Genomic DNA, 121,387 nt, shown 5'->3' with positions numbered 1-121,387 from the left:
CTCCGAATGGCTCCCCAAGCCCACTAAGTACAGACTTCTTAAAAGCTGAGAGCAGAGGCCAGGAGTTGTGAAGAGCTGCTTAAGACCGTTCAGATCCCAAGGGCATCCCGAAGGACCTGCCCCTGCCCAGAAGCCCTGGTGCCCTGGGGTGGGGTTGAGTCTGTGATCACCAGGATGATCTATCTAGATGTGCCTGGCCATGTGGCTTCGACTGGGCAGTGCTGGGCCTGGGCTGGGAAAGTCTCCCTTTCACTCAACTTCCAGACCCTCCCTGGAGCATCTCTGTGGGCGTTGGGGCTGAGAAGTCACCATGGGGAATTTCCACCAGCCGGGTCTGAGACGCTGTGAACTGCTGTGCTCTGTGCTGTCCTCGGCACTCCTTGGGCAGGCTCCAGAGGTTCTACCTCACCTGTCCACAGGAGAGAGCCAGCCCAGCCCCACCTCAGGTGGAAACTGAGGCCTGAGGGGCACAGGCTGGCAGAGGGGGCACAGGCTGTGATCTGGCCCCTGAGCCCCTTGGGGCTCAGGTCCCCACTCCCATCACCGGCCTGGATTTATTGATGGGTGGTTAAGCTGGAAAAGACCAAGTAGGGAGTGACCACACTTTAAAACACCCCCATCAGGAGACCTCGAACCTCAGCCACGCTGCCAGAGCCAGGGAGCAGCCGCTCCAGGGACGCACCGCTGGGCGGGATCTGGGGCTGCCCTTTGCCGCGGCCATGGCAGGGGTGACCTGGGCCTTTGGCTCCCTTTTCCAAACACCCACAGCCCTCAAGCTGTTTTTAAAGCCACGAGGCAGGAGACACAGGTCTGGTACACTGGGATGCCTTGCAGGTTTGGTGGACCTGAGGTCCAGCAGGTGCCATGGGGGCAGGGCTTACTGGCCAGGTGTTGGGGCCCCCATGCAGTTTCCACCAGGGTGTCGCCCCTCCTCATCTTCCTCCCACCCTTGCGCTCCAGGGGAAAGGGCTGGTCACGAAGCCCCTGTGAAGCCCACTGGCCCTGGACAGTTGTGCAGGCTTGGACCTGAGCCCCCTTGGGCCTGTCTCCTTCATCGTCTCTCAGTGTCCATCACCCCTGAGGAAGGGCTGCTGCAGGCTTTGTGGGAGAAGCAGAGGGTGCCTGAGGCCCAGGGGTGCTCTGGCCAACAAAGGCCCGGCAGGGGTCACAGACCCCTCAAGTTATGGAAATTTGCTGGGGGGGCCTGACTGGAGCCTCATATACGGGCACTTTGAAGCAGGTGGGCAGGCTGCTGGAGGAGGGGGTACCCCCCAGGCTGGGCTCAAGGGCTCAGGGCAGTGCTAGGGCCTCCTTATGATCCAGTCGGCAGCAGACCTGCCCAAGGTAGAGAGCCAAGGTCAGGCCCCAAGCCCCAGGCGCCTGTGCTCCTGCTGGAGGGCCTTGCGTCCAGGGTTGCCCCTCCCTTCCCTGTGCCTGTGCTTAGAAGAGGCTTTACTTGGGGGGGACCCTCATGGTGGGAGAAACAAAGGCCAGCTGTCCCCACAATCGGCCTGTGGACTGGGCTACCGGCCAGGGGGGTGTTGTCTGTCTTGTCTTCTGGGGGTTGGTGGGAAAGGGCCTGGGTGCGGGGTAAGGGATTCCCGAAGATTTTCTCTGTGCCCCTTTCCTTGTGGGCTCTTTCCAGAGCAAATACCAAAAGTCTTCCGCATGGGTCTTGCACCTGGTTGCAAGGGCTTTGATCCCTGGGGCCACAGACTCTTTGGCCGACAGGTAAACGGAGGCCCTTGGAGGAAACCACCTTTTGTGTTGGGTATAGAGGTCTGCGCATGTGACCTGGGGTGCAGAAGAGAGCCAGGCCCTTCAAAGCCATGTCCCCCTGGCTCAGCGAGCACTCCAAGTCCCCGAGTCCCATAACCTGCCCAGTGGGGAGTGGACAGCTGGGGATCCCAGCCCTTGCCCACAGCCACCACGTGCTGCATGTCTGTGTGTTGGTGGTGGGTAGGGGCGTGGCACAGGAGACGAGCAACCCTGGGGACCAGGTGCTAGCCTGGGGAGGGACGGCTGTGGGCAGGGCTGGGTGAGCAGGAGGAAGATGACTCAGAGGAAGGAGGAGCACTGCCTGTGAGTCTGGACTTCATCCTTAGGGCCATGGCAGCAGGGGTGGGTTTGGAAGCTGGGAGTGTCGGGGACGGGGATGGAGGCTGCCTCCCTGGGCCGGGCAGAGGCAGGGACAGGAGGCCAGTGGCAGGGTGGGGCCTGGACCTTTAGGGCCCTATTACACTCGGCCTCCCAGGGCTGGGACCTGGCCCCGGGCCTGCACTGTGAGGCTGGCAACCTTGCCAGGCTGAGCCTCGACCTGGAGCCCAGCCAGGCCCTCCTGAGACCCAGGATAATGTGTGCTGGCCTGTCTTCACCCCACTCACGGGCTCTGTGGGGGCAGAGCCGCAGTTTTCAGCACAGTGTTTTCTGATGCGAGCACCAAGGAGCATCCGGCAAACTCCGGGGGCCTCTCCCCATTCTTCACCGCGGAACGACGCCTCTTTATGGCCACTATCAATAACCGCTCCCCACCCCTGGCCGCCGCAGTGGCCACATATATAATATTTAAACCACGTTGGGGATGACGGAGATGGACGGATATTTTTAATCCCAACAGACTATTACGGTTCATATCATGTCTGTCAAATAAATATTATGAATCATTTCCCGTTATCTTTATGGGGGCCAGCTGACGACATGGGGGGTTGGCGCAGAAGTCTTCCCTGCGTACTTCTCCACCTCTTATACATATGCGTGTGAATAGAGGGAGATTTATGAAGCAATTGTCGATAATAAATGCCCCCGATAAAGCACATTATCTTGTCCCTTGATGGGTGGCGTGTGGAGAGGGGCACGGTGCAGAGAGCCAGGGAGAAGGTGCCAGCCTCAAAGTCAAGCACGGCTGGAACTGGTGCCCCCAGTTGGCAGTCTCAGCCTTGGCTCTTCCCAACGCCTGGGATACCTTGGCTTCTGGTTTCCTGTTGTCGTAGTCTCATTTCATGTCCAAAAGCCTCTGTGGTTAACTGGTTCTTTTCTCCCATTTTACGAAGAAGCCACTGAAGTTCGGAGAGGACCCCTGCCCAAGGGCCATGACACAGTTGGTGGTAGAGCCTGACTCTGGCCTCCTCCCCAGGTATCTCTCCCAGCACCCTGTTTTCTGGGTCTGTCGCCTGTCCCTTCTGCCTGAACTCCAGTCTTACATGGCACGGGCTGCCCTGGCTTACCTACCCATATATGAGGAGAAGCAGGTGGTGCAGGAGATTTTAGAGGTTGGAGTGCAAGGTTGGTGGTTGTGTGGAGTCCTCCCGGGGGCTCTGACCATTGGCTTGTGACCCCAGCACGGGGGCCACTGTGTGACCTGAAGTCAGTTCTTGTTCCTCTCAGCCTCTGTGTCTCCCTCTGTAAAGTGGGGAAAAGGAGCCTGTTGGGGGGGTTTGGGGATGGCGCCCGGCAGCTGCTGCAGGCCAGCCCAGGAGGCCCCCAGGAACCACCCGTGTCCTCCCCCACTCTCTGAAGCGCCCCTCCCAGGCCTTCTGTGAGTCTGCTGGTGAGCTGGGTTTCGGCCTCAGTTCTTTGGAGATCCTTGCTGGCCCCTCCTGGCTCTTTCCCAGAGCCGCCCAGAGTCCCCATCCTTCACACACCAGCCCTGTCCCCTACGCTTGCTGCACCTGGAAACAGGACCCACCCGTGAGGGAGGCAGCTGCTGGGCCTCCGGGGCCCCTCCTACTTTGCCCTCTCCTCCTCTGCACTGGTTTGGGGGTGGAGGCCAGCCAACTTTTCCACCGCCTGCTGACGGGAATGGCATCGTCCTGCAGGGCTGCAAAGGTCTCACTTAGGCCCTGACCCAGGGGCAGAAGGGTCTTCTCCCCTCCTCTCCTCTCCTCCCTCCCCCAAGCAGAACAGGCAGGAATCTGAGTGTGGACGGCAGCCTTCCCATCTCCCCCATCTGTGGAGAAATGCAACATGACTTATCAAAGGGGTGGGGGCTGGAGCCCCGGGTCCTAGCCCCAAGCTCCATCCGGCCTTGCTGGGTAACCTCAGGCAAGGCCCTCGCTGCTCTGAACTTTACCTGCCATTTCCTAGCTTGGGTCATCTGTCACCACAGACAGAAAGCATTACGCCCAACACAGCCACAGGGGGAGTGGGAAAGGGCCCCTCAGGGAAGCTTGCTTGGAGACAGAGGCTCCATCTGACCAGGAGCCCTTGGCCTGCCTTGTTTGGGGACCCAGCACCCCGACCCCATGAGGCTCCGCCAGTTACCAGCTCAGGATCACATGGACCCTCCCTTGGGGAAGGAACTGGAGGTGACCCAGCACCCTGTGGGGTCCTTGGGACTTCTGGAACACCAGCCCTCCACCCTGATGCCAGCTCCAGGGTGCCCAGCGGCACAGACTTTAAAGACATTATTCACCAAGTGATTCCTGAGACTGTTTACAAGGCTGAGCTGAGGCGGGCACATTGAACAGGCCAAGGTGCCTTAAAAAGTCCCAAATAAAAACAAAAAACAAAACTCTCTTAGACGGCAGGTTGTAAATAGGTGGATACAACTATAAAAATATTTTTGGCTTCGGAGGCACATGGTAGGTTTTTCCATGGTTAGTTTGGGCCTGGCTACTCCCAAAGGGCAGCCACTGTTCCCGGAGGGTTTGTGTGGGATCATTAGCACACAAGAGCGAAAACTGGGGGGAGAGTGGGAAATAGTGGCTGCAGAAATGACAAGCAGCCCTGTCATGCCCACACCGTGGACCTGTGTCTGGTGGGGCCCCTTCCGGCAGCCAGCTCGGGCTCCCTGGGCACCACGATCCCTGTGCTCTGGACAGGGAAGACGAGGCTGTGGACACCAGGGTTGGCTTTGAACCCAGCCTGCAGGGTGCTGGGCCTCGCAGACTCCCCACTCTTCATAGGTTCCTGGGAGCAGCAGGCCCCTCTGGGGCGTCAGCCTTCCCTGGGCAGCTTGCTGGTTTCCAGCTGAGTTTTCCAGCAGCAAGGGGTGAGGCTGGGGGAGGGGTGCAGTGGGAGCAGGAGGCACTCTCAGAAGGTGGCCTCAGATGCTGTAGCCCAGCCTTGGAGGCCTCTGGGACCAGCTTTCCCACAACTCTCTGGCATGTTCCAACCTGCGGCTGGCCAGGCTTGCTGCTCACGGCTCTGATCCTCCTCCAGGCCACTGCCCCGCCACCCTGGGGTGCCTCGACTGACAAACACACCCCTCCTTCAAAACCCAACTCAAGGACCGACCATCAGAAAGCCACGGGTCCGCTGGCTTATGGACCTTGCCCTCCTGCCACTGTCCCTAGTGCTTCCTATCTGCTCCAACCACGGCTTCTGTGGGTGTCCCTGGCCCTTCCAGGCCATGGCTGTGGCTCCCAGGAGAGTGAGTTGCCCATCCCATCCCATAACAGTAATAAAACAGCTGCCGTCTGTGGAGCTCCTCCTCTGTGCCAGTGTCCCTGCACGGCCTGTTTAGCCAACCCAGTGACTCAGGGAGAGGGCGGGGCAGTCCCCACTTACAGATGAGGAAACTGAGGTGCAGAGGTCACGTGGCTGGTGAGAGCCAGACCTAGGGTCTGACCCTGCCTCACCCATCGTGGCTACACCTCCTCTGAGTGCCCGACGTCAGGCCTCTGTGTGGGTTCTGCAGATATTTGGAAAACAGGATCATTCACATTCTTCCTCTCCCCACCCCAGACCCATCCTCGTCCCTTCTGTGGGGGTGAGCTGTGCACAGTCCAGAGCCCACAGGCCGTGGCAGGAAGGCAGTGCTGTATTGCTGGTCACCCTGAGAGGACAGTGTGAGGCCTGTACACAGCACCACTGTGTACCCAGCTGGTACCCTGGGTGGCCAGTGGTTCTAAGCACAGGCCATGGGTTCAAATGCTGCCGTGCCCACTGTCCACAGGCTGCCAGAGGATTTATCAGTCACTCCTGTCCAGGAAGAAGCTGGCGTCAGGGACTGGGGGCTTATCTCCCCCACCATGTGTGCCCAACGAGCTACAAGGTCTGATGCAGGCAGGGAGGCTGGGTTCTGGGCCACACCAGGGGCTGGTCTAGGGACGACGGGGACAGGCCTCACCTGGTGTGCAGCACACACCCAGAGCCCATCAGGCGCAGGCCAGCTCTTCCTCACTCTTGGTCAGGTGTGGACCCATTCCCAGGCCCACAGGAGGTCAGTAGGCTATGGGCTGTGCCACCGGAGATGATGACGGCTGGTGAGGGCCACAGGTAAAGTCCACTGCTAGAGGGAGGGTCCTGGGGGGCAGGCTGTCTGGCCAGATGGGGTGTGTGTGTGTGTGTGTGTGTGTGTGTGTGGCCAAGGGGACGGGGGTAGGGAGAAGCCAGCAGAGAGACTGGGAGCAGTCTCTCCGAGCGCCGCCGGGGAGACTGGGAGGGCTGCCTACCTGGCCTGGGCTCCCCAACAAGGCTTACTCTCCCAGGTGCACCCCATGGTGCTCCTGCCCCCAGTGGAACAAGGGGTTCCTTCCAGGACAGGACACAGGGGTCCTCCTATTACTGTCCCATGTCCCAGAGAAGGACAGTAAAGCCTAGAAGGGAGGTGGCACATGTGGCAGTAGTGCCCCTGGGACCCTCTCCCTTGTCAGACTGTGGCTATCTCCAGGCCATCCACATGTGTTTGTAGCCCTCTTCTGCACCAGAACCCCCTGATCCAGCTGCCATGTGCAGCTGGCTGACTTTGGTGAGCCGCTGTGCCCTCTCCCAGCTGGGTGTAGGACTGGCAGCAGTGAGCTGGGGTTCGGGGCCAGGGAGGCGGGGCGCCTTGGCCAGCCTGGCGCAGCAGGCCAGAGGCGGTGCGCGTGCTCAGGAAGGCTGGCTTGGCTCTGCGCAGGTAGCTCACACCCAAACCCGAATTCCAGCCGCCCAAGACGGCGGGCGGGAGGAGGCCCAAGCTGTCCCAGGGCAGGAGTGCTTCCTTTCGTTTTTTTTAAACAAACAAATCATGAATTTAAAAGTCAGGGCAGAGAACTACCCATGGTATAAAAATAGCCATGGGCCACAAAGTCAACGTCCAAGTCGTCAGCAGCGCCTTTGAGGAGGGTTCTGGAGGTGTCAGGGCCAATATGGAGGTGCAGTGTGAGGCCCCCTCCGGCTGCCCAGCCGGCCTGCGGGTCCCTCAGTGGTGAGGGACTGGGTGCCCTTCGGCTGCAAGTGTGTATGTGTGGGGTGGGCCGGGACGTCCAAAGCTGACCAGCTTCCCCGGAGTCGCCAGGTCACTGACATCGGGGCTCATCACCCCTCTGTGCCTCAGTTTCCCCACGCGTCTGCCGGTTGCGCTGCCTGCGCTGGTCCGGTGCTCTCCGCAGGGCGTCTGCTGGGCCAGCCGGGATCCCCGCGCGGCCACGGCCGGCCTCTTTGTGTGGCCGCTGCAGACAATGGTCGTTGGGCTCCCGGCCCCGCTCTCCTCCTCCTCCTCCGCCTCCTCCGCCTCCTCCGCCGCCGCCGGGCCGCGGTTTTTTTTGGCAGGCCAGGGAGGGAATTCTGCTCCCGCCCCGCCGCGCCGCCCGCCCCGCCCTCCTCCCGCGCCGCCTGCCCGCGGCTCCCGGGAACCCCTGGCGGAGGCAAACTTGCAAGTTTGCAGGGCGCTCGCAACTCGGCGCCGGGCGGCGATCGCGGGGCGGCGCGGGCGGCGGAGCGGGGGCGCGCGTCGGCTGCGGGTAGGCGGGGGCGAGCGGCGGCGGCGGCGGCGCTGCGCCGGGTCCGCGCCCGTCGCGGGCCCCCCGCCGCCCCCCCGCCGCAGGCCGGGCCGGAGCGGGGCGCGGGCGCGCGGCGGCGGGGGCGCGGGCGGGCGGGCGCGCGCGCGGCGGCGCGCAGGCACAAGTAGTTTACATTGTTGGGCGACTTTTGCAACAACTCGCCGCGCCGCGGCCTCCGCGCGCCGCCGCCGCCGCCGCCGCCGCCGCCGGCTCCCCGCCGCCCGGGCCCGGGCCGGCCGCGCCGGGGGCCGCCGCGCTGCCTCCCGCAGCTCCGCGCCGGCAGGGCATGAGTTAGTCGGCAGGCAGACATGGACACCAAACATTTCCTGCCGCTCGGTGAGTGCTGGCCGCCGCGGGGCCGGGCGGGGGCCGCGGCCGGGGGCCGGGCCCGGGGCCCGGGCGGCCGGCGGGCGGGGGCGTCCGGCTCGGCCCTGCGCCCCCGGCCTTCCCGCGAGTTCGGGCGCCGGGCCCGGAGGGGTGGGCGCAGGGCAACTTTTCCCGGGCCCGGGCGGGCGGGTTGGGAGGGGGCGAGGGTGCCGGGCCCCACTTGCCCGGAGCGGGAGTGGGCAGAGGGCGCGCGGGGCGGCAGGTTCGCTCGGGACGAGGGGGGACCCCCAGAACCGGCGCGGGCTCTGCGCCCCGCGCGCCCCGGCCCCCGCGTCCCTCGGCGCCCAGCGCCCAGCCCCAACCGGGCCGCGCAAGAACCGGGCCTCAGCCGGAGGACCAACTTCTGAGCTCGCTCGAGGGCTCTCGGCCTCCTTGGCACCCAGACGGGGTGGCGCGCTGGGCCCGGAGTGGCCTCTGCGCTGCTTGCCCCGTGGGACAGCCGCCCGTTCCAGCAGGCCTCTGGCCCCTGGGTGTGTGTCCGTTGGAAAGCTAGCTGACACCCCTTTCTCCCCCATAGTTGCCCAGGCCGGTGGGTACGGTCACCCAGGATCCAGCATCACAGGGACTTCAAATTCAGAACTGGGGCCCCTCACTCTGGCACCCCCAGCTGTTCTCCAGTACTGGCTAGCCCCACGTCAGGGAGGACAGCCCAGAGGCAGGAGGGTCAGCTTTCCTGTCCTCTTGCTGCCATCCTGCCCAGCAGTTTCCAGCCCCAGGCTGCCTGCCTACTCCAGGCCCTGGTCCTAGCTCCGAGGAGTGGGCATAGTCAGAGGCCCCCACTCATTGCTTTCCCTAGGGTTTGGGAGCCAGTGAGAAGCAGGGGGCTTTATAAATGATCTCCGGGAAGGACATTAATTTGGTGTGGGGACGGCAGCCAGGCTGTCAGGCTGGTGAAGGATTTGTGCCGAATGGAAATTAAGACAACTGATTATGAACCAAACCCCATGACCGTTGCCCCTTCTGCCTGCCCACCCCCTACAGCGAGGGTGTGGGGGTGGGGTGCAGTTTGGCCACCCTGGGAGTTGCTTAGCACCCAGCATGGCTGCAGGGACATTTGGTGCTATTGAGAGGTCAGCCCCCTAGGGTTTTGAGGGAGCTGGTCTGAGCACCTGGCCTGTGGTTCAGGGCAGGCCTGCTACAGGGTCACTGGGGCGGGAGGTTCCAAGTGTGTCAGATCTGAGAAGACTTACTTCCCAACAGAAGTAGAACAGAGTGGGTGAGTGAGCACGAGGTCCAGCCTGAGGGGCTACGCATTCGTGCCCATTTTGCAGATGAGAAAACTGGTTGGGAGAAGTCCAGCTAAGGTGCTGAGTGGTGGGTTTGTATTGGAGTCCCCAGCTGGGGATGTCTGTGCATGGTGCTGAGGGACAGCCACTGCAGGGCCCGTGGGAACCGGTCTGGGGACATCTCCTTTTACTCCACGAAAGCTCTTGTACACACATGTGCTCATAGAACTGGGCTCGCCAGAAGACCCTTCCAGAGCAGGAATGTGTGCTCAGCTCAGCTTCTGGCCCCTGGACATGGCCAGGGCCTGGCTGCACTTTGGCTAATTCTTGGGAAGAGAACAAGTCCTTCTCCCTAATGCCCCAGAAGGGCCACAGCTAGTCCTATTAGTTGGCACGTGTGGGCCTGGCGCTGAGGGTGCCCAGGCTCCAGGGTGGCTGTGTTGGAGTCTCTATGAAGAGCAGAGGGTGTACCTCCAAGGTTCCCCATGGGCTTCGGTGAACTGTTCTATCCACGAGGTGCCTGGGAGTCTTGTGTTCGTGAAGTGGCAGCTCTGTGGGCCCAGCTGGTCACCTCCCAGGCAGCCCGTACCCCCAGGCTGAGTGGAGAGTCCTGGGCTCTGATTACATTTTATTTTTTCCTAAGCTTGTGACCGGCTCTGAAGTCCAATGCAGTTGAAGGTCCATTTAAGCGGCTACTTGCCTAAGCCCTTTTGTCAACACAGCCTAATCCCTCATGGGGGGTGAGTGTCAGAGGGCCTGGCTTGTCCAGGACCCACTGGCTGCCCCATCAGACCTGGAGCTGCGGGAAAGTCTCCACTGTCCCGTTCAGCTGCCTGACCACTTTGGGGGTCTGGGGCCAAGAGGGCTTCTTCTCAGAATCACCAAGGGGCTTGGTGGGCCAGGGAGTATCCCAGCTGCTGCCACTGAGCCCATCAGAGGCTGGGGGATTTGCCTGAGGCAGCCCTTGTTTCCTGGCCCTGCTGCCCAGGGCTGGCCTTGCTTCATGCCCATTGGGGAGATGGCCCAGGCTGGCCTCAGCTTGGATGGGGGGACTTGAAGGCTGAGCTTGCAAAGTTTAGAGGGGTCAGCCCACACCAGGCCCTCAGCTGCTAGTGGTGCATTTGCTTGTGGGGGCACCAGGTGGCCAGAAGCAGAAGCAAAGCTACAGGCCTTCTCCAGGGGGACACTCAGGGACCTGGCTGGGTAAGGGGCTTCTGGTAACATCAGAGCCCTTGGGACCCAAAATAGAGCACATTCCGGGGCCTCCCGAAATAACAGGGTCACGTGACTCTCTGAAGGCTGGGCTTGGCGTCCAGCTCGGGCCTGACGAGGCAGTTCGTGGCTGGGCCCTGGGCATGCCGATTGGGTGTCTGTTTTGGTGAACTTTGGAGGGGGCTCTGTTTGTTGACTTCGGAAGTGTTAGGGCGAGAAAAATGGCCCTCATATGCTGGCCTGATGGGAGCCATGGCCTTGCCAGCCTGGGGCTGACCACTGTGCCGGGGTCTGAGCGTGTGGTCCAGATGTGGGCCAGGCAAGCTGGGCCCACAGGGAGGGCTGGGGAGGGAGGGGAGCCCTGCACACAGCCTAGGGTGCATGTGGCTCCCGAGTCCTAGGGTGTGTGGGGTTCAGAGCTGGGCCGACAGCCTGATCACATGGGAGGCTGCAGTGGGCCGGCTCCCAGCTCCCAGCTCCACCAGTGCCCAGACAGCTCTTTCAGCTGTGCCTGTCCTTCAGGGCCTGTGGCAAGGCCTGCTTCCTCCGGGAGGCCCCACGGACTGCCTGTGAGGGGCCCTGTCCCAGCCCCTCTGTGGCTGTGGGGTGGTTATAGTTGGTGATCTTTGTTTTCTTTTTTGGAAAAGGATGCCCAGAGGGTTTGTGGAATTTGTGTGGGTGCAGGGTGGGTGTTGCAGCCTGTGCACCCCCATTCTGAGAGCTGGCTGTGCATGCCCTGGGGCTCTGTGTCTGGAGGGATGGGACAGAACTCACCTGTCCGGGGGATGCTGCTGGGGGTGGGGTGGAAGCCTAGCAGGTCCACCAGAGCCAGGGGGCTGCTGGGCACTACCTTCTTAGGTAGTGTGTGGTCTTACCATGGTTGGAGTATTTCAGGGATGGGGTCTTGAGGGCAAGCATGGCCTGGTTGAGAAGAGGGCTTCTGGGCCTGGCCTGGCCCAGCTGTCTCGGCAGATGCAGGGCAGGGGCTCCCAACTGGCTCGGGGCCAGGACAAGTCAAGACCTGCCCTCCTCTTCTCTGCTAGGCTTGAAATTTGTGAGCCAGGGCCCTGAGGTGTCCCATTGGCTGGCTAATTTCCGTGGGAACTGGCCATTGGCCAGATCCAGGATAGGCAGGGGTGTCAGCTCTCGAGTCTGAGTATCTGGTCTATGGCCGGTGGGAGCCAATGTCCACTGGGACTCACCTTCCAGGCCTTTGTCCCCACATGCAGTAGGCAGGTCAGTTTCATGGATGGCATGCTGGGTGGGGAAGGGGCCAGTCCCTCTCTCCCCCCTGCCTGCCTGCCCCAGCATGGCCGTCCTATAGGGTGCAGTCCTGGCATCCTTCTCCCTCCTCCTTTCTCATACACTCCTCAGCTCTGGAGTGAGTGACCACAACGTCCCCCACATCCCTGAGGGACAGGCAGCTCTGACAACGACCCTGGCTATCTGCATTTGTAAAATGGAGCACTCCTTGCTCCTGTAGGGTGCTGAGCAGGCTGGCTAGGAGTTCAGGGAGCTCTGTGCATGGGGTGTCTCTCCCCCTTTCTGAAGGCAAGGCCTGCAGCTAGGTTCTCCCTGGGCCACAGGCTTGGGTCGGTATGGGGCCAGTCTGCAGTGTTGAACCAAAACTGACCTGAGGCCCTCTGGTGCCATCCAGGATGGGAACAGATGGGAGAAGGAGAGGGTGTCTGCAAATAGCAGCCCCTTGGTGGGGGCCGTCAACCTGCCACAGAAGCTCTGGTCCCTGCCAGGCTCCTGGGACCAGCCCCACCCCACTGCAGGGACTGTCCCTGGGGTCGAGGAGTTGGGGGGCGAGGGCCGGGCGCCTGCACACCCACCCGCGTCTGGTGCGAGATGTTCTGAGCAGTTGTGCCCCAGCGCCTCACAGACAGGGAAATTGCACCCTAGAGTTACAAAGCAATCGTCTAGCTCAGCAGCTGAACGAGCGTGAAACGGAGCGGAAAGCAGCTAGATAAAATTGGCCCAGGCCGCGTGGGGGAGCGAGGGGACACACACACGCACGCAGGCCCAGCGTGCACAGGCGTGGATGCGTGCACACGCACGCGCCCTTGCTGAGTTCGAATCCTGCTTGTGGCCTGGCCAGGAGCTGGGCTGTGCCCCATTCCCCTGCAGGGGGGCAGCGGGGCGGGGGGAGGCCCTCTCACTCCTTCTGGACCTGGGGGCTCCTGCCAGTTCTGTCAGCCCCGTCCTCCTGCGTTTCTATCAACTTGCCCAGGACCTGCCTGCCCCCATGAGGATCCCAGTGGCCCGTGGGCAGTGGGCACCTGCTGTGTCCTGGGGACTTAGCTTTCAGGACGCCCCAGGAACTTCACAGAGGCAGGCCACCTGGCGGAGGGAGACAGCCCTAGGTGGGTTGTGTCGGTCCTCGTGCCCTGGTGTCCTGCCTCTGCACGGTTCTGCTTTTGCTCAGTAAGTTGCTGTCACAGGCCTGGGCCCAGCGCTGTGCTCGGCCAGACCTGGCTGGGGTGGGGTCTGTTCCCCAGCTCCTCCCGCCTCTGGGGCATCCTCAGAAGCTGCCCACCTGCCGGTGGGGCTGCGCCTGCCAGGTTCCCCGGGAACCCCCATGAACTCCATCTGGTGTGTTGTGTCAAGAGTGGGGACACCTATGAAGGCTGACTCCTGGCCCTGGGAGTCTTGTCCCCTTCTCCCCCCCCCCCCCCGCCCAGGCCCTCCAGGGAGTGGAGACCCCGAGCTCACCCCAGGGTCATCCTGCACTGTGGGGGCAGGTGGGCTAGAAGACCCCCGTCCCCTGCATAGCTGCAGGTGGATGAGCAGCAGGGACTGGGGCAGCTCATACCACCAAGGCCAGGTGTCTGGCAGCAGGCTCCAGAGGGACCTGGGGGAGGAGCCAGGTGGGGCTGGCCACACCGGGTCCTCAGGACAGGGCAGGGACTCGGTCATCACTGTGGTCCCCGCCCCAGCACACGTGCACACATGTATGCACACACGTGCCCTGTGGGGCTGGGGGCAGGCACAGCGGCCAGGAGCCCTTCCAGAGGCGGACCAGGCCTGCCTGCAGCTGTGTCCACTGTGGGTTGTGGGTTGAGAGCACCCATCAGGCACTGGCCTGTCTCGCCTCCCACAGGAGAGGGGCAGCACAGGAAGAGGCCCCTGTCAGCCTTCCAGTGTGGGCCTTGCCACAAGAGCGGGGTTGCAGCAGGTGGGGGCAGGACACCCTGTGGCAGGTACAGCCAGACCACGGCCCAGAGGCCAGCCTGGAGGTTGAGGTGGGGGGGCGGGGGTGGGCAGAGCCAGCAGCATTGTTGGGGTGGGAGGGAGGCTGGGCGGGCTGGGTACCGAGGCCCTGTGTGGTGACACTCCAGATGGAGGTAGATTGGAGGCAGGGGGCTTGAGGAGGTGGTCCTCATTGCCTCTCTGGCAGCTCACTGGTCAGCGAGGGTGGGGTGGGAGCTCCCAGTGGCCTCTTAGAGGCTTAGGAATGTCCTGGGCCAGCCTGGGGGTCTTCACCCTTCCTGGCCAGAGACTCCCTGCACATGGGAGGGAGAGGACTCTTTTTCAGCCCACTCCCCATGCCCGGGTTGGCTCAGTCTCCCCAACCACTGCCCTGCCCTGCACCTCAGCCCACCCTGGCCCTCAGAACCTTGGCCTGACCCCGGGTAGATTCCTTCCACCAGTTCCCCCCACCCATCTCAAGGCCTGGGGGCCCATGGCATCAGGGAAGGGTCCTGGGGTCTGTGGGGCAGGGGGCAAACAGAGCAGTGGTTAAGAGAGTCGAAGCCCAGGCTGGGAAGGATGTCCAGGGCTGAGCATGGGATGACGTGGGAGCGGCTGTCCCCAGGGGCCCCAAGGACCATGGTGGAGACCAGGCTTCAGGGCTGGGGAATGGGACCCTGAGGTGCTTGGGTCAATCCCTAGGGTCTGGGTGTGAGGTGTGAGGGCTGCCTGTGTGGAGTGCTCCCTGCCCAAGCCCAAGTCCACCCTTCGTGACAACCTTGGCCCTGACTTCTTCTGAGACAGGCTCCATTAACTGGGGATGAAGGGGAGCCCTCAGCCTGAGCCCCGCTTCTGGGAGTGCCCAGAGCCTGCCCCAGCTACCCTGCACCAACGATCATCTGTCTGGGCCTCCGTTTCCCTGACTGCCCTAGGGCACGGGGCTGGCGCTGACCATGTCAGTCGAGCACCGAGGGGAGGGAGAGTGAGTTGGGCCAGGGCCAGGCCGTGTGTAAATCCTGCAGCTACCGCGGATAAACCCCGTGGAGTTCAAAGCCGGGGGTTTGGCGTGGGGCGGTAACGAGGTTACTGATCCAGCAGGCTCCAGGATGCGGGGGCGGGAGCAGGGCTCTGAGTAGCCCATGACTGACCGTGTAGCCCAAGTGTCTGTGCTGGCCCTGCAGAGGTCAGGTGGTGACAGCCCTAGGGGCTAGAGTCACTGCAGTCAGGGGAACTCGCTGCTAGCCCTGGGTCCCCTCCCTTCCCTGATGCCCGTGAATGCTCCCTTCCCTTCCAGGACTCTCGGTGTCCTCGGCATCCCCGTCCCTGTGCACAGTGGAGAGCACCGGTGGTGGCCACGGCTTGAGACTGGCCCCAGGGTCTGAGTCCTGCCGTCTACCTTGCTGCCACCCAGGTCCCTCCTGGTACCGTGGTGACCACACCTGTGCTGGGCTTTGAGGCCTGGCTAGTAGGGCAGGGCTTGGCAGGAGTGGGCTGCAGTGTGTGGCCACCGTTCCGAGGCTTCCTGAGGGCAGGGCCTGGCTGAGGTGGCCCCTGCACTCGCAGCACAGGCGTCCGAGAGCTTGTTCTACTTCCGGAGTGACCAGAAAGACCCAATGCCTGACCCCAGTGGCACTGCACCGTGAGGGCTGTGTCCTGGCGCGGGCTGGACCCACCCGGCCTTGCCAGCCACATGCTCCCTGATAGGGCCAGGCATCGGGCAGCGTGTCACTGGCTGTGGTGGCCACGTGTGCCAGCTGTCCCTTGAGCTCCACTCTCTATGGGGAGGGCCCCTGTGTGGGGCCAGTGCGTCCGCACCAGAGGTGAGCGCTAGACTGGGCGAAGGCAAGCTCTGGGGCCGAGCCCACCGTCCCCACCTGGTCTCTGGGGCCGAGCCCACCGTCCCCACCTGGTCTCTGGGGGCTGAGCCCACCGTCCCCACCTGGTCTCTGTCCTCTGGTTGGCCTCCTTCACGTGCCTCTGGCCACCCAACTTTACGGTGGCTCTGAGTGCACTTGACATGGGTGCCACAGCTTCCTGAGCCCCCTGGCCCTGCCCTGCTCAGGATAGGGTGCAGCCTGGGGTGGGGTGGGGCCAGTTCTGGGCTGTGTGGCTGGGGCAGGTCCCTGCTCCTCTCTGGGCCTGCCTGCGCCCACTGGTAGTGGAGGCCCCTGTGTCTACCTCCTTGGCTCTGTTCTGATGGGCTGGTGGCCCAGCTGGGGACCAGCTCCTCAGGAAATGGCTCTACCCCTCCTTGGTTGAGTGGGATGGGAACTAGGTGAGGGGCCAGAGTCCCGGGTCCAGAAGACATGACCTCTGAGCCTGCCAGGAGCGGGGTCGCCCCAGCGGGAGTGTTATGTGAAAGCACTCTGGGTGAGGACATGGTGGTCCCTAAGAGTGGGGGTGACAGGACAGGGGGTGCACAGATGAGTGGGTCACCTCATGCTGGACACCATCCACGGCCAGGTCAGCTCCTTCTGTCCCTGAGCTCTGTCCTCCCCTGCCTGGAACCTTCCATGGCTCCCCGCTGCTCCACTGTGGAGGCCAGGCCTGCATCAGTGTGGGGCCCACAGCCTTGTTTCTTCAAGCTCCTCTCAAGGCCCCCCTCGCTTCCCCGCGTCTGGCGCTTACAGGGGACACAGCCTGTTCCCCAGGGCGAGTGCAGGCCCCCCAGAGTTGGGCTATGTGGACCCCATCTTGCACGCTCACATTGCTTCACTGAAAGTTGCTGGGGAAGGCAGTCGGGGAAGCCCCACAGGTGATGCTGCAGTTGGGCTTTGAAGGATGAATAGGAGTTTGCTGGGTGGACTGTGGAGTTATGGTGGAGAGAATGGGTGGACCCTCTCCAGGAGGTTATGGCCCCTGCCAGGGGTCCCGGGAGGCGATGCCCATGTGGGCGTGAGCAGGGGTCTTCCTAGAGGGGTTCAGGAGATCTGTCAGCTGGCTGGGCTCCTCCGGCCTGCCCCCGCCAGGCAGCTGGGTTCCAGGTCTGCTGGTGGGGAGCCGCGTGAGCCGGGGGTGTGGTTGGCAGTCTGGGAAGGATGAACCCTGCCAGGAGCGCAGGGCAGGCTGGGCCTGGCTGCCCCCAGCCTGCTGCAGGTAGCCCCTCCGAGTCGTCCCCTGCTGGCCTCTGTCCCCTCCTTCCTGGGTGCTGGACTGCTTCCTGGATATGAGCGTGACCCTCTCTGGCCCACCACATGTTGCTGCCCAGTGCAGGGCACTGGCCCTCGTTGGGGCCCGCGCTGGATGGAACAGCTGGGGTCCCTTCCCTGCCTGCCAGTCTGCCCTGTGCCCCTCAGTCCCTCCCTGCCTGTCCTGACAGCTCTGGCATTGCCTGCCCGGGAGTCCCCCATGTGCCAGGCTGTCTGTCGGTCCCTTTCACTCTACTTGCTGGATGGAGAACAGCTCCTTTGGGACCAGAGTCCAGGGGAGGTGCTGGGGCCTCCACCCCATCCCTGCTGTGGACTTTCTGCCCAGGATCAAGGTCGAGGAGGAGGGCGGGAGGCGGGGCCTTCGTCACTGGGTGCCAGGCCTCCTGGGCCCTGTGGTGGTGGGCGGGCCCAGAGTGGGTAGCCAAGGCGGGGGGCAAGCCTCCCTGGCACAGGTGGGCACCAGCCCTGCTGTCCCGCGGGGCCCACCCTGCTTCTAGGCTGGGACAAGGACCTCACCCTGAGAGGAAGAGTGGCAGTGGTCTCGGGGGCTGCCCGTGACCGCACCGTGCAAGGACGTCAGGCCCGTCCCTCCCTCTGCCACGTGGACTTTGTAACCAAGCCTGCTGGCCTCTCCTTTTTATCTCGGTTTCCTCCTGGGCAGAGTGGAAGGAAGGAGGTGGGACAGGAGGTGAGGTGGGGAGCGCTGGGCTGGGGACCCTGGGCAGACATTGCTGATCAGCACAGATCTTCCCTGCCAGGCCCTGGGACCTCGGAGGCTGGCCCACCTCTCGTCACGGATGGGAGTTGGCGCTCAGGTTGTGTTTGCTGCCGAGTCTGCAGCGCCGGGTGCAGCCGGGCCTCGTGATGTTTGTTGAATGAGTTGGTGCTCCCTGCGGCCTCCCTGCGGCCTCCCTGCCCTGCCGGCCTCCCCAGGTCAGCAATGTCCAGGGGTGCACCATCCCTTGCAGAGGAGACTTTAAAATGATGGTGGTCACTTGAATCATTCTAGGGCTCCGTCCCACTTACCAGGGAGGGGAAGTCCTGCTGTGTGTCCAACCTGGTGCTCACCCAGGAGGGGCCGGTGCCCTGCACCCGAGGACTCTTGGCTCCGTGCTGGAGTTGGGCCCTGGGGCTGTGGGGCCTGCCTCCACCAAGAGTGGCCCCCACCCTTGCTTGGTGCACCTGCTGCGGCTGAATCTCGGGTCTCCCTCTGACGCAGGCTCCAGAGAGCTGCAGAGTTGCAGCCCACGTGCCTGCTGTGTGGGGGCCGGCTCCTTCCTTGGCGGAGTGGTCTGCTGAAACTTGTTGGCCTTGGGGGTCACGACCAGGTGAGAAGGTCAGGACGAACCTTCCACCTGCCCGCTGCCTGTCCACCCAGCACCCATCGGCAGACAGCTGAACAGGCCCAGCCCTGGAAGGGCACCACGGCACCTGGGGGGCCAGTGGCTGGCAGGTCCCGTGCTGCCCTTCGACAGTGAATGACCTTGGGCCAGACTTCTTTAACCTCTGCCTCAGTGTTCTTGTCTGCAGTGGTGGGTGGTGAAGTGGGTGAGTTTAGCACTCAGTGGCTGTCTGCGAACGTGGCCCAGCGAGTGCGGGTCGTGGCTGATGGATTCCTGTCTCCGTCTGGGGTGGGGCTGGTGTCACTGGGGGGTGTGAGAAGTGTGGGGTGGGTTAGGCTTTCAGAGTTGGGGCCCGAGGAACGTGTAGGAGTGCGCCAGCAAGAGGGCAGGTTTGCGCGTCTTACCTGAGTCTCAGCTCTGTGTTGGCAGAGGCTTTGGACAGAGCTCGTTGGCACTGCGGTCTGTGTCTCACACAGCAGTGCCCCTTCCCGCACAGGGACCAGCTCCGGGACCCCTGGGGTCCTGGGGCTCTGTGGGTGTAGAGCAATTTCAGTGGATGTAGAGCTCAGAATTTGACCCCCAAAGAGAAATGAGACGGGCAGGTGTCACTTAGCTCGGCCACTGCCCACCAGCCCTGTGGAGCCAGGGAGGCAAGGTCACTGACTGCTGGTGCTCCCAGAGGGCCCCTCTGTCTGTGTGGCCAGCGGGTGCCACTGGCAGGGCCCCTTCCTCCTGGGCTGCCAGGCTGGTGGGGAGCTGAGGGTCAGCAGGCAGCATATGAAGGTCTGGGACTCACTAAAGGTGGGGAGGGAAGGAAGCCAGGTGGGGGACAGAGAGGGACTTTGGGACTGAGAGGTGACTAGAGGTGACGTGGAACACAGGGTGCAGAGCTGTCTGCACATGCTCAGGTGCACAACAGGGGCTCTAGAGAGGGGTTGCCGTGACATCGGTCACATAACTGGGGTGTGGGGAAGAGTGGGATAGCTGGTGTGGCCAGGCCAGGCCCAGGTGGACAGAGGCAGGGATGGCCCCAGGGTGCACAGGTCAGAAGGCTCTGGTCTGCTAGGAGAGGGGGATGGAGCCAGAGCCCCTGGAGGGTCCCGCGCCACTCGGGATGTGGCGTCGGGCCTGCGTTTGTGGAAGCAGTGGCTGCCGGGACAGTTGGGTGCTGACCAGGCAGGGCAGTCAGGAGTCTTCACCAGGAGGCAGGTGTGGGCGACCGGGGTGGTCTCTCCTGGGAGGAGGCATGGTGGGGACCCCGTGAAGGGTGCCCTTTGGGTCCTTTATGGGCTGTGCCAGGACTCCATGGCTCTGGGTGCCCGTCCTGCACAGGGCTGTGTTCTTGGTGGGCCTCCCGAAGAAATGCCCTGGCAGCCGCCAGGAGGGCACAGCTGAGCGGGGCCTGGTGTGTCCGAGACCGCTGGCTGGCAGCAGATCTGATGGGGAGAGGGGACCCATGATCCAGATGTCCCTCCCCGTAGCATGCTCCTCTTCCTTCCCTGGCACTAGGAGGGCCAGCCTGGGCACTTGGGAGGTGACCCTGATCCTGGGTTCTCATCTGGCTGAGTGAGACACACATGGGACGAGACTCCCTGGCCCTGGAAGCCTCAGGTGGGCACCTGGCTTCTAGGTGATGCGGTGGCTCCTAACAGTGGCTCTGCAGCTCCCCGCAGCTCTGCTGCCTGGCCAGCCTGGTCAGTGTGGTCCATGGTCCTCTCTCAGTGGGGAGGTGGGCAGGTACATGTGGAGTGGCCCTGCTAGGCATTCTGTCCCTCGGCTTATTCCTGGCTCCTGTGACTGTCGAGCTGTGTGGTTTATAAAGAGGAGCCTCCGGGGCTTCAGAGGCCTCCTGTGTCAGGCTGTGTCCAGCCCTCCTGCTGCAGAGCTTGCAGGGTCCAGATGCACCAGGCTCCGGCTCAGGTGGCACCCTGGCCCCTCCAGCCTAGGCCCACGTCCCCTGGATCATGGGGCCATCCCTGGGTGAAGTGTTGGGGAGAGGCCTGCTCTGTGGCCAGTGGACTGGTGGGCTCCCTACCAGGCTTATCTGCTGGTGGTCAATTATTGTGTCTCCCTGTTGGGCAGTGGGGACATGCTGATGGTCGGGGAGGGGACAGTTGCCCATGCTCATGTGGCCCTGGATGTGGCTGATAAACTGTGAAGCTCATTATCGGAGGGCAGCCCGTGCCCCCACCCCTGCCCGCAGGGTGGCCAGGTGCTGCCCTCTGCCTGGCCTTGTGGGGGCAGGTGGGGGAATGTGTGGGCTCCTTGGGGACTCAGGGTCCCCAGAGGTCCCCAGACCTCTGCCAGGGCTCTGGGCCTCCCTTCCCACCCTCTGCCGTCTTGGCCTGTGGCCTGCTTGCCAGCCCTCCTACCTGCTGGCTGGCTTCCTGGGAGCCATGCTGCCGCCTCACCACGGCTCTCCGCCTCCCACGGTGGCCGCCTCATCAGTAGCCCTTGCCTGAAGGGACCAGGGACTTTGAGGGACCTGGGTTGCTGGCTGGTGAGCCTGGCATCTGGGTGGTGCTGGCAGTTACTGAGACCTGGGGCCCGTGGAGTCCCGTGGCCCTGCTCCTTCCGTCCTCCGCCTCCACCTGTGAGGGCCTTGTCGGTGGGACCAGCCTGGTGCTCTCTGGCCAGCTTAGGGGTGCAAGCCTGGAGCCCACTTAGCAGAAAGGCCAGAACTACGGTGGCAGCATATGGCCCTCTGCCTCTTCCCTCCTGCTAGCCCTTGGCCACACTGGCCTTCCCAGCTCTTCTTGGCTCCCGGGGCCTGGACCCTGGGAGTGCAGGTCAGTGGGCTCCTGCAGGTGGCCAGGGTCCAGGCAGAGCATGTGTGTGGGGGTATCTGGGCGTGTGTCCTGGGGAGCCTGTTGGGGTGGGCGCATGCCCGTGGGGTGTGGGTGTGTGCACCTGTGTCCGGGAGCCTGTGTGGGCACCCATGCCCAGGTATGGGTGTGTGTGTGTGAGTGCAGGGGGGTTGGGGCAGGTGGTGTCAGGGGAAGAAGCAGAGGGGGCAGTGCCACCAGATGGTGTGAGCACAGGAGTGTGGGCAGCACAGGGCTGTAGAGGGCCCACAGCAGATGTACGTCCTTGAAAGACCCCGGCTGTGGTAGGGAGGGTCAATGGTGATGTCGCCCTTTGACTTCCCTGTCCAGTTCTGAGGAAGTGGCTGGAGGTGGTGGTTCAGATCAAGGGGTGGGGGCCAAGGGGCTCCTGGTTTGAGGGACACTGCAGTAGTGCCTCCTGGGCCAGCAGTCCCTGCGTGGCCCACCCCACTGCCCAGTTATCCACAGTGGTCTCGCCGCCTCCAGTGCTAGGCAGACCCACAGTGCGCCTTCGATCGTGTGGTGCCTTGCCGGGCTTACAGCAGTGGAGACCTCTGTGGTCAGGGGGAGAGGGTCGTGGCTGCACCATCTGTGGCCTGGACGACCTGCCCTGCCCTCCGTTCCGGGCAGAGGCCTGTCTCCCGCGAGGTCTGTGTTGGGAGGACGGGCCTTGCTATCCTGGGCCGGGCCGTCACCCTGCTTGGGTGTGAATGGGTCTGGTGTGAACCCTGGCGAGGCCCGACAGGAGGGACAGGACGAGGCTTCCTCTAATTGTGTGGAGAGGAAACGGGCTGAGCGGCGTGGCGGGCCAGCCGAGAGCCCAGCCATCCTGGACTCTAGCCTTGTGCTCCTGTCTCCCGGCTGCCCGCCTTGGGTAGGGGGTGTGTGCCAATGAGGACCACCCTGGTGGGGAGCACAGGGGACCACAGTCCCTGCTGTGGAGGGGCTGTTGCAGGGTGCTGCATATCTTTCCTGTCCCCCGGAGGTCAGCCCTGTCCACAGGAGGCTGAGGCTCCCGTCAGGGCTGGCCCCTGCCAAGGTCACATACTGGTCAGTGGTAGAGTCAAGATTCGAACCCTGGTCCTCTGACTCCTCCTTGGGACGCTTCCTGCCTGGGTCCCAGGTGCCTGGTTGGCGTCTGGGGTGGGCGTGTGGCTGGCTGCAGGCGGGGCCAGAGCTGTGCCCACCCTCCCAGGCGGGGATGCCCTGTTTCCTACACAAACAGCCTGGCTGGCAGGGCAATTTTATTTTTATTTCCTATTTTTACTTCCCCTGTTGACTCTTTTTAGCAACTCTGGGTCAGATAGGCCCCACCCTCCAGTCTCCACCCGGCTTCCTGGCCCTGGCCTGGGACCGCAGGGCAGGGAGCGCGTGTGCACGTGTGTGTGTGTGTGTGTGTGTGTGTGTGTGTGTGTGAGAGAGAGAGAGAGAGAGAGACACCTTGGGGTGGGGTTGGCGGGTACACCCCTCGGGCCAGGGAACTCCTTTGGTCCCCAGAAGTTCTGCCAGAAGGTCCCGTCCCACCCTCTGGACCGGCGATGGCAGCTGGTGGTGGCGGGGCAGGCCTTGGATAGCGACTCAGTTTCCCACGCACCTCTCCTGGCTCTCCCTGGAGGTGGGCACGCTGGGTGGGTGGGACCTGGCCTTGGGGTAAGCAATGCCCAGTATTCCTGGCTTGGGCTTGGCTGGGCAGGGCGCAGTGAGGGCAGGCAAGCTCAGGTGTGCTCTGGCTGTCCCCCCGCGGCTCCGGCCCCACCTGTTGAGGGATCCGCTGTGCTGTGAGCTCTGCAGAGTGAAGCCCACCTCTGGGGTCTGAGCTTCTGGTCAACTGGGGCCTGCCTGGGGGCTGCTGCTGGCTATGGAATGAGGAGACCCCTGATCCGGAGGCATCTCCCTGAGGGCCCTGCTGGGGGCCCTCACCGGCCTGCCGCAGCTCAGGCAGGCCTTGTGTGGGGTTGTGGGTCCTGAATGACAGGAGCAGCCTGGAGAAGCCCAGGCCACTGTGGCTCCCAGGTCCGAGCAGGCCGGTGTTCCAGTGGAGAAGGACTGGCTAGCTGGGGTCAGTGCCTGGGAGAGGGGCGCCAAGCCTGTTGCACTCTGGGAACCCTGGGAGGGAGTTGCTCCCGTTCACAGGGGAGGACCAGGCTCAGAGAGGCCAAGTAGGCGCGGGGACCACCAGAGTGCAGCGTGGAGGGGGGAGGGGGTCCTGTGGGCACGCTGAATTGTGCAGCCCAGGACACTGAGGCAGGAGGCAGCCACAGAGCCCAGTTTTCCTCCTGGCCTCCTGCCCTGGCTGGCTCAGCCCCAGGCAGCTGGTGGCTGTCATCCTGTGGCTGTGGTGACGGCCGCATCCTCAGCCCAGGTGGTGTGGAGGTGTGGCTGTGGAGGTGCATGTGTGGGTGCCCAGATCAACCCTCTGATTGGAGGCCAGGAAACAGTCCTGTGGCTGACCCCGCTGGGGAGGGGGCTCCGGGTCCAGATCCCCCTCAGTGCTCCCCAGCTACGAACCCTGGGCAGGAGCTCTCCTCTGAGCCTCGACTTCTGCTCTGTGAGGTGGGTCCAGAGAGGTCATGAGGGCCACCTGGAGTAGGGCTTGTCCCTTGGTTCCTGCACCGGATCAGGGAGCAGAAGGCCCCTCTGGAGGGGTCCTTGTCTGAGGGGAGGGAGAGCAGTTGCTTGCTCCAGGTTCTGTGGCCTGTGGAGGGTCGCCGTCAGTGTCCGGCCTGCAGAGCCTGGCGTCCCTGGGACCTGCCGTTTACCGTCCCTCTGAGTGGCCCCTGCCTCCTCCCTGGGGAGTGGCCCCAGGCCTGAGCCCGGCCTCTGCTCTCCTCCAGAGGACCTCTCGGCAGGTCCATGAATGCGCAAGGCCACTCCCAGCCGCCGAGGGCCTCAGTTTCCCAGCCCGAGCAGCACTGGTGCAAGGGTGTTCTGGATGGGGGGGGGGGCGCGGCTCCTGGCCCTGGGGTGCTTGCTCGGCTGGCTCTGGGGCTTGGCTTCCTGCCCTCCCTGCCGCTGCCGGAAGGGGCTGTGATTGGGGTCCGCCCGTGGGCCTGACTCAGCAGCCGCAGGGTGGGGGAAACGAGGTTTCTCCACAAAACCCCAGGCCCGGCACCCGCCCAAGGCCAGATTCCTCCTGTGACAGTGTGTGTGATGGTGTGTGGCGGTGTGTGTGTGGTGGTGTGTGCGGTGTGCGTGGCGGTGTGTGGCAGTGTGCGTGGTGTATGCAGAGTGCTTGAATTTTGTCTCTGGGGCGGGGGCCAGCAGGTGGGTGGAGGAGATTCTGGGCCCGAGACTTTGGGCTCCTGCTGCAGACCCTGGGGTGCTCCCGGGTACCAACCAGCTCCCCACTCCAACAGGTATCCACCTGTGCACGGCCTCCTCCAGGAAGCTGTGCTGTTTGGTCCCTTCCACCCTCCACAGGTGCTGTCTTCCCGAGGGCCTCAGTGCTGGGCTGTGCCTGCTGTGGACTTGTGGCCCTGGGCCGTGGGCATGCAGTAGGGATTGGGGGCTCTACCTACCAGGACATTGGGCTGCGTGGCCAAGCCTTGGCTGGGCAGAGGTACCTGGGAGAGAGTTGGGGTCAGAATCTAGAGCCTGGCCTGAGCTACTGGGCGCAGAGTGGATCCTCTCCTCCCCTCAGGGTCCAGCGGGTCTGGCCGCTCCTGCTCTGCCTGGACCACTGGTGGACCACTGGGAAGCATTTGTGTCCCAGAGGACATTATCAAACCCATGGCTGTGCTGGGGCCTCAGTGTCCCACCTGGCAAGTGAGTGATGTTGCCCGGGGGCGTGGGAGCTGATGTTGGCAGCCTGAGGTCGCTGGGCTCCCAGGGCCAGGTGCCGAGTGCTTCTCAGGAGCAGCAGTCAGGAAGGCGCTGCAGGTTTGGGCCACAGCCGTGACGTGGTTCTCGTGTTCCCACGCTGGCCAGCAGTGGGGGAATCGGCTCTCCCCTGGCTCCTTAGGCCCTGCTCTTGGCCTGCGTAAAGCAGGGACGAGGCTGGGTTGGGACAGGGAGTCTGCTCTGGGCGTGTCTGCCTCCTGGCTGCTGCTGGGCCTCCCGAGTGCCTCCTGTCTTCTCCCCGCAGCCGGGTGGGCAAGACGGGAGAGTCGCTGGGGCGGTGTAGGTGGTGCCCGGGCCTGTCCTCTGGCCCCCTCTTCTGTGCATTATGAGTGACGAGAAGTGGAGACCCCTTGAAGTCTCTGGCCTGGTCACTCCTGGCCAGAGAAACATGGGTGCAGGGGCAGTGGCAGATCTTGTGTCCAGACGGTCCTCTTGCAGGACAGCCTCCTGGATGTCCCCGGCTGGGAGGGTCTCCCCAGGCCCACGTCCCTGGAACCTGTGCCTCCGTTGTTCTTGTAGGGACAGTATGGTGGTGGGAGCAGCAGTACTGGGGCGTCTGGGTGGGGTGTGGCAGGGACCCGTGGCAGTCCTGAGTGATGGGGTTGTGGGGATCCCCAGGGCCTCTGGTCCCAGAGCGTGCATGTGTCCTGAACTGCTGACCTTGACCATGCCTTCCTCCTCAGAGCCCCCTGCTGCCCGCCCAGCCCTGCCCCACCTCTGCCCGCCCAGGCACTGTGCGGAGGGGTGCTCTGGTGGCAGGTGTGTCCCTGGTCCTTGCCGCCGAGTGCTCCTGATGCCCTTCTGTGAATCCTCCCACGGCTGCCACCCCAAGGCCCTCTCTTAGGTGGTGCCAGCACCAGGAACTCCCCGGCCCCCGGCTGAGGTGGTCTTGCCCCTCTGGCCATGGTTGCTGCCCCCCAGGCTTGCTGTCCCTCAGAGGACTTGGTGCTTCCCGGGACACTTGAGCGCTGGTCTGTCTCCCTGGAGGGCTCCGGGCTCTGGGGCCTGTGGGTGTCCAGGGGCCAGGCCCGTCTGGGCTCCACTGCTCCCTCCCTGCTGCCTTCTTCCATCTGCACCCTGTGGAGCCTGTGAGGACGGCCTTTTCAGGAGGCCTCCGGATAGCCAGGGGAGGCTGGCCTTTGCCACTCAGTGGAGGGGAGACGCCGTGCCTGACGTGGCCCTCGGGGGGTGTGGGGTGTGGGTGTGGGCTGCGGGTCCCAGGAGCAGGAGCTGTTTTCTGGCTGCACACAGCAGGACGGCCCTCCCTGGGTGGTGGCCCTGCAGGTGAGAAGCAGCTGGCTGGGCTGGGAGCCTTGGCCCTGGCCCTGGGGGCAGTGATGTGGAGAACCAGCAGGAAAAGGGTTAAAGGACCCGGGGAGGTAATAATGTCTCTGATTTTCCTGTGTGATTTAATAAAAATGTAGATCACGGGCGGAGGACCGGGCCATGGTGTCGGCTGAGATTAATTGCGGCGCTTGGTGGTCAGCCTGCCTTTGTCTCAGAGCCCCGAGCAGGGCCATCCCTCTGCCTGCCCAGGAGGCCTGAGACTGAGGGACGCACACTTTGCCCTCCTCCTAGATGGGCAGTTGGAGCATCCGGGCGTCTTCGGAGCAGGAGGAGGGCTGCAGAGGTGCCTTGGGTGGCCTGGTGGGTCAGAGCCAGCGCCTTCTCTGACCAGGAGCATGGGCAGGGAAGAGGACAGCCTGGGCCCTGCATTGACAATGACCCAGTCCTGGGTATGTGGAGGGGTCTCTGGCCACAGTGGTCAGGGGAGACTTTCCTTGGGGTGATTTTTGAGCCAAATTATGGGGTGATGGCTCAGCAAGAAGCACGTGCAAAGGCCCTGAATGGGAGGGGGTGTCAGTGCAGAGCTGGGCAATGAGGTGGGGGCAGGAGTGGGGCTGGCAGAGGGCAGAGCCAGCAGGGGGTTGCGGGCAGCACTGGGTCCCTGTAGTCATGATCAGCCTTAGAGGGAGGGCAGCAGAGGTCCTGACTCTGGAAGCTGGCAGATTCTCGTTGCTGGTGGGAAAGGACCCCGGGGGCAGGAGTGAATGTGGAGGCCTGTGGGGACAGTGGCCACGGGGAGGCAGGAGCTGGTGGATCTGGGCTGATATGAAGGATCCAGGTCTGGGGTGTGGGCTCCGAGTGGCTGCAGAGTGGGGGTCAGTGTGGTAGTGGGCCGCGGGGCACAGCTGGAGGGAGTTGGGTGCTGGACTGGGTGGAGAGGGTGGGCTGCTCTGCTGCTGCTGGGTGGGGGGGAGGGCCATGGATGCTGACACCCGGGACTGGGGAGACCTGGCAGTCTCCCAGGCAGTGAGCTCCAGGTGGGGCTCAGAGCTGGAGGGTGAAGGTGGTGTGTGCAGCCACATCCTGCTCAGGGTAGTGACCAGGAAGGTGCCTGGCCCGTCCCCAGCCCCAGCACCTCAGGTCAGCCTCTCGTCTCCTGCCATGGACTCAGGGCCATTGTGCAGAAGGTTCTCATCTCAGGATGCAGGCGGCTGATGGGCAGATAGAGTCAGACAAGTTCCGCCAGACCCAGGCAGGCTCGTCACTTTCAGAGAGAGACGGAGCGTGGGCTCCTGCCTGGTGGGGCCCAGCCTGCGGCCTGTCTCAGGCCTGCGGTACCTGTCTGTTCGTCTGCTGTCACGGGCATCAGATGCCCACTGGCTGGCCCCGTGTCGGGTGCAGGAAGGTCCACATGCCTCTTAGGTGATGGATGCTGAGGCTCGGGGAGCTGGGCCTGGGTCAAGTCCCCAGAGGAGAGCTGACTTCCTGTTATGGCTCTGAAGCACCTGGCCTCCCAGGCTAGGGAGCCCCTGCCCAGCTCACTGCCTTTCAGGCCTTGGCAGAGCCTCTGCCTGGACACCAGCTCTGCACCTGGAGTGGACACTGTGCGGTCGCATGAGGCTCTGGGGTAGTACAAGGTGTCTCAGGCCCACTTTTGTTCCTATCAGTGAAGGGGGAGGAGGCTGGAACACAGGGCATGAATTGCTCTGCCAAGAGGGGACCCGTGGAGCTCGGCCTCACGTGGGGCCACTTGGAAGCCCTCCCAGGTGAGGGTCTGGCTAGCCCTGGAGACCCCAACTCCCTGGCCAAGCTGGGCTGAAAGTCACCACGTCTCTGTGCTGGTCCTATGGGGGGGTCTTTCTGTCCCAGATGGCCCCTTGCTTCGGGTCTGGACACTGCATTGTCCACCGTCCTGCTTTGGGCAGATCCAGGCAGGTGTGCTTATGCCTGGGCAGACGCTGGCCTGACTTGGAGGAAAAGGGTGGTGATATCTGCAAAGGGAGCAGGAGGAGCAGGGGGGGAGGAGGAGCAGGGGGAGGAGCAGGGGGAGAGGAGGAGTAGGGGAGCAGGGGGAGCAGGGGGAGGAGGAGGAGCAGGAGGAGCAGGGGGAGGAGGAGGAGCAGGAGGAGGAGGAGGAGCAGGAGGAGCAGGGGGAGCAGAGGGAGCAGGAGGAGGGGCAGGAGCAGGGGGGAGGAGGAGCAGGGGGAGCAGGGGGAGCAGGAGGAGGGGCAGGAGGAGGGAGCAGGGGGAGCAGGAGGAGCAGGGGGAGGAGGAGGAGGGGCAGGAGGAGGAGCAGGGTCAGGAGGAGGGAGCAGGGGGAGGAGGAGGGAGCAGGGGGAGGAGGAGGAGCAGGAGGAGCAGGAGGAGCAGGGGGAGCCGGAGGAGTAGGAGGGAGCAGGGGGAGGAGGAGGAGCAGGAGGAGCAGGGGGAGCAGGAGGAGTAGGAGGGAGCAGGGGGAGGAGGAGGAGCAGGAGGAGCAGGAGGAGGAGGAGCAGGGGGAGGAGGAGGAGCAGGAGGAGCAGGGGGAGCAGGAGGAGTAGGAGGGAGCAGGGGGAGGAGGAGGAGCAGGAGGAGCAGGAGGGAGCAGGGGGAGGAGGAGGGAGCAGGGGGAGGAGGAGGGAGCAGGGGGAGCAGGGGGAGCAGGAGGAGCAGGAGGAGCAGGGGGAGCAGGAGGAGCAGGGGGAGGAGGAGGAGGGAGCAGGGGGAGCAGGGGGAGCAGGAGGAGCAGGAGGAGCAGGGGGAGGAGGAGGAGCAGGAGGGAGCAGGGGGAGTAGGGGGAGCAGGGGGAGGAGGGGGAGCAGGAGGGGCAGGGGAGCAGGGGGAGGAGGGGGATTATGGGGAGCAGGGGGAGCAGGAGGGGCAGGGGGAGCAGGAGGAGCAGGGGGAGGAGGGGGAACGGGGAAGAGGGGGAGGAGGATCTGGAGGAGCAGGAGGAGTAGGAGGAGTAGGAGGAGCAAGAGGGGCAGGGGGAGCAGGGGGAGCAGGGGGAGGAGGGGGAACAGGGGGAGGAGGGGGAGCAGGAGGAGCAGGGGGAGCAGGGGGAGGAGGGGGAGGAGGAGGAGTAGGGGGAGGAGGGGGAGCAGGGGGAGCAGGGGGAGGAGGGGGAACAGGGGGAGGAGGGGAAGCAGGGGGAGCAGGGGGAGCAGGAGGGGCAGGGGGAGGAGGAGGGGCAGGGGGAGCAGGGGGAGCAGGAGGGGCAGGAGGGGCAGGAGGGTCGGGGGCATCCGGATGTCGAGAAGCCTGGCTGGGCAGTGGTGGTGGGGAGGGACTGGCTCCTGGGCCTGCTGGCTGCGTTGGGCAGGGTTCCCCTCCCACTCTCAGGCCGAGTGGGCTTGCTGCTTGTGTGAGGCCTCAGCAGCTGGTGGTGAGAGAGAAGGGTCACTGTCTAGAAGGTCATCATGTGCAGGGTGGTTTGTGGACGCAGGCCCAGCATCCTGGGGCCGGGCTGGGCAGAGGCAGCTTCCCTTAGGCAGCTTCCTGTGCAGATGACACTGAGAGACCCCACTTGGGGCTCAGTCACCAGCAGGCCCCAGTCTGTCCCGTGAGATTTGGGGCCTTCAGTCCTACCTTGTTGCTTGTGCCTTGGAAGCGCAGCTCCCACCGTGGTGTCCTGAGCTGGGCTGCGGGGGAGCTTCCATCTGGGGGGCTGTGCGGGAGGGGCAGAGGCAGGCTGGCTTAGGGGAGTGGGCAGAGCCGTGTGGCTGCTCCATGGCGGGAGAGGCATGCGGAGCCAGCGCCCCTCACGATGCCCTCGGCATGCTCCTCCCGGCTGGTCTGGGCTGCTCCTGGCCACAGCCGAGGCCTGGAGGTGCCCAGGCACTGTTCAGCTCCCTGCCCATTCCCTGAACCCCTGACTCCCAATTCTGTCCAGAGCGTGATCAGATCCAGGGTCAGGAAGGTCAGGCCCACCAGATGGTCAGGCAGGACATCTGCCCAGGGTATCAGGAGGTGCTGTCCAATCATGCCCTGTGATTAAACGGCCTGTCCAGGGCCCGCTGGGCAGCTGGTCAGTGTCAGCCACCCCTCACCCTTCACTGATTGAGCAGCCACCAGGGTAGGATGTGGGCCTCAGGGGGTCCTTGGCTGGGCTGTGAAGTGGCCCCCAGGATAGCAGGAACCGGTCCATGCCAGCAGCCCATTAGGACCCTTTACCCCTCGAGCTGCAGTCTCATCTGTGGAGGGAAGGTGTTGTCCTCTCTGCGTAGTGGCCCAGAGCCCCAGGTGTGGGGCCCAGGCTGTGTTGACAGCCTGTTGCTGGTTGGGTTTTCTTGGGCTGCCCCCACTCCTGCTCTGGATCTGTGCCGCCGGCTCCTCCCCCTGGGTGGGCCTAGCGGATGCCCCAGGGAGGGCTGAGCAGAGGCCTAGCAGATGCTCCTCCTGCTGCCCCAGGATTCCCGAGGAGGAGCCAGGGTGCCCTTTCCCCTGGGAGGCCCTTTGTTCCCAGGTGGAGATGGGGGGCTGCTCTCCTCCCTGCCCCTCCCCTGCTCGTGGGGGCAGTCTGGCTGGGGTGCTAGCCTGGTCCCGGCCCTGCCAGGTGTGCGCCTCCCTCGAGGGTGGGCAGAGCTTCCCCACTGCCTGGTGCCCGTTCCTGTAAAGAGGGCCGCTCACCCTGAGTCCACACAAAGTACGCGCAGCCCTTGAGGCAGGAATCAGGTGGTGGGGAGATGCTGGCCCTGGGGGTCAGGCCCTCTGAGCACTTTGGGAAATTGCCATGTCCGGGGCCTGATTCTTCTGTGTGGTTGAATTTGGTGTGGGCAGCCCAGACTGGGGCCAGGAGGCCTCCTGGGAAGGCACTGGGGCCTTGGCAGGGGCCTCCCTGCCTCGGGCTGCAGTGCCCTGCTCTGGGGCACTGTGCCAGCTGTGGGATGGGTTCGGGTGGGTGGAGGAGGGCTAACCAGGCCGAGTGCGCTGACTGGGACAGGCCGGTCTCCAGCCTCTGCCCGTTTAGGTCCGTTGGGACAGTGCTGACACCATCACCCCAAACTCCGTCTGTCCCAGACCCAGGGAGCCCCTGAAGAGGACAGCCGCCCTGCACCTGGGGAAACGTAATCCCTTGCCTGGCCCGTGAATCTTTCATCAGCAGATGAAAAATTGAAGCTGTGCTGTCCCCTGTCCCCTGGGAGGACGGAGGAGGGGAGCAGCTCTGTTTCAGGCTGGTTTGTGAATGTTTCTGGATAATGGATTCGTGTCAATTAGAAAGTGACATCGCTGTTTAAAATGTCGTTCTGTGGTCCTCTTTAGTTAAGACTGAGATGTGATGACCAATCTGGGGCTGAGATGAATCTTTGACCCTCCGAATGAGAGGTGAATGAGGGGGATGACTCCGTCCCGTGGGTGTGTGGGACCTGGAGCTGCTGGGGGCCGGGCCGGGCTGAGAGAACCGGTGGGTGGAAGTGTGCTGGACGGCAGGGCTGGACGGCTCCCGGAGGGTCAGGGGCTGTTGGTGTGCCTGGCTCTGGTGCCACGGCGTTGGGGCTTACCCAGGCAGCTGCAGGCAGCGGGTCCTGGAGCAGAGTCAGGGCTGGCGCCGCAAGGGCAAGGTGGGCTAGGCTTGGGGTGGGCACAGGGTGGTGCGCCTTGGGGACACTCCTGCTGGTGAGGTGAGAGGAGGCGGTTGAGTTCCCTCTGGCCTTCTGGGTAGCCTGGACTGAGACGGTGCGTGCAACACCTGGGCAGGGTGTGCTGGGTGGAGCAGAGGGGTGGGGGCATCTGGCTAGTCCTGGGGGTCTGACAGGTGAGGATGGGCAAGGGCTGCATCCAGCCTGGGCGTGTGGTGTTGGGTGAACGAGTGGCCCTGTTCCAGGCCCCAGCTGGCTGGCACAAGGCCTGACAGGGATGTCCCTGCCCAGCAGTGTGCAGTGGCCACTGGCCAAGGTGCAGCCCGTGAGGCTAAGTGTCTGGACCACCCGCCTCCAGCGCTGGGCTGATGGCTCGTGTTTCCCTTTGGTGGGGCCCAAGGCCAGCCCTGCTCTGACCTGACTGCGGCTCCCAGGGTCTGCTTAACTCGGGGTATTAGCTTCCCCCAGGAAACAAAGGGTGTGTGTGTTACCCAGGACCAACTGATGAGGTGTGCAGGCCTAGGGCTGTGGCGTTGAGGGGCTGGGGATGTGGCGGCCCTCGGCATGGGGCCTTGGCTCCGTGGCCTCTTCCCATGGCCCTGTGGGGTATTGGGCAAGCGCAAGGTCTAGCAGTCAGCTGGCAGCCAGAGGTACCTAGCTCCTGTGGGGACACCACGGACTCGCTGGCCTTTCTTTGGGACGGAGGTGGGGACAGAGTCAGCTGGAAGTACTTTGGGGACATTAGCTCTTCTCCCCTCTTTCCTGGCATGAGGAAGCCGGTCCTCAATCCTGTTTTCTCTTGGGGATGCTCAGCACTCCTGGTGTCTGCTCCGAGGGGCGGGCAGTGTGGAGGCCTGGGTGGGTGCTCATCTGGGGTGCAGGCTGGGGCATGGGCTTGGCTTCTTGGTGCCTGGAGAGTAGGGGTGCAGGGTCCCTATCTGGATCCAGGACGATGGTGTCAGCATGGCTGGGAGGAGCAGGCCACATTTGGGGGTTCTGGGACTCAAAGGCAAAAACCAGATTTAACTTTCAAAGCGGAGCCAGCTCAGCTCGGGAGGAGGCGTGTTTATTTTCCTTAGTGGACTTGGAGGCTGCTGGAGTCCTGCTCCCCAGTCTCCTGGAGGTGGAATTTCTGAGGCCCCTGGTTATGGGAGGCCTCTGGCCAGCGCGGTGTGGAGAAGGGCTCTGGGTGTCCTGGGCTGTGCGTGCCTCTGCGCACACGTCTGCACAGCCGTGCTCATGTGTCGTACTCCTGTGCACGTGAGAATGCTCGGCTGGCGCCCTCACTGCTTTCCTGAGTGTCACCTCTAGAGCTGTTTGATGCCTGTGTATCCCATGTACCCAGCTGGGCCCCTGGGGCCACCTGCATCGGGTGGTCTGTGCAGCCTCTCCTTCCACAGGACAGGAAGGCTGGGGAGCTGCAGGGCCAGGTCCCTGGAGGCAGGAGGGGGACACCCTCAGTGCCTCTGGGCTGAGGCTCTTCCTAAGCTCTGGCGCTGTACCCATCTGTGGGCCACACCGTCTTTTTGGAGCCTGCCCTCTCCTTAGTGGCATCCGCAGGACTCGGACAGCTCCAGGCACACCTGCAGGCCCTGCTGAGGATCAGCGGGAAGCCTCTGGTGGCTGGGGAAGTGCCCCATGGTGCCCAGGGTGACTGAGGCCTGTTTGCTGGGGGGATGGGGACCACAGGTCCCTGGGGAAAGTGGGTGGTGACAAGGACTCAGTCCACCACCTCCTAAGGAGGCTGCACCTGGGAAAGTGGAGCGGCTTCCCTTCTGCACACCTGTTGTGACTGTGGCTTGAGGTCTGAGCGGCCGTGCGTCCTGGGTGCTGCCATGGGTTGGTGATGGCTGCTGGGAAGGGCCAGCTGTCTGCCTGTGCTGCTGTGGCCATCCTGGTTGCTCTTGGTGGTGGCTGATCGCCTGTGGCTCTTGTGCCTAGAGCTGAGTTGGCCGTCCATTCTCCCCACAACACCTGTGCACCTTCTGGATGGCGCTGCTGCTGACCCCTCTCTCCTCAAATGGCCTTGGTGTGAGACCTGTGTACCTGTCCAGTGGGTTGAGTGGATGCACCCTGGGGTCCACTGTGTGGTCTGGCTCAGGGGTTCTCCCCTATGCCCATCAGGGTCATCTGAGGGGCTTTTCCACCCCTGGTACCCAGGCTCCAGCCCAGCCTGGCAGACAGGTCAGCAGCCCTCTGGGGGTGCCCGGGCACTGGAGTTGTGGTGGCTCCTGGGGTCCCGCCGTGCCCTTTCTCCCCATCTGCAGGTGTGCGGGTGTGCTCCCACAGCCTGCCAGCCAGGCTGCTGCTGCTTAGGGTCCAGGCCCAGGGCAGACCTCCTTCCACACAGCTCAGGCCAAGACGTCCCTGTTGCTGACTGTTTGCTCCCCGCCCTGCAGACCCATTCACTGTGACTTCTCCTGGGAATGAGTGCCTCAGGCTTTGGGCTCCAAGTGGGCATGGGGATGGAGGGGCTAAGAGGCCACTGGGAAGTCCCAGTTGGAACCAGGAGCCTGGGCTGAGTTCTAGGGTATCTGGACTATGGAGTGGGGCTCTATTCTAGAGGTGTCCAGGGCCGAGGTGCCAGGAAGCTTGTACTTCCCACTCACCAAGCTTTGGGGCGGGGGTTCAGGGCCATTCCATCTCTGCCTTACCTGCTGGTGGGCACCACCCCAGGGAGGGAGGCCAGGGTGTGCCAGGAGAGGACTCTGGGCCATCTTCTCCATGCCCTCCCTTCTCCTTGGGTCCACCCTGACCTGGGGAGAAGAGGCCCAGTTATCTGGGATCTGTTTTGTGGGTCCAGGTCTACAAGCAGCACCCTGCAGGCCAGTACTGGCATGCCAGCCCTGCGTCCGAGCTCCCTGGCCAGGGCAGTGCGCCTGCGGTGGCAGCCCATGCTGTCCGTGACCACTCGTGGGGTCAGCGAGGCGCCGGGCACCCCGGCCCTCCAGCCTCCGTGGCGGCTGCTCTCTGTGGAGAGCTGGTGACTGGGACGGAGCCCCTGGTGCTCGCCTCGCTCAGCCGCACCTAAGCTGCTGCTGGGTGTCGTTTTTGGCCCTCGGGTTCTTACTCGGCTTGACTTTGCAGGGTGGGCAAGGAGAGTGGCACAGGCCTGGGATCCAGGGGTCGTGGGGCCCAAAGGGGAGGGCTGGCGGCTGCCCGTGAACAGAGGCTCTCAAAGCTGCTCTCTGCAGCCAGGACTAGGACCTGGGGGAGCTGCTGGACCCCTGCCAAGGGTGGGGGAGGCCCTCGCCCACTCCCACAGAGCTCTGCAGCCCCAAAGCAGGTCCCTGCTACACCGCCAGGCAGGTAGGGGCCTGGCAGTTGTGCAACCTGTGTCTGCAGGGAGGGAGCCCCTCCCGCCGACCCACCCTGCCCTGGAGTCTGCGGGTTTGGAGAGCTTCCTGGCACTGAGTCCCAGCTCCAGCTGAGCAGGGGCTTGGAGGAGGGGTGGGGGGGTCTACTGCAGGTGTCAGGCCCTGGGGAGGGGCCGCTGGAGCCACTGAGGCAGCTGCCTGTCCTAGAGTGGTGGCTGGGCCCTGACCCCCCTCTAGAGGGGCAGTACTGTGTGTGTGTGTGCGGGGGGACTACCCCTGTGGGAACCTGGTTCAGGCCTGTCCCAGGCCACCTCCCTGTCCTGGTGACCTGGAAAAGATCCTTGCTTCCCTGCCTCTGCCACCACATCTTTCCTGGCTTTCCAGCCCTACTTTTGTTGGGCAGGGGACTGTGTCAGACCCTCTGGGTGACCCTCAGGCAGACTTTACTCATCAGTAAACTGGGGAGAAGGAAATTTCCACCTCCCTTGGGTTTGGCTGGGTAGAAAGTCACTGTCTTGCTCAGTGTTCACAGCCTGAACACTGAGCGTGGGACGTGGCGGTGACCTGGCTGGGGTGTGAGTGCTGGCCAGGCCGAGGGGCGGGCCTGCGTTGCTTGAGCCCCTTCTGTGTGCAGAGGTGTGCAGCTGTGGGGGGCTCTGCCTGCTGACACAGGAGGCTGGGGGGAGCTGGCACCTTGCCCAAAGCTGTGTGCACCCAGGCCCCCTTGTGATGGCCCCTTTCAGTGAGTGCCTACTGTATGCAGGTCTCTATGGGATCCCACCCATGTAAGGGGCTCTTGAATTAGACATCCCTGGGCAGTGTTCAGAGGGGATGGGCTTCTCGTCCTTGGCCTGCTGGTGGCACCATGCCCTCCTAGGGCTGGGAGAGTGTGGCTTTCCCAGGTGTGGGCCTCCGCCCTGCTGGCCTCACCCTGCCTGGGGCCTGCTCAGCCACCACCCAGATGCTCTGATAGGAGGCCTGCCTGGGCCTTCTCACCCTGCCTCCTTCCCAGCGCAGCGCAGCACCCCCAGGAAGCTCCGAGGCCCCTGAGCAGGGCTGGGGAGGCAGGAGCTCAGCCCGGGCGGAAACAAAGCAAAGTGAAGCAAAGCAAAACAAAGCCCGGCCACGCCCCCAAGCCCACCCAGCCCACACCGCTCCTTATCTGTCTGCACGCCTGTCGCAATTGCCTGCTGCTCCATGCGGTTGAGAAACGCGATGAGCAGATAGTCGCCAGGCACTGCAGCGTCAGGGGCGGTTGGACAGGTTTGGTTCCTGCCCGGAGGGACCGAGAGCCCTTCCAGAACCAGGAGCAGAAACCTGGCCAGAGTTCACTGCCCGGCGAGCCAGCAGCTGGGCAGCCTCTGCCTGCCGCCCCAGCGCCTCGCAGGCTCCTGGGAAAGGGGGCGCAGGGCTGGGTCACGGGCCCCTCCTGTGGCTGACCAATCAGGGACCTCAGTGGTCTACAAGGACCGTCCACACCACACCCCATGGAGGACTGTCGGTGGGGGCTGTCAGGGTGGAGGCCAGAGTCTCAGGCCAAGGGGTCAGTATATAGGCAGTCCCGAGCAGAAAGGGTGGCTCTTCTGTAGGAATCAGCCTCCCTACCTGGCTGGAAGTGGGTGCTGGTAGCCAGAACCTTCCTTCAGGATCCTACACCAGAACAGCAGAAAGGGCCCCTGGGGCAGAGCTCTGTTCTTAGAAAACTGGTGTGGCCCTGGCTCTTCTCTGCTTGCTCTGACAGCCTTCGACCTGCCCTGTCCTGGGATGAGACTGTGGGGTGATTTGTGGCATACCCCGAGAAGAGAGGAGGTGGGGAGCTGCCTGGGGGTGCCCACCTGCCCATGGCACCCTGTGGAACACCGGAGGTGCAGGTCCACTTAGGTGGAGAGGGGCCCAGGTGCAGCCAGGAGTGGGGTGGAGGGCAGAGAGCCAGCTGGTGTCTTGGGTCTCAGTGCAGGTGGAGTGAGGTGACACCCGGGTGTTTTCAGACAGGCACTGACGGCCTGCCCACCTGAGGCACCGAGGGTGTGAGGCCGGAGGCCAGTTCTACCGGGGCTGTGACGGCACGCCAGGACGGAGCCAGGTGTGAGCCCCTCTGCTGGTCAGAGCTGAAGTGGCCAGTTCTACCTGCTTAGCATCCTGACGGCCGTGAGCTGGGCACCAGGCCAGTTGGGCTGCCGCTGGCCACTCTGAGGCTGTCGGTGGGTGAGGGCGACACAGGGTGTGGGCAGAAGGCCTCCTTGGCCTGGGTGGGGCAGTCGAGCTGAGGTGGCAGCCCTCGGAGGCCCTGCGGGGCCTGGGCTCGCGGTGGGGGGGGGGTGCTGGGGAGCCAGGAGGGCTCTTCTTGGAGCCGACAAGGTCCCGTTCCCGAGTTCTCCAGGCGCTGGCCCCTGCTCCCAGGCTACTGTTTGGGTGCTGTTCTGACAGGGCAGCGCTGCCCAGGCCCTCCCCTCTGGTCCCCGAGTGTCAGCAGTGCCAGGCAGGGGGTGGCGGCCTTGGGAATGCTGGCGGGCCCGTGTGCGTGAGAGTGAGAGGCCATTAGGGTGGGCTGTAAAGGCCATGGGCAGAGGGCCCCAGGTCCTGGATTTGCTGTCACGGGCTCTGGGGAAGGGCTGGGGTCCCAGTGTGCCCCAGAGCCTGGAGAAGGAGAGGAGCAGGTGGAGCCCCGTGGGAATTGGCCAGGAGGTTTTCATTAAGCCCCATGTCCCTGCCCATGGCGGGGAAGGTCAGCAGAGTCCAGCGAACATTTATTGAGTGTTCCTGGGTAGCTGCCATGTTGGGGCGGGGTACAAGGAACTTAGGAGGAGAGGGGCCCAGGTGTAGCCAGGAGTAGGGTGGAGGGCAGTAGAGCTAGCTGCTCTGTGTGGAACCTGGTGGGCGAGGCGGTCTGTGGGGACAGGGCCACTGCTGTCATGGTGTAGGTAGGGAAACTGAGGCAGGGCAGGACTTCCTGGCTGGCGTCCTGAGGTGCCAGCTCTCACGGCCTGCCACTCACGGCGACTCTGATGCTCTGGAGTACGCCTGGTCTGGCCGTAGTGTGCCGGCCATGGGCACCTTCCCTTCCCCTTCTTGCGTGCCCCTGTCTGCAGCGCCTGCCTCCCCAGGGCTCCCCAGCTCCCCTACCCCTGGTGCTCCTCCGGCGTGGCCTTCATGGGGCGCCAGACACAGTCTTGTCTGTCTAGAGGGGGAGGGTGCTGGGCTGGGGAGACCCAGGAGAAGGCAGCCAGCCACTCTCCTAAACTAGTGGGCCTGGGTTGTGTTTTCCTGGGTGGGTAGAGAAAGACCCTCACTCATTGCTGAATAAATAGTGAAACCCCAGAACATTGGGCCTGCCTGGGCTCTGGAGTGCAGAATGAGCCGGGGGGCCTGATGGGGTGGCTGTGGGCTCTTGCAGACCCTATCCTGCCCTGGGAGAGCCCCACGTGAAGGTCCTTGGCACTGGCCCAGGCCCCCTACCCATTTCCCTGTGTGCCTTGCCCCTCATCCCTTTGTACTAGACAAACCAGTGGCTCTGGGCAGGCCTGGCTTTCCTCACCCCACTGGGAGCCAGCAGATGCCCTGGAGCTGCCTGGGGTCCCCGGGCTGGGGCTATAGGGCTGGTCAGGGAATCCGGGTGGCCACCTCACTGTGGGTCCATGTGCTTCTCAGGCAGATGGCCCAGTCCTGGCAGAGGTAGGCACCCTGGCTGTGCCTTGGTTCTGTGGGACTGAGGAGGCACAGGCCTGGGAGCCCAGGTCCTTATCTGAGGCCCCTGCTTTTATACCATCTTGCCTGGGATAGCCCAGGGCCCCAGCCAGGACCTTGGAGCTGCCAGCTGCCCTGGGTAGTCTTGCTGGGGCCTGGAGCGCTGGGCTAGGTGTCTGACAGAGTGAGGCTGTGGTCCTGGAGCAGGTGACCTGGCTTCAGATGCTGGGGTGGGCAGAGTGGGCAGGAAGCTGTAGTTCCTTCCTGGTTCCCACCTTGCTGGTCACAGGATTGCACTGCCTTCCAGATAGTGGGAGTCCTGGGCTCCAGTTCCCGCTCCAGGTGCCTGGTCTGTGGCTTCAGGCAAGGCTGTCCCCTCCCGGAGCCTTTGTTTCCCCTTCTGTAGGGTTGCTATTACAGAAGAGGGGCCAGACCCCACTGTATCAGACCCCGCTGGGCCAGGCCCCTCATCCAGTGCCCTGCTGTGACCATTCATCACAGTTGAAGGTCCTTTGAAACAGGTGTACTCCTGGACCGTGAGGCCCCAACTGCTCTGCCTAGGTTTGGGGCTCTCTGGCTATGGGGCCTTCCCTGGGGCCGTTGAGAAAGCAGTCTGACTGGAATCTCCTGAGGGGGGTGCCCCCAGGCAGGCCAAGGCCTCAGGAGGCCACCTGGGCTGGAGGGTGGACGCTGGCTGAGGCTGGGGTGGGCCCCGGGCGGGTGTTTATCCGTCAGGCAGGCAGAGCCCACTGAGGCCTGCCAGTGTGCTGGTGTAGGATGGGGACCCTGGTGACCCCAAGCCCTGGATGAACCCACCTTTCCCCTGCCCAGGGCCTGGGAGCCCCTGAGTAGTTTGGCAAGCCGGGAGGAAGGGGGCTTCAGTGGGGCCTCCCTCTGGGACAGCGTCCCCTGCCTACCTGGCTGGTGGCTGCTCCAGATGGGCAGGCCCTGCCTCTCACCCTGCTCGGGAGTTTCTCTGGTGGGCGATCCTCCTTTGCCCTCAGTTTGGGCTTTCCCACGTGCCCCGCCGACTGACTTACTAGGTGAAGGCTGAGCATTTCGCTAATTCACTCACCAACTGACCCATTCTGGAACCTTCTCCAGGTCCTGTGGTGCATCCAGACAGGAACTTGGAGATTTTTTCCTAAAGCTCTCATGTCTCAAATGGTGAACTGAGGCCTCTGTGCAGGACAGTCGGCTGTCCTCTTGCTGGCTCTGGGTCTGCCCCGGTGTACGCGGGGGGGGGGGGGGGGGGGGGACGACACACATCTCACATGGGTGGGCAGCTGGAGGGCCTGCCCTTCTCCTTCTGTGCTGATGCTGCTCTCTCGGGGGCCCACCCTGGTGAGTATCCTGGTGGCTTGGACAGGGACAGTGACATTGGAGGCAGGAAGGTGAGGTGCATGTGGGGCCAGGCACCGAGGCCCCCTGAGACTAAATGCAGGCTTCATGGGACCTGAGCGTGAACATGCTGGTCTCGGGATCCATGGGTGAGGAGCTCATTCCTGCTGTGATGTGTCTCGTTGCTGAACGGGCCAAGTGGCGCTGTTTAGGATTGGAGGGGCTCCGATGTCCCTTGTTTGGGAGCAGGCTGCGCTTCCAGGTGGCTCACTGCCTGCCCAAGTACCAGGCAGAGGGAAAGTTCCAAGGACCCAGAGTGGGTGCCTTGGGTTTCCTTTGGATCTGACCCGAGGAAGAGATTCCTCTTGCCTGTAGAACGGGACAGCAGTACTTTGTCCCCTGCCATGCCCACAGGGCCCAGATGTCCATGTGGCCCCTTGTCCCCGGCACCCTTTCGGCTTGCCTTACAGGCTGGCCCCTGGGCTGGGCTGCAGCCAGGCTGGAGGGCCGTGGCTTTGGCCTCCCAGCCTTCAGCCGCCGTCCGGGCTGTCTGGGCAGCCTGCAGTGCCCTCAGCCCACCTGCGGCCTGTGCAGGTCGGGCGGGGAGGGCCCACGAGGGTGTGCTTGTCTCGGGCCCTGTGGGTGCCCTTTTGTGGCTCCTCTGACTCCTGGAGCAGCCCCTGCCCCCAAGGGGCAGCACGGGGGCAGCTCTCAGCTGCCGTCAGCCTTTGCAGGCTGGCCTCTGCTCCCGACTGTCCCTCCCCTGGCTGCTTGCCCACCCCACGTGTCACCGCTCAGGTGGCGGGGGCCCTTAGAGCTCACCTGCCCATCTCCCCTTGTGCCCCAGGCCCCATGCTTTCGGTGGTCTGTTTGAGGTTGGTCGCCCCTGAGCCCACTCTGTGGCCTCTGGGAGGGCTGGAGCCGCCCAGCCAGGGCTTGTGGGACTTGTGAGGTGAGTACCTGGGTGCTCCATGGCGCAGCACCTGCCCTGGGGGCTGGGTCCCCCATCCCAATGTCAGCACTGCACCAGGCACAGAGCTGAGCCCTGGAGCCACTCAGGTCCTACCCTGCTTCAAAGGCCTGGGGCACACACTGTGGTCCTAGCGGGGGAGACGCAGGGTCCTGCCGGAGGCCAGCCCAGGGTCCACTCTGGAGCCTGGCCCTCCCACCTCCACTTTCTGTGGCCAGCTTGTGCCAGGGAGAACACAGGGTGGCTAGGCCAGGCTGGTGGCTCAGAGGAGGAGGGGTACCCCCTCTCAGCAGGGGTCCTGGGCTCTGTGCTGGGCTCCATGCTGGCCTCTGAGATCCATTCTGGCAAATCCTCTGTGGTTACTTGGGGCTGGGGAGGCTCTGCAGAGCTCGAGCCCCTTTCTCTCACCCTGTCTTCCAGGCAGGAGCTTGGGAAAGCTGGGTGTGTCCCAGCTGCTTGGGAGCCTGGGCCAGGGAACGTGAGTTCAAGGACAGTCTGGGCCGCACAGTAAGACTCCGCAGGAGGGAAAAGCAGCAGCAGTCAGGTGAGGGCCGCAGGTCAGCTCTAAGGGGGTGTGGCGCATCTGTCTGGTCCTGCTCTTCCTGTGGGACGGGGACTCTTCCGGGAGCCACCGTGTCCCTGGTGATGGGTGTGACCCAGGAAGTGGCCACAGGCCAGTGGGTGGTGGAGACCTCATCACGCTCTGTCCCCTCTTGGCCTGGTGGGTGACAGGGCTATTGGGGTCAGGAGTACCCCCTGCTTCCCTGGTTCCTTCCTTGTGTGAGGGGAGAGGCGACCTGGTGTCCACTGAATCAGCTAATTTTGAACCTCGTGGTGCCGTCTGAGAACAGCCCTGGTGGCCCCGTAGACCCGCGTGAGCCTGTGCTGTGGGGTTCCCCGCCCTCTTCTGCAGGGCAGTGTGTGCTGGGGCTGGCCGGCGACACTGTCCTCCAGGAGGGCCCAGTGTGGCACGTGGCAAAGCCTCGGGGATCCTGGCAGCACCAGGACAGCCACCTGTGCCCGTGTCCTGCCCACACCAAGGACTGAGCACAGGTTTTCACTGTGACTGGCCTGGCTAGCCTGGCCCTGCAGACCTGCTGGGGTGTGGTTTTAGGGGAGGTGGCCCATCCAGGCTGGCCTGGCCAGGCAGGGGCAGGGTTGGCAAGTGTGCGGCAGCGGGAGACCCTCTGTGGGGCTGGGTGCAGCCCTGCCTTTGTTGTCCCCGCTGGGTTCCCAGCATTGGCTGGTGGGCCGGGGCCTAGCCATGGCCCTGACCGTGAGTGTTATAGACCACGATGTCACATCCCTCCCTCTTGGGTTTGTGGAAGTGGGCTGGAGAGGGCTGTGCCTTGTCCAGGGTCACCCTGCAAGGGAGAAGCAGGACCCCTGTGTTCAGGACGCATTTCCCATGGCAAAGACTGAATTCTGGGTGGGACTGTAACTGGGTGCCCATGTTGGTGGGAGGTGGTGGTTGGGCTTGTGGCCTCTGGTTGTGCTCTGGGCTACCGCACACCTGGCCGCCGGACAGCTCCTCTGGTACCCCCCGCCAAATCTGCCCACTGCTCCTGCGCTGTAGTTGAGAGTGAGGCTCAGGGCCACACCCCCACCCCCACCTGGACGGCAGCCGCTCACCCCACCAGGTGTGTCCATGGGAGGGGGGGAAACAGGTGCCCAGGTGGGTGAGCTGAGCGGGTGCTGCCGGGACTCGGCATGCCCGGGGAGTGTGCCCACTCTGCCTGGACTGGGTGGGTCCACAAGTCAGCTGCGCCAGGGAAGGAGCCCAGGACATGTCCAGGGGAAGGCTCACCCGTGGTTTGCCCACATGTCTCCTTGTGGACCGTGGACCCTGCGGTGGGCCTGCTACTCTTCCTGCTGGCCTTAGCCCTTGTGGGCTGGATGGGGCTGGGGCTGTGCTGGGTAGAGGGACTGGAAATAGGTCTGTCCCAAGTCCAGTTGCTCCTGTTTATTGGCTGGGGTCCCAGCTTGTCCCTTAGTGGGCTTGGGTCAGGATGGTGGGGTGTATAACTGGCCAGGGCCAGCTCCCAGCGACCGGGCAGTGAAGTGGTGGGTCATCTGGTAGGGAACCGCGTGGAAAGGGAGATGTGAGGGCCGGAGGGAGCCCTCCACGCGCACCCCTCCGCGGGTCTGCCTGCCGTTGGGGAGGGGTCCTGGGCTGGGGGGCTTATTTGGTGGGCAGACAGAGAAGCCCAGCGGTGCTGGGGCTGGCTGCAGGGTATGGCTCCCCAGCAGCAGCAGGTCAGGGGTCAGGTGGAGTGAGCCTGGGTTGTCTCTGGGCTGTCGGGTTGCATGTGCTGTCTAGGAGCCACCTACACAACACGCCCCTCCTTTTGGGGCCAGGGGCTGGCATTTTACTGGCATCTCTCAGGCCAGCCCACAGTGCCTCGGTGACAACCTGGGAGAGCTCTGTCTCTGGGGACAGAAGAGAAGCTGGGCGGGGGCTCCAGGCTCTGTCCAGGCTTGTTGGCTGTGCGACTCAGGGAGGGCTTCTCTACCCGGCACCACTGGGTGGTCTCCTGCAAGCCCAGGAGGAGCCTCTTCCTCTGCTGCTGCGCGGCCACCCGCTCCTGGTCCAGCAGGCTTGGCAGGGGCTCAGGAATTGCACGTGATCTGCCTTCCTAGCTTCCTCAGCAGGGTGCTGGCTGCTCCCGTCTCCCGAGCACATCTGGAACTTATTCTGTCATTACATCAGTGCCAGTGGCACAGTGGCCCGAGGTGGGCTCCTGGCAGGAGCAGAAGGGGCCCCCTCCCCAGCACCACCGGCAGCCCCTGCCCTGGGCCCATCCCCAGGAGGAGCAGGCAGGCAGGGCCAGCCTGGCAGGGCCTGGAGGGGGCTGGGAGGGAGGAAGCGCCTGGGCCTCCTGGTGCCGAGCGGGTGGAGCTGGAGGAACCATCTCCACAGCCTGAACTTCCTGCTTCCAGGAGCAGAGCCCGGAGCCGAGCTGTGGTGTTGGTGGGGAGGGTCCCAGGAGCTGTCCGCAGAAGGCCTTCCTTTCCCATCTGCCATGGTTGGCCAAGTGGAAGCCCCCAGACAGCTCACAGCCACCCGCAAGTTCCAGGCGCCCACGGACGGAGTCTGAACGCTGTGCAGAAGCCGGGGTCTCACCGGGTGCCCGTGGTGGGAGGGCAGCAGCAGGCTGCATCCCAGTCCCCCCCTCCCCCGTTCCCGCGGGGGGGGCATTGGCGTTTCACAGGTCTGCCTTCCAGCGGGCACCTCAGGTCCCTAGTGGGCATCTCAGCCTTTCCCCAGCACGAGGCTCATTCTTTGATTGGCAGATTGGTTAGATACGAGTCACATACCATAATGTTGGCTGTTAGGTGAATTCGGTGATTTTTACTGTATTCATGAGCTGGTACCAGTCTTGGGATTTGGGATCATTTCCATCAGTCCCCAAAATAAGCCCTGTGTCACTGTCAGTCATTCCCTGCCCTGTCTGATTTTGGCCATCACTGCTTCCCCTCTGCCCACCTGCTGTCCCACATTTGTGATTTGACTTGGTCTTCAGAGCAGCGTGGGCGCTAAATGTCCCCACAGAGTCCTGACCCACCAGAAGCCTGTTTATGTTCTGCAGTATCACGATCCTGTGTTACAGGTGTGGAAACTGAGCTGTCCTGGAACCAGCCCCTTGGAGATAGCATCAGGAGGGCTAGTGACCTCTCCTCCTGGGCTGTGCAGTATGCTATCTCTCAGGCCTTGACCTGCCCCTGCACCTGGTTGGGCTGGACACTGGTGCACTCCAAGAGGCACGGAGACCTCCTCTGCACCTGAGCTCTCCCTTGGGTGGAAGCACTGGGGGGCAGTGCCCGGGTGCCTGGCAGCCCCTTATGCCTTCTCTGGGTGCCGGACCTACTCCAGCCTGCCTGACCTGTCTCCTGGCACGACTTGGCAGTGGTTTTGTGCTGACCCTGCACAGCTGCTCACCAAGCCAGTGGTTCCCAGAGCTCCACTGGGCTGAGGCCCTGCCTTGCTGCAGACCCTGGGGGGAGGACCCTCTGTCCCCTCCAGCCTCATGGTCCCAGTTTGGACATCATGGGCCGGGGTTCCAGGTGCAGCCCCCCTTCTGCACCGTCTGCAGCTTGTTACCAGCCCAGCACAGCTGCCCTGCATGGAGGTGCCAGGGTGCAAAGTGGGGGCTGCCAGCTGGGGCTCCCCAGGGAGCTTGGCTGCAATGGGTGGGGCCATGGGGTCCCCTGAGCCACTCTGGGAATGATTTCTGCCTTCTGCAGGGGAGGGGAAAGGCCTTCCCAGTGGGGAAGGGGACCACAGTCCCAATTATCACTCCATTGCTTGTCTGGAGTTGCTGGGTGTCATGCCACCTAACATCCCTGGAGAGGCCTCTGCCCAGTGAGGGAAGATGGCCCTACTCGTTCCCTGATGGACACTTTCTCTTGCCTCATGTCCCCATGAGGAGGTGCCAGTTCTGTGGCCTGAGGTCTCCTTCTGGGAAGATTGGGTGCTCCACTCTGCCTGTCCCTATGCTTTGGTGGAAGTTCCCGCCTAGGCCAGATGGCCCCGACAGTGCAGTAAAGGTGATGACCCCTGCTGGGTGCGAGTTGGGCCGCAGAAAGTTCTAGAGAGGCAGAGCAAGGAATCAGGCATGTGGACTGTGTGTGTCTGTGCTATGTACGAGGTGGTGGTCCCCATCCTGTGAGGGCCCTTGGGCCTAGCTACCTGGTCCCTGTGAGCCTCCCATAGCCCCAGCCCCTCTGTCCCCTCCAGCCTCATGGCCCTGGGTTAGATATCATGGGCCAGGGTTCCAGGTGCAGCCCCCCTTCTGCTGTGTCCCTTGCTGACTGAGTGACCTTAGGGAAGTCCCTTCCCTCCTGGGGCCAGGCTGGGGCATCACCTCCACTGGACAAGGACAGGCCTTCTCTGGACCCTGCTGGGTCCCCAGGTCCACACTTGACGGAGGGCTTGCAGCCGCCTCCTGCTTTGGGGAGTCTGTGCCTTTGTGCTGCAGCCTTTAGGGCTCAGAGCTGATTGCAGGTGACCCCTCGGCCATCCTGCCTGGTCACTCCCAAGCTGTCGGAGAGTCATCTGCGCCTGGTTGGCGTGGTGGTGGCTGGGGACTCCTGGACAGAAGTGCTTGCCTGGAGCCCACTGTGTGGTGGGCACCTGGGCAAGCCGGGGGCGGGCGGAGCTTCCCCCAGGGGTGCTTTACACGGCTGAGCACAGACCCCGAGAGCCTGGGCTGGCAGCAGCATGGGCACAGTGGCATAGGGTGCCCTCACTGTGGGGACAACACTGCCAACAAAGTGGGTGCTGCTGTCATCCCAGGAGACGGGTGGTCAGCAGGGAGGGGCTGCCACTTCTAAGCTGGTCCACCTGAGGGACATTGCCCGAGTACAGCTGCAGCTGGCGGGCCTGTGGAAGAGGCCTGGGAAGGGGTCAGTTCTGGGCAGGGGACCTGCCTCAGTTTCTTGAGCTGAAGGTGGGGATGGGGGGGCCTGCTGGTGCTGAGGTCAGCTGAGTGGTGGGGTCCTGAGCTGGCAGGCAGATGGCCCCATGCCCAGGGACACATGGTGGAGAGCACCCCAGCAAGGATGTAGACCCAGAGTCGATCCCACCTCCCCCTCACACCCTGTGTCCAGGGGGCTTCTTCCTGCTGGGTGGGGGACCTGGGATGGGGGGCCAGGTGGAGTCCTCACTACCCTGCTCCTCCCAGTGTGGCCTGGGAAGGGTCCCTTGGCCTTGCTGGGCATCAGTTTTCCTCATTATCTGGTGGGGCTGCTGTGAGCCCCTGATGCCAGGGCTGCCCTGGAGAGGCAGTTGGGCTACTATTTTTATGTAGAATTTGCTGAAGTCCTGTGGGCTGCCGTGCGTGGGCAGTCCTGCCTGTGAGCAGGGTGGCTGCGTGCCCCGGGCCTGCGCAGTGGAGGCTCCCTGGCTGTGGCTCAGGGCTGCTCCGGGCAGCTAGGTTGGGAGCCACGAGCCGAACACCTCCTGTGGTGTCCCAGGAGGCCCAGGCTCCCAGGACGCTAGCTCTTTCTGCAGTGTGGTCTCCCCTGAGCCGGGGGCAGGTGGGCAGGGCATCTCCCCCCACATCTGAGAGCTGCGCTGGCACTGGGAGCAGGCGTCGGGTCACTGGGCCCACAGCTAGGTGTCAGGCCTGGCGAGCAGGCTTTGGAGTGGCCTTCCTGCGAGTGCTGTGCCGGCCTGTCTTCCTTCATGTGGAGGGTGCGTGGTGGGGCCGGGTGGCCCTGGTCCTTCCTGGGCGTCGCAGCGTGTTGAAACCCGTCTGACGCGGCGGTGGTGTCGAAATAGGTGCAGCGTTTCCCAACGCCCTGCCAGCCCGTCACAGGACTGGGCGTCAGGCGTCTGGGTGCCAGGCCTGGCCTGGCCTCCCTCGTGGGGTGCCTGGGCCTCGTTTCCCTGGCTGCGACGGCAGGGGGGCTGCCCACCCCCCACCCCGTAGGGGCACTGGCGGAGGTCCTGACGCCAGGGCAGGGTGACGTGATGGTGGGCCCACATGATCCTCGGCACTTCCCTTTACGGAGGGGGCACGAGGTTTGGCCAGGAGTGAGGGTGGGGTTGGAACTCAGAGCTTGTGACTTTGAGCAGGAAGGAGCGAGGGGCCTAGAGGCAGAGCTGTCTGAAGAGGGTGCCCCGCTGGCCAGTGTGGCCAGGGCAGGGCTGGGAGGGCCCTTGCAGTGCCGACCGGGTGCGGGCGATGGTGGGATGTGGACGTCTCAGGCAGCAGCCAGTGGTGTCCCTCTTCCTTTGGCTGGAGGGGTCTGGTGCCCGGAACCACCCTGTGAGGGCAGAGGTGGCCAGGTGTTTGCAGGGCGCATCCATCATCTCCACGGTCCAGACTGCCACTCACAAAGAACCCTGGGACCCTCCCTGTCAGCTCACAGCACAGAGGCTGCTGTGTTTGGTGTTTAGAGGAAGTTGCAGAGGCTCCAGAGAGGCCAGTGACCCTGGGGGCACATGGCTGGTGGGCAGGGGAACTGTGTCCTGGGGAGGGACCCTGCACAGGCCCTGCTTTCTGGGATCCTGCACATCAGAATGTGGGGTGGGGCTCGTGTATGCACCCTAGTGGGTCCCGCTGTGCCACCCGAGCTGTGTGGCCCTAGCCCAGTAGCCCATGGAAGCTGCCGGATCTGGCCGGGATACAGAGCTAGTGGTGGACCTGCTGGAATCTGGCCCAGAGGACTCAGGAACACCCTCCAGCCAAGGTGCTGCTGGGACTCTGCTGGGTGGGACCCTGGGGTTCTGGGAACCTGAGGCCAAGCCTGGCCGGGCTGTGGCATCCGTCCCTTGTCAGCTGGGAGGGGCCCTGGAGGCCAGTCGCTTACAGAGGAGGAAGCAGGCGCCCAGAGAGGGCAGTGGGCCTGGTCTGGGCACACAGTGTGGTGGCCACAGGGCCGGGGCTGTGAGGAGGGGTGTCGGGAGCATGCTATCTGGTAAGGGGGAGGCTGTGGTGGTCAGGGCTGGGGAGAGGAGAGACAGCAGTGGGAAGACAGTGGCCACTAAGGGGCTCTCGGTGCCTGAGTGGCAGCTGTGTGCCAGGAACCACGGCTGGTGCCTGCCTGCCTCTGGCGGATGGGTGGGCTCCCTCAGCCTACTGTGTCCCCGCAGCCCTGAGGGTTCCAAGGCTTCCTGGCCACCCTCCAGGTGTGGACACTGCAGCCCAGGGAGCTGACAGCTCTTGCTGGGGTCCTGGGCCAAGAGGTGGTGGGCGGGCTCTGGACCTGCTCTCCTTGCCCATGGTGCTGGGCTCCTGCGTCTGTGTGCTGCCCACCCTCTTGCTGTGGGAGCCTGCTGTGCGTGGCTGGGGTGAGTGGGCCGCCCCCAGGAAGCCCTCCTTCCTGCTGCGTCTCCGCAGGGTGGCTCTGGGAGCTCCGGAGAATGCTGTCTTTCTGTCCAACTCTGGATGGTGTCCTGGCAGGGCCTTGCTTATCTGCCTGCTGGCCCCCGGGGCAGGGAGGGAGCGGGGCTGATGTCCAATTTGTGAGTGCTGAGTGTGTGTGCAGGCCACCGTACATGTACATGGGCTCTCAGTCCTCACAGCCTCCTGGAACCGTAGTCAAGGACATTGTCCCCTTTCTGAGGACAGGACCCTCAGACGCAGTGGGGCTGGATCATGGCTCAGCCTGCAGCCCTGCAGTGTGGCTGGGACTGGAACCCAGGTTGCTGCCTGTGGCGCCTGTGGAGCCGGGGCCAGCAGTCAGTATCACCACGTGTGGGCCTGGGCGAGCAGAGGCCAGCCTTGCGGTCTCGTGTCCACTTCCACAGTGCGGGTGGTGCCTGGCTGTCTGTGGGAGTGGCACTGACCCCTTGCTGGCCCGGAGGGAGTGAATCTCAGGCCACCCTCCTGTGGGGCTGGGTGAGCCTGGAGGTCCTGCGCAGCCTGCTGCAGGCTCTGGCTGAAGCCCTGGGGGTGTCTGTCCCCCATTCCCCCCTCCCCTCCCCACCAGGAGAGCAGAGCAGGCCCCACAGGCCTCGAGGTGGGTGCAGAGCTGGGGTGGCGCCCAGCAGCCCAGAGGGGAGCAGCTTTGCAGGAGGTGGGCAGGCGGTGGTCTAGGAAGCACGGGAGTCCAGACCTCGGTTTCCAGCCACTTCCTCCTTAGCTGACAGCTCTTTGCAGAAGAGGAAACCAGGGCTCCGAGAGGCAAGAGGCGGTGCAGCCTGCCTAGGGTCAGTGCCTTGGGGCACCGCCCGCCCGTGTCTCCTAGAATGCGTGCCTACTCGGTGGGGTGCCACGCAGCCTCCTGGCGTATTCTGCAGCCCGTGCTCACTGTCCTAGCTCTCCACCCCTCCCCGTCCTGCTGGTCAGCACGTCTGTATTGGACACCTTCTCTGGGCCAAGCCCAGATGACCTGCCTGCCACGGAGAGCCAACCGGGGCCTCGCTCCCTCAGGAGCCCACAGGCCTTGGTGGCCTTGGGTGAGCCGGTGGGCTGTGCCTGCAGGAGTGGAAGGAGGAGGTGAGGCCCGCGTGGCTTCCTGGAGGGGTGTGGGTCAGGGAGACAGGTGGGAGCCAGCCAGGAGGCGGCCGAGTTTCAGGCCCAGGGAACAGTATGTTCAAGGCTAGGGGCAGGAACCTGGCCATTCCTGGAATGACCCAGGCTGGGCGGGGAGTGGGCAGGGCCAGGGGCAGGTGCCTGTGGGGAGCGCTGGTGAGGAACAGGCTTGGCCTGTTGCCCGGCTGCCTCCAGAGCCAAGTGGCCCCCGAGCATGGGAGACGGGCGAGCCTCAGGGGAAGGCAGGGTCCCCAGTGGTCCTCCACTCCTTCAGGATCTCTGGAGCCGGCTGCCCCAGGGTACGCTGGGAAACTTGACCCACGGGGCAGCAGAGGGTCCCAGGCAGTCCTGGCCCAAGCCCAGAACAAACGCTGTTCATCTCAGGGCCTGCCAGAGACTGCTGGGATAGGGGGCCTGGCTAGAGTTGGGGGATGAGCAGTGCTGGGTCAGTGGGCTCCTTTCCCAGTGAGGACATGGAGGTGGGCCTGGGGTGCCCAGCGGGTGGGCACAGGGCTGGGGGGCTGCCAGCTCAGATTGGGAGGGGTCTGAGGGACTTTGGGGCAGGATGAGATCTAGAAGAGTCCTACACCTTCCACGGCATCAAACCACAGCTCTGTCACAGACGCTGGGGAGACCCCGACCTGTGTCCACCCACCCTGCATAGTGCTGCTGGTGCTCACCGCTGACCTGGCCTTTCCTCCTTGTGCAGTGAGACAACAGCGTTTATTGGTACCCGCTCGTGTTTAAAGCAAAAGTGGAACTCAGATTTGGGGTTTCTATCAAAATTGGGGTCTGTGGTAGGACCAGCCCCCTGCCACTGGTATTGGAGGAAGTGCGGGGTCCCCAAACCACTCCTGCTGCTGGAGAAGAGAACCAGGGGGTCTCGGAGACTTGGGGTCCCAAGTGAGCAGCGGGCAGGCAGCCTCTGCCTGGGCTGTGCTGCCCCAGCCTGCTGGCCCTGCGGGCCCTGTCTTGTGTTGGGACGCCCACAGGAGGCCGGTGCCTGCCCAGGGGCTGTGCTGTGTGTGCCCATGTCCTGGGCTGCACCCTCCTGTCTGTGTCCTCACCATCTCTGGGAGCAGGGCTGCTGCCAGTGCCCTGACCTCAGCCCCACTGCTGCCCTGCTAGCCAGGGGTGGCTGGCCTGGCCTGGCTCTGCTGTTGCCCTTCCACAGCTCCCTGGACCTCCCGGGCATCTCCCGCCTCCGCCTGCCCAGCCTCCCCCTCCTTTGGTATCTCTTCTCCCCGTCCCCTGTATCTCCCCGTCGGCTGCTCCCTGTACACCCTCCCCTTGCACCTTGTGCCCAGGCAGCCTTGGGCTCATGATCTGACCTGCCACTGACCAGCTGGTGGCCTTGGGCAGGGTGCGCTTGTCTCTGAGCCTCTCATTCCTCTGGACAAAGAAGGCAGTGCTTGTAGCATTTTGAAAGAGCCGAGTGAGGTTCATGTTGTGAGGTCGCAGGGCGGGGTCTGCTGCGTCTGAGGGTCCAGCGCTGGCCCCCGCCCTGCTGCATTTGCAGGTGGAAGATGGGGCACTGGGCAGGTGCCTTTTGTCATCTGGAGATGCCCAAGTGTGGGGAATGGACCCTGGCCCCTTGCAGCTGAGACCAGTGAGAGGTGCAGCATCGGGGAGGTAGCAGCAGGGACCTGCTGGCTGTGCATCCCGGGGTGAGGGCGCTGGGTTTCTGGGTGGGTGAGGGCACGTCTACTTCCTTGTTGAGCACGCTGGCAGGCTGGCCTGACGGCTGGGCGCTGCGGGATCCAGCTGGGCTTGTGTCCTGGCCCCATGCCCTCCCACTGGGCACCTTCCCTATTCTAGGCCTGGCCCATGAGCCAGGTCCTCCTATGGCCAGCAGTCTTGGGCTAGTGAGGGGCTGGCACTAGGGAGCAGGGACCCTGTGGAGTCTTGCCTAGCCTCTGGAGGCCGGGTGTTTGGAACCCAATGGGGGACAGAGCCCCGGCCTCCCTGCTTTTGAGCCGAGCAGCCAAGGTAGCTTCCTGAGTGTCAGGAGCCTGCTCTTGTTTCTGGGGGATCTGGAGTGCATGAGGAGTTACTGCTTCCAGCCAGCACTGGGGTCACAGGGGCATCCATGGGACTGAGCTGCCCGCCCGCCTGTGTCACGCTGATGACACGTCCTCACCTGCTGACCGAGGCGCAGGCTTGGGGTATGGCCCATGCCAACAGCAGAGTGGAGACCTTGGTGGGCACCTGTGCTCTCTCCAGGGCCCCTCAGATGGAGCAGGAGTGCTGAGAGGCCTCTGGTGGCTGGGAACGTGGCTGTGCCGTGGGGGTGACTGGGTGACGCGTGCACAGGTCTTTCTGTGCGGCAGGGTGACGTCTTGTGGAATGGATCTGGGACCTCCCACTGGCTCCCAGAGGCTCTCACCTGTCCCCGTCCACCCTCAGAACAACTTCCCCACCTCTTGTTACTGGAGCATTCCCTGTGGTCAGCTCTTGGCCCTCATGTGAGTGGAGCCAGCGGGGCATGTTCTCCGTGGCTGGTCCTGGCCTCACCTGCCAGAGGCATTGGCTCCCCCTGACCTGCTCCCTTCTGTGGTCATGGTAGTGCCCAGCTGGTTCACCTGTGAGGCTGCTGCTGCTGGCCATGGGCCCGAGGGCCCGTGTGTGATGGGTCCTCTCTCAGTAGGTGCTGTTCCTGGTTGTGGTCCCCTCGTTGAGGGTGGAGCATGCTCAGGGTCAGCCTCAGGCCTTAGAGGCTCCCGAGTGCATGAGAGCCTTCTCCTCCCTGTGTGGGGGTCTTGGGGAGTGAGGAAGCCCTGATTCTTCTGTGGATGTGGGGTGGTCATGGTGGTGTCTGACCCCTCCCTCTCCCCTGCCTGTGTGCTGATGTGAGAGTCAGCCAGGGGATCCCAGGCAAGGCCCTGCTGGAGGTGAGCCAGGGCTCCCCTCTCCATCAGCTGAGTCGGCTGACCCTGGGCCTGTCCCTGGTGCTGTCCTGGAGTGACAGCCACAGAGGGCCCGGCCTTGGGAGGTGACCAGGGTTGCACAGACGGTGATGGGATCAGGAGCAGGCCCAGTCGGAAGCTGGCACTGGGCTGTGGGCAAGGCTGGGGGGGCAGCAGGGCAGGTGGGCTCTGGGGTCCCAGGGTGCACTGTGGGCTGGAGCTGTCCCTCGGGAGAGCCATGTTCTCATTGGCTGGGCTGGCGTTGGGGAGCCAGGCTGGCCGCGGGTGCTGTGCATGGGACCCTGTCCCCCCTTCAGGCCGTTAGCTCTTGCCACTTGAGGGAGGCAGTTGCGGCCCTCTGTCTGGAAGAAGGAGAGGACAAGAGGCAGCCTTGGGGGAAGTGTGGAGAATGGCTGTTTTATTTGCTCAGGGTCAGGCTTCAGGGTCCCCAGAGATAGGCCCTGTCCCTGTTCCCAAGGGACTGGCCTCCATGCCCAAGGAGCAGTCCTGACACAGATCTGAGGTCACCCTTGCCAGTCTTAGGACCCTGGGCCCCAGACTCTGTTGAAGTCTCAGAGTGACATGGAGGTGATGGGAGTTTGACCCTGCACTGTGCTGGCCAGGCCTGGCCACTCCCCTGGGCAGCTGGAACTGGGCTCTGTGGGGGAGACTGGGCATCTGTGGGACGATGGGCTCCAAAGTGCTCCCCCTGGTTCTGGGAGCTGAGGTGCCTCCGGCCTCCGGCTGGCCACAGGGGGTGCCAGGAGAGCGGGGGTGGGGCCGCTGTCCTTGTCCTTGGCTGAGACTTTGTTTTGTTTCCTGGACTCAGATCGTTCCGCTCCTTCCGTGCCCGGAAGAGAGGCTGTGCTCTGTCCCTGGTGGGGACTTGACTCCCCTGCTGTGTCTGTGGCTGTCGGCAGCCCTGGCTCTGTCCAGTTTCTCACCTGCCCTCCTGGGAGCTCCAGTCACTGGGCGGGGGCCTGCCTGGCTCCTCCAGCCTTGCTGCCCCTCCCTGCCCCACCTCTGCACAGCAGAACTGACGTCATGCTGTTCCCCGTTGGACCTGCTTGTCCTCGCCTGGTGTGTTTCTCCTGGCACTTGACTTCTCCTTCAGACCCTTCCCTCGCAGGTGCTGGGTGAGGACTGTCCCCACCCTCTGTGGCTTGCCACGCCCTCCTAGAGAATCAGGCCTACCTGCCCCCCACGGTTCCTGCCGCCTCTGGGCAGTGATGGTGTGTGAGGGGACAGGTGCTTTGTGCACCTGTGGGTGGATGAAGGAGGGCTATAGGCAGTGACTGGCCATGGGAGGGGGGGGGGCAGGCTGCCCAGAGCATGCCCTGTACAGGGGCGAGGCACTCCTGGCATCTTGGATGGCTTCCATGCTGTCCATGGGTCCAGGGCCCAGGGTCAGGAGGAACTATGACTGGGAAGTTTGAGGAGCAGCCCCATAGGACATGAGCTGGGGATGTCCAGGTCTGCCCCAGTGGCCCGAGGCCTGGGTTCTGTGGGGGAGACTGGGCATCTGTGGACGATGGGCTCCAAAGTGCTCCCCCTGGTTCTGGGAGCTGAGGTGCCTCCGGCCTCCGGCTGGCCACAGGGGGTGCCAGGAGAGCGGGGTGGGGCCGCTGTCCTTGTCCTTGGCTGAGACTTTGTTTTGTGTGTGTTCTGTATAAGAGGCCACTTTGGACTGTGACTCCAGGTGTGGCTGTCCCCCCAGAAGCTGCCAGGCCTTGCCCTTACTCCTGGTGTCCCTTGTTCCTGGGAGGTGGACAGGACCTGGTTACGGTTGAGAGACCTCAGCCCTGGCCGAGCAGATGTGGAGCTCTGACTGAGTCGCTGCTGCTGTAGCCTGTGAGGGACAGAGGCCTCCTGGACTCCCAGGTGAAGCTCGGCCTTCTTGTGGGCTGATGGGAGGGGCAGCAGATCCAGGGCCTGGCTCTAGGGGTTCCTGTGGAGCCCCTGGGCAGCTCTCCCTTTGGGGTGGAGCGGCTGTAGGACTCTCAAAGGCTGTTGGAGATTCAGGGTCAGGACACCAGCCTCACAGTGTCCCGGGCCCCCGGCCTGAGCATGACCCCTCTGTGGTGCAGGGCCTGGCTGGCCCCAGGGTGTCAGGACCAGGTTCCCATGGCCCGTCTTGCTGCCCGCTGGGCCAAGCCTGGCCCATGCTCTGCCACTGTCTGCCGGCATCAAGCCCAGGCAGGTGAGGGCTCAGGCGGCCGCCCTCAGTGCTGGCCGGAGGTGGCGTGCCAGGCCCGTGAGTCATGTGGATCCCGGGAATGGGGGTGGCAGGCCTCGCTGCAGGCTGACGTGCAGAGGCTTGCTGGCTGCCCACAGCTTGGCAGGAGTTGAACAGGGGCCTGCATTGGCCAGGTCAGGCTGTGGGGCTGGGTGGTCATGGGAAGCAGGGTGTACCGGCACTGGTGGCTGAAGGGTCTGTGGGCACTGGAGCCCCTCCAGGTCTTCTGCTGTCTAGTGGGCAGGGAAGGCCTCTCAGAGGAGGTGTCCCTGGGGCTCGACCCAGGCGGGGTGAACCTGCAGGCCCAGGGCCAGACCTGGGGCTGACAGGGACTCACGCACCGTAGAGACTGGTCAGGGCTAGGTGCCACAGCCGATGTGCCACTGCTGTGGCACAGAGCCCCCGGGGAAGGAGTGCTGGCTGGAGAGCCTTGGTGAGCGGGGTGGGGGTTCCCCCACTCCACCTGTGTCCTCCAGCTGCCTGGGCAGGGCTCTGAGCAGCAGCTCTGCTGCAAGTTAGCCCTGACCCTGGGTCTTCTGTGGGCAGAAGTGCCCAGTCTGTCCCAGGCCCCACTTGGTAGGTGCTCAGGAGCGGTGCCTCCTGGCATGGGCCCCCTGGGGGAAGCCCATGCAGCCCCTGGGTGGGGCTGCTCAGCCGGAGGGGGACACCAGAGGCAGGCTTGCTACTGGGAAGCGCCTTCCGCTAGAGGCTCTTGGGTGGTCACAAAGCCCTCCCCAGCACTCTTCCTCACCCTCTCCCTGGCCCGGGGCTTTGGTTGGCTAGCCGGGCCTGTGCATGGCCCCCTGGTCTCTGTGGAGACCTTCCCCACTCTTGTGCACACACTCCCTACTAGGATGTGAGCCAAGGTGTGGCTGCAAGGCCTGGTTCAGCCCAGGTGGCCTCTGCCCCTCGCCCCTCTCCCCTGCCCACTGCTCGCTCACTTGGCTGTGCGGGGGAAGGGGGAAGCTGAGATTTGGGTGGTGTATGTGTGTTTGCTCTTGACTGAGTGCAGAGGGCTCTGGCCAGGGCCCAGGCTTGGCCTCCAGCACCTTGGCTGGAAGGGTGAAGCCTGAGAGGCCAGTGGGGCCTGGGGCAGGGCAGGTGGTGCTTCCTAGGGGCACGTCTTGGGTGCTGGTCAGGCCCAGGACAGCTGGTGGGATAGAAAAGACAGGCCTGCAGACACAAGAAGCAAGGCCCATACCCGGGTGGCTTCCAAGCTGCCATGTTGGATTTGCTGGACTGACCAGGCCTACTAGAGGCAGAGAACGGGCCAGACAGGCCCCTGTGCTTCATGGGAACTGTAGGTCTGTGGGATCCATGGGCTGTGAGAGGAGAGCGATGGGACTTCCAGGCCTCGTCACTCTAGTTGTGGATGGGGAAGCTGGTACCATGGCGTGCGGGGGGTGTGGCATTGGGCTGAGGCTGGGTGGGCGCTGACACAGGCATTTTTTGGCACTTCTCCATGACTGACTTTGAGATTCCAGTGTGGTGGTGCTGCTGTGCTGGGCAGAGATGGCCAGGAGCTGGTCTAGGCTGGTCCGCTTGCTGCTGCCCCACCTGCCCAGGGGCCGCCGAGCAGGTTGTTCACAGTTCTGCCCCGTGCTCGCTCATTGGGCATGGCTTGGTGCTAGGCAGGGGTGAGGGTGCTTTGGGCTGGGCCTGCTCCAGGTAGGGCTGGCTGGTGAACCCTGGCTGAAGGGTCTGGCAGGGGCTGGGCCAGGTGCAGGCCTGTGTGGCCTGGGTCTCAGGCCACATGTGATCCACGCAGACGTGGTTTGTGTATGTGCACAGAGGCGGGACGCACACGAGGTGGATTCGTCTGAGTGTGGGGCCTGCCAGAGGCTTTCCCAGGTGTCAGCACCCACAGGTGGACCTTGCAGGGGTTGAGTGACCAGGCTTTATTGCCCTAGAGCCCCATCTAAGGCCACACAGCTGTCAGCTGGACTCACCCTGTGGAATCCAGGGTGGGGCTTCTCATCCGCGACCATCCCTATCAGGGCTGGATGAGGCTAGGAGGGGTCATTTTGGGGATCTGCAGGAGCCTGATGCAGATTGGGACATGCCCAGGACCCAGCACTGGGCCCAGTTGAGGCAGGAGGAGAGTCTGCTGGCTCTGAGCGGTAGTCCCACAGTCACGGACCCCCATCACCTGGAGGGCTGAGGCCAAGCTTGTGGGGCAGTGGGAGGGGGTATTGAGCACCTCCATCTCCCCGACCACCAAGACGGAAGAGTTACAGTTTCCCAGCACTGAGACTTGGGTGCATATGGACTTATGTGCTGATATGCTGGCCAAGAGTGTCCTGCAGGACCATCCACCTCCACCTAACCTGCTCTGGCCAGGCCCTCGGGTGGCTGGGAGGATCTGGGGATCATGGTGAGCCACCCACCACAGCTGAGTTTGCATGGCTTCCCTCTTGGGAATAAAGCCTTTGATGGGCCCGGACGAGGATGAGGTGGGCCGGCTATGATTGTGGATCCAGGCGGGACTTCCTGCCCTCATCCATCTGTGAGCTCGTCCAGGTGTGGTCCTGGACACGAATCAGATGAGCAGGGAGCTGTCATGTTGAAAGAGCAATGGGGAAGCCAGCAGACAGGGGTGCAGCAGTAGCCGGGGGATGGTCTGGCCAGGGTCTTGCTGAAGTCAGGTTTCAGGAGTTGTGTCACTATGTGAAAATAACGTGCACATAACCCCCAGATACGAGCACGAGAAATGCCTCTTTTCCTACCCGAGAGCCAGATCTTGGACGTCCTCCACTGTATAGGTAGCCCAGGGACCTCCCTCGCCGTCCTCCAGCCCACCCTGGATGGACATCCCGGCACCTGCTCCATGTGCTGGGCCCAGGGTGAGAGGGAAGCGTCTTGGGACGTGGGTGCCCTGTGCTGCAGAGTGGGCTTGGGGGCTGTGGTGGATGCAAGCCCAGCATGTGGCAGAGCGTGGACTGTGGGGCTGAGGTTTCTGGAGTGGTTCGAGTAGCTGTGTGGCCGAGTGCAGGGCATGCTGGGGGCAGTGTGGCGAGGGCGTGCGCAGGGGCCCAGCGGGGCTGCTGTTGGCTGCCAGGCTGGGCTGAGGCTACTCTGGTCCTTTCTGTAAGAGTCGGGGAGCCGGGCTGCATCCTGCCTGCCAGTCAGTGCTGGCATCTTGGCTGTGGTGGCCAGCGGGGCTTGCACATGCTCAAGCCAGGCAGCGCCGTCCATGTCCAGGACAGCCTGTCCTCCCTCTCTGGAGCTACCAGTGGGAGGGTTTTAGAATGGGTGTGAGATGTGGGGGTGCTACCATGGGAGACTTCTAGTTCCCCTCCAGCTCTGGTGACATCTCAGCAGCCTGTCCCCAGTGCCAGCGGACAGGCAGGAAGTGCCCTGCATGGCCTCGGACCTCCTAGGGACAGGGATCAAGGAGCCTCTGGCATGCTGGGGGCAGACGGGGTTGGAGGCTATATGCTGTGTCCCCTGCTTTGCTTCCGCCATGGGCCCAGGCCTTGGTCATTGGTCGCTGGACCACGAAGGCATCCAGCTCCTTGGAAGATGAGCCTGTGTGGCTGGAGGGAGGCCTCCTCACTCCCAGGCTTCCTAGATCCCCTCCAGGCAGAGGCAGCACCCTTGCTAGCATGCCCAGAGGCCCGCGGTGTCCTGTGCTGCCCAGCCTCTTCAGCTGTGGGCTCTGTCCCCCAGTGTCTCTGCTCTACTCCCACCTGTCCCTGGGCTGGCCTTGGCCCCTCCTAAGGACTTCCTCCCAGGACCTAGATGCCAGTGCGTGCTCTGCCTACTGCTAGGAGTGCCGCTTGCAGGGGATCGGGCAGAGCATGGTGTGGGCCTCAGTGAGAGCTGCCTGGGCTTCCCCACTGCTGCCACCTAGGCCAGGACAAGGACAGACACATCACGACTGGGTTGTGGAACGCTCCTGCCCACTGGCAGTGGGCCCCTTGCTGCACCTGCGGCTGGTGGGAGCAGGCCAGCCATGCTGTGGGACCTGCTCACAGCCGGCTGAGGGGAGCCAGACTGGAACCCAGGTCTGCCTGTCAGGCCGGCCCGGGGTCCATCTGCACCATGTGCAGGCTGCGGCAGCGTGCCTCAGATTGAGGAAATGAGGCCAGGCCTGTCCTCTTCCAAGAAGCTCTTGGTTTCAGCCATTGGGGGATGCGTGTGGTCCCAGGTGTCTGAGTGAGGGTGGTGGCCAGGCGGGCTCTGGGAAAGGGGAACTGGGTCGCAGGCCACCAGCACTAGCACCACTTGCTCCAGGCGTGTGCCTGGTCACCTCACAGAGGCCGGCTGCCTGCTGTCACGGCCCCAGCTCCTCTCTGACCCAGATGCCATGCTGCACCGCCTGGGGCTGTGGCGCCCCCAGTCCGGGGGCCAGGGGCCGGTGGGGCCACCCCTGTGGTGGGACCTCTCTCCTGCTCTGGCCACGAGGCTGCACCTTCTCGCCTCTCTCTCAGGAGGGGGCCTGGCCTGGCGCACAGGGGACCGCAGGTGGCTGGCAGGTGAGGGTGGAGTTGGTGGGCACTGGGAGTTGAGGGCTTGGGAGGGTCTTGCCTGCTGGGTGTGGGAGTCAAGGCAGGGCGGCCGAGGAGTCGGGAGGGCCTGGGGCCTGCAGGCGAAGGGAGTCTGGCGGGTGTGGGGCTGGGCTCAGGGACCCTCTCGGAGTGTGCCTTCTGTCCGGTCACGGCTGCTGATGCTCAGCCCAGCCGGAGAGGGGCCTTGCTGTGTTCCCTCTCGTCCCCGCCTCAGGCTGCCCGTCAGCTCCCCACACAGAGCAAACCAAAGCCGGCCTGCATCTGCCGGAGTCTCCGGCCAGGAGCCCTGGGCCCTCTGATGAACCCTGAGTGTCTGGGCCAGAGTGCCCCTTCCTCAGACCAGAACGTTCTGGAAGACTGACCTGGGCTCTGGTCCCTGGGAGGGTGGGAGAGTGGCCCTGCTCACCTCAGGCTCCTCACAGACCTGATGCCTCACCCTCTCCCACATCACAGGTGAGGACACAGGCTGGGCGAGTGGTGGGGTGGGCCCGTGGGAAGGCTGCCGTGGCCCTGGCTCATTCTCCCAGGCCTGATGCCGGGACTCCCTGAGAGGAGGGAGCAGACAGAGGCCGGGCCACCTGCAGCTGTCCAGGGGTGGCCAGCCCGTGTCTGGCTTGCCTGGGGCCTCTGCCTGGCTGCTGTCTGGCTGGGAGGCTGGTAGGGCAGGCTGGTGCTATTGGGAAGCCCCTCTGCAGGAGGCGGGTCTGGGGTCTGCGCTCGCCAAAGCCATGGTGCTGGTCCAGGACACAGGGGCTCCTGGCCTTTTCCCAATCTTTTGTACAAGGTCAAAAGCGTGTGTGTGTGCCAGGCCCACGTGGGGTATTCATGCACCTTCACACAGGTGGCCTGGAGGGCCCTCTTCTGTGCCCATGTTCTAGGGGAAACCGAGGCACAGAGGTATGGAGTGTCTTTTCTGAGGGAGGCTCGGGGGGGGGGGACCCAGATGTGGCCAGCCAGCTTGTGAACGAGGACCATCTCATTTTCCCAGGCCTTTAAAAATTCCCCTTGCAGTGTGTCAATGTTCAGCTTGCTTCCCTCAGCACCGAGTGGACGCTGTGGACTCCAGCGGGGGCTGTGGGCAATGTCTGGGAGCTGCTTCACTTGGGAACTGAAACAGGAAATAGGAGAGTGTCGGGGACGCCTGGGCACTGCGCTGTCCTTGACTGGGGCCACCTGCCTCTAAGTGCCTTCACAGCCTCTCCTGCGTGTGCCAGGCCAGCACAGGAGCGACCTATGGGCCTTGCCCTGCATGCTTGTCCTGGGCCAGTGCTGGTGTGCTGGTGGCCAGGGAGCCTGCTCTGGGTGTGTTCCTGCCCCCTTGCTTGGGCGGTCCAGGGTGGTGGAGAGGCTTGCCCCAGACCTGTGTCTGTGAGCCCGAGGTATCCCAAGGCCTTGGCCTCTTGCAGCAAAGGATCCTGCCTGGACCTAGGTTTGGGGGTGGTGTTGTGGTTCACATCTCTCCGGCAAATTCCTAGGAACAGGGTCTGCACCCTGGGCCCTCATCCCCTGCGTGGGTCCTGGCAGACCTCTGCCGTGCTCGGCTTTGGTGTCCTCCTCTGTAAACTGGATGCAGAGACCTTTCTAGGTGGGCTTGCCCCCTGACGTGGCTTCATGTGGACACACCCAGGTGGTCACGCCTTGCTCTGTCCTCTGCAGTGTGGGGAAGGGCAACGTGTGCCCGTTGTGTCTGGTGTCCAGAAGGACGGCTCGTGCGTGCGTGTTGTGACCGTGTGTTTCAGAAGGAGCGTTTTGGTTGTTGCAGCCCACTTGCGAGGGTCACTGTGGCCACTTGGTGGACTACAGTTTGCAGTGTCCTGTGGTGTGGCCTGCCTCCCGTGATGGCTCAGGTCATGTTCCAGCCGTGTGTGGTCCTGGCATCTCTGGACCCCTTGTAGGGGTGCTTGCCTGCGGCGTCTGCCTCACAGTCCTCCCCGTCCACTGCTGTCCATCTCTTGCTGACACCCTGCCTCTTCCCAGTTGTAGATTCTCTGGGAGGTCCAGCTAGGCCGCAGGACAGCACTGTGCAAGGGATCAGTGGGCTCCTCGACTGGCCAGGCCCTGGGGACGTGTGGTGTCCAGCTCTGGGGTGGTGGCAGGCGCTCGAGCGCCATGCTTCCTGGCCCACTTCTCTTGCCTTCTGCGTCTGGGTAGAGGGGGGTCTTATGCCTGTGAGCTCGTACTTCATTGTCCTTTCACTGTCACCTTTTTCTGACGAGCCAGGTGGCTGCCAAATGCTCTGGGAGCCACGTTTGAAGGCCCCTGGCACCTGTGGCTGTGAGTTCCATGGGCTGCCTGTGGTTTGGAGGTTGCTTGTCTTGGGCCCCTGGACTCCCTGGTGTGGAGGCTGCCGTCCCTCCCCAGGGGGTGGGTGTGCTGCTGCCTGGCCAGCTCGTTCCTGGCTCTAGCCCCCTGGGCGCCAGCCTGGTGCTGGCCCCTGACAGGCCAGCTGTGCATGGCCTCAGCCCACACCCCCTAGTCCCTGGCTGTTCAGAAACGCATGGTGCGCACCTCCGGTGAGGCTGTCTTCAGATCCAGGAGAGGAGCAAACGGTGGAGATGCCGCTTCTCAGACCCCTCCTGTGGCCCAGGCCGTGTCCTCCAGGCATGCTCGTGGGGCCCACGCTGATGATGTCGGTGAGGCCAAGCACTCCAGTAATGGCCCTGGGCAGGGACAGCCGTTGGCCAGCCCCAGGGTGGATGGCTGGGAGCCTGGTGGGCTAAAGGGAGATGGGAGGCTCTGGTGGTGACAGTGGACAGTGGCCATCCTGCCAAGGGACCAGTGGAAGGGGTGGCAGCCTCTGTGCGAGAGAGGGTGCTGAGCTGATGGTAGACAGGTCAGGGCCCTGTGGGAGCTGCATGACCTCTGGTTTTCCCCTGTAGAGGGCTGGCCTGCTGTTCTGGGGCCTGCAAGGTGGAGCCTGAAAAGAGGCTGTCCACTTCTGCCTGTCCTGCTCCATCCTTGTCCCCAAGGCCCTCTGCTCAAGGTGGGTGGATAGCACCCCTCTTGTGGTCTTGGGGCAGGGCTGTGGGGACCCACACTGCCTGTCACCTGTCCACCCCCGTGTCTGTGGGTCAGCCACTGCGGCTCCCCCAATATGCGCCATGGTGGGGGGGAGACTGAAGGCCACAGTGAGGGCCTTGTCACAGGCTCAGTGAGGGTGAGGAGGCCCGGCTCTGCGCTTGCTGGGTTCCCCTGGGCAGGGTTTCCTTTCGGGCTGGCCTGTCTCCCTGGGGCAGAGTGGAGCCCCTTCCCCCACCCGGGCTTGCTGGGGCTCTGAGGGGGGGCAGAAACTGGCCCCCACAGGCTCCCCGGTGGGACTTTCAGCTGGGTCTCTGTCCCTGAGGCACCAGACCCTGGCTGAGCAAGCAGGGACCCGGCAGCCAGGGTTTCTGAGGCCCTGGCACCACCCTGGGCGGCCTGGGCTGCGAGGCGGTCTGTCTCACTTAGAGCGTTGACAGGCCTCACAGGGTGCTGGTGGGCTGGAGGCCCGAGTGGCCGAGGCCTGTGGAGGTGGTCTGCCAGTGGGGGTGAGGATGGAGGGGCCTTTGCTCCGGTCCTCATGAGCTGTGGTGCACCCCACCTTGGGGTGTGGGGGCAGGGAGGGCCCAGCCTGTGGGTGGTGCTGGGGAAGTCCCCTGCAGTGGGCCACGTCCCATTCTCGATCTGTCTCACCGGCGAGGCCCTGTCCTGTCTGCAGAGGCCCCGCCAGCCAGGGCCCCGCAGGTGGCAGGCACCCTACTGGGTGCTGCCAGCAAGTCACGTGGGCATGGGTGACCTCCTTCCAAGGGGAGGCTGCCCTTGTGCTGGCATGGGCCAGGGCTTGCAGAGAGGTAGTGGGGACTGACCAGGAGGTCTGGCTCCCTACCTTGCTGCCCAGCAGATGCTCCACCCTCCAGGGCCCCCATGCAACCCCGCCTCTGTCCACCACGTGGCTCCGAGCTGCCAGCATCCCTGTCCAGGACTGGAGCGGCAGTGCTGGGGTGCTGTGGGAAGACGTGGGGATGTCCCCTGGAGAGGCCAGCCCCACATGGGGCCTCAGAAGCTGTACCTGGGGATGTCCCCTGTGCCCCGACCATCTCAGAGCCCCCTGACATGACTGTCCCCGAAGCCCCTGGCACGGAGCCCACCTAGCTCTACCACAGTGGGCGGGACGTGGCGTGGAGCGCCCAGGAACCTGCCTGTGTTCTGAAACCAGCTGGGGATGCAGATGAAGATCAGAGAACCAGCCCCCAGGGGCGCAGGAAGCGCTGTCGAGGGTTCCGCGACAGAGCTGCGGGCGGTGGTGGGTGGCGGGGGGCCTCTGAGCCACCAGGAGCATGGCTCAGAATGAAACAATCATTTCTTTTCCTGTTGAAGAGAAACCGCCTGTGAGAGTCCGCAGGCTCGTGCCCGGCCCCTGCGGCTCTGGAGCAGTTGAGGTTTCTCCCGGAGTTCCCCTCCCTCCCCCGCCCACCCTCCTCGAAGGCCTGGGTGGGCACCACGAGGTGTTGGGGACAGTTCAGGGGACAGCCTGGAAGGGAGGTCACGGTGGCCAGGAGCCCTGCCTGGCCCTGGAGAGGTGAGCCTCCCTCATGTTCCTGGGCCTGGTGTCTTTCCCTCTTCTGGGAACCCGGGTCCCCTGATGTCTGCTGAGTCCCTCCCCGTCCTGGCTGCCGAGCTGGACTCTGTGAGGGTGGAGTATGGTGGGGACATGGAGGACAGAGGGCAGGGTTCGGTCTGGGTCAGCAGCTCTCCCCTGGGCTGGGAAGCTCCTCCCCCTGAGCCCGGCTCCTCTGGGGGTCAATGGCAGCCTCTTCCTGTCATGCCACTCCCGTGGGCTCATGTGACAAAATGCTAGCCAGGTGTGGCTCTGCGGTGGGTTCCTCAGCCTCTGCCCTTGCCACCTGAAGCGTGCCTTTGTCACTGCAGTCTCTGAGGTTCGGGGCAGTTGACAGGGCCTGGCTGCAAGTGGGCGTGAGGTGGGCCCTGGGTTAGCGGTCTTGTTGTGCAGGCTGAAGGTGGGGAGATCGTCATGTAGCAGATTAATCGCGGCCCCCAGCTCTGCAGTGGCCTTGTCCCTTTGGTCACACCCTTGCCTGGCTCTTTTTATCCAACGTTCACCAGGCCTGGAGGGGCAGCTCCCAGCCCTCCTCAGTCCCTGCCTGGGCAGCACCTCTTAGGCTGCTGGGCAGGAGGCATGGCTGAGTGTCCGGCAGCAGGTGTGGATGGTCTGTGCTGTGGCCAGAGGCTGGAAACCTGCTGTCAGGACTCTCTGGGGCCCTGGCATCTTTCTGATAGGTCCTGAGCCCCTTCCACCTGGCACCGCCAACCTAGGGCTCTGGGAACTAGTCATAGAACGTCAGCCCCAGAGCCGAGAGCTTCCCGACCCACTTGATGATGTCCGGGCTGGCAAGACCACCTGCCCATCTCCAGCACGGGAAGAGGGGGCATAAAATCAGATGCCTTGGCGCTGTCTTCAGAGGACCAGCCTCAGGTTTGAGGCCCTGGTCCTAGCCCCTGGGTTTCAGATTCCATTCTGCTGGCATCCTAGGTCATGGCCCTGGGCTTGCACCCTAGGGACAGGAGTCCACTGAGGTCCCTATCCACTGGGTGAATGGAGGAACAATACTTGGGGCAGGAGTCAGCCCTGGCCAGGTACTCTGGGATGGTCTCCGAGTCCCAGAGCCACTGAGAGCCAGCACTGGGGTGTCTGTGTGGGTAGGACAGGGCCAGCAGGGGTGTGTGCCTGTTAACCCTGAAGCTGCCAGCAGCCCACGGCTCTTTGCTGCTTGTGGGTGCACACAAGGAAGTGAAGGGAGGTCCGGCCAGGGAGGGCCTGGGGCTGGCAGGAGTGCACAAGTCCATGCAGTCCGGCTGCCTGGCTAGGGTGCGCCCCTTTCCCTCCCCCACACACCCAAGCCAGAGGAGTTTGGGAGTGGATGCCGCTCTGCAATTCGTTTCCTCTCCTGTTCTGTGGAGGTTCAGGCAGTCCACTCCACGGTCCCCACAGGCACCTGTCAGATCCCCTCTGGTCCAGAGGTGACAATAGTGACTGCTGCAAGAGTTGGGGGCTGCTTGATTGTTTCTGTAACTGGGTCTGGTGTGAGACCTCTGGCCACAGCCCCATCCCCAGACCATGGGCTTCCAGGGAATGGGCATGGAGGGCAGCTTATTGCAAAGACCCTCGCCCTGGTGCCTGTGGGTGGTGGCATCTTCACTACTCAGCTGTCTCCTGAGTGCCACCTGGGCACAGGAGCTGGCCAGTCCCGGGGCGCCCCTCTTGACCACCTCCTTCCTCCTGGCCACGCTCCCCACTTCCCTCGCTGTGGCTGCTCCAGCCACACCTGTCACCACTGGGTCTAGCCACAATGCCCCTGGGCTGTGTGAGAGGCAGCTGCCAGTCTGGGCATCACTTCCTGCTCCTCTCCCTGCCCCTGGCCCCCTCCAAACTTGCTGAGCACAACCAAGGGAACCAACTACCATTCCTGTCACTTGCAAAACCCGTCAGCCTCATCTATGTGGTGGAGCAGGGCGAGGGTTGCTTAGGCGGTAGTGATGGTGATGTTGGTGATGATGGTGGTGATGGTGATGACATCGATGGCATGGATGGTGACACTGATGGCAGTGATAGTGGTGGCAGTGGTGATGGTGTGATGCAGATGGTGCTGCTGGTAGTGATGACGTTAGTTTTGATGGTGATGGTGGTGAGGCCCAGGTGTGTCGGCCCTACGTACCGACGCCTTCACGGACGTTGCTGGATGCCCCCGCTTCCTTACGAGGAAGTGAAGGAAGCCTATTTGGTTCATGAAGTGTACCTCCTCGTGTGTCACTCCAAAGCTGTGCCCTGTGTCCTGGGGTTTGGGGTCCATTAGAACTGAGATGCCTTTGGTTGGGGTATCCTGGCTGATATTCAGAGAAGGTCCAGGTGCAGGCCGCCTTCCTGGAGGTCTCTGGGGAGACTCCTGGCCAGGGCTCCTGCAGATCTGGGTTGTGGATTCTGCTACCTGTGTATTTGTTTCCCCTGGGGACCAAACTGCCTGGCCAGTCACGTCACGAGGGACAGGCCCTCCCTTCTAAGGGACTAGAGGCCTCAAGCAGCACCCTGGACTGCTCGCCTTCCCTTGAGGCCTCCTCACTACCCCATGTCTCCTGCACTCCTGTTCCCAGCCAGGCCCTGGTCCCACACTGGGGAACTGGGCAAGGTTCCCACCATCAGGGTCTTTCCAGACTAGGAGGGCCGGGGGGTAAGAGGTGAGTTCAGGGAGGGAGAGCCAGTGTGTGGTACAGGGGGCAGGAAACCCTGCTTTCTCCTGATTTGAGCAGAGGTTGGTGACCGTAGGCAGGTTTGGCACCCAGAACCCTGGGGGCTGCAGGGTCCAGTGGGACTAGGGATGGGGGTGGAGCTCACAGAAGCATTGCCAGACAGGCGCCCAGGTACCTGCCCAGCCCTGCCCCCTGAGCTCATTCCCAGGCCTGGATGTCTGAGGCTGTCAGGGGAGCCTCAGTCTTTAAGCTCTGGTGGTAGCTGTCACCACTGAGGACACAGCCCTGGACACTCCCCACTCTCAGTATCCTTGGGGTTGATGGAATTGTGGTCTGTCTGGCATGGAACCAGATCTCTGTCCCTCGTTCCACAGAGTCCTTGCTGTCCCTGGGCCTTGGCTCCTGCATCTCCCCTGCCTGTGTCCTCCTCACTTCTCCCCTCCTGTTTGGCTTTGGGGGGGCGGGGCAGTGATCTTGACATGGCAGGGCCTTCCCCAGGGGCCGTTGGGTGTCCCTGTCTGCAGCAGGGAAGGTGGGTGGGCAGGGCCAGAAAGCATGGTTAGGAGCAGCTTGGCCAGTTTCTGTGGCCTGTCGGGGATGGATCGCTGTGGGCGCTTAGGACTGGCAGCCTTCTGGCCACTTCCTGTGGGTACCCGAGGGCTACTGGGGAGATAGGAAGAAGGTGATGCCTACCAGGGGTCCTCTTCTTCTTGGTCTCTGGGTTCTGGGTAGGTCTGAGGCACCACAGGGTCAGGGCAGGTCCCTGAGTTCCTATCCCCAGGAGCTGGCAGCCTTCCCAGGATCGACTGGGGACGGGACTGGGGACGGGACTGGGTCCTTCCTGGTTGGTTGAGGCCTTTCCTTGGAGACCTCTTGAGGTGGCCGACTAGACCCTGCTTGGGGCCTTCAGGTCCTGGGGGAGGGTTGGAGGCAGGCCCAGGTTCTTTCTGACCACCATGAGGGCCCAGCTGCTCCTGGGAGCTCCTAGTAGGTGGCTGAGATTTGGGGCTGGGGTGCCTGGCTGGGCAAAGGGCAGAGTGACCCCAGAAGAGCTGAAATTTCAGCCCAGGCCACTTGAGCTGTAAGCTGACACTAGCTAAGAGGCAGAGGGTGGGCAGGCTCCCAGCTGGAGGTGCCTGGAAGCAGGCTCTCAGCAGGGGCCTGGGGGCCCTTTCCACTGTGCCACCGCTGTGCCACCGCTGTGGCCTCCGCTGTCGACGTGCCCTTTTACAGAAGGAGAAGCTTAGGTTCGGCAAGGGTAAGGGGCTGTCCAGGGAACGGGGGCCCAGCAGCCCCAAGGGCAGGCAGCTGCCTGTTGTCACTGTGGCCAGTACCTGCCATGGGGACCGTCTCCCCACCATGGCCTGCTCTTGAAGGCCCTCCCCCTGGCACTTCCTTCCTCCCGGCTGCTGTAACCACCCTTGGCCTCCCTCAAACCCTGGCGCGCCGTGGTCCCTGCCACTGCCCTGTCGCAGTCCCGCCAGGGCTGCCACTTCTCCTCCCCTGGGCGGCAGGGGAAGCAGTACTTCCGGGAGGTGGGGGCTGGAGGTGGGCGTCCTAGGAAACTCTGAGGGCCACTAGCTTCTGCCGCAGGGTTTCGGTTCCGGGGGGGTCCCCGGCAGGGTGAGGAGCCCTTGAGCTCAGAGCCCAGCTCCCGTGTAGGTGCTGGCCCACGGTGGGGGCCTCCTTGTCCTGGGTGCGTGCTCTCACACCCTTCCTGGAAACCTCCTGCCCTGTCCACTCCAGCCCCAAGGGTCCCCGCCCCTCCCCTCTGCAGGTTCCTGCAGGGCCCTGGAGAGGGCAGCCCCATTCCTGCTCAGACCCTGCCTTGTTGGGTCCTGCAAATCCAGCGCTTTCTGGGGAGCTTTGAGTTCCCTCTTCAAGAACCGGGGGTTCCCTGGCTGTCTAGGAAGGCTGGAGGTTCCTCCGGTCCAGCTGCAGTGGGCTGGCATTTCCTGTCACCTCCTCTGCATCCCTGCCTGCCAGGCAGAGGCCGGAAGAGGGTTGGTGGGGGTTCCCTGGGTTTCCTGAGGTGGGTGCAGGGGCAAGAGGGTCTGGGTGTTGTTGGGCATTCCAAGGGGCCTGGGCAGCTTGTGAACTCTGGGTGGTGGAGAAACCTCTTCCCTCTTCAGGGGGAGCCTGGGCTGCGAGGTCCGGGCCTGCTTGGGGGGTGGCCAGCTTCTGCAGGCATGCAGCTGCCGGGGACGCCTGGCACCCATGAGTGCCCCTGCTGTTGTCAGGGAGCAGGTATGGTGAGAACCCTCTTCATTTCAGTTTTTCTAAATGTCACTTTAGCCCCCGTGCCCAGCCCTGCGCCCAGACCTGTGCTGGGTGCCACGTGTGGGGGCATCCCATCTCCGGGCCAAGTTTCGTGTCTGCCTCTAGACATTAGCATCTTAGAGTCAGTTTTGTACCGAAGGAGGCATCTCCCCGCTGCCTGACCCACGCAGCCCTCCAGGACTGCAGCCAGGCTGGCCTGTGAGGGCCCTTTCCTCAAGTGGGGCCGGGGCCAAGGCCCTGTGACCAGGGCTCGTTTTCCCCTCTCTGCCCAGCCCTGCAGGTTGCTGTGAGCTCCCTGGCCTCGGCTGCTTCCCTGGGTCTCAAGTCACCTGGTTGCCGCAAGTCCTAGAGGGGGCTGGGTGGGCGAGGGGTGTGAGGTTCTGGGGTTGTGGGCCCTCTGGGCATCACAGGTTCTGAGGCTTCAAGATTCTGTGATTTGGCTAGCACCTGTCCTCTGAGGCCCCTCTGCCACCCCTTGCCAGGAGGCTGTGTGTCCCCCTGGGTCTGAGGGTGGAGGCCATTTAGCCCAGCCCCTGCCTCGCTGGCTTGCAGAGGAGGTGCACCGGGTGAGCTGAACGTGCAGGCGGCTGCTGGGGCCAGGCCCTGGAGTCCAGAGTGTGACTCTTTCAGAATAAGGCCTTATCTTGGCCACAGCTTATCAGGGGTGGGGACAGATAAATGGCCCGGAAAAGGCAGAGCCTGCACACACGTGGAGTGCGGGCGGCAGGCAGGCCAGCAGGACTTCTCTGCACGCAGAGGAAGTTTAGGCATTTTTTGCCTAGTCTCTTCCTGGCCAGAAAGTATCTCTCTGAAAGGCTCCAGAAAACACACCCAGCCTATTGTCACCATGCTCCGTGAAGGTGTCTGCAGTGGACATTCTGTGTAAACAGGAAGGCCTGGAGCGGGGGACTCAGGACATGGGGGTATGCCAGCTGGTACCCCTTTGCACTCAGGAGCCCTGGGGCTCACCGCCAGCCTGGCTGTGGCCTGATGGATACTCGTCCCTGCATGTTAGGCTGGTGGGCAGGGGTGGGGGACATGCCTAGGAGAACTCTGCACCGGGAACCAGCTTCTGTGGCTGGAGGCTGGGGGCTCCTGACCCTGTTGTCTCTCCTTCCTCCCAGGGACCCTCCCTGTACCCTGCCTGGCCAGTTTTCTCCTTTGTCTGGTTGGTAGACCCTCCTCAGTGGTTTCAAACTTGGGCCAGACGTGGGCAGTGGTGGGGGACCAGGGGAGCATAGGGGTGCATCTGTAGCCAGCAGCCAAATGGGCTCCCTCCTCTCCTTCCCTCCCTCCTGCCATCCGGCCAAAGCGGTCTCCCGCCTCTCCCTCCTCCTTCCTGCCAGGCAGAGCAAGCAAGCTGACGGCCAGCCCGGGAGGCCCAGTAGTGCTGTCCCAGCAGGCCCAGCTGAAACCCAAGCCTCCTCCAGTGGCTCGCGTGGCTGCAGGTGTCTGACCTGGAGTTTGAGGCTGAATGGTCCCCTCCTCCTCCAACTTGCCTTGGCATCTGGGGACAGCTGGCTGAAGAAGGCCGCCCCTGGAGTGGTGTGGCAGCTGACCAGAACCCCTGGTCTCTTCTTCGCTTCTGCCCAGCTCTCCTATTGCTACCTGGAGCAGAGGATAGGGGTGGAAAAGCTGGGATAATCTGGGAGGGACCTCTCAGAGGCCAGGAGGAAAGTGGGCAGCTTTCCTGGGGGTGGCTAGGACCCAGGGCTGGACCACTCCAGACTGTACCCACAGGGCCTGTCTCTGCCAGAGACGGCTACAGGGCCCGCTGGTGCAAGGATGACCGTGAGCTCCTTTCCACTCAGCCTCCTCATAGTCGGTGGGTGCATCTCGTGATTGTGCTGCAATGGGGCCCACCTGGCCTAGGGGCAGCCTGCAGAGTCGGGGCCTGTCTGCATTTCACAGTTGAGGGAACTGAGGTCTGGAGAGGGCAGAGCTGGCTCAGGTGTCCTCGTGGGACATTGAAAGGTCAGGGGAGAAGGGGCTGTGATGGGGGACAGCCTGGTGCATCCCACATGTCCCAGCAATTCCCTGATGGAATGACAGTGGTCACTTGGCCCAGGGCCAGCTACAGTTTGCAGAAAAGTGTGCCGTCGGGCAGTTCTTGTCCCGTGCTGTCTCTGAGGCTCAGTTTACTTGTCACAGGTAGATGGTGGTGGCTTTTCCAACAGGGTCTCAAGAGTTCAGTGACATAAAGCATGGGAGGGCATTTCGGTCCCAGGAGTCGCCTGAGTATGTGTGGCCCCCTTGGTTACACGCTCCTGCCTGCCTTCTGTCACCAGGCCCTGCTTACCCTTCCTGGCCTTCTCTGGGGATGGTCCCTGCACATGGAGGGAGACCTTGGGCTAGGAGTAGTTGGCCCTCCCTGGGGTTCAGCGTCCAGGGGCTTTAATGGCTACTAGGGATGGTCTGCGGTACTCCTAATGGCCAGAAGGTGCTGCTGCCATCTGGTTTCAGAATTCCTTACTTTGTCATTGGCCAAATGCCAATGTCTCTACAAGACATTGGCATTCCTTACTTTTATGGTCAACAAAATGGTTTGTTTTGGATTTTGTGAATGGCAGAGGTTTCCCGCGGGTCAGAGGGGGTGTATTTGCCGATGGAGTCCATTCCTTGAGTTGGGCAGGGTGCTCTTGGCAGGCAGGCTGACCCTCCCCACGGAGCCTGGTCTCAGAGTTCCTAGCCAACGCAGGGACCAGGCCCCCTCCCTGTGCCCTTCTCCCTGGGAGGCAATGGGAGTAAAGTGCCCATGTGGTTGGGGGGCAGCTGTGGGGGGAGCCTCCTCTAGGAAAGGATCGGTCCTGCAGACAGGGCCTCTGTGCTCCTGGGTGGGGTGGCACAGAGGCTGGGGTCACCCTGAGCTGGCTGGCCACCCAGTACCACTTTGAATGGTTCAGAAGACTGGGTGTGAGAGAAGGGTTTGGCTGGAGTTGGGTCTGGTGTGAGTGCCGAGTCTGCAGTGGGGACAGTGTGCCAAGGCTGGTGACAGTCCCAGAGACTGCTTAGGGCTTCTTGATGGGCACACTCAGGGACATGGACACTGCCCTGAGGCTGAGGATGTCTTGGGCAGCAGCAGCCTGGCTGGGGTTCTGTCTTGGCAGCTCCTGGGCACCCATGCTTCTGGGGGACTGGTCAGAAGTGTGCGTGATCCCAGGAAGGCCAGCAGAAGGGCCAGCAGAAGAGTCCCAGGCCCTTCTGCAGTTGGCTAGGCTGGGCCCAGAATGGGAGTCTGCCTTGCCCAGAGCACCCAGCCTGCTGGAGGGTTGGGTGGGGAGCCGCCTCCCGGGGGTTGTGTGCTGTGGGGTTTCGCTGCCTTGTGTGGGCTCCTCCAGGTCTTTTGGATGGCCTGCCAGGCCTGTGGGCAGTGGATTCCCCCTGGGAGCCCCCGGAGCTGGGCGGGGTAGGGAGGCTTAATTAAGTGCTTGATCAGAGCTTTGAAATCCTGCATGAAAGGCTAGCGTGTGGGAGGTCCCAACCTTGCCCACTGCATGGGCTGCCGGGCACATACCTGGCACATGTCAGGCCCTCTACAAGACTGTCGCAAAGTTCCCCTCCCACATGGGAAATGCTAGCTGCCCCCTTTTCATCAGGTCCCGTTGTGCCTCTGGGGACCAAAAAGAGCCAAACAGCCTCCAGATGATGGAGTCCTGGGTGGCTAAGGTCAGGTGTCAGGGCCTCCACCGCTGTGGTCCCTGAGGGGCCCAGGAGGTGTGGCCCGGCAGGCATGGCTCAGCCTGAGTGTCTGTCTTGGTTGTGCACTGCACCCGTGAGAACTTGGGGCCTTGCTTCCTCTACCTGTGAGATGGGGAGTCCCTCCTACCTCCACACGCCAGTGCACCGGGACAGACTGGATGCTGGTGTTGGTGGCACCTTTACTCCCACACCTGCACCGTGGTCACCAGGACCCCATGTACAGGGAAGCACGCTGGCTCTCCTGCCCCCGGGCTTCTCCCTCTGCCTCCGGGTGGCCTGAGCTGCAGAGACTGGAGCGCCCCGTCCTCGTGCTCTGCCTGCCCCTGCCTTGGGCCAGAGCCTAGGCCAGGAGCTCCGGGCACCCCAGCCCGGCCCCACAGGCCCCCGGTGGGCTCTTCCAGGGTCTGTGTGGGCCCTGGTGGGGGGCAGTGGGTGTGGCCTCAGAGCCGCTCTGACCTGCCCCCTGCGGATTCTTGCCTTGCAGACTTCTCCAGCCAGGTGAGCTCCTCGTCCCTCAGCTCCCCGGCCGGCCGAGGCGCCATGGCGGCCCCCTCGCTGCACCCCTCCCTGGGGCCAGGCATCGGCTCCTCGCTGGGCTCCCCTGGGCAGCTGCACTCGCCCATCAGCACCCTGAGCTCCCCCATCAACGGCATGGGCCCGCCCTTCTCGGTCATCAGCTCCCCCATGGGCCCCCACTCCATGTCTGTGCCTACCACGCCCACCCTGGGCTTCGGCACCGGCAGCCCCCAGGTGAGTGTGGGGCTGGGCCTGGGGGGCGCGGGCTGGGCAGGGGCTCCCCCAGCAGGGTGTTGGCATCACTGGTAGGCCGTGGGGGAGGGGCCGTCCTTTCCATCCACAGACCCAGCCTCAGTGGTGGCTCTCTGGTTGGCCTGGGTCTGGCCCCATGGATGCTGCCAGCTGGGCTTCTTGGTGGCTCTGCCTCCTCAGGGTCAGATCCTACTCCTGGGTCCTTCTCTCCTGGGCTTTCTGCTCACACCCTGGCCGGTGGTCTCTGTCCCTGGGGCTGCAGGGGAGGTGGGTCCAGGCTCAGTGTAGGGATGGGGAACAGTCAGTGCTCAGTGGCCTGGTGGCTGGTGGGTGCTGGTCACTGCAGAGTTGGTGACCTCTCTACAGTTGGGGTCTGCTCAGACGCTCTTCCAGCACTGGCTGGGTTTTGGGTTGTTTGGGGGTTAGGAAGCGCTCTTGCCTGGTGGGGCCCAACACAGACAGGTCTTGCTGTTGGCACCGTGGGGCCTGGTCCAGCCCTTTTCTCCCTCAAGGCCCCGGGGGCCTCTCGGATCCCCTGCTGGACTCCTTGCCCGGGCTGTGTGACTCCTGGTGATCTCCCTCTGGATACCCACTCTTGCAGCAGGCTTCCCTCTGGTGGACCCATCTCTTCTTCCTAGGAGAGGCTGGGGACATGCATTCCTGCTCCGAGTCTCTGTTGGGTCCAGTCTCCTGTCTCCAACAGCTGGCCCTGGAGGAGCCTGGCTGCCTCCCGCATAGGCCCCACTCCTGGCCTAGGAGGACTGGGGGGTGTGCTTTGTGTGTGGCTAGCCCACTGCCCATCCAGCTGAACCCTCTTGCCCTAGAGACTCTTGCAGTGCTCTTAGGCCAACCCCGTCAGGTCCCTTTGCCCCTGGGGGATGGGTGGAGAAGAGTGGGATCTCTGTCCATGAACATGCTGCTGTCTGTCCCCTCTCATGGCACCTGACCCTCTGGACGCAGGCGGAGGCCCGAGGTGCTGGCCCAGGGAGGCCTGGCTGCCTCCCGTGTCTGGCTGTGTCATTTTGGCGTGGCTGCCCCACACCCTCCTTGCTGGTTGCCTGATGCTCTGCAGCAAGAGAGCAGGTGACGACTTGACCTCCGTTGTCCCCTGGTTTCAGTGGCTGACACCTGCTGGCTCAGAGACCCACGAGGTTTCTCACTGGGTTCCCAGGCCTGCTGCGTGCCCTGGACACCCCTGGGCTCGTGCACAGCAGGTGGCTGGGTTCTGAGTCTCCTTGTGTGGCAGAGCCCAGGGCTGTTAGTGCTTCTGGGAAGAGGGCGGGGAATGCGGGGCGTCTTAGGGTTTTCTGGGCCACATCTCTCCTGTTTTCTCTGGTGGGTAGTAGGTCCTGGTTAAAGCCAGGTTCCTGTGAGCCAGTGGCCAGGCCCCCGAGGCTGCCTGGGGGGAGGCTGGGGAACAGATCCAGTGTGCCCCCAACATTTGCCCTGCTACTGGATAACTGTCCATCTCTCTGAGGGTCCCTCTGCCAGGCCCACACAGTGGCTACTCTGAGCCTGTGCTTGGCCTCTGACCACCTCTCCTGGCGGGCCTTTGGCTGCCCTGGACACATAACCCTGTGCTCATCAGTAGTCTGTCTTGGGAACCTGCAGTTCCTTGTGTTTCTGGGAGTTTGGGGGGCCATGCCCCCACCTCCACCCACAAAACTACAACTGCAGAGTCATTTGCCAGAGCCTGGGGGGTTCTGCCATGTTGGGGAGGACCTGCCTCCTGCCCAGCTGTGCGTGCTCCAGGCAGTGGCAGGGAAGGGCTGTCCGCAACACTGGGCCAGGGCATGCCCTCCAGCTCACGGGGAAGGGAGCCTGCTGGTAGGGCCAGGTCTGTCTCTCTTGGTCTGGGGGCTCCATGAAGGAAGGACCCAGGGCATGTAAGCCAGAGTTGTCCCAGCGCCTGTGTGGTCACACCTGACTCCCTGGGGCTGCCTTGAGGCCTGGGCTGAGTGCATGGGGGCAGCTTCCTGCAGGGAGCCTCTCCTTGGGCCTGAGGGCTGTGGCGTCCTCAGGAGGCAGCCTGCTGGGGGGGGGGGGCAGTGGGTTTCATGGTGTCAGAAGTGGCCAGCACCAAGGGAGCAAGGCCTGGAGGGAACATGGAGAGGCTGGGCGCAGGTGGAGGCTCAGGCCTGCTCCTGGAGCTGGGGCTGGAGGGCGGCGCGGTGCTGTGGAGTAGAGAGGCAGCAGAGATGGGCCGGGCCGGGCGGGGCATCGATGAGGCAGGAACTGAAATAAATACCAAGGATATGAAAGGGGAAATGGGGTAGCCTCCGCCCTGGCCGCACGTGGGGCACAGGCTCCAGCCGAGGGCCTTGCTGTCCTGGGGCGCTTGGGAGACGGACTGTAAGTGCCAAAATACTGGTAGGGGGGCTGCTTGGGCGCCCACGGGGAAGGGGCTGCCCTGTGCTTGGTTCTGGGGTCTTTGAGCCTTGGGAAGGGCAGGAAGACCATCCAGCCTTGCCGTGGCTACCATGCTGGCCACTGGAAGAGCCCAGAGGAGCTGTGTGGGCCCCAGGGCTCAGTGAGGATGAGTGCCCTTAGCTGGCCTTTGCCCTGCTCAGACATTGGGTTTTCCCAGAGCCTCTGGATTCACTGAAGCTGGACAGGTCAGGTCAGGTCAGGTCAGGAAAGCCCTCACAGTCACGGGGGAGCTGGCATGGTGTGGCACTGCCCTGGAGTGTGGCTCCCTGCTCCCTGCTGTCCCGTCCCCCTCACTGCTCTGGCCCTGCCTCAGTTTACCAGCCCCCCAGCCTGCACATAGGGGTCAGGGGACAGAGCAGGTGAACCCAGCATCGTTTTGCCCTGCCGAACAGGTCTGCCCCATGTCACGTCCTGGGCTCCCACCGCTGGGGCACGCGTCATCCATGCCCATAGCTCTGAACTGCCCCTGCCCCTGGCCAGGCAGCCCTCCTGTCTCCACCCCATAGGCCACCTGGCCTTGGCCTCAGACACCACTTTCCCTCCTGGAGCCAAGTGCCAGCTGCAGCATTTGCGGGTCAGACTCTCAAGGTAGTGGTCAGCAGGGTGCCCGCCAAGTGCCCACTCTGTTTGGCACCTTGCCTGTCCTCTTCCTGTCACCGTTCTGTCAGCCGTGGAAGGAGTCACTATGTGGTCCGGCTGCAGACAGACTCGGGCCCCTGCTCAGTAGCTTCCCCTGGCACAGCGGCAGCCTCATAGGCCGGGCAGGGCATTGTCCCTGATGCCCACCTGCTTCCTCAGCCTCAGGGTTTGTGTGTCTCTCCTCTGCCCCTCAGGGGCCAGCGAGCTTCAGGTGGGCAGGGGACCCACAGGGCACTAGTGAGCACTGTTCCTTCACTTGTCTAGCGGTTCCCCCTCCTCCTGGCCTTGTCTCTCCCTCCTTGGCACTTGGGGTCAGGTACTTGGTGACCACCCCCCCCCCACCCCTCAGCTGCTGTGTGACCCTGCCCCCACCTCCTGGAGCCTCAGGGTCTTTGGTTAGGAAGGGAGAGGACATCACAGCCCCGGGCTTCTATGCAGGAGAGGTGGGTGTGGGCAAGGCCTGCCCACCACCACAGTGAAGGCCCAGTGTGTCCCCAGACTGTGGAGCACGTGCGCACCGGGCATGTGGGGAGCCAGGCAGGCCTCTCTGCTCTGTGGTGGAGCTGGGGGCTCCCTGTCCTCGCCATGGCACCCATGTCCTGATGCCTACCCCTGCTGTACCCAGTGCGAGGAGGCCTCGGGCCTCCCTGCAGCCCACCTGAGCCCTCGGGAGTGCAGCACCCTCACGGGGCCTCCCTGCCCGCCTAGGCAGCTCTGGGAGGGACGTAGAGCCGCTGGGACGGGAGCATGCCCCTGGGCACTGAGGCCCTGCCACCGGAGGCCAGGGTGCTTGCTTTGGGCACAAAACTCTTCCTGCCTCATGAGAAAGGGGATGGGGCTTGGGGGCTGTGAGGAAGGAAGGAGGTGTGGTCCCCGCGTGCAGGGGTGCCCGGGGCTACGTGAGTGCAGTGTGGAGTCTGGAGGCGGCTGCAGACGTTTTCTGCCCTGTCAGGGCTTTGCAGAAGTGGGGGTGCCTGGCGGGGGCCCTGTGCCCTGGCGGATGGCCTGGCTGGCGGGAAGCGCCTGGGCCTGCGCCGGCTGCAGAGCTGGGCTGGAGGCAGCAGAACCCAAAGTGCTGTGTCACTGCAGGCTGCAGCTGTTGCCAGGGAGACGGTGAGTTTCCCACGCCTGCCCTGGCACAGGGGGTGCGGCCCAGGGGTGTGCAGAGCCTGAGCTGTCCCTGCCACCTGGGGGCTCTGCTGGCTTCCTGTCCCCCCTGGTGGCCACACTGCCACCCTGCAGTGTGCAGGGGCCTGTGTGTCCCTGGGGAGCCCAGCCTCCTCCCTCCCTGTGACTGGGCCTGTGTCCTCGGCTGTGTGCTGGGGCCCTGAGCGCCTGCCAGTGGAGGGTCCAGTGAGCACCTAGCAGGTGGGTGGCAGGCAGGGGTGTGAGCAGGGCCTCCTGTGCAGGGCTGGGCTCATGGCACCCGGGTTATGAGGGGTCTTCACACCTCCAGCTCCTCCCTCCTGAAGCCTGGGTCTGCTGCCGGGGAGCCCTGAGTCCGGGCAGCGGTCTGCTGGGCTCCAGCTGGACACTGCTTTTCTGAGGGCAGTGGCCCTGCTGCCCCTTCGCCGTGTGGCCTGGGGGCTCTCTGGAAGGTGGGGTGTGGCCACACCTTCCTTGCCTCAGCTGTGAGGAGGGCCCTGGGCATGCTGCCACCAGCCTTCCCAGGGCTGACCTGCTCCCGTGCCCCCCAGCTCAACTCGCCCATGAACCCCGTCAGCAGCAGTGAGGACATCAAGCCCCCGCTGGGCCTCAATGGCGTCCTCAAGGTCCCCGCCCACCCCTCAGGAAACATGGCGTCTTTCACCAAGCACATCTGTGCCATCTGTGGGGACCGCTCCTCAGGTAGGGCTGCCTGCGGGCGGGGAGGAGTGGGCTGGAGATCTGGGGTGCACCTGGAGGCCCACCTCCGGAGGCAGTAAGCCAGTGAGGAGAGCAGGCTGGCAGGGCAGTTGGGGGACTTGCTGATGGCGAGGGTTGATGAGGGCCGACCTCCTGGGGCTGAACCTGGGCCCAGGGCTTCTGCGTTATTCCATGGAACCCTGGTGGCCAGAGAGTGCAGAGTGGCCCCCCTCCGGGGCACAGTAACTCAGGTACAGAGGAGCCACTGGGGGACTCTGGTCCCTGGGGGGCCAGGATTTATAACCCCAGAAGGCTGAACCGTCCTCAGAGCAGGGAGCCCAAGGCAGGGCCCACCCTGAGCCCAGGCTGGGGTCAGGAGACCAGGAGGGCCCTCTTGTGTGGGAAGGGGGTTCCCACCCAGGGGCAGCCTCTCACAGCACTGCCCCCGCAGGCAAGCACTACGGGGTGTACAGCTGTGAGGGCTGCAAGGGCTTCTTCAAGAGGACAGTGCGCAAGGACCTGACCTACACCTGCCGTGACAACAAGGACTGCCTGATTGACAAGCGGCAGCGGAACCGGTGCCAGTACTGCCGCTACCAGAAGTGCCTGGCCATGGGCATGAAGAGGGAAGGTAGGTGTCACGGTGGGGCGGACCCCTGGCCTCCTGCAGCCCTTCTCTGCTGATCCCTGCGCGGGGGCCTGGGCACCGAGGCCAGCCCTTGACTCCACAGCCTGCCTGATGGTGGTGACCCAGTTGTCCCCTCTGAGGGCATAGCAGGCCAGGGCCCAGCTTGTGGGCCGTAGGGCCAAGATGGGGTGGAGGCGGCAGTGGGGGAAGGAGATGGGGCCTGTGTGGGAAAGCAGGAGACTGCGTGTGCCGGGGTGTCTGACAGCAGGGGTGTGGTGTGTGGTGCGTGGTGCAGGAGGCCTGTAGGTGCTGCTGTTCAGGTTGAAGTGCAGAGGGCACCCTCCAGAGAGCCCCAGAGGGCATCCCGCGTCCTCCCGAGGCCGACTCCAGCTCTACCCCCGGTGGGCCTATTAGGCCCTCAGAGCAGGACTTTGGGGCTTGTCTTATCGACAAGATGCGTGATGGGGCATATGTAGCAACGCAGGCCACTCCCCAGGGTCACAGCAAAATTGTCCGATTGTCCAGCCAGATCCCTGGCCTCCATGTGACCTTGGAGCTATGCTGCCCTGGCCTCGGATCTGTGCTGTCCCCTCTTGCCTGCAGCCTAATGGTCCCTTCATGCCAAGCGAGTCCCTGTTAGGGTGCACGTGCCTGTGCACAGGGCGCACGGAGGTGTGTCCACCGCATCCAGGGCCTGCCCTTATGGAGTTGCAGGTGCTGTCCGGGGTCAGGGTCTGCTGCTCTGTCCCAAGCACCGTCCAGGAGCCGCCTCTTGCTTCCTCTGTAGCGGCTGCTCCCAGACCCCACATGTGGCCACTCTCGCCTCCTTCCCACCAGCCCCTGAGGGAGTCCCTGAGGGAGACCAGAATTGGTGTGTCCCATCAGGAGTGTCCCAGTTGGTGGCCACAGGGCTGCAGCCCGTGTCCGGCCTGTCCCTTGAGTGTGTGTATCCTTGGCCTTGAGGCCCTGTGTTCTGCAGGGCTCCCTCCTGGAGGCCGTGAGCTAGCAGTGCAGTGTGGGCCTGGGGCCTGGGGTGGGCCTCGACTGCGCCCAGCTGCCAGGGCCAGGTGCTTCAGGCAGGCCGTGTTTCCTGGAGTGCTTGGAGTGGTCCTGTCTGCTCTTTGCTGTTGAGGTTGGGATGCTGAGGCCATGGTCACATGGTGGCCTGGGATCCTGGGCTCTGGCTCCCATCCCGTTTACCAGTGGGAATGCAGGGGAAGCAAGTGCCCCTTGGACACTGCGTGCAGTCAGGGAGGGTCTGGAGGGCAGGTACAGCAAAGTCCCTAAAAAGGACTAAGAGCTGGGTCCCTGTTAGAGGCAGGAGGCGAGGCTGGAGTGGGCAGGGGAGGGGTGTGCCCTGGGTGGAGCTGGTTTAGTATCTGACCCGCCCCCCCCCCCAGCTGTTGCCCTGGTGCCAGCACAGCCCTGGCTGTGGGGTGTGAGTGTCTATTGAAAGTGACCATCAGACAGCCATGCAGGGCTTCATGGGAAGCTCGGCGTGGACCTGGCCCAGCCTGGGGGCTGGGCATGGCTTAGGTGACACCTGAGGAATGGCAGGTCAGACCTGCGTACCCAGCTGAAGGGAGCAGCGTCTGCCAAGCAGAGGCGTCAGCACACCTGGCACGTGGGTGGGACGGCAGTTCTGAGTCCCAGAGCGGGACCAGCATGCACGCTTCTTCCCAAGGCCCCACAGCTGCCCCACGTGCCTGGTGCTGTCATGTCCCCTTGCCTGGTGCCCCAGAGGCCTGGGGGTGTGGACGGTGCCCGTCCCATCCTAGTGAAATGGTCTAGTCTCAGCGTGGGTGGCCTGGAGCTCTGGGCTCCTGCCAGTGGTGGGGTTTCGTGCAGGCTTGATGGGTGGAGATCCCTGGGCACCCTGCTGGTGTCCATACACACTCTGCTCACCCCACCTACTCAGTGCCCCAGTGCTGTCCACACTTCACAGAAAGAGAAGTCGGGTGCAGAGGCCTGAGGGCCTGGGGAGGTGTCAGAGTGGCACAGTGCCCATCTGCTTGGTCTGAAGCCCCAGGCCCATGGGTCGTTATTGCCTCCGTTCTGTCTCTGGGCCGATCCTCTGGGCAATGCGTAGCCCTTGAGACCTGATTTATGGGCCATTAGATAAATACCTGGTCCCGTCTAGGGACCACTTCCCCTTTGTCTCCTGCTAGATTTACGAGCTGTGAACGTGCAGAAGAAACCCTCCTACAAAGTGCTCGTGTGCCCCGAACACCAGACTGCAGCTGTGTGGGCAGCTGGAGGAGGGGCTGGCCCCGTGCCTGAGGGACCCTGCTGCCCGGTGCCTGGCCTGTGCGGGTGGGGCACCTCTTACCTGCCTATATCTGCCTGCATTTAGGTGCTGGGGGGTGGCTTCTGGCCTGGACTGTCCCTGGAGCTCTGAGCTCCTCCTATGGCTCTCTTGGGCAGACCCAAGAGACTTGGCAGTGGCGGGTGGAGTGTGTGGGCAGCATGGCAACCCTGGGAAGAGCTGCAGGGCTGGCTTGCCAGCCCAGCGCCCTTGGTCCAGGGCACAGAGGATGTGCGCTGTCGGCTCCAGTCCACTGAGTACCAGGCCTGCTGCAGGTAGTTCTGCTGACTGGCTTGGATGGTGCGGGACCACATCATCCCTCTGCCACTCTCCAGCTGAGAGTGGCCCAGCCAGGTTCGAGGAGCAGCTTGGGGCTGGCTGACCACAGGGAGGATCTGGCCTCCGTGGGGGGTAGCCCTGGCTGCAGGGCAGGTGCCCCCATCCCTCTGGGGGGATGCCATAGGACGATAGCATCTGCGTTGGGCGGCTGCAGGGGCATGTGTGTGCGTGCACTGGCGGGACCTGCTCTGTAGCATTCCTGGCTGGGGGGCGGGCAGTGCCCCCAGGGCCCCTGGCTCCTCGCCAGCCTGCGCCCAGGCCTGCTTGCTGGGGCACGTGGTGGCAGGGCTGGGGGCCTGCAGATGGGCCTGGCCTGATAGGGGCACCTGGCCCATAGGCCGTGCTCCCCCCTGGCCTCTCCCTGTTTCCTTCCTGCCTCCCTCTGCTTCCTGTGCCCCATCCCCCAGCTCCAGGGGCCTGGGGGTGGAAACAGCAGTGTCTGGCGTGTGTGCAAGTGTGTGTGTGTGTGCACGTTGCCCAGGTACGGGTGACCCTGTCCGTTTCCCCCACAGGAAGAGTCCAGCTGGGGTGAGCGCTGGCCCTGTTGCCCTCTGGCTTTGTGACACTGGTCTGTGATTTTGCCTCCCTGACCAGTGCTCTCGTCTGTACTGCGGGGGCATCTGCGAGGGCCCCCAGGGTTTGTTAGAGTGTGGTGGAGGGTAGCTGGGGCTTGGCTGGTGCTGGGATTGGGGCGTTGTGGCCACTGTGCGTGTGCATGTGTGCACGCTGCTCAGTGGTTGTGACCCACAGGGTCTCCAGCTGTGTGCAAGGCTGGGTCCCTGCCGGGAAGGTATCCCACCCCCTCTGAGGTGGCGGGAGCCCAACTTGCTGTGCAGCTCCTGGATGATGCCCTATGCCAGTATCTATTGCTCAGCCTTGAGCAAATGTGGTCAGGACAGAGCATCTCGGTGCTGTCTGGCTTTGGCCCTGCCTGGGGCTGACAGGGGACAGAAGGGCCTAGCTACTGGCAGAGCCCCAAACAGAGGAGGCATCAGGGCCTGGGGGTGCTTGTACCCAATACCCCTGCTGTTGAGCTGTCTGCCCTCCCAAGACCTGCTGTGGCTGAGGGGCTGCTGGGTCCTGGGCCAGCGTGTTTCCTCCAGCTGGGAGTCTGCTATGCTGCCGGACAGGCAGCCTGCGCCACAGTCCTCTGGACCACGGGTGGGCGTCTGGCCTCTGTCTTCCTCCTGTCTGCTGCCCGCTGCTCCCCGCCTGCGCTGCGCTCTCTTGGAAGGATAACGAGGCCCTGTATTTACAGACGCCTCCCGCTCGAGGCTCCCCGGCGCCAGCGGAACATAAGTCAAACATGACTGCGCTAAAAGGTGATTGAGCTGGCAAAACATAAATCCCGCTCCTCCTGCCCCCTCCGCCATCTAGAAATAAAACCATAATATTTATAATGATGCCTCTCTGAGCTGCTGGGGCCCTTCCCGGCTTCAAAGTGCTTCACAAAACATTTGCTAATTAATTCCCGGCCGCCCCCGTGGAGCAGGCAGGTGCCCTAGAGCCCCTCACCCACCCTGCTCTTGGCAACCGGGAATAACCAGCAGCCGGGAGGCCCGTGCTCAGGGCGGCCATTTCCAAGCTCCCCACAACCCAGGACTGTCTGTCCAGGAGAAAACCTCAGAACTGGGCTAACTGGGCTCAGGAGCATGAGGGCAGGAGGCTCTGGGCTGGGCAGGTAGAGCCTGCTCATGGGTCCATCCTGACAGCAGGCTTTGTCATTGTCACTGTGAAGATGAAGAAGCTGAGGCACAGAGAGGTTGGGGACTTGCTTGGGGGCCACACAGCTGTTGGGGTAGCACAAGCTCTGAGGTCATGGGGCTGCCTGATTCCCAAACCTGCAGCTTTGAGCTATGAATTCTCTAGAGATGCCAGCCGCACCCCCTTTGACTCTCTGAGCCTGGACGTCCCCACCTGGGAAGGTGAGGTGTCTGGGCTGGTTGTGCCTTGGGGCTGTGTGTGGCTCTGAGGCTGGAACTTCCGCCCGGAGCCTGCCGTGGGGCCTGGGGACTCTGTCCACCTGAGTCTGGCTGCCGCAGCCTGTTCAGGTATCTGTTCTGGTGGGGGCCGTGGGGCTTCCAGGTGTGGAGGGCTCATCTCTGGGCCCCAGGGCTGTGTCCTCTGTGGCTGGAGGAGTGATCCCTCCTCAGATAGGCGCCTGCCGCATGGAGGGGCCGGGCTGGCCAGCCCTCCCAGTCGGCGGCCAGCTCCACACGTGTGGCTCCCTGCCCCTCCCACCTGCCTTCGGCTTTTCCAGAAGAGCAGGCCTGCACCACGTCAGCTGAGGCTCTGCCTGGCTCCTCGGCCCAGCTGCTGTGTCCTAGGGATGCTGGGTCAGCCTCCTGTCCCGCGTCCACGTGAGGACAAGGGCCCTTGCTCAGGCCAGGCCACTGTGTCCTGGAGAGCTGGCCTTGGGGGCAGGGATGCAGAAGGGTGCCTGGGCTGCCTCTGGGGAGCCGGAAGAGGGGCTCCTGCCAGACCCGCCTGCATGGCGAGGCCGGCATGGGAGGTCCATGTGGGGCTGTTGGAGAGCAGGACTGCAGGTCCCTCAGCCGGCACACTGGGGAGCCTTGGTGCCCCCAGACCTCGAGGAGTACGGGAGGGTGGGCAAGAGGAAAGTGGCCTCTGACCACCTGGGTGGGTGGGGGTGCCACAGGCATGAGTGCCCCTCCCGCCCTCCTCCCTCCTGCTGTCTGCGTTTGTTCTGTCCCTGGGCGGCCAGCGAGAGGACCTGGGCCAGGCAGCCTGGACCAGCGCAGGGTCAGGGATCTGGAGGTGGGGAGGTGGCCGGCTTGCTCAGCTGATGCCTGGGAGGACCTGAGGTGCTGACTGGTGATGGGCCCAGCCTGGGGTCACCATGCAGGCCTGGGACGCAGTGACTGGGAAAGGCCTGGTTCTGTGGCATCAGGTGGGCAGCGAGGGAGTGGGTCCCCCCAGCTGGCAGCGGGCGCCGGGGGAGTCAGTGCCCGAGCACTGAAAGGACACACAGAAGTTGGGGGGGCGCGGAGAGGCCTTGGCTGCAGTGGGGAGCACGGGAGCCCGACGGAGGCGGCTCTGGGGACCCCAGCCCCTGTTGCTGTCCCGACTCCTGTGAGTCGCTTTGCCTCTGAGCCTCGCATCCCTCATCTGTGAGGGATGGTGGACGTGCCCGGGCTCTGGGCTATTGTGTGGAGCCTCAGCTGGGGTCAGCATGCCCAGGCAGGACAGCAAGGCCTTCTGCACGTCTGAAGGGAACCGCCGGAAGGCACATCCAGACCCTCGCCTGCCCCAGTGGCACCCCTGGTGCTGGACAGGCTGGCAGAGGGGGCAGGATGGGTCCCCAGGTGCCCAGGGTGGGTGGCTGTGGATGGCAATCCCAGGAGGGTGGGGAGGAGGCAGAGCCTCTAGGTCCTTAAGGGCAGCAAGGCTCCTGCCTGAGCCCCTTCACTGGCCTGTTCCTCGGGGATGGCCAGAGGCTGGGCCACTGTTGGCTCAGCTGGGCCTGGCAGGACCCTGGGATCTAGGTTCTTTCGCCTGTGGGCATTGCTGTGGTTTATCTTACTGTGCTGCTGCAGACCCCCCGCTGGGGCTACTTACCAGGGCGATTGGCGGGCATCAGCATGTGGCTGGCGGGGAGCAGGAGGTCCCAGGCCTCACGGCATGGGGGCAGGGCAGAGCCATGAGTCCCGAGTGTGGCTGGCGGGGCAGGGCCCATGCCCTCCCTCTGCAGAGCCCAGTGTGGGGGCCGTGGGCCTGCCTTCACGCTCGCCCTGGCACAGTGCTGACCCATTTGCCCTGGCATTGGCTCCTGGCCAGCGTGAGCACTGCTGCAGGTCAGGAGCAGGCTCCCTCTGGCTACGGGCCTTGGCACGGGTCGTTTCCTGCCGGAACTGCCCTCTCTGCTGTATTTCCTCCTTGGATCTCCTTGCCACTTCTTCCAGGAAGCTTCCCGGCCTTCCCCAGGTCCACAGACCACCGTCTCTGATTTGGGGACCTGGGAACAGCCCGCTCTGGGCCTCAGTCAGGCTCCCGCGGTGTGCACGGGGTGCAGTGAGTTAATGAGAGGTGGGCTTGGGTTTCAGAGCACCCAGCCGAGAGGCCGGGCACGGGGCCAGGCTGTGCACGGCGCGTCTCCCTCACCTGGCCCCGGGCCTGCTGGTGTCATCCACACACTGGCTCCAAGTTGGCACGGCCCAGCCCTGGCCACGGCAGGTCCTGGGAGCCGCTGGCTGGCCCAGGTGAGGCCGGTGACAGCACCTTCCCATTGCAGCTGTGCAGGAGGAGCGGCAGCGGGGCAAGGACCGGAACGAGAACGAGGTGGAGTCAACCAGCAGCGCCAACGAAGACATGCCAGTGGAGAAGATTCTGGAAGCTGAGTTGGCTGTCGAGCCCAAGACGGAGACCTACGTGGAGGCGAACATGGGCCTGAACCCCAGCTCGGTGGGTGTCCACCTCTGCAGGGCGGCTCGCTGGCCCCTTTCCTGTGGTTGCTTGCTTACTGCGCCTGAGCCGTGGCCCTCATCCACCTATGTGGCCTCTGCCCAGCCGGGAGACCCTGTGAGCCCCTCGACCCTTCCCTGTCTCCATCCCCAGTGGGGCTGGGGCCAGGCCAGGAGGCAGCTCTGGCCCTGCAGCCACGTCCTGTGTCCCCAGCCATCTCTGAGGGACCTGGGTCCTGGGTTCACTGTAGGGTTTGGCCTGTCTGGGTCCCTGCTGGAGGGTCCCTGCCCCATGCCCTCAGAGAAGGCATGAGGAGCTAAGCCTAGGAGAGAGTCCAAAGAGGTGGGCCCTGAGGCTGGCTCTGCCCGCAGCTGCATGGCTCTGGGCAAGGGACTTCCCTGAGCCTCCCCATCCCCTGTCCACGGGCAGGAGGGCACAAGTGCCGTCAAGGGGGCTGGCGGCCAGCAGTCACTGTGATGCGGTTAATGCAGAAGGCAGCTCCGTGGTCTCCAGCTGCTGTCCTCATGCTGACTGCCCGTAGGAGTGGCCTTGGCATGGCCTTCCCCTGCCTTCCTGGACCCCCCCCCCCCGCCCCCTTTGTCCCTACAGCCACCAGACCGGGACAGGGAGGCTCTCGGGGCTGTCCCTGCCGTGCCCAGGGCCTTGGTGTCAGACCCTCTAGCCTCTCATTGCTTCCCCTGGCCTCACTTGAAATAGCCTCTCCTGCTCTTTGTCCCTCCCTAGACTGTGGGCACAGCCCTGCCTGTGGCCTGTACTGAGCCCCAGGCAGGGGACTTCTGTGCCTGTCCTTCCTGGAGCACAGGCACCTGCACCGCTCTGAGCACTGTTGGTCCCCACGAGCTCACACTGGTGGGGGACCCGTTTATTATGGGATTCCTGAGGAGGTGGCTCACTGTGCCCCCGGTTGGTTGGGTGATGCTGATTGTTGAGTCCAAGTACGGGGCTGGGCGCTGACCCTCAGGCTCCGCTTGCCTTGGGCCCATGGTCGAGATGGCTCTCACGGGTCCCACGTCGGCCACAGGCGTGGCCAGCATGGTGTTGAGACATCATCTGGATGTCTGTGGCCACTGCCCCCCATGGTGGGCTTCCCAGTGCCCCAGGTCCACAGCCACCCTGACCTGCGGGCTGTCCATAGCTGGGACTCCTTCCTTCCAGGAATGGTCCCGTGGAGCAGTCCCCACCTGCTCCGACCCTCAGCAGCTCTGCCTGGTCTGTGGTCCGTGCCCACACCCCTCTGCTCTGGGAGGGAGGGGCGTGGGGAGGGTTGAGACGGAGCAGAAACTGAAGGAGGTGGAGGCTGAGAAATCCCGCCATCTGCTCTTCCGGCAGAGTTGGTGCCTAGAGCCGCACGGAGGCTGCTCAGGGCCAGGCTCTGCCTCCTGTGGACGAGCCACATCCCCTGGCTGGCCTTCTTGTCTGACCTCATGCTGGACACCCTTTGTATACTGGCCTGGGTGCTCCTTCTGTCAGATGGGCCAGCTGGCCCTGGGAGGGGGCTCAGCAGCCTCAGCTCGGGCAGCTGGCGTCCCCCCTGTGTGGCAGGGCCTGGGTGGTCCCATCGACGCTCCTTCAAGGCTGGAGGTGGCAGCTCGTTAGGTGTCTGCTGCTGAATATGGCTCAGAGGGGCAGCCCTGGCCTGAGCTGCACAGGGGGATGGAGCCAGCAGCCCTCACGGCCCCTCCCCCCCAGAGACCCCCAGGCCTGGCCCTGCTGGGACCCAACCTGAGCCTCCCCTCCTCCCGCCACCTGTTCCCCAGCCCCGTGTGCCCCTCCTGCACAGGCCCCGACGCTTAGGACTGCTCTTCCCTTCCTGGAGGCAGCCTGCCACCCTGGGCTCCAGGAGAGCCTCCGGGGGGCTGGCCGTCCAGCACCCGGGCAGAGGCCAGTTCTCTGGGTGAGGCTTCTGAGCAGGGCCGCCTGCTGCCTGTCTCCTTCAATCCGGCGTGGCCGCCTGGGGCCTCTTCTCCACCACGCCCCATGTACCTCTCAGGCCGTCCTGCAGCAGATGGGCAGTGAGGACTGCCGTCCAGCCTGTGTGTCAGGAGGGGAGGCCCAGGCTGAGGCACAAGCTGGGCACCTCAGGTTGGGGCGCTGGGCAAGGGCCTGGTGCCTAGTGAGTGCTGGGGCTCCCAGAGGGAGTGAGTGAGGGGGCCATGGGCAAGCCCCTCTCGGCAGGGGGCCCCACCTCTGCAAGCTGCGTCCAGGGAGCCCTGTGATGACACTCCCTCCCGGCCCCCCTGTGTCCCCCAGCCCCTCCTGGCCCACAGCCTCGAGGTGAGTCGTCATGGCCACTTGAGCAGACCCTTTTATGTGCCCTGGGTGTTTAACTGCACATCTCTGCTGAGCAGAGAGTCTCTGTCCAAGGGAGCCTCGCGAAGGTCCCCTCCTGCCCATGCCCTGGCTGCCGCGGCTCTGAAGGAAGGGGTCCCCTCCCGGGAGCTTCAGGGGTTCCGTCCTGCAGCAGCATAGCCCGGTGCCTTGGCTCCCTTCCCCGCTCCCCCCACTAGGGACAGGAAGCTGGCAGCCCCTCCGGGCAGAACTCCTGGAAGGCATCTGCTGGCCCCTGACCTCCACCTGGGCCTGTGTCTGAGCTAAGGCAGTGTCCACCCCGGCTTCTGCCTGTGTCTGGTAGAACTGGACTCCCGTGTCACCTCGACCACAGTGAGGGGCTGGCCCACCCAGCTGCACCCTCCTCTGTGACCCTGCCCACTCCTGCTCAGCACCTGCTGGGAGGGACACAGAGGTCCTGGGGCTGCGTGAGCTTCCTGTGGCTGTGGTGACGAATCACTGCGACACAGCAGCTCACAGCAGCACAGGTTCAGAGGGCCACGGCTCGTGGGCTCAGGAACCCAGAGTCAGCCGCACTGGGCTGGTCAGGGGGTCAGCAGGGCAGCACCTGGAGGCCGCCATGCTCCTTGGCCCCCGTTCGAGCCAGTGGCCTTTTGTCCCCTTTGACCTCTGCTTCCATCCTCATGGGTCCTCCTCTCACTCTGACCCACCTGCCTTCTACAAGGGTTCTTGTAGTGGCATTGGGCCTGTCCCCATAGTCGAGGGTCATTTCCTGTCCCCAGGACCTTGATGTAATCCCACCTGCAAAGACCCTTTTCCAGGGTCAGGACCAGGGCCTCTCTCGGGCTATTGCTGAGTCAGCCATGGGGCAGGGCCTGCTCCAGGCTGGCTCTGTCCACGTGTTGGCCGCATGGACCTGAGCACCGTGCCCTTTCTCCCTCACAGCCCAATGACCCCGTCACCAACATCTGCCAGGCCGCTGACAAGCAGCTCTTCACGCTGGTGGAGTGGGCCAAGAGGATCCCACACTTCTCCGAGCTACCCCTGGACGATCAGGTCATTCTGCTGCGGGCAGGTGAGGGGCCAGACCTGGCCAGGGCTGGGGTGGGGGCAGCAGTGGTGCGGGTGTCACTCCTGCTCTCTGGGGCTGCAGGGAGAGCCCTGGGGCCTCGCTTCCCTGCCCTCCCTCCTAAGGGGGTCCTGACGGGGTCTCAGCGGCCATCTGAGAGGCGAGGGCTGCTGGGGTCTGCCCACCAGGCCTCTCATGCTTCCCATAGCCTCCCCCACTCTGGGCCGGGGCACGGCGCTGGTGTGACATGGGGCTGCGGTCAGGCTAGCTGTGGGTGCACAGACCAGAGAGGCCACCCGGGGCTGTCTCCTCTTCTGTAAATGGACATGAGGGATGTGCTGACGGAGGCCAGCTTTACTGAGTGCCCAGCGGGGAGCCCAGGTTCCTGCAGTGGCCATGGTGTTGATGACTACCCAAGTCCCCCTGAGGTCCTGCTGTCCTGGGGCCTGAGTGTTCCTACCACTTCAGCCACCTGCTGCCCCACGGGGGGTGCTGTTACCAACCCCAACCTGCAGGGCCTTGGCCAGCTTAAGGCAGGTCCCTGGTGAAAGTGAAGAAAAAAGCAACCAGAGATGGCTTCCTGTGAAGCACAGAATATTCTGGAAGTTACCCAGTCAGGGGCAGAATCGCACAGGCCCTGACCCCCACCTCCCTCTTAAAAGGACTCCAGTGCTCTGTTGGGTCATCCAGATGAGCCAGGATGGCCTTCTATCTCAGGCCCCTGACTACACTTGCGGCCCCTGGCCCCCAGGGCTGGGTGCGCAGCCCCCACTTTTGTGGGTGCAGACTTCTTTAAGAATCTGGTCAGCATTCTGCCTGGCAAGGTTGGGTCCACCCCCAGCTCTGCCCTCACTTTCGGGGCTTCTCCCTCCTCCCCTGGCTTTCTGAAGCCCGCCTGACCCAGAGGTCCTTGGAGGTAACCAGTGGCCAGGTGGGGCATCCCTCGCAGAGAGGAGTTGGTCTTTCCTCACTGGCATGGAACACGAGGACAGCTGGGTTCTTCTTTGGGACCTGCAGATCTTTGTCTGGTGGGCAGACCATGAGGCCTGCCCGCCTGTGTGGCAGAACGGGGTGTTGGGGACACTGGCTGCTGACAGCTGTGGGCAAGGCTGTCTATAGACAGCGTGCTGGCCTTTGGTGTGTCCCCTCCGTGATATCCACCTTCAGCAATGAGGCACTGGGTGCCTGTGTGGCCCTTTCCTCAGCCCAGGACCTGGGCTGTCCAAGTCCCCAGAGTGGGTACACTGCTCCCCTCGGCCAGTTCCTGGGAGATCTTCATGGTGCCTCGCCTCTGGACGGGTCTCCCTGCCCAGCCTCCCGCACCGAGGCTCCTTGCTGGCCCGCCTCTGGCTGCCCCGTGAAGCTCAGACCTGGCTCTGTGCCTGCCCCAACGTTCCACTGGCTTGGGGTACTTGGTGGGGTGGCTGAATCCCAGAGCCAGAGTTGGACCTCCTGGGTATGAGTGCAGCCCTGATGCCCAGGAGGGTCCGACTCTGCTGCGTCACTGTGCCTGTCTGTTCCACGAGTGTCCCTTGAGGGGCTGGCGGTGTCATGCCCATCAAGCAGAGTGGTGGCACTTGGGGCCCTGCTGCACTGCCAGATGGCCCCCCAGGCCCTGCAACAGCCCCGGGGTGTGGGGCCTGCTCAGCTGGAGCCAGCAGAGTTTGAAGCCCAGGCTACCAGGGGCTGGATCTGGTCAGCCCCAGGACAAGGTCTGGCTGGCTGGGGCTGCCTGAAAGGTCAAGGTGCAGGTTTCAGGCCGTGGTTCTGGATTCTGATGGGTTGCCGCTGTCCTGAGAGCCCATGGGGACCTGGGGAGATCCTGGCCTGCCTGTGCTCAGGGCTGACTTCATGTGCGTGTCCACTGCTTCAAGGCGAGGCTCCGTCTTTGGACAGGTGCCCACTTCCCCTGTCCAGGGGACATTGAGGATCAGTGTAGAATAGTCTTGGCTCCTGCACAGAAGCACCCGGCACTGTGCCTCTCCTGTTTGGCCAGTGGGTGGACCGAGGTGGGCAAGGGTTACACGTGTCTTCCAGGCCCTGTCCTCCCTCCCCCCTTCCTCTGGGGCCATACCCCAGGCCGTGCGTTCGGAGACCGCAATCCGCTCCAGTCTGGTCTGCAGAGGGTCCTGCTGTGCAGGCGCCTCCTCTGGTAGAGAGTGGGCTCTAGTGAGGAGGGTCTGGCTGACCTGGCAAGGGGTAGTTCGGCCATGGGGACAGTACACCACTTGTACCTCTGGTCTGCCAGAGATTGGGGCCTCAGGCCATCTGGTCAGCGGGAACTCCCCCTAGCTGCAAGTATTGAGGTGTGAAATGGGGGTCGGGCTTGTGTCCAGGTTCCTTCAAGGGGTCCCTGAGGCAAGTGTGCAGAGCACTCATGGAGGCTGACGCGGTGGGGAGCAGGCGTGGCCTGTGGGAGCCCATCTCCCGGTGCAGATCCCCGCTGCCTTTCCCCTCTGTAAAGCGGGCCAGCGGTTGCTTCATAGGAGTGCAGTCAGCTTGTGGTGGGACAGGCCACAGGATAGGCCAGCGTGAGGCCCAGAGCCTGTGACCACCCGGGTGTCTCTGTGGACAGTTGTGGTCATGGGTATTAAAGCTGGTAAGTCTCAGCTTACAGGCGCCGTGAAAGTCCAGCGTCTCTCCCCCACGCCCTCTTGCTGTCGTCCACTGTGTCTGTCGGTGTGGAACCTGGTGCCAGGAGCGTGTTTTCCTTGAATGCTTGGCCGTTCTGTGCGATGCACGCGGTACACCTTGGTCCCCCAGAGCTGGCAGCAGCGGTCCCTGTTTGTCCCAGAGGGAGTCCTTGGGAGCTCTCCCACTTCCAGGCACGAGCATCCTGCACGTGCAGAGGCAGCTCCTGCGTTTGCTGAGGGAGGTGCTGGACGCAGGGCTGCTCGGCTGTCACTGCCCGTGTGCACACACTCAGGTGCCCGGGAGCCTCTTTTCTGCCGAGAGCACTCTGTGGAGAGAGGGTTCCGTGGAGCCTGCTTTGGGAATGCTGGTCTGGGTTTGGAAAGGATGGTCTGTGACGTGCTGCTTTGGGGTCTGCCTGGGGACCAGGGACAGGGCGGGCCAGGGGGCCTGCAGACTGCCTGACTGTGCCTCCTCCCGCAGGCTGGAACGAGCTGCTCATCGCCTCCTTCTCCCACCGCTCCATCGCCGTGAAGGATGGGATCCTGCTGGCCACCGGGCTGCACGTCCACAGGAGCAGTGCCCACAGCGCAGGGGTGGGCGCCATCTTTGACAGGTGGGGTGGGCGTGGAGTCTGGCCGCCTCAGCCTCCTCAGCACCCAGCTTGGCACCACTTCTGCTTAGGAGAGTCACAGACACCAGCCGGTGCACCGAGTGGGGTGGGGGGAGGTCCTGGGTCAGTGTGGTGTCCGGGGTGGCCGATGGCCACCACTGATGTTGCTGCTCATCTGCGACCAGCTCTTCCTTTATCACCCTGTACATTCACTGGGAGAAGGAAAGCGGACTGTCCTGTAAGGACAGCAGGCGCTGTCAGTCTTGCGGTTCTGTGAACGTGCCGCTGAGCTTGGTGCGTCACAAACCGAGCCGTGATGGTGGGGCTATTGCAGCAGGGCGCATCTTGTGGCCCAACCCGAGGATAAGCACACAGTGCAGTTGTCCCAGGCTGTTGCTCCTCACCCTCCAGGGGGCGTGTGGCTACACCTCTGCGTGTCCTCGGCTGCGGCTCAGTGGACACACTCAGGGGCAGTGCTGGTTGGAGGGCTGCCCTTCCTCGTCGGGCGGGTTCCATTGGGTCACTCTCCTGGAATGGTGGGCCCGTTTACACTAGCAGGCCCTGCTCTGGCCAGCCCCCACCTGTGAACCCAGAGGGCCAGCGCCAGACCCCGGCAATCTGGGGGCCTGTGTGTCAGCTTCAGCTCCTGGAACAGGGGCCAGGAGGAGCAGGCCAGGGGAAGCGGGAGGCCCGGCAGCCTGTTAGAGCCCTGGGTTTGGAGGTGAGCGAGCACTCTCCCAGCTGCAGGGAGACGTTTGGGAGAGTGCCTAGCAGCCGTGGGCCCCGGGTGTGGCAGGCGGAGAGGGCGTGTGCCTTACCCTGGTCTGCGCAGTGCGTAAGGCTCTGCTGCAGGACTCCTTGGGGCCTTTAGCAAGCTTATGTCAGGAGGCCACAGGAGGCCCACTTAGGCTTCATTAGAGGGGCCTATTCCCCCAGGCTCCCAAGGGGTCCCTCTGGGCCACCTCCCTCTGCCCCCAGTGGTTCTGTCCTCATCAGCTATTTCCACTTTCTGGATACGACAGTTTTGGGGACAGGGGCAGCCATTAGGCTGGAGGGTCCCCAGGTCCAGTGACTGAGATAGGCCAGTGGGATCCAGGATCAGCTATGGCTCTCAAAGGGACCAGGAGGGTTGAGGGTAAGTCTGAGCATGCCCAAGAGGCTCCAGGGAGGGGCCCACCTTGCTGAGGAGGCCGAGTGGGACAGTCTCCCTTCTGGAAATGGACAGCTGGTGACAGGAAGCTAGACCTCCTCCTCCATGGCTCCTCCCTCCCCATGGCTCCTTCCCCTGTGGCTCCTCCCTCCCCGTGGCCCCTCCCTCCCCTTGGCTCCTTTCCCCCTGGCTCCTCCCTCTCTATGGTCCTCACCATGTGGCTCCTCCTCCCCTATGGCTCCGCCCTCCCTCCTGGCTCCTCACCTAGAAGGACCGCATCCTCACATCCTCATGGAAGGTCTTCCGTGAGCTAAGGAAATACTGTGGCCAGGACTGTGCAGCTGAGCAGGGCAGGGGCAGGTGGGGCAGGGGCCCTGCCTCCCACATGCAGGTTCACAGATCACCTGGACTCTGAGGTTAGGCGTCCCCTCCTTAGTGCCCTGTGTGAAATTCCACGAGCTGCCCGGGAACAGGTGCCCTGTGGGGAGGCCGTGCCTGGTGTGGAGGCTGCTGGCGCTCAGGGCTTCACTTCTTCCCTTGGGCCCTGTCTGGGCAGCTGCTCACCAGCTTGGCGTGTTGCAGCTGTCCTTGCCACACCAGGCTTCCCAGAGTCCCTCAGGTGTGCCTGGGCAGGGACCTTGACAAGAGGTGTATAACTCCGACCTTGGAATCTGCCTCCTCCTGCAGGGTGCTGACGGAGCTGGTGTCCAAGATGCGGGACATGCAGATGGACAAGACCGAGCTGGGCTGCCTGCGGGCCATCGTTCTCTTTAACCCCGGTACGCCCCTCCTGGAGGCCCAAGCCTGGCCTCTGGCTCCACACTGCAGAGGACAGCCGTGCTGCTAGCTATGCCTCCTGAGGGTTGGCCCCGGGTCTCATGCACAGTTCGCCTCAGCCCGTGACTCAGGGCCTGGTGACAGTGCTGGTCATCGTGGTCTCCAGCTGGGCTCTGGACTTCTGTGGGAGTGCCTTGCTGTCCTGCACTGGCACCTAGGCTCCAGCACAGGCTGGATCTGACGTGTCCTGGTCAGTGTTGACCCCCACTCAGGCCTGCTGTCCTGGGGTCACCAGCATTCTCCAGCCTCGGGTCCACGGCAGAAATTTCTGGGGCCATGGCCATGGGGTCGGCATGGAGCAGGATTGGGGCAGGCCTCGGGCAGGCCTCGTCTCCACCCTCCGGACTCCCACTGCAGAGGCCCCAAGGTAGTGTCCGTCACCCATGGGTACAGCACTGTGCTATGGGGGGCCCACTGGGGCAGCAGCAGGCTGGGCCCCTCAAAAAGCTGGGAGTAAATGGGCAATGCCCCTCATGGCCACTGCCACCGGATGGCCAGTGCCCAGCATGGCCAGTGTGCAGGATGCCCCCTCCCAGGTAAGGGTCAGAGCGGCCAGTGCAGGGTGGAGGGGCGGTCTCGCTGAGGCATCGCCCTGCCGGCTGAGTGGGAAGGGGCAGAGGGTTTCAAAGCTGCCTCTCTCTCTGGGGTGGTGGCAGGACGTGGAGGGAGCAGGCTTGGTGCTGCTGTGGCGGTGTCCCCTGCACACCAGGCCTCATGAGGACAGGCTCCTCATGGCACTCCTGGCCTTGACCCCTGCCAACCCGCAAACCTGAGCCGTGCCTCTTGCCCAGCCTGGCAGAGCCGGTGCTAGTGCAACAGCATTAGCACCCGGTCAGCCGTGCCCTGTGGTTTTGGTGGTCAAGACCATGCCATCTCTGCAGCCTGGGCACAGGCCCGCGGGTCCTAAGCTCTGGACTCCCATCCCAGGCTCTCCGGGAAGGGCTGCAGCTGCTCCCTAGGAACAGGCTTGTGTTCAGGGAGCGGGTGTGACTTCTGTTCACGTCAGGGGGGTTCTGACCTGGGTGCAGTCTCTCGGTTACCGTGGCAACCGGGGAGCAGCTTCCTCACTGTTCAGGTACAGAAACTGAGTCCCCGGAGGTCGAGGACTGACCTGTGGCCATGTAGCTTTCAAGTGGCAGAGCCAGGCCTCAAGTCCAGAGCACCCTGCTGTGAGCATCACGCTGAGCCCCCCTGCATGGGGAGCCGTGGGCAGCCGTGTCCAGGAGCAGGCTGCCCACTGCTCCACCTCCGCCCATGGGCTGAGCCACGGGGTGGATTCCAGAGACAGTCCACACAGCTGCGGGGTCTGTCCTGAGGCTCTTCTCCCTGCAGACTCCAAGGGGCTCTCGAACCCGGCGGAGGTGGAGGCGCTGAGGGAGAAGGTGTACGCGTCCCTGGAGGCTTACTGCAAGCACAAGTACCCTGAGCAGCCCGGCAGGTGAGGCCGTCCCCCAGCAGTGGGCGTCCAACATCGCATACAGTAGGAGCTTTACAGAGGCACAGCATAGGGGGCCGTGGCTGGAGCATGGGCTCAGCTCTGTCCCTGCCCAACTGGGCCCAGGAGGACTAGGGTCTTTCCTCGTTTCTGAGCCCACAGTGCTGGGTGTGCAGTAGGGGGAGCGGGGACTCTTGGGATTCGTGTGAGGTCCGATCCTGCCCTGCTCTCTGAAGGCACCACCTGCCTCCCGCGCAGCCTCCCGGCCTCCTGACCTGCAGACCAGGTGTCGGGTGCAGGGAGGGTGGGGCAGCTGGAGCTGCCCAGCCCCCCTGCCAGCTGGCACGCACACAGTTAGCAGCGTCCTTGCTGCCTGCTCAGCCCTCATCTGGTTTGGTTTAAGGCGAGACTTCCCAGAGGATGAGGACAGGAGGGGGTGGCAGGCGGCTTGTTTTTCCTGGCTTCCTGCCTGGACCCATCTCGCCAGCTCAGCAGAACACGGCTTGTTCTCTGGCCCTGCTCCAGACGCCAGGCTGCATTTGTGCCTTTAAAACGAGGATCCAGGGCTTCCTCCCCGGAAATAAAAACATTGTTAATAATTAATGAGCCCCCCCCAGCCCCTCCAGGGCTGGTGTGGAGAGGCCTGGGCAGACAGGAGCCTCCCAGGACCACCCCGGTCTGTCCCTCCTCTGTACTCTCCTCCCGGGGGTCTGCAGTGGCTGTCCCTCATCATGTCCCTCCTCCCAGTGCCCCTGAGACCTCTTTCCCTCTCCTCCCACGATTCCTTTCCAGGAGACTTCCCAGGGTGGGCAGGGCCTTAGCAGCCAACCCCCACCACGGCCGGTCCTCTGGCCCCACCTCAGTTAGGGCTGTCCTGGGCAGGGGTGGCCCTGTGCCCGTGGGGGCGTGGTGGGAGGGGCTGGCTCCAGCACAGAGCGCTCCTGCTCCACTGGGCACTGCCTGCCAAGCCCTGGCATCGCCTGGGCGCCACTCACGCCCTCCCAGCAGAGGCTCCCAGACCCCCAGTTCATGCCGTTGCTCTCCCCTTAAGGTCCCGCTGTGGCCCCACTGCCTGTGGGACAGGCCCATGTTCATAAGTGCTCCATCAGGCCCACTGGACCTGCCCTGGCCGGCCACCGTGGCGTCACCAAGGTCCTTCCTCACAGCCCTCGGCCCGAGGTCTTCTTGGAGTGCCCGGCCCCTCCTCATTCACCCGCTCTCTGACAGGTTTGCCAAGCTCCTGCTGCGCCTGCCGGCCCTGCGCTCCATCGGGCTCAAGTGCCTGGAGCACCTCTTCTTCTTCAAGCTCATTGGGGACACGCCCATCGACACCTTCCTCATGGAGATGCTGGAGGCCCCACACCAGACCACCTAGGCCTGCGCCGGCCTGTGCGCTGCCCGGTCCGGGCCCCGCCTGGACGCAGCTGCTCTGCTCGGCTCTAGCCCTGCCCCTGCCCTCCCCGCCTGGCCTGTGTGGACCTGTGGGTGCAGTTTGTCGCTGCCATCCCAAGAGATGTTTGCCACCTCGTCATCTTTACCACTGCTTGTCTCTGGCCCAGGCTGTGGCTGTTCCAGGGCAGCAGCCAGGGTGACCGGAACTGGCAAGACCCAGGCCCCTCTGCCGGCTCTGGCAGGCCCCCTGCTGTGTCGCCTGCAGGGTGCCGTGGAGCTCCGGGGCCTCAGGGCCTAGAGCTGGGGGAGCAGCAGGCGCCTCGTTTGGGTTGTCCTTTGCTGTTGCTGGTTCTAGGGATGCCCTGCGCGCGCCCCCTGGAGTGAGCCATCTCCTGCTCTGAGTACCGGAGCCTGGCCAGCCGTGAGGGCCTGTCCGGGTCAGGAGGAAGGGCCGGTGGGGCAGGCCGGCATCTCATTGCAAAAGACCCCCCCTGCCCCTGGGAGCCAAGAGGGGCCCGTGGGCTGCAGGCCGCACTGTGCTTGGCGTGGAGGTGGATAGCCCTGTTTTCCAAAGATAATTTGCAGCTTGGCCCCGGGACACTGAGAACACAAGCTGACCTCTGCAAGGCTTGGGCCACCTGGAGGCTGCAGGAATGAGGGCCATTGGTTTCTTCTTGTCATTGTGTGGTTCCGGCTTCTCCCCACCCTATGTTCCCATTCAGCCAGGGTGACGGACCCTCATCCCTGGCCCATTCCCTACCCAAGTCTTCCCTTGCAGTCTGCGAGGTGGACCGAGGCTAGTCCTCACTTCCTGGACGGCCCAGTCTCAGGCGGGTGGTGTGTCACCCTCTTAGTGGCCTTGTGGGCAGCACACAGGCTGTCCTGTCCCCATGTAGTTCCACTGGCTTCATGTGTGGATGGCGGCCACCCCGATGGCTTCTGTGAGGGACGGGAGGCTAGAGGCTGCCTGGCTCTCTCAGAGGGAGGCAGGAGGCAGTGAGACCCAGAGGGACTCCTGGGTGACGAGCCACGTGGGTGGGCAGAAGCACTGTGTCCTGGAGCAGCTGACACCCTGTGGGACCCCCGTATGGATTCTTCTCTGGCTGGCTGGTTCTGTCTGGAAGATTCTGCAGGCCTTGCCAGAGCCCCCAGCACCACGTTGTCTGTGGACGACGTTTGCCCAGAACCTTAACTGGGGGCTCCATCTCACGCCCACCCTGAAGGGTGGAGGGCTGCTGCTTCCTGGCTCAGCCCCATCCAGCCAGGCCCCTCCCGCGCGGCCTGCTGGGCTCCAAGGTGTGGGCTGCTCTCAGGTTGGACTGGCCTCTTTGCACTGTAAGCCCCCTGGGCGCCAGGACTTGGATGCTCACTTCTCAGACCCCGTTGGGGTGGGGAGGTGTCACAGGGAAGGGCCTGTGTCTCCCCAACCTCTGCAGAGGTGCACTGCCCCTGGCGGAAGGAGGAATCTGAGGTTGGTGGGGGGTGCTGGGAGGGGTCAATTGCCAGGCCTCCGCGGGAAAGGTGTGTCGGTCCCTAACTGAGGTACTTGGGCAGAGGCTGCAGCCCAGTCTGCTGGAGGCAGAGGCCATCAAAGATTCCAGAAGCGTCCTCCCTCACCCTGCCCCTCTTCTCAGCACGGCTCGGGCACACACAAAGGAGAACTTCGCGCTTGTACCGGGGCCGGTTGCCCCTCCTCCCAGACTTTCCTGGGAAGTCTTGGCGGCCTTTGGGACATGGTGGGACAGGCAGAGGGCGTGAGCTCTGCAGGTCCCCGTTCCCCACCCAGCACTGTGCCTTCTGCACCCGATGTGCCCAGCACTCACGCCGCCCCGCCACATGCGCTGCCCGAAGCCCTGGGTGGGGTTTCCCAGGGACTTCTCTGTTTGGGGGCCCAGCTCTCTGTAAAGCACTGAGGTCCCCGGCCACCACCTCCCGACACCAGAACCCCAGTCCCCCTGGTCCGTGCAGCCTTGTCCGCTGTCCTGCGTCACCTTAGACTGTCCCGTGGGCTCCCCTTCCCTTCTCGTTAGTCTCACTGTCACATTCTGTGTGTACAATGCTGTTTGTCTGCAGGGGATCCGTGGACGGGCAAGTGGTCCTGGAGGGAGGCAGGGTGTCGACCAGGCCTTTAGTAGTGTTACCAATCTGGCGCAATTAAGGTGATTTTTTTGTAATTATTATTATTTTGGTGGGACAATCTTTAATTTTCTAAAGATAGCACTAACAGCGGCTCATTAGCCACCGTGCCCATGCCCGCCTTGGCCTGGTGGGACAACAGGGCTGCTTCCCGCTGCTGCCTCCTGGGTCCCTGGGCCTCAGGTGCCTAAGCATACTCCTCTGCTGTGTCACCTTCCTGCCTGGACATTCAGATGGCATGCCCCAGCTGGGAAGTGAGGACGGCCGGAGCCAGGTGGCCTGCCCGGGATGTGTCAGCCGTCGTCACTCTGGAAGCACATGGTCTCTGCGGGAAGTCGGCCGCACACCATCAGTTTGCCAAGTCAGCGCTCCCAGGGACTCCAGGCTGGCACCTGTGACAGTGCAGAGCCCCCTGCCCAAGGGGTTCCCAGGGGGTCCTGCTGGAGCAGGCACCAAGCGGGTGATCAGCTGATGTCCCCATCATGGAACTGGGGTGTGTGACCTGGGCCCTGTCCACACAGGTGTGTGGCAAGCACGTGAGTGCTGTGCAGACTGGGAAGGCCACGCACCAGGGACAGGAGGCGCGTCTCGGTGGCCAGTGTTCTGTTTGTTTTTAACTGACTCCCTGTTCTGTAAATTTGCTTCCTGTGAGCAAGTGCTGAGGACCCCGAGTGGGGTGGGGTCGAGTGAGTCCCCGCGGCCAGGGGGTGCATCTATTTTAAGATGCCCGGAGCAGCGGCTTAGCCGGTCCCAGTCTGTAGCTGCCTCAGCTGGGATGCCGCTGCGGCCTTAGCGAGGGTGACGCATCCGCAGAGATAGAGAAGGTGTCTAACGCGTCGGGAAAGGTAAAAGAATCTATTTTTGTACAAATGTAATTCTACCCCTCATGTATGTGGGTGATGTGGCCAGGTGGGACCCTTCTGTCTCTGCTTCTGGCAGTCTGGATGGATCCTGGGGACCCCGTGGGGACCTCCGTGAGACCAGCAGGTGGCTGCCATCCTGGGGGCGGGAAGGTGGGCCTGAGCCCGCAGGGTCTCCTTCCCCTTTCGAGTGGCCTGTGACACCGTGCTCCGTCCCTGGCAACCTGCCTTCCTGCGGTCTGACTGTGAAGTTCTTCCCTGCGTAACTGTTCTCTGAACATCGCGTGGCGGACGCCAGGGCTCCGCCCACGGTGGTGTTGGAATTGTGGAAAAGAAACCCATGGAGACATAACGTGAGCGGAGAAACAAAACCTGAGTGTTTCAGAACACGCCTCCCGCCGTCCTGTCTGTTCTGCGCAGGGGCTTCCTGTGGGTCTAGGGCCACCACGTCCCCTGCCCTCCTGCCTCTCTCTACCCGTCGGGGTCGGGCCTCAAGGCAGTGGGGCTTGAACTTCAGGCTCTGCCATTTCTCCACCCTGTGTCCCCTCTGATGCTCCTGGGCACCTGGTTTAGTCTGTAGTGAGGCCAGTGGAGGAAGCCTCCATTGGCACCCGGGGCACCATGAGTGGATGTGCCCATGTGTTGCCACCTTCCTGGCCCCAGGCTGGCCCCACCGGGCCCTACAGCTGTTCACACAGAGGGCCTCAGCGTGAGGAAGTCGTCTTACCGCTTGTCTAGTAGCAGAGCGACCACGCCCAGTCTGCATCTCAGTGATAGGTGCCCTTCGTCTCCACACTGGCCCTGAGTTTGGCGATGGTGTCCCCAGCCCTCTTGTGCACCCTTGTCCTGATGGCACCCTCCTGGAGCCTGGTCCTGCCCTTGGTGGTGTGCAGAAGGGCCAGCCACCAAGAACTGGGGTTTCCCGAGGTCACTGCCCCGTGCATGCACACATGCTTTTGCACACTCAAACACCTACACATGCACAAACATGCTCACACTTGACCCAGCCCCAGAGGACTGACGGAGCAGGAGGGAGAGTGGAGGCGGGCTGGCCAGCCCCCTGGTGGAGGAGGACCCCACACCTGACACTGCCCCTCTGGGATTGGAGGGGATGACTATACCCCCAACTCACCTTGCTTGGGGCCCTGGAATGGTGGGTGCTTGGGAGACCACAGGACAGGATGTGTTGTCTACATACCCTGCCAGTCCCGCTGCCAACTCCAATGGACCCCATCAGCCCTCCAGCCTCCCCTGGCCCACCTCCAGTCCCACTAGAGGTGAGGGACTCCCCAAATCCTTGGGCTGCTGCCTCCCACCAGCATGGGCCTCCCCTGGCCTTGTGGGCCCTGCCCACTCTGGCTCCTGGAGGTATAGTCCTATGCTGGGGCCCCTCCCTGGTCTGGAAGAGGGACCCAGGGGCCTGCTGTTGGCCTGGCTGAGGCCTCGTCCTGCCTTCCACACGCTCACTGACGGCACAGATTCCAGGCTGGGTCTACACCCTGAGGGCTCCCCACACTCCTGAGTCCTGGATATGGCTCCCATGGACTCTCATCCCTCACCTGCAGGGGGACTTGGGTGAGGGCACAAGGGACAAGTTCTTCAGGAGAAGACAGGAAGCGGGGGTGCCTCTGGCCCTGGGTGCCGGTTTGTAAGGACCCGGTGGGTGATGGGACCCAACAGGGCTGAGGCAGGTAAGTCCAGGAGGGGCAGGGCCCTGGCTTGGGACTCCAGGGGGAGCATGGGAGACGTCTGGCAGCCCCCAGGCTGGGCTCCACCAGTGCTCCACCATCAGAGCAGAAGCCCCGCAGCTGCCCAGGTCTGCATCGCATGGGAACCTGGCCTCCGGCCTCCCTGTACCCCTGGTTGCCATGACAGTGCCTGCCCAGGGCAGTCCCTCTGGACCGGAGATGCTGGGCTCGATAAGTGTTTCACCAGCAGAATCAGGTGGCCACGGGCTGAGCCTGCACAGGGCCTGGTGTCGGGAACCCTGGGGACCAGGGTGGGGTGGGTCTCAGACCTCCTGTAGGGGGTGGAAGCATGGCCTTGGGTGGGATACTGCTGGGCCGTCACACGTTCCTGGCCCTGTGTGGGCCCCGAGGGGAAGGGGCTCTTCCATCAGCAAAGAGTGAGGGGGAAAGGTGTGCTTGGGGGTGGGGCCTCCAGAGAGAATGAGGATGAGCCCCCTGGAGGACCTGGTGCGGGTAGTGGACACTCAGGACAGAGGACCTGGGCCCACTGCTTTGCTTAAGGACAGCAGCACCCAGGAGGGAGCAGAGGTGGTCAGGGAAGCCCAGATGGGGGCCAGAGCAGGGAGGGAGTCAGGGAAGGGGCCCCTGTGAAGACCTCAGCCCGCAACCCCTAAAACGACCCAAATGGCCCTGCCTTCTCTTGGGGGTGGTCCAGGCTGCTGGGGACCCCTCTGGCCCAGAGTGAAGGAGTGGCAGGCCATTAGTGTGCATGTCTACCTACCTGCCAGAGAAGCTGGAGGAACAGGGGAGGGGCCTCAGCCCCAGCTCCACCTCCCCACCCACCAGAGTCCCTAGAAGTGAGGCTGAGGTGGGACCAGACCACTGCTGACCACCTGCCCCCCACCTGGGGGGGTGTGCTGGTCCTCAGGAGCCTGGGTGTGGAGCTGCACTGCCCCCTGCTGGAGGTGCTGGGACAAGGCTGACACCCCCAGCCTGAGTGTGGGGTTGCATCGCCCCCTGCTGGGGGTGCTGGGACAAGGCAGATCCCCCCACTCCCCGCAGCCATTCTGGTGGCTTGGAGTCCACAGGCTTCCTGCACATTAAAATCATGGGGAGATTTGCAGAATCTGATGCCCAGCTGAAGGCCTACTGGCAGGGTCAAGTCTGGGCAGGAACTGGCAGCACCTCTGAAGAGCTGGGTACGCAGCCCCACTGCCCTGGCAGCAGGCTGGGATGCGGGCAGGTCCTCTCCTCCCTGGGCCTCAGTTTCCCCATCTCTGTAATGAGGACAGAGTCCCACCACCCAGGTGACCAAAGGTCCCAGTCACCTGGAAGGGGCTCTCTGGTTGCCACGTACCTTATCTTTTTGGAGTGAAGAGGCTCTCACACGGGGTGCTTGGTGGGGGAGGAGGCAGGCTGGACCCCAGTGTGATCCCTGGGCAGGGGTGGGGGCTGGCGCCCTTGGGGATTCAGCCTGGGGATCCACCTTGGGGAAGGCCAGAGCCCCAGGGGAGGTGTCACGGCTCTTTGCCGCGGGGAGAGGGCTGAAGAAGGTAAGGCCCCGAAGTGCCCTTGGTGGTGAGCCGCAGAGGCTGCAGGTCAAGGACATTCAGAGCTGTCGACAGGGGTCCACCCGGGGAAGGAAGGTCTGGGGAGGGACTTGGGGCTTCCTCCCCCCTCTGTCTTCCCGTCTACCTGCCCCTTCCCTCTCTCCTCCCTCCTCTTCCCTCCTCTCCATCTTTCCATGTACCCATCCATCCATCCTCCCGTCAACCCGTCCATCTGTCCATCTGTCCTTCCATCTCTTCTCCCTCCCTTCCTTCCTTACCCCCATCTTTTCGACCATCTGGCCCAGGAACTCTCATTTACCCACCAGGGCAGGAGGGTTGTAGGGCTGAATCCCGGGCACCTCAGCCGGAGTCCCTGGGCAGGCAGGCCCCTCCTCCTGGCCCCTGCCTGCAGGTGGGGTAGATGAGGAGGAAAGGTGGCCCTGGGGCCCTGCAGGGGTGGCTGAGTGCCATGGGTCCTGGACCCCACTGGGAGCAGCTCTCTGGCAGATTCTGGATCTCATGAAGAAAAGGAAGCTGTCTTGGGGCGGCTGGCTGGAGCCCGGCCCCCACCCCCAGCTCTTCCAGTGCAGGCATCCGTCAATGCCTGGCCCAGCCCTTGGGGGTGGTGCCCTCCCCTGTGTGAGGGTCAGGGAGCCAGGCCCTGGGACCAAGGCCAGGAGGAGAGTGGCAAGAACACCTGCTCCCCTGGCCTGGCCCTCTGTCTGTGGCTATGGGAGGGTGGCCGTGAGCTTGGTGTCCTGAAGGCATGGGGTCCCGCTAGCCTGAGCTCCTCCCAAAGAACAGAGCAGTGATGTGACCTCAGGTGGATAGCCTCTGCCCAGGCGAGAAACAGGCCTGAGGGGGGCTACTGACCGGGGTCAGCCTAAGCAGCCCCAAGAAGCAAGTCTCCGCCCCAGGCCAGCCCTCCAGACAAGAGCAGACTCCACACCTTCCTCTGAGGACCTTATGCCCCGGGGAGGGGAGCCGTGCAGGCGTGTGACTGCTGCCTGGGGCCCGGGTGGCACCTGAGGTGGAGCCCAGGCTGGGCAGAGGGGCGTGGATGTGAAACAATGAGCCGAGACACCTGTGGGCCTCACCTGCCCGACCCTGCAGGAGCCTGGGGTGGGGATGATCCTGGGCACACGAGGGCTCAGAAAGGATAGGTGGCTACATCTCTGCTCCCCTGTCCCCTCCAGGAGGCTGGGGCAGCCATTCTGGAAGGCAGCTTGGCAGGTTTTGCAGAGTGTAAGGTTGTCCAGCAACTGTGCCCCTAGGCACGTGCCCCTGATCTGAAGGCTCATGTCCACTCACAAACCCACTCATGAACACGGTTAGCAACTCTTCCTCATTGCCAAAGCTAGAGCCAGGAGGACGCCCTTCCATGGGTGGACGGAGCAGTGCTCAGCACTGAGAAGGGGGCTGCGGGGCCACCCAAGGACACGATGAGCCTCCCGTGTACTTCCCTGGGGCAGAAGCTGGGAAGAACGGGGCTGTGTAGTGTGGCTTGTGGGTATGGCATCCTGGGAGCCACATGGCCATCAAGATGGCCACCCATCATGAACAGCTGGGTCCTCTTGGACAAAGGCTGGGTGAGAGACACCCAGGGGCATTTTTGAGGGTAGCAGAGCTACGCTGGCCACACTAGGGTGGGGATGCTTGTCTTCCGTAGAACTGGACGGCACAGCGAGGGAACCTCATGGGGTGACACAGTGAATCCCGGGATGGAAAACGGACACAGCAGTGCCATCCACCACGTCACAGACAAGGAAGCAGCCTCAGGGAGGGTGCTGACCTGGCCCGTGCCCACGAGCCGAGGCAGGGGGTGGAAAGGTGGCCCTGGGGCCCTGGCTGGCAGTTCCCCACTGCAGACCTGATGTGCAGGGGGAAGTGCTGTAGGAGTTGGGGCATCCCTGCTGGGGTCAGGGATGTGGCATGGACACGGAGTGGACACAGCCTGGACACAGCCTGGACACGGCATGGACATGGCATGGACACAGAGTGGACACAGCATGGACACGGAGTGGACACGGCATGGACACAGCCTGGACACGGAGTGGACACAGCCTGGACACAGCCTGGACACGGCATGGACACGGCATGGACACAGCCTGGACACGGCATGGACACAGCATGGACACGGCATGGACACAGCCTGGACACAGCCTGGACACGGCATGGACACAGCATGGACACGGCATGGACACAGCATGGACACAGCCTGGACACAGCCTGGACACGGCATGGACACGGCATGGACACAGCATGGCGATGCCAGCGTGAGCTCACTTAGCTCCGTGCAGGTGGTTCCATGTAGATGTCCTTATAGACGGGGACACACACAGCCTGCGACACAGTGTTCTTACAGCAGAGACCAGAAGAAGCAAATACCTCCTTGGTGGCCAAGAGCACCCGGTCCCAGGTCTCTGTTTCCAAAACCCTTCTCCAGCAGAGGACAGGGGATCCTTGGGGGATGGCTGGCTCCAGGACCGGAATCACGTGAGAGGAGCCTGCAGCGTTCACAGTGTCAAGAGGCAAAATAAAGACGACATGCTGAAGAAATCAAAGACGGGAGGTGGCACGGGGACACGGGGCCCCAAACAGTCCCCAGTGCCCGAAGCAGGAACTCTACGAGCTGTAGCAAAATAAATAGCTCAGTATTGGATTATAACTCCAAGTATAAAATGACCACGAACGCAGGCTCCCCTGAATAAATGATTGAACAAATAAATAAATGGAGAAGGGACATCCCCAGTGCAGAAGAGTCCTGGACACTCAGGGGGATGCTCAGTGCTCCTCCGGTGGAGAGTAGCCTCCAGCAACCTCCCCACAAGAGCTCAGTGCAAATGGGGAGGGGAGCAGGGCCCAGGAGTCTGTGCACCCCCGCCTCTGTGGCTGTCCTCTCAGACACCGCCGGCCATCTGACCGTGAGAAGCACCAGACATCCCAAACGGAGACGCCATCAGTTGTTGAGGCTGGCCTCCTAAAGGCTGTCCAGGTCAAGAATGAGGATGGTCTTAGTTGCTGTCACAGCCAAGAGGAGCCTAAGGAGAGGTGTTGGCCAAGGGGTGTGTGTCAAAGCTGCTCCATTGGCCAGGTGGACATGCCATGCTAATCCAGAGCTTCTGTGGGAATCCAGAGCTCTTCTAAGATGCAAAGGCTTATTTAGAAGATGTCACCAATGTGGCCCGAACTCTGACTCACGAGAGCAGCCTGTCGACCAAAGACCTGCTGCGAGATACTCCAGCTATCGCAAAAGAGGACCTCGCTTTCCAAAGGTCCAGCCTTCTAGCCACCCCCTAGTTGGGGGCAGGGGGAGATGGACAGACAGACGGGTAAGCACAGAGCTCTAGAGTCTGGTGATGGGACGAAGCCGGCGAGATGCTGAGGCTCCTGCACTCCTCACCCACCTCTTCTCCCTCCCTCAGCCCCTCCCTCCCTCCCTCCTGTCTAAGGTGAGGATTGAAGTGTCACAACCACTGGCCGTTCCCCAGAGTGACGGCTCAAGCGCAGATGGCCACACCCCCCGAGCACTAGCAGATGCTGTGCTTCACCAAGACCCCAACCCCCCAGCCAGAGGTTCTGCAGCCTCATTTCCTTCCCCCCCCACAGTCCCCTCTCTGGGACCTGGTGGCGTGGATGGTGAGTGGTGTGCACAAAATCTGTGGCAGATATGGGTTCGACGTGAGGAAGGTCCTGGGGCACCGAGGTGCGTGCATGTGGGGCCTGTTCCCCGTGTGAGCAGAAGTGGGAGCAGAGGTTGGCTCACCTGGCCTTCAGGGTCTGGGGGTAGAGGCCAGGGTATCAGGATCAGCATGCGAGTCAGGCACAGAAGGGAGGCCGAGTGAGGGGCTCTGGGGTGTGCATCCCAAGGCCCATTCTAGCCACAGCGGAGCAGCTGGGAGCGCCACTTCTGCTCCAGCCTGGGAACATGCAGGGGGCGCCTTCCCAGGCCCAGGGAAGTGCTGCTGGGCTGACGCTTGTCAGTTGGAATTTGGGGGTGGCAGAGGACAATGCCCTCAGTGATTCTGTCACCCTCCCACTGAACAGAAACTCTTCAGTTTCTGTTGCTCGTGCTAGCCTCATGCGGGGTCCCTAAACAGCCCCGACTTGGGGTCAACAGTGGGGGGCTCTCTCTAGTTGGTCCAAGCTGAATGTGCCTCACATTTGCAGCTTCACAGTTTGTGAAACCAAAATAACTTATTGAACAAGTTTATTAAAGCCCGACTTTGCATGTGGGTTCTAACATTGCATTAAGTCCTGTTCAAGGCAAGAGGCATCCCACGGACTCTTTCTATTCCCTGCAGACAGCTTTGCTTCCTCAGCATGGGGGGCAATGGAGGGCACTGCTAACCAGAGAAACTTCTCAGGGGGGCAGGATGCTTCCGAGACTTGCCACAACCTAAGAGACCCCGCTGCCTTCCCCAGAGGGGCCCACGTGAGCTGTTTGCATGATCAGCCCACCTGGCTATTTTAAACATACCTGGAGCAAGAGGAGAAAAGCATCCAGGTGGGGGCCTGCCCTGGATCTGGCAGGAGCTGGTGCCGGGCTGTCAGCACCCTGAGAACCACCAGAGGGCAGCATCGCCCTGCTGAGCACACCACATCCTCCACTGCAGCCCTGGTGATTGGCTGTGCCCTTGGTCGCCCTGGCAACCGTTTCCAGCTCTCCCGCCCACATTGGCCCAGCCCTGGAACTTGCTGCTCAGTTAGGTTTGCAGATGCCTCCTGTCTGCTCCGTCCCAGGCTTAGGGCATTCTGTCCCAGGATGGATCACAGAGGAGGGAGCCTGCCTGCCCCTGCCTTGGGCTCATCTCACACTCCGGGTGTGGTGGGTGGGAAGGATGCCCCTTGTGCCACCAGCTGCTCAGGTGCCAGGGAGTACGGCACAGCTCAGCAGCCATCCTGCTCCGCCCAGCCTGGGCTTCAGACTTGGTCAGGGGTCTGTTTGCAAGTCTTGGCAGCTCCTCCCTGGCTGGGGAATACTCTCCAGACTCTGGGGGCTGCCGGCATGGCTGGGTTGTGTGCAGACCCAGAGGAGGGAGCTCTGGGGTGGGGAACTTGACCAGCCGTCTATACCCACCAGGGCACAGTTGTGCTGTGTGGCATGAATCAGAGGCTCCAGGGCAACAGGATGGTGTTTGCCCCCCTCCACACGCTTGTCCATTATCCATCCACTCATTCAGTCAATGCTGCCTGGGAGCCACGTGGGCCAGCCCATCGGCTTGGCTCCTGGTGAGAACAGAGTTAGCAAGTCTGTTGAGCAGAAATCCAACGTGGACCACATATGTAATGGAAATTAAAAGATGCCCAGGGGCCAGATTAAACCCAGGTGAAATAAATTTAATATTTTTTTAACCCAGTATATAAGAATGTATCATTTGTACATGCAATCAATATAAAAATTACTAGTGAGATCTTTACTTTTTTTTCATACTGGGGATTGAACCAGGGGTGCTTTACTACTGAACCACATCCCCAGCTCTTTCTATTTTTATTTTGAGAGGGTCTTGCTAAGTTGCTGAGGCTGGCCTTGAACTCGTGACCCTCCTGCCTCAACATCCTGAGTACCTGGGATCCCAGGCCGCATCCCCACACCCTGCTCTACATTGACTTTGGTACCAAGTCCTTGAAACTTGGTGTGTTTCCCCTCAGTACGTCTTTCTCCAGCCACTCTGGCCGCGTGTCAAGGGGCGCCTGTATTGGGGGGTGCAGGTCGGGCTGCACGCAGGCAGCAGATACGGGCTGATTGTGCCAGGAGGGGCCACTTCAAGATGTTGTGGTTCACAGAGCAGCCCGTTGAGGAGGGGGCCGGAAGTTTCCCCAGAAGAGGTGACTTTGAGCTGGGCACTGGAGGATGAATGGTTCCTTGAGAACAAAATATAGAAAAGAGAATCTTCCAGTGTGTTCCTGGGAAGGCCTCACTGGAAGGCCACGGTCAGTCTGCAGGACCCAGAGCCTCTGTCACCTTCCCAACAGGCACTCCAGAGGTGCCTCCACTTTCCACCCTCTTGTTTCTGCCCCAGGGCCAGCGTCGGTGTCCTTGCCATCGCAGAGCTGAGGTCTGGAGGCCCAGCTGCTGACAGCCACCATCTGGGGATCCTTGGTCCAGCTCCAAGGGCGGCTGGGGTGTGGAGTGAGGAGACCCTGGAGTCTGGCAGAGCAGGAGCCACAAGGACCTGGAGGTGGTGTCCCTGGAGAGTTTGGGCAACCCTGGCCTTCCTTCTGGCTCCCAGGATCTGGGGGCCCACAGGCCTGCCCAGGGAGGGGCCATGACGTTGGGCCGCGTGGCTGGTCCACCAGGCTGCATCTCCTGGCCTCACCGCTGTTTCAAGAGGCTCCCTGAGGCAGCTTCTGGAGACTCCCCCGAGTGCCGGGGAGGTCAGCCTGGGCAGCTGCTGTTCTCAGGAAAGCTCTTAGACACAGAGCTTCCAAAAGTACTAGAATCAGAGGGTGAACCCCACATCAGGATACCTCTGGGACATGGCCACGTGGCCAGAGGCACGTCCCTCCCTTTGGTGAAGAGGGGATTGCTTGGGGTCTGCTGCGGTGTGTGCTCTGGTGTGCAGGTCGGGCAGCCAGGTCTCCCCTTCCCAAATGTGGCCCTCATGGGGACTCATGCCGGTGGCTCCAGCTCTGTCCTGCACTCTGTGACACTCGTTGCCCTTCCAGGGCTGAGGTGGTCCCAGCTCCTTCTTCCTGGGGGTCCCAGGAGGGTTGAGAGGCCCAGCAGTCTGAGAGCACTTCCCACTTTTGTGGAAGTCCTGGCTGTGCCTCACGGAGAGGAGTCCTCATGCTTCCCAGGAGGAGGCCGTGGCCAGGGGGCAGCCACCCCAGGCCCCGGTCCCAGGGTCCCTGGAGGCATGGACCAAGGTCAGCGTGCAGGCAGTCAGGTGAACCCCAGGGCTCCAAGGCTCTGTGGCCTTCCTGGGTCCCCTACACACACATTCCGGGAGTACTGAGAGCGTCGGCATGATTGCCAGCCGGCCGGGAGGGAATGTCCTGGAGCTCGCGCCTCTCCCTGGACCCTGCCCTCTACTGTCCCCTCTGGGGGTTGGTGTGTGTCCTTTCACAGCCCTGACCGTGAGTACGACTGTCCTGCTGTGTGTCCTCCGGAGCAGCCTGGGCCCAAGAGTGGTCTGGGGACCCCAGCCCTGCAGGGTCAAGCTTCCGTGGACGGGCCCCGAAGGCAGCTGATGGGAGGTGGCAGCAGGGTGGCCTTCAGGTCCTGCTTCTGTCCCAGCTGGGCTCCAGAGGCCCTGCTCTCACACCTTTCCACATCTGGCCAAGGCCTCCACCAGCCTTCCCTACCCCTCTGCTCTGCCCACTGGAGACATCGCCTGGGACCCAGGTGGTACAGGAGGAGAGATGAGTTCAGGGGACACGGTGAGCCCCCTCCCCACCCCATTTTCTGAATCCTCTGGGCGTGGGAGGCAGACAGTGCAGAGGTGGAGGGGTGCCTCCCCGGGAACCTGGGCAGGAACTCTGCCCGCCGAGGCAGGTGCTGGGGTTGTGCTGACCGGGCAGGGCAGGCGGGTCCCCAGGGCACTGGGCTCCCTCCTGTGGCTCGGGAGAGCCCTGCACTGCCCGGCTTCAGGGTGTGCAGGAGTCTTGACCACAGCAGGGCCCAGAACGTGGCTCTCCCGAGGCGGCTGTGGCTGCGCAGCTACGGGTCAGGCCCCAGGCCTTTGTTTCCCTGTGCCCCCAGGTGCCCTGGGCCCCCCTCAAGGCTCAGACTCCTTCTTCATGAGCCCCTGGCGTCCACCCTCCCTGTTCAGTTCCAGTGAGTGGCAGGGCCACACCTGCCTCTGGGTGCACTGGCCCAGGCGGTGGCCCCAATGCCAGGTCTAGTCGGAGACTGTGGTGAGAGGTCCCCATTGCCACTCCTGTGTAGGTCAGCCTGAGCCCAGAGCCTGCTCCCACCACACTGCCCTGCCCTGTCGGCCATGGCCTCCACTCGGCCCACGGCCTGGCCAGGACCTCAGCATCTGGGGCCTGCATCGGCCCAACGCCCGGGGCCCCTCTGCCGTGTCCTCTGGGTGTCCGAGACTCGGACCCAGCGAGCCAGATGCTCCTGGCTGCGACGTGGCGGCTCCCCGCCCGGCCTGCGGACGTGGCCGCCCCCGCCCCGCCACGTCGCCACTTCACCCGGCAGGCAGGAAGCGGCTCGCTCTCTTTCTGTAAATTTTTGGAGGTTGTTGCTGCAGGGAACATCTGGAGGAGGTCCAAGGAACACAACTGGGAGAGGCGTGGGGCGGCGCCGGCTGGAGCGGCCATCTGACTTCACTTTGCAGAGACAACTGCAATTATGCTGCGAGGCTCGCAGCCGCTGCCGACCACGCGCTGACGTCAGTGGGGAGATATGAAGGTGGTCTGGTGACACACAACGTGCAGCACGTCCCCGGCAGCTCCTGGCCCTTGTGTGGACCTCGGGGTCTTTCCCGGCAAGGGAGAGGCGGAGGCCGGCAGCCTGGGGTCCTTTGCTTGGGGCTCACTGGGCCGTTTCTTCCCCACAGCCTCCATGGACGGGAGGCTCAGCTCTGTCTGCCCGTCCACTGCCGCCTCTGGGGATGGAAGCGTCCAGCCCTTCCTCAAGCAGGCCCTGCCTTCCACCCCATGCCTTTGCATGGGGAGGGGTCCAGGGCCAGGCATGGCACCCCCCTGGCAGGCCTGCAGGGCTCCTAGCTGCAGCACTCATCCTGTGGTGGGCACAGGCTTCTGTGCCCCTTCTGTGTCCCCACGGTCACTATGAGCCATGGGAAGATTGCGGATGGCAACGTCCCTCGGTCCCTCATGCCCAGGGAAGATTCTGAGCCTGGAGCTCTGCCCACTCTAGAAGAACAACAGCTGTCCTCAGCTTACAGAGGAGGGTGCTGACCCCTGGCCGCCCCGGCCGAGCCCAGCCTTCAGGGGAAGGGCCGCAGCTTCACCTGTAGGCTTGCCCCAGGCCCCTCCCCCAGCTGGAACTGGGGGCTACGGGGCAGGAGGGGCTCTCTGCCACGTGCCAACATGTTGGACGTGAGTGCTGTCCTCTCGTAGGACGGCACAGGCAGGGTTGGACAGGTGGCCTGGCCTTGTCATCTCCGTGTTCAGTCTCAGGAATGCATCTGGGAACAGATCTGAGAAGCCAGTTACCCGGGCAGGTGAGCCAAGGCCCCTCTGGGCCTGCCAAGGGACTGGGCTCAGATCTACAGGGCCCGCCCTGGCACCATGGCCTGACTCTTGGGTCTCAGCCCCACGGGACTCAGGGCCTGCGGCCCCTGGCTGGTCTCCCCTGAGCGAGTCGCCTGTGGACCTCAGGGCCAGTTGGAAGCCACTCCGCAGTCTCCCTGAGTGCAGGGCATGGGATGGGAAGCTGAGTTTGCCACGAGTCACAGGGCCGTGCTGGCTAGGTTGGTGGGCTGCAGCCTGCCCCCGGGGTGAGAGGCAGAGGTCACGGTCTCCTGTGGGGCCAGGGGGACTGACCTTGGGGCCCTGCCTGGAGCCAGGGGCAGGGCGGGGGCAGGATGCTGGCTGTCTGACTAGGAGGCCGTAGGTGGCAGTACAGCCCTGAGTCATGGCTGGGCCTCCGGCCTCTGGGGGGCCTGAAGGCATTTTTTCCGTGGAAAGTAGCTGCTGGCTGCCGAGTACCAGTGTGCTGTCACCCCGCACCTCCAGCGGGCCTGGCAGGGCTGCGCTGTTCTTGCGACTGGACTTTCCCTTGGCCTGGGTGGAGCCGCAGCCCCAGGAGGGGAGACACCAGGTTTTGGACCCCTGCTCCTCCACAGGGACCTGACTTCCAGCCTGGGGTGGGAGGAAGTAGTGACTGCCCAGGTCGGCCTGCAGCAGGACAAGGGGTGGCCTAGAGCTGGGTGTGCTCCTCCTGGACAACACAGCACGCAGGGCTCACTGTGCTGCTGGGCTTGAGAGCAGCCACCCTGAAACACCCCCAGCCACAGACCCCAGCCACAGAAGAGGCACCTGTCTCCCTGTGTCCCCTGCCAGTTCTCTGCTGGGCCAGTCAGAAGCCCTCCCTGGAGCCCTGAGCGCTCCCCATGGAGATGCATGGCAGCCTCTGGAGCCCAGGCTGTGCACTGAGGTCAGTGCTGAGCAGTGCAGGGGTCTGCAGCGGTGGCCTGCGGCTCAGGGTCAGCCCGAGAGACAAGCTTGGGGTCTCATTTCCTGCTGCTTCCCCTGCAGCTTGGGGAGGGGGTGCTGGGTCTCTGACCTGGAAGGGCACCTCCAGGCTGGCCTGGTTGCAGGAGAGTGGCTCTGGGGAAGCTGCCCCCATCCAGGGCCTTTGCAACATGGCCCCAGGGCTTCTGCAGGGTGGCTCTGTGGCCTCCCCTGCGGCCCCTCCTCTAGGAACCTCCAGCGCTCTGGCCTGCCTGGGTTTCCCCCTCCTCTGGCAGACCCTGCCACAGTCCTCGGACTTCCACGTTCTCAGTGGTTGTGGAGTCTCGCGTTTTGGTTGCTGTTGTGACAGTGTCCTCCTGTCCCCTAGACACCTCCTGCTCTGCCCCCGGCACACCGTGGGCCAGGCTGGGTGCTGGCCATCACTGCGGTCTCTGTGGTTGTGCGGGGAGGCCAGCTGCTCATCTTCCTGCTATTGCTTGCATACACTGTCCAGATGGTGGGATGTGCTGGCCTCGGCCTGGGCCTGGTGCTAGACCTTGACCCTGACCCTGGGGACAGGTGGGCTGGATGCCCATGTACCCTCTGCACTCACCTGGCCTCCACTTTGGGAGCTTCCACCCCTGGCGACCTGTGTGCATGGGTACACTCTGGCCTCCTGAGGTTCCATTTCTGAGAGACCTGCTGGGTGGACACCGAGGCCTAGCGGGGAAGAATCGGCTGGAGATCACACAGTCCGCTAGTGGCCGAGCCTGGTTCTGCCCAGACCCCCTGCTTCTCAGCCAGGGAGGCTGAGCAGAAACACACGCATGTGCGTAGAAGGGACCTTCTAGAGGTGAGCTCAGTGGTCTCCTGCTGTTGGATGCTTACCCTTCTGGAATGTTCTGGTGCTCTCATGCTCTTCCTGACACTTGGAGACATCACAGCTCACTCGCCTTCCAGCCAAGCCTGGGCCCTCTTTCCCAGACATTGTCCATGGAGCTGTCCATTCTTTCTGTCCCTGGCTCTGGACCCCTGATCGGGCAGGGCTGCTGGGCATGCCGGCTCTTCTCCTGGGGATCTCACTGGTCGGGCCCCCGTGCGCCTTCTGCCCAACCTTTTCCAAGTATTTCTCCCAAGCAGAGAGTCAGAACGGGAACTGCTGGGCCACAGGACCTGTGCCTTGGGGGTCTTAGCTTCCAGGGAACCTGACAGGGCTTGGGGCCTCCGAGCAGGAGGGTGTGAGGACCGTCTGGGTCCCAGGACACTCTTCTCCCAGCAGAAGTTGCCACCTGGTGAGTGGACTGGGCGGTCTGTTTCCTTCCAGAAACTCTGCCACCAAGCAGATGGCTCTGCCTCAGACTGTCCTCTGCACCAGGGACCCTGATGAGAGGGAGGCGGCAGACTGGTGCCTGGCAGGGACGGAAGGCTCCGGAACTCATCAGCAGGGAGGAACAGCCCCCTCTCTGAGAAGTCATGTCCCTGCTGGTGAGAGAATTGATTGGTCAGAGGGTCCTGGACTGCAGTGGTCAGCGGGTGGCAGGCCTCATGTGGCAGTCCACCACTTCCTCCTACCCTCCTTGCTGTCGGAGGAAGGCCTGGGGCCTGGGATCAGGTGGGGCCTCCTCTTCCTCCCTAGGCTAGAGCTGGACCTAGCTGCTCCTATGTCCTAGGTGTCTGAGGACAAGCCATGTCATCCTTGTTCCTGGCAGAGGACCCCAGGAGTGACTTTTACTCCCAGATGCTGCCCCTAAGCCCACCCCAGGGGAGGGTGGAGGCCTGCCACATGCCCACTGGGGCCGAATGGCAGACACTGAGGACACGGGACAAGGTCTGAGGCTGGGGAGATCCCGCCCCCTCTCTTTGGGGCAAGTGGATGGTGCGGGCCGTGTCCGAGTTCTGTTTCAGTGTCCTGAACCGCCCCAGATGGAAGGGCTCCGAGCAGCAGGAACCATGGTGCCCAGCTTCTGGTCAGGATTCGGGGGCCAGCTTGGTGGGCATGTGGTTCTGCCCAGGGTCCTGGAGGTGCTGCAGGGAGATGTTACCAGGTGCCCCATGTGACCATCACCTGGCCAGGGAGGCGGCCGAGGCGGCTCATGCATGGAAGGCAGGCTGCTTCCTCGCCACCTGGCCCCATGGGGCTGCCCGGTGTCCTCATAACATGGCAGCTGGTGGCCCCTGTGCAAGAGCTCCCACAGGGCAAGGCAGAACCACCAGGCCAAGGCAGAAGAGCCAGCCCTGTTGTCCCCCACCACCTCCCTGTGTTGTCCCGGTCACCTGGCCCTCAGACTGTCCTCTGGGGCTCAGCCAGTTCCCAGCAGTGAGACCAGCCACTTCTCCATCATAGCTCTGTGGCACTGACCTGTGGCCCATTTTCTCTGATGCATGGTTCTTGTCCTCAACAGGTCCCTGGTGCGCCGGGTGCCCACACCTCTGCTATGCTGCCACCGGGGGCTGCAGAGCTTATGGGTCCTGCCAGGATTTCACGGGGCATGTGGCTTAAGAGGAGGGTACAGCGAGAATGCTACGCTTTGCTGCCCAGTTGTGTGGCCTGTGTCCTCACTTGTGACCTGAGCATAATCATGGAAGTCCATCTGTGGCCTCTGGAAGCTGCGTGAAGATTTCAGCCAGCATCCAGCCTAGAGCAGCATGTGGATGACAAGGCTCCTGTGACCACGCTGACAGCCGGGCGTGTCTGTGCCCTGGGTCACCTCTTTGGAGAGCTGGGACAGTGTGCAGGCTGGAGGGCCAAGGGGAGCTTCAGGTGAGAGTCGGGGCCAGGGTGGAGGAAGCAGAGATGGAGAGGGCCATAGAATGGGCCAGGACTCTAGGCTCCCTGTGGAGCAAGCTAGTGCCCAGTTAGGGGTGGGTGGGGTGGGGACGGAACAGGAGGGCAGGCTGGGCACATCCCCCGCTGGCTTCAGGGTCCACTGCCCCTTCTGCCTCTGCTCTGTGCCTGAGCCCTGCTCCCCGCCACCAGGGCATAAGGGAAGCCTCGGGCTCCTGTGCAGGTTCCTGCCTGAACACAGGTGACAGCTGGACAAGGACATCTGTTTGTTGGAGCAGGAAAAATAACCCTGTAAGACAGCCCCACAGCCCCACACGTTGGCCTGGCCTCCGGTCATCTGGGCTGCCAGGCGTCCGTCCATGGCATGCTGCCCCGGCACTGCTGCCCCCTCTGGAAAGCTGGGTATTAGTGTAGGTTTTTGTGGGTCTAACATCTGTCCCGAACACTCCCAGAGAGGTGGACACTCAAGGCTTCTTTTAAATGAAAAGAATAAGAACTTTTAAAGGAGGAATGAAGGTTCCATTCAAGTCCCGTTTGGAAGGACCCATGTCTGGGGGGCTCTGTGGGCGGCTCCAGGTCTTGGGGAAGAGGTGGGTGTGGGGGGCTGCCTCCCATTCTGGTCTGTCCCATGGCCACTTCCCCTGAGGCCACCACCACTGTCCCAGGATCTTCAGGGGCCTTGGCAATAGCAATTTCCCAGACCTCCCACCCCTGGCCACCTGGCCCTGCGTTGACCCCTCCCCTGCCACTCTGGTGAAAGCCCCCAGGTGAAGCCCAAGTGGGACTTAAGCCTGGGGCCAAGTGGCCAGTCCTCTTCTCCACTGGGCTGTCCCCAAGTCCCCTTATTCCCTGCTTCCAGCTTGGCCCAGCAGGGGTATCCAGCGGGGTCTGAGGTGACGCATGTCAAGGCATGGGGACCGTGTGGCCAGGCAGGAGAGGGGAGCTGCCCTGGGCGTGGGTGGCAGTCCTAGCAGGGTCCATCACCCACCGTGGCCTGCGCCATCCCTGAAGTCGTCCTGGTGGGGGGCTTTGGGGGAGGCTGAGGAGGGCTCCTGATGCTCTGCACACCTCCCGAGAGGCAGGGGACACCAGGGTTGGGTGGCCATGGGACAGACCAGAATGGGAGGCAGCCTTCCACACCGACTTCCTCCCCATGAGCTGGAGCCCCCACAGAGACCTCATGGGCGTGAGAAACTGTGGGGTTCCCAGCTGTGACTCTCACCAGCAAGGACCTCATACCTACGGTGGCTTCAGTGGGGGAGCGCATGGGGCTCCTGGGTGGGGGGACATGCTGGAGAGAGAGGAGAGTTCTCTTGGACCTCTGCCTCCCTGGGAGGCCCATGTGGTGACCTTGGCCTGTTTCTCTGTGTGGCTCCCGAGGCTGGCCTCTGTGTGTCTGTGCAAGGGCCACTCGGCCTCTGCCCCCTCTGGACCCACGTCCCTGGCTCAGATCCTGGGCCCCACTGGCCTTGGCTCTCATGGCCTTGCAAAACCTGCAGCTGGGAGGAGAGGTCACCTGGCACTGGGCACCCTGAAGTATGGGTGGTCTGGGCCTCTGCAGGGGCTGAGCTGGGGACACTGGAAATGGAATGGAGCCAGCACATGGCCTTTGGGAGACATTAAGTTCCAAATCATATGGGGTTAAAGCAACTGGGCCCAAGTCCCTAGGCCAGACTGTCCGCGTTTGCCTCAGGCCCCTGCACCCTGCAGGCTGAGGCTGGGACCTCTGTGCCCACCTGAAGCCCTGTCCACTCGCAGGCTGAGTGTGCCCAGGTGGCCATGACAGACCGAGCTGCAGCCCTGGTGCCATGGACCCTTGCTCTGCTGGCACTGCGAGTGACCACAGCAGGTCTGCCCACCTCTCCAGGCCTCAGCCTCGGGGTCTGCGGAGTGGAGTCTGTGTTGCTCCCTGGGTCTTGGGTCTCTGCCCTTGGGTCAATTTAGAGGCACCAGAGGGAGCACTGGGGAGACTGGCCACCTGAGGGCCCACACTGGAAGGCCGGATGGTACCCGGCTGGCCACTTGCTGAGACCGTGGCAAGCTCCTCCCCCTCTGGGCCTCAGTCTCTCCCCTGCACATGAAGGTCTACGCTGGCTGGCCTGACGGCATCAGCCCAGCGTCACCTCAGTGCCCAGATGGTGCCAGTGGGACTGTGGGTCCCCTGCAGAGGCTGGAGGCCCACAAGAGGGCAGGTAGCATCGCCTGCCCCAGGTCAGTGTCTGGGAGGGAGAGGCTCCGAGAGCCCTGAGGGGGTGAACTTGGGCCCTTCCCCACTGACAGGCCGGGGTCCAGGCGCTGGGTCAGGCTGGCCTCCTGTCAGGGAGACTCTGGCCATGGAGGAGCACAGTTGCCAAAACAAGGCTTGAAGCACCTCGGAAAGCACGCAGCGGCTTCTGCAGGAGCCTTGGCCTGCCGGGGAGGGAGGGCCGTCCCTGTGAGAAAGGGCACGAGCCTCGGGCACAGGGTCCGTTCTCACCTGGCCCCGTTTTCCGGCTCTTCTCCCCAGCCCACATCCACCCAGGACTTTGGAGGTCTGCCCCTCTTTCTTCCCCACCCCAGCCCACCCTGGGAATGGGGCCCCAGCCCCACCTCAGAGCTGGCAGCCCAGGCACAGGACAAGGGCCGGGTCTACACCTGGGGTGGGAGCTGGACCCTTCAGATTTGCGGAGCACAGTGCACTAGGAGGACATGGGGCCTCATGTCCACATAGTCATGAGGAGTTTCTAGAGGGCGGCCCAGAGCATCCAAACAAGCAGGGTCTCCCTGGGCACGGGATGGGTCCTCCTGACCATGGCTCTCCTGAGCAGGAGACCCTGTGGGACCACGGTGCACAGACTGTGGACCTCAGCCTCCCCCAGCTTCTGTGGCTGCCCCAAGCCCACCCTCCCATGTGTGGCCCTAGATGCTGTGGGGGCCTAGGGGTGAGCACGGAGGCCCCGTGTGTGCCTGGCCCTCAGCCCTGGTGGCAGGAGCTCTGTGGTCTCCCCTGGCCTCCTGCCTGGCTGTCCCTGAGGTGGTGGGTGGGCCCCTGGACTGGGCCCGAGCCCCTTCCCCAGGCAGCCCTGTGCTCTTAGGGGTAGAGCTGTGGGAAGCTCCGCCTCCACCCCGAGGCTCTCGGCAGCTCAGGTCCAGCCTGGCCTGGCCTGGCCCTTCAGAGCTGCGTGCCTGGGGCAGGTCACTCAGCGCCTCCCTGAGTTCCAGCTTTGCACTGGCTCCCTGGTACTTCTGCAGAGGCTCCATCAGTGCCTGTCACTGCCAGGACAGGGGTGTGGACAGCAGCGGGGAGGGCACATCCCTGTGGCGGAGGGACCCAGGGTCCTGCCGTGAGCCCCAGTGTGCCCAGCATATGCAGCTGGAGTTGGACCCCAGGGCCCCGGACCACCCTGCTGTGCCCCCCACCCTCAGGCCAGAGGTGGTACCTGGGCCCCTGGGTAGGCTCAGACTCAAGCTTAATTGACACCCAAGGTGTACCAGGAGCCCTGGGGGTCAGGACTTCCCTGTGGCCCCCATGCATTCTCCCTTTGGCTGGGGAGGAGGTGGGCACCCTCTCTTTCCTGCTGTGGCCCCTGAGAACAGATCCTACCCCCAATGGCACGGAGCAGCGAGACTCAGCCTGGACTCTGGACTTCCTCTGGAGGGTGCCGAGGGGAAGAGCAAACCTACCCGGGGGCGGAAACAGACCCAGGAGGTCAGAGGGGCCACACAGGGGGCAGCGCAGCGGGCCCAGGCAGGGCAAGATCAGTGTCCACTCCCCCACTCCTCAAGTGTCTCGCTCTCTGGTTCCAGAGAAAGGCCTTCCACTGGCTCTGGCCCCCTCCTCAGCTGTGGTGGATGTTTTGCTTAATGATACTTTGGAATTCAACCTGCTCCACTAGGATGTCCAGTTTAATGCCAATTAGTCTAGAATTGAGTGATTTTGTCCTCTGGGAATCCTGCAGGCCCGGAGCCTCCCAGGGCTCTGACTGCAGAATCACATCTTGGAGCCGCCCCTACCAAGAGTGGGCTCCCTCCCCTGGGCCAGCCCTGGGCGGCCTCACCACCATCCTGGCTGGAGAAGCCACCGGAGGGGCAGGAACGCGGGGGCCGGCCTGCGCAGTTGGGCAGTCAGACAGGCTGGGCAGTGTCCTGTGGACAGGGCGTGCTACTCTCCCCCCACCAGGCTTTCCTCAGCCCTGGGGCTTCTCCTGCACCGGCTCTAGGAAACCCGTCCTTCAGTGCCTGCTTTGAGTCTCCGGCCTCTCCGTGTGGCCCCCGTGAGGCTGCTGGGACCCGGCTGCTTTGGCAGGCAGCTCTGGGGGGCCGTGGCCCCGGGCTGCCTGCCTTCCTCTTGGCCCACCCGGAGGCCACCTGCTTGCTGAGTGCTGGTGTCCTGGGGGTGTGAGGCTGGGCTCTGCAGGTGCTGCTCTGGGCTCGCTCCTGGATGGGGCGCCCAGGAGTGGGGCGACTGGGGGAGGCCCTGGGCTGATGACCTGCCTCTGTGTTGCTGTGAGCCGTCACTGTGTGACGCTGCGTGCCTGCGTCGGCCCCGTCCATGCGGCCACACGACTTCTGTGCTTGTTTGGGAC

At 63.5% G+C, this 121,387-nt stretch overlaps 1 protein-coding gene and 1 long non-coding RNA gene across 2 annotated transcripts in view; both read left to right on the top strand.

Moving 5' to 3' along the window:
* The first annotated feature begins 7,915 nt into the window (after window positions 1-7,915).
* Rxra (retinoid X receptor alpha) lies at window positions 7,916-101,094 on the top strand. The gene is made up of 10 exons (XM_046465355.2): window positions 7,916-8,042; window positions 73,383-73,648; window positions 78,433-78,583; window positions 79,032-79,211; window positions 86,105-86,274; window positions 89,530-89,659; window positions 92,768-92,900; window positions 94,735-94,826; window positions 96,217-96,322; window positions 97,547-101,094. The coding sequence occupies exons 1-10, from the start codon at window positions 8,015-8,017 to the stop codon at window positions 97,692-97,694; spliced, it is 1,404 nt and encodes a 467-aa protein (XP_046321311.1). The 5' UTR covers window positions 7,916-8,014; the 3' UTR covers window positions 97,695-101,094.
* A 15,004-nt stretch (window positions 101,095-116,098) lies between these two features.
* The window catches only part of LOC124107554 (uncharacterized), a 17,648-nt gene continuing 12,359 nt past the window's right edge, over window positions 116,099-121,387 (top strand). The window contains exon 1 of the long non-coding RNA XR_006856462.2: window positions 116,099-116,798. This is a non-coding gene — a long non-coding RNA (uncharacterized LOC124107554). The remainder of the gene's footprint in view (window positions 116,799-121,387) is intronic.

This window comes from Marmota monax, unplaced genomic scaffold, assembly GCF_021218885.2.
Source record: "Marmota monax isolate L192 unplaced genomic scaffold, Marmota_monax_Labrador192_F-V1.1 WCK01_AAM20220418_F8-fsc00167, whole genome shotgun sequence".
NCBI lineage: Eukaryota > Metazoa > Chordata > Mammalia > Rodentia > Sciuridae > Marmota > Marmota monax.
This window is presented reverse-complemented; position numbering and strand designations above follow the sequence as displayed.

Bases quoted from the DNA above. Each gene is read 5' to 3' on its own strand.
- Rxra (XM_046465355.2), top strand. From the start codon at position 8,015: ATGGACACCAAACATTTCCTGCCGCTCG. The intron at 86,275-89,529 runs GTGGGTGTCCAC...TCTCCCTCACAG, and splicing joins TGGGCCTGAACCCCAGCTCG to CCCAATGACCCCGTCACCAA. The intron at 96,323-97,546 runs GTGAGGCCGTCC...GCTCTCTGACAG, and splicing joins TACCCTGAGCAGCCCGGCAG to GTTTGCCAAGCTCCTGCTGC.